The sequence below is a fragment of the Pocillopora damicornis genome, chromosome 11 (assembly GCF_964200805.1).
Source record: "Pocillopora damicornis chromosome 11, jaPocDami1.2, whole genome shotgun sequence".
Taxonomy (NCBI): domain Eukaryota; kingdom Metazoa; phylum Cnidaria; class Anthozoa; order Scleractinia; family Pocilloporidae; genus Pocillopora; species Pocillopora damicornis.
The window spans coordinates 20,768,858-20,913,036 of NC_142680.1; the positions used below are offsets into that span (position 1 = coordinate 20,768,858).

At 38.2% G+C, this 144,179-nt stretch overlaps 9 protein-coding genes and 4 pseudogenes across 11 annotated transcripts in view; 9 read left to right on the plus strand and 4 right to left on the minus strand.

Annotated features, from left to right (window-relative positions):
• The first annotated feature begins 1,815 nt into the window (after positions 1–1,815).
• On the plus strand, positions 1,816–3,330 carry LOC149038142 (melanocyte-stimulating hormone receptor-like). The gene has a single exon (XM_089186491.1). The coding sequence runs from the start codon at positions 2,073–2,075 to the stop codon at positions 3,018–3,020; it is 948 nt and encodes a 315-aa protein (XP_089042617.1). The 5' UTR covers positions 1,816–2,072; the 3' UTR covers positions 3,021–3,330.
• A 10,820-nt stretch (positions 3,331–14,150) lies between these two features.
• Positions 14,151–83,390, minus strand: LOC149038143 (uncharacterized). The gene is made up of 6 exons (XM_089187179.1): positions 83,171–83,390; positions 25,966–26,117; positions 25,030–25,191; positions 24,687–24,764; positions 18,359–18,426; positions 14,151–17,702 (listed from the first exon to the last, which is right to left on the minus strand). The coding sequence occupies exons 2-6, from the start codon at positions 26,060–26,062 to the stop codon at positions 14,151–14,153; spliced, it is 3,957 nt and encodes a 1,318-aa protein (XP_089043305.1). The 5' UTR covers positions 26,063–26,117; positions 83,171–83,390.
• On the minus strand, positions 42,116–62,231 carry LOC149038144 (uncharacterized). The gene is made up of 6 exons (XM_089187155.1): positions 61,966–62,231; positions 56,379–56,532; positions 55,240–55,401; positions 54,902–54,979; positions 46,597–46,664; positions 42,116–43,737 (listed from the first exon to the last, which is right to left on the minus strand). Exons 2-6 carry the CDS (start codon positions 56,473–56,475, stop codon positions 42,127–42,129), a joined length of 2,016 nt encoding a protein of 671 aa, XP_089043281.1. The 5' UTR covers positions 56,476–56,532; positions 61,966–62,231; the 3' UTR covers positions 42,116–42,126.
• On the plus strand, positions 68,246–69,187 carry LOC149038145 (melanocyte-stimulating hormone receptor-like). Its single transcript, XM_089187173.1, has one exon. It carries the CDS (start codon positions 68,261–68,263, stop codon positions 69,185–69,187), a length of 927 nt encoding a protein of 308 aa, XP_089043299.1. The 5' UTR covers positions 68,246–68,260.
• Positions 72,125–74,528, plus strand: LOC149038146 (melanocyte-stimulating hormone receptor-like; annotated as a pseudogene).
• LOC149038147 (melanocyte-stimulating hormone receptor-like) lies at positions 77,740–78,665 on the plus strand (annotated as a pseudogene).
• A 2,822-nt stretch (positions 83,391–86,212) lies between the features above and the next one.
• On the plus strand, positions 86,213–87,792 carry LOC149038148 (uncharacterized; annotated as a pseudogene). Its single transcript, XR_016181050.1, has 3 exons — positions 86,213–86,842; positions 87,190–87,369; positions 87,533–87,792. The product of XR_016181050.1 is annotated as an uncharacterized LOC149038148 (transcript).
• Positions 87,793–87,818: 26 nt separating this feature from the next.
• Positions 87,819–92,062, minus strand: LOC149038149 (uncharacterized; annotated as a pseudogene). The gene is made up of 6 exons (XR_016181048.1): positions 91,782–92,062; positions 90,896–91,243; positions 90,455–90,625; positions 89,709–89,901; positions 88,996–89,556; positions 87,819–88,766 (listed from the first exon to the last, which is right to left on the minus strand). The product of XR_016181048.1 is annotated as an uncharacterized LOC149038149 (transcript).
• Positions 92,063–95,252: 3,190 nt separating this feature from the next.
• Positions 95,253–96,305, plus strand: LOC149038150 (uncharacterized). Its single transcript, XM_089187171.1, has 4 exons — positions 95,253–95,332; positions 95,506–95,680; positions 95,907–95,967; positions 96,209–96,305. The coding sequence occupies exons 1-4, from the start codon at positions 95,268–95,270 to the stop codon at positions 96,277–96,279; spliced, it is 372 nt and encodes a 123-aa protein (XP_089043297.1). The 5' UTR covers positions 95,253–95,267; the 3' UTR covers positions 96,280–96,305.
• A 3,842-nt stretch (positions 96,306–100,147) lies between these two features.
• Positions 100,148–102,800, plus strand: LOC149038151 (uncharacterized). The gene is made up of 2 exons (XM_089187174.1): positions 100,148–100,420; positions 101,009–102,800. Exons 1-2 carry the CDS (start codon positions 100,161–100,163, stop codon positions 101,076–101,078), a joined length of 330 nt encoding a protein of 109 aa, XP_089043300.1. The 5' UTR covers positions 100,148–100,160; the 3' UTR covers positions 101,079–102,800.
• On the plus strand, positions 101,248–107,259 carry LOC149038152 (transient receptor potential cation channel subfamily A member 1-like). The gene is made up of 13 exons (XM_089186438.1): positions 101,248–101,255; positions 101,488–101,721; positions 102,156–102,255; positions 102,510–102,800; positions 103,101–103,174; positions 103,522–103,704; positions 104,072–104,245; positions 104,733–104,879; positions 105,088–105,168; positions 105,311–105,485; positions 105,715–105,775; positions 106,014–106,080; positions 106,247–107,259. The coding sequence occupies exons 1-13, from the start codon at positions 101,248–101,250 to the stop codon at positions 106,293–106,295; spliced, it is 1,644 nt and encodes a 547-aa protein (XP_089042564.1). The 3' UTR covers positions 106,296–107,259.
• A 2,264-nt stretch (positions 107,260–109,523) lies between these two features.
• On the plus strand, positions 109,524–111,148 carry LOC149038153 (melanocyte-stimulating hormone receptor-like). Its single transcript, XM_089187158.1, has one exon. The coding sequence runs from the start codon at positions 110,041–110,043 to the stop codon at positions 110,986–110,988; it is 948 nt and encodes a 315-aa protein (XP_089043284.1). The 5' UTR covers positions 109,524–110,040; the 3' UTR covers positions 110,989–111,148.
• Positions 111,149–121,635: 10,487 nt separating this feature from the next.
• LOC149038154 (uncharacterized) overlaps positions 121,636–144,179 on the minus strand; it is a 78,801-nt gene continuing 56,257 nt past the window's right edge. Inside the window, exons 2-5 of the mRNA XM_089186439.1 lie at positions 129,687–129,764; positions 127,537–127,604; positions 125,809–126,338; positions 121,636–121,729 (exon numbers count right to left, since the gene is read on the minus strand). Of these exons, the coding sequence (XP_089042565.1) occupies positions 121,636–121,729; positions 125,809–126,338; positions 127,537–127,604; positions 129,687–129,764 (770 nt within the window). The remainder of the gene's footprint in view (positions 121,730–125,808; positions 126,339–127,536; positions 127,605–129,686; positions 129,765–144,179) is intronic.

The following is a 144,179-nucleotide window of genomic DNA, read 5'->3' on the forward strand; positions in this document are numbered from 1 at the left end:
CCTGTATTTTTAACTTTAAATGTAATTTGATTGAAGTTATTGATAGCAATAGCCTTGACTTATACAGTGGCTAATCATGTAAGTTATATACACATACAGTTGAATCTTGATAAGCCAAACCCTCACTTATAACTTGAACCTCACTCTAAATCAAATCAAATTTGATTCCCTTGGACTCCATCATACATTTATTACAATTTTAGGCTCGGTAACTCAAACCCTGGCTAACTGACACCTTACATTAAAACAAAGCAATTTTTATTTCTCTTCAGATCATCCTTTATATATTTTTGGATTCAATAACTCAAACCAGTGCGTATTGCAGTCCAAAACATACATAGTGGATGTATTAGAATGAGATGAAAATAATCTGTTCTGTTTGAAACCTGACCCAACTTTTCTGGCATATCTCAGAACATAATGCAGATGATGGTCACAATGCACTAGACAATCTATTTACATTTAATCCTAGAGTCCAAAGCCTATTTTCCTGGAGACCAGATGACATGACAAAGCCTCCTTTCATGGCAATTTTCTTATCCTTGCCGCCCTTCACAGGGAATCTTCCTTTCATCCGCCGTCCAAACACTTATATCGTTGTCTGGCAACAACTGATCTGTTGGTTGGTCTTGTTAGCCAGCCCTTCAGTGCTATTTATTAAATCCTCGTGGTTCACAAACGATACCCAAGGGACGCAGCCTACATAACAGGTTATGCACTATGTGTAGCTCTGCAATGACGATGGCGGCCATAAGCTTGGACAGACTTCTCGCCCTGTTGTTGGGGCTGAAATACAGAAAAATTGTGGCTTTGAAGCCCACATATATTTAGGTTTTATCTGATGCCGCTGTTTTAAGCTTCATTTTAAATTACATTTGGTATACTCACGTAACCAGGCCATCTTACTTATTGATATCAATCACTTCGTACTCAAAGATTTTTCGCGCCCTTAGTCATCACATATATTGTTTGAACTGCCTTTTGGATTGCAGCTGCTGTTGCTGCTTTATCTACCATTTTTGACCATCGTAAAACCTTTTTGTACGACATTCTAAGTATACCATCTTGTCTGGTTTAACTCGCCTCGTACGCAAAGATCTTTCACACTCTCGGTCGTCATGACGCTTGAGTACAAAATCATTTTCAACATCAGCGAAGCCAACTAATCGCACCAAACGTGGGTACAGTTATCTTTTATTGTTTGTTCTGTGCCGTATGGTGTTATGGAAATTGTTACCAGCTATATCAAAACATATTCTTCACACGTAGCTATCTTTTGGGAAATAGCAGTTTCAATAGTTTACTTTAACTCAACGTCAAACCCGTTGAAGTAAGACAAACACTGAAGCAGATAATCAGACAAGCTCTCTGCCGTCCATGGACTTAAATCCCGTTTGAGTTTCAATGGCCGTATTGCTTTACAAAGTTACGGTTATCATTAGATATTCGATTTCATTAGCGTGCAAACTGTTGTTGGTATGATCTATTTCCATATGAAAGACAACGAACGATAACCTTAAACATCCCAAGCACATCATTGTTGAAGTGAAGACACTTATCTTCGATACAACAAAAGATGAATAAGAAGAAAAGCCTCTTGCACGTATGGTCTAGAAAAAATTGCTTGAGTGATATCAATCCTCACCAAACGTTAACCAAGTAAAGAGGGTTTTTCTTTGCCATACTATTAAAAAATGATGATAACAGAATTGATCAAGTGAAGGCACTTATCTTCGATACAACAAAAGATGAATAATAAGAAAAGCCTCTTGCATGCATGGTCTAGAAACAATTGCTTAAGTGATACCAATCCTCAATGAACGTTAACCGAGTAAAGAGGGTTTTCTTTATCATACTATTCAAAGATGATGGTAACGGATGTCTTCAAACTTGCCTCTCAATTCTTATTGATACCTGAGGCATATGGAAAATTCGTGGAACAAATTTACCTTTTTTGACACCCCACACGGTGTTTTTGTGTATTTCAGCTAGACAGGTGCTTTTAAGAACAAAAATCTCTCGTTCATTACAATTACAAGTAACCATAAGGGAAAACGTACATCGTTTGCAGAATGATGGCGGCAGCAAATTCAACGGGAGATGGAACGCAGATGAAAACATTTGAAGAACTTGTATGTTCCTCTTCTTCGGAGGGCGAATTGCGACAATACTCCTTGCGTCTGTCAGCAGTCATCATTTTCTTTTCCCTGACAGCATTTCTTGGGAATGCCCTGATCGTCGTTGCACTTCACAAGGTGGCTTCCCTCCACCCGCCGTCCAAATTCCTGTACCGTTGTCTGGCAACGAGTGATCTGTTGGTTGGTCTTATAGGCCAGCCTCTCACTGCTACTCTTTGGATGTCGGTTGTTTTCGAACAATGGAGACTTTGTCGACTCGCATGGGTAGCAGCCTCCATTTCAGGGTATGGATTATCTTTTGTATCTTTGTTGACACTGGCAGCCACGAGCGTGGACAGACTTCTCGCCCTGTTGTTGGGGCTGAGATATAGACAAATTGTAACTTTGAAGCGCACATATATCATTGTCGTTGCTCTTTGGATTGTAACCGTTGTCGCTACTCTATGCGAGGCGTTAGGCTCTCATATAGCGCCCTGGTTCGGTCGAATTGTCATCCCATGTTGCCTATTAATCTCGATTGCTTCATATGCAAAGATTTTCCGCGTTCTTAGTCATCGTCAAGCTCAAGTACAACATCATGTTCAACAACAGCCGAGCCAACCAAATGTACTGAACATGGCGCGATACAAAAAGGCAGTGTACAGTGCACTGTGGGTGCAGTTAGTGTTACTTGCTTGTTATGTACCAGTGAGTTTAGTGGGAATTGTGATGGCTCATAGAAAGGGAAATTCATCGCATTTAGTGGTCGCTCTTGGAATAGCAAATACTCTGGTTTATTTTAATTCGACTTTAAATCCTTTTCTTTACTGCTGGAAGATTAGTGAAGTAAGAAGAGCAGTTAAGCAGACCATCAGACAAGCGCTTTGCTGTGCAGGGGGTTAGATCTTCCATTACACCCTTTCTTAGTTATTTCAAGCGAGTACGTAGCGTGACGATGCTATTAGATAACGCATCCTGTCGGATATGTCATTTCATCATAACCATTATAATTTCCTCAAATGTGATAGGTGCATTAGCTGCTTTATTTTTTGCTAATCATTCTGTAGAGCTGTAATCGGACAATGTAATCGGACAGTTGGCTGTAGTTGGACACCTGTAATCGGGCAGTTGAAGTAGTCAATCACACTAAGTCCACTCATCCAAATCCACCAATCACAGAATTAAACACAATAACCATAGCAACAGCCACTTATCCTAAAAAAAGAAATTGGTAATTTTTACAATGAAGAAATTTTTTATTTTAGACATTGTCTCTAACGGAGATATTACTCCTAAATGTATTTGTTAATTTTCGGAAATTGAAACGGTTAGGATTAATTGGTAACAGGACTTCTTGTCGTCCAATTCTGTCAGTAATCATATGAACGATAAACAAATTTGTTAGTCACTCGTATGATTACAGAGCGAATTGGACTCCACTCAGTCCTATTACCATTACGAATAGGAAGAAGTAGGAAGCTTAATGTAGTCGCTGCTCAAAGCTGTTTAGATATTCTCATAATAGATCATCATGGCTCATTTTGCGCACGAAAAAGCAAAAATCATGGAATCTACGCGTTAACGATATCGTAGGAATTTAAGAATAGTATGTTTCACGCGATACCAATATCCGCCAGTGAGTACAGCAACTCATAGCCAAAAATAAATAATAATAATAATAAAAAAAGATATGCCCGTATGAAATAAAACAAACATTGGGTTTAAGCTTACATTTTAATGTTCTTTTTAACCACTGCACTGATATGTAAGACAAAACTATTACCACCAGTCAAAGAGGGTTGTTGGATTATTTGACATTATTTGTTTATGAAGGTGAAATGATTTCGAAAATGTTTATTTTAATTGAGGGCAGCGTTTGACCTGACGCCATACTGCCACAAGGCCAGCGGTATAGAGATTAGCACTTGATTTGTCTTTATAAAGATGTCCACAATGCTTATGAATGTAAAGGTGCGTTATTATAAATAGTTGAGAACGACGAAAACGCAAAATTATTTGAAAAGTTTTCCTTTACATCTATCATGGGTTGTTGTTTTTCGTTTAACTGAACTGAAAGGAACACTTAATCATCTACCAGTTTAGCTCTCATCGAGTTTAACCCCATAATAAATTGAAGTTTCATTTTGCTTTCGATGTAAAACAATGATATAATAAAACAAAGGTCGGTAAATCTGACTCTTAATGCTAATTTATGCTTTCATTAAATTTTATAATTTAAACAAACTTGCAGTTCTGTCTCACACTATTGTTTAGCAATAGACCTTAGCCTTTTACCTGTGATATTCAAGAGCAAACACTTAGAATAAAATATCATACAAAACTGCTAATCAACGAAGACATTTTTTTACGTTTGTTTGATGTAAAAACTGCAAGGCACAAGCGTGAACTCCAGGCAAATAAAACGCAATAATTATTTATCAAAGGACTTTCGAGCGCGCATTTTTAACCAGTTAAAGATGACTAGTTGGTGTTTAGCAAACACAGTACTCTAATTTGAAGTCAAACAAGTTATCGAATGCGTTATCCAACTGTTAACTTCCGGCTATGATCAATAAATTGTTCTGCTTCAGTATTGTAATATAACAATCCGTCTTATCGAACGAGGATCGTTAATGGGGTGAGCAAATCAGTTGCATCCAGAAGAACTAATTTAACCGGCGTAGGCAATACAGCTGGCTTGATACGAAAAAAATTCCGTATCTTACTAACAACCAATCGCTTAAATCGCGGCTACTGTGGATAAACTTTATTTCCAAGTGTACGCACAGCTAAAGGACAGAGAGTTGCATCACTAACGGCAACACATGGGACTAGTAAGTTTCGTGCTACGGCAGTTATTTTGAATTTAACAGCTCATGATTTGATCGACAAAATGGTTTCCACGTAAGGTAGTGCAAGAAACGGGCTAGTTTGATTTTATTCCTATATCTTAGTGATATGAAAGTACATTTATAGGATAAAATTGACCCTGAAAGAGTAGTGAAGGAGATACTTTCAAGTTCTTCTCTTACGGTTGGTGAAACGATTTCAAATTCTTAACCTCACTGCATGAAATAAAGCGCTTGACTTTGACTCAATATTATCGTGCGAACCGTTCAAAGTAAGGCTTGTTAAAGACACGAAATTGCAATTTTGTTGGAAAAATTCAGAATGTTTATCAGTGTGTGAAGATGCTTCTATAAATTGTAGGGGTATGAAATAGTTAGTAAGTAGGGGTATGAAATAGTTAGTAAGTAGGGGTATGAAATAGTTAGTAAGTAGGGGTATGAAATAGTTAGTAGGTAGGGGTATGAAATAGTTAGTAAGTAGGGGTATGAGAAGGAGTTTAACATTACAGGCTCTTACTGAGCGAGTTCTCTTAAAGATTGTCCTTATTTGTTGCTTACAATTACAAACTTATCCTGACGTGTTTAATGCCCTTTAAAAGGCGCCACCTGTTGTTTGTCTATTTCCTATTGTATAAAGATTTAAGAAACATCTTAACTAGTGCAGTACTTGAAGAAGTCGCTAAGAACCGAGTTCCGGTTTTAAAGAAAAACCCGAGAAATGAAAACGATCAATAATTTAATAGACGGTAAAAACGTTTTCTCCGGCCTTTTAGAGAGCAAACGCCAAAACGCAAACGCAAGAGCACTAGCGCTGTTGCGTGTTTCGCCTGTTTTCCTGCCAATCTGCTCATTATTTTGTGCAAAAGCGACTTTAAAATGCAAACGCACGCGCACTACCTTCGTGATAGCACAGTTCTATTAAAGATGGGGATGGAGATTCACAACACTGTAGCTGTGTCTTGTTGTGGGTATTGCTCAGTGTCTTGATTTCTTTGTATAACTGACAAAATAGGAGTAAAATTTATTATCTAAAGTAAACGTGAATCGAATTTCAATCATTCAGAATTGATGACGATGATCATGACTGATTTTGTTTCAGACTTTTTGAGTTCAACCCAAGAATTCAAGACATAGTTCCCGCCTTTACGAGTTTGAAACTTGAAGCCGTAATCAACTCTCGATCGATCTCTGTATCTTCACGTCAGACGAGTCATGACTGCGCTGGAAATGCTATGTTTTCTTTAAACGACGCGGAGGTTTTCATCGAGTATTCAATTCAGTAAGCTGTTCATTAACATTTTTCACGTGCGTTGCAAAATATTTTAAGGATAAAAAACGCAATATCGTCTATTTTTGAGTGAAAATATGTACGTATATTTGTTCTTGGATATTATCTGTTCCTCGAAGCTCACAGCTTTAGCATCTTGGAACAGAAAATTCGAGAAAATGACCGCGGAAAAATATCCGCATTTATTTTAGCGCCAAATTGGAGCAATTGTTTATACAGCGCTGTATGGTGATTTAAAATTCAGTAGAGAGAAGCATAGTGCTATCTAGGAGTACATATTGTTGTGAAGCGTTGTCTAGTTACTGCATTTTACGGATTTACAGTGCTACTCAGGGGTATAATGTTGTATTGTGCTGTATGATGATAAAACTTGCAGTACAGGGATGTATAGGGACGGGGAAGAGGGGCATATAGGAGTACGTATTGGAGGAGACATGGAGTTTAATAATCGACGGAACGTGTTTGCTTATAATGAATCTCAAGTTGTCATCGACTATCTCTCTAAGCACTATTGTAACTTATCCTTTCTTAATTATTGTTTTGTCAAAACTCTTCCCCAGGGTCTTCTCTGCGTCCACATCCGAGATGGCGGCTGCCGACTCAGTAGAGTCCGGCTGTGGATTGGCCTGCCGCCATCTTGGATTCGCAATGTAGGTGGACCCTGGGCGAGAGTTTGACCCATTCCCAATCAGATGATAGAAGAGGCCTTAATTTGGACATTGAGGGATTCGTTTCCAACTAAATGCACCGATTATGTCGCCGAGACTTAGAGGGAGCTCTTCCGCTTTATAACTACTGTTATGATGAGAGGACTGAGGAGAGCAAGCACTGGCACCCTGTGAATTAGGGATCAATCGAAAGGAAAACTGAGATTTTACTAGCGATGACTTTAAGAGGACACCATCCCAAAGTGGACATAATAAGCATAATAACAACTACTATGGGGGAGTAACGAGGTATATGAGTTGTAAGAAGCCTGACGTTGCGCGAAGATTGAGACGAATGAAAACTGAAACAGACAAGGAGATAGTCGCGTCTAATGAAGCGCGTAGAAGAATAAAGTTGAGGGCGATAAAAGAGGTGCGCGTAAAGATGGGAATAGAGGAAAATTGCGATAAAAAAAAAAAAAAGGAGGGAACAAGAGGAAGGAGAAAAAAAAAAGAGATGCACAAATGTGAAAAGGTGTAAAAACTGGTGTGAGGAAAAAGATAAAAAAAAGGCGCACACGTATAACAGTATGAACACGTCCGTCGGCGTTCAAAACCGTGTGGCAATACGGAGAACGATAGACAGTGAAAGAGACACAATCGAAGAGATGACGCGCTTTTCTTAAGGGGGCGGGGGCTTGAAACATGTAATGTTAGTACACTATTAGCTGCACACATTATTAACTTGGCGCGGGGGTCAAAACAAGCATTGAAGTCCCCATAGGATCTGATTTCTCTTACGTACACCCTAAGAATATGGAGACAGACAACGTAAATCAACACAGTTTTTGTATTTTATACACTGTATATTTCTCTTACACAAAGAAGTAAAAATATAAGCACAATAGAAACTGCATTAAATCGTTCAAGGCATTTAGTAAAATACGCGCTAAACGGAGACGCTAAAATGAACCCATTTACTCCCAAGACTGATCATAATTTAAATTCTCCTCACGGTATTAATACACCGACAAACATGGAGTCAATAACAATTAGAGAAAATCCAAACTGGAGGATAATCTTTTACTAGAAACATAATGTTACATCGAATTCTCGGAAAAAGCGGCAGCAAAGAGAAACACATTCTTATCAGTTGGGAGAATTTTTCTTCAGAACTTGGGAGTTCATGAGTTAATTAATATAAACTAACGTAAATGAACAATTATCTTCAACTTAAAAAAAAAATAGTATCAAAACACTTCACACGAAATACATTGATATTATACAAACCATGTTTAGTCGAAACTTTCCCAGCATGTCTTTAAAATCCTAGTTACATTATATTCAACCACGCATATTATCAGACATCCTCAAATTATGCTGAGGTAAATTTAAAGAGATGAAAAAATTTCAACAATTAGAAGTTTTATCCTGAAGCCCTGAACATTTTCAACTACGCACTTGGTGTACATTAATTAATGAGCCTTTTCACCAAAATAATTCCCATTGATAATTCATAGCTTACGTTAACTGCTTCTCTCATTTATGAGCGTAAATATTGTCGTACTAGAAACAAAAAATTCCATGTCACATACAATAAAAGTCACACCTCTGGAAACTTTAATTATAGTGAACTCTGCGTCCCTCTTTCCTAGTTTAGATTACATGGATAATTTTTAGCCTCTCTGTCGTCGTTCTTTAAAACGAACGGAGAAGTGTTTGGTAAAACGGACACAAATTGGCCAGAATCGTTTGATTGAAAACAGGGTTGTAGCCAGCTTTTTGATTAAATGTAAGCCTCTTCCCTCACAAATTTCAGTTTTTGTTTTCAACATTTGCAATAGTCATATTATATTTTAGTAAAAGTCAAGCGGGCAGAAAACAATTGTATGCCGAGCCTACGGGACTAAAGGCTGGCTACAGCCCTAAAAGTAGGTGTAATGTCTCTAACATATGGTTAGTAAATTTAATAACATCATCTTTGATGTTTACTTCTTCAAATTATGCTCAGAATGGCAATCTTGGCACTGACAGAACTAGATTGCATTAAAATGGATTGAGTTCAAAACGGTAATGGTAATGGTAATGGTAAAGATGAAGGTAAATTGTAACAAAGTAATTTATGATGTAGAAAACGGTCTAAGATCAATTCACATATTCAATTCACATACATATTCAATCGAAGTTTTGGAAATAAAAATTCGCCAACTTTTGCAAATGACGAATTGTTTCTCTGCTTATCAAAAGCTTAGAGCATAAAAATAATTAAAATCCGGTGGAAAAGCCCCTGGTTGGGTAAAAGAAATAACCTTTAAATTATTTTCCATTTTTCAGCTGGTGTCTACAAATCTTCATTTAAGGTTTAACAGTCAAACTGTCGAACTGAACTGTCAAATCGAAATAGAAGTCAAGCTATCACACGAACGAAAACGGATTTGAAGAGAATTTTGGGAGCTCGTTGAGCCCGTTAAGAGCGTCATGTGGAAGAAAATGTTTAAACGGTTAGTGTTTTAAGTACGTGGTATCTCTGGTTTGTTGTGTTTCATTTCATCAAAAGAAATTGATGCAGAGTCTCGAGTTGACATTGGCTTTCTTATGCAAATATGATACCACTATTAGGATTGGAATCGTTTAAAATGAAGAGAAAAAGAAACAGCTTGCTGATCTTAGCTGACCGTCACGTTAAATGTGAAAGTAGGTTACTGGCACATGTCGAATCCAGTGGCACGAATTCTTTGGTATATAGGAAGGTCTTAAGCGCGGTTATTCTTCCGCGATTATTCCACCTTTGTGATAGCATAGTTCTACTGAGGATGAGGATGGAGATTTACAACTGTGTAACTGTGTCTTGTTGAAGGCATTGCTTAGTGTATTGATTTCTTTGTATGATTGGCAAAATGGGAGTGAAATTTATTATCTACAGTAAACGTGAATCGAATTTACATTATTCAGAATTAATAGTGATGTTCGTGAATGATTTTGTTTCAGAAATATTTCCCGCCTTTAAGAGTTTGAAATTTAAAGCCTTAATCAACTCGCCATCTCTGTGTCTTCACGTCAAACGAGTCACGACTGCGCTGGAAAAATGCTGCGTTTTCTTTGAACGACGCAAAGGTTTTCATCGAGTATTTAATGAACCTTGGAGAAAGACACAAAGCATGGAAAATTTCGATGTATGTATTCTGTTGTTGTATAGCGCTGTATAGGGATGTAAACTGCAGTAGCGAGAAGTATAATGCTATCTAGGGGTAGATATTGTTGTATAGCGCTGTATCGTGATGTAGAGTGCAGAAGAGTGAAGTATAGTGGTATCTAGGGGTACATATTGTTGTATAGCGCTGCATAGTGATGTAAACTGCAGTAGCGAGAAGTATAATGCTATCTGGGGGTGCATATTGTTGTATAGCGCTGTATAGTGACGTAAACTGCAGAAGAGAGAAGTATAGTACTATTTAAGGGTACATGTTGTTTTATAGCGCTGTATTGTGATGTAAATTGTGGAAGAGGGAAGTATAGTGCTATATAAGGGTATTTGTTGCTTTTTATGATCCATCAAATATCTTTGCTTGCGCGTAATTGGTGTAAACGCAGCAGGTGACTAAATATCCCCCAGCTAAAACTGGGTGGTATCCGAGAATATCACGCAAGCGATATTCCCCAATTCGCAAACCTTACGTCTACCTCGATAAGTCTTCGTTTCAAATTTAATTCAATTCAGTGAGCTCTTCATCAAGATTCTTTCACGAGCGTTGCAAAATAATTGAAGGATAAAAATCACAATAGCCTCTATTTTGCACGAAAATATGTTCGGATATTTGTCCTTGGACATTGTCCCTCGAAGCTCACAGTTTTGGCATCTTCATAGATAATGTCCGCGGACAAATATCTACAATTATTTTCGTGCCAAATTGGAGCAATAAATTATAGCGCACTGTATGCTGAAAAAAATTCAGTAGAGGGAAGCATAGTACTATTTAGGTGTTCATATTGTTGTGATGCGCTGCACAGTTACTTCATTTTACGGATTTACAGTGCTACTCAGGGGTATAATGTTGTATTGTGCTGTATAATTTTAAAAGTTGCAATAAAGGGATGTATCGTGCTATTTAGGGGAGGAGGAGAGGGGCATATAGGCGTACGTATTCGAGGAGTTTGTTCTACAACGTAAGGAGACATGGAGTCCGATAATCGACGGAACGTGTTTGCTCCTAATGAATCTCTCGGGCTGTTATCACTACCTCTTAGGAAGCATTACAATAACTTAACCTTTCTTGATTATTGTCTTGTCAAAACACTTTTTCAAGGTCCTCTCTGCGTCTACATCCAAGATGACGGCTACTGACTCGGAGAAGTCTGTGGATTGGCCTGCTGCCATCTTGGACTCGCGATGTAGGTGGACCCTGGGCGAGAGTTTGATCCATTCCCAGTCAGATGATAGAAGAAGCCGTAATTTGGACAATGAAGGACTCGTTTCCAACAAAATGCATCGATTATGTCGCAAAGACTTGGAGGGAGCTCTTTCGTTTTAGAGCTGCTACTGTGATGAGAGGACCGAGGAGAGCAAACACTGGCAAGTGAGACTTAAAATTGAGACCCCTGTGGACTGAGAATGAATCGAAAGGAAAACTAAGATTTTACTAGACATGATGCTAAGAGGATACCATCCTAAAGTGAACAAAATAAGCATAATAACAACTACTCTGGGGAAGTAAGGAGGTATATGAGTTGTAAGAGACCTGACGTTGCGCGAGGATTGAGACGAATGAAAACTGAAACAGACAAGGAGATAGTCGCGTCTAATGAAGCGCGTAGAAGAATAAAGTTGAGGGCGATGAAAGAAGTGCGCGTAAAAATGGGAATAAAGGAAAAGTACGATGAAAAAAGGGGAAGGAACAAAAAGAAGGAGAAAAAACAGATGCACAAATGTGAAAAGGTGTAAAAAGGTAAAAAGGGCGCACACAGGTAACAGTATGAACACGTCCGTCGGCATTCAAAATCGTGTGACAATATGGAGAACGGTAGACAGTGAAAAAGACACAATCGAAGAGTCGACGAGCGTTTGTTAAGTGGGTGGGGGCTTGAAACATGGAATGTCAGTACACTGTCAGCTGCAAAGATTATCAACTTGGCGCGCGCGGGTCAAAACAAGCATTGAAGTCCCCGTAGGATCTGTTCTCCCTGCATCTCACGCGAATCCTTAGAATATGGAGACAGAATATGAAAACAAACGCACTTTTTGTATTTTATACACTCTATTTCTCTTACACAAAAAAGTAAAAAAAGTACAATACAAACTGCATTAAATTATTCAAGGCATTAAGTAAAGTACGCGCTAAACTGAGACACTAAAATGAACCCATTTATTCCCAAGATTGATCATAACTTAAATTCTCCTCACAAAATTAATGCACCGACAAACATGGTGTCAATAAGAATTAGAGAAAATCTAAACTAGCGGATTATTTTTCACTAGAAACGTTATGTTTCATCGAATTCTCAGAATGAAGCAACAAAGAAACACATTCTTATTAGTTGGGAAAATTTTTCTTCAGAACTTGGGAGTTAATGAGTTAATGAATAAAAACTAAGGTAAATGAACAAATAGCTTCAACTTTTAATACAAATAGCATCAAAAGAATTCACACCAAATACACTGACATTATAAAAAGAATGTTTAGTCGAAATTGTCCCAGCCTGTTTTTAAAATCCTACGTTACATCATATTCAACCATGTGCAAGGTTAACTATTACATTTTATACCAGCATATACCGATGATAGTTATGAAAATCTGTCAAAAATTAACATTGATTTTACAAAAATTTCTTTTAAAACAGCTGTGATACAGTATACCTTAAACTTTTGACCACATAACGAGTTCTAATTACAAAGCGCGCTCTGAATACCAAAGTATAAATTCTTAAATCTAACAAAGATATCATCAGACATCTCCAAATTATACTAAGGTAAATTTAAAGCCATGAAAAAAAAAATTTGAACAGGAAATTTTCAAAAAAATGCAAGTTTTATCCTAAAGCCCTGAACCTTTTTAGCTACGGTCTAGATTTACATTTATTCTTCACCAAAATAATTCCCATTGAGGACTACATGGCTTACTTCAAGTGTTTCCCTAATTTATTGGCGTAAATATTTTCCTAATGAAAACAACAAATTCCATGTCACCTACATTAAAAGTCACAGCAATGGAAACTTCAGTTAAAGTAAACTCTGCTTCGCTATTTCCTTGTTTAGATTGCAAGGACAATTTGTCTCTGTCGTCGTTCTCTAAAACAAACTGATGAGTGTTTGATAAAACGGACTAAAATTGATCAAACTCGTTTGATTGAAAGCAGGCCGTTGTAGCCAGCTCTTTGACTTGTTGTAGGCCTTTTTCCTGAGAAATTTCAATTTTTGTTTCAACATCTGTAAGAGTCATATTAGAAAAGTCAAGCGGGCGGAAAACAATTGTAGGCCGGGCCCACGGGACTAGAGGCTGGCCACACCCCTGATAGCAGGTCTAATATCTCTAACATATGGTCAGTAAATTCAACAACATCATCTCTGATGATTACTTCTTCAAATTAAGCTTAAAATGGCAATCTTGGCACTGATGGAATTAGATTGCATTAAAATGGATTGAAAAAAAGTTGAAAATGATAATCAATGTTTTTGTAATGATAATTGCAAATTGCAACAAAGTAATTTATGACGTAGAAAACCATTAAGATCAATTCACATATGGCTGCGAAGTTTGGAAATCACATTTTTTGAAATTAACATTTCGCCACCTTTTGCAAATGACAAACTGTTTCTTTACTTATCAAAAGCTTGGAGTATCAACGTAATTAAAACCCGGTGGACAAGCTCCTGGTTGTGTACAAGAAAAAAACCTTTAAATTATTTGACACATGACTGATTCTAATAAAGGAATAGATCTGAGTGTCATTTTGGCGAAACGAAAACCTCGTAGTCGCCTTCAAAAACTTCAGGCATTAACAGCAGAAGCCTTGTTGCATCTTGTTCTCTTCGAAAGCATCTAAATTTGTAAAGGTAAAAAATAGCAATTCCACTGAACAAAATATACTGAAATAGTCTGTTTTATTTCTTCACCAAAGTAAAGTCACACATCTCAAGTTCCATTAACAAAAAAAGTGAAAAGTAATGAAAAATAGCCAAAAAGCGCCAAAATAGAGAAGCATTTAAACCTTCCAAATTCCTGCGTCATTCATTTTGAGATGAAATAAAAAGTTTTCATTTATGTGATTTCATATTCAAATTTTCTCTTTCCTTTACCATGAAGTCAAGAGTGACGTCATCTCCAATTAGCAAAAAGGGCGCCCAGTGTTTGATGTCGCAGAACTTGTCTGATTCTCTGAGGCTTTTCATGGCCAGGTTCAGTGACTTGCTTGCTGGTTTACCTCCTGCAAGTTGTTGATAAAAGTGTTTCATGAACTCAAGAGTAGCCTCGTCTTCAATCGCCCAAAGGGACACCACAATAGACCGCGCACCAGCCCCCATAAAAGCGCGCGCAATGCCAACCACACCTTCAGCCTTGATCTCGCCCCGGCCGCTGTGACAGCAACTAAGCACAACAAGTTTGGCCCGAAGTTGAGCATTCAACACATCTCCAATTGTTAAAATGTAATCCTCCTCCGTTGGCACAGTAGATATTCGGTGTGGGTCAGGTGTAAGAGCAATTTCGCCAGTTTCCATACATCCGTGTGCCGCAAAGTGAACTAGGGAAACGGAACTGAGTCTTTTCAACACCTCACGTTTCGTGGCCTGACTGCCAGTGATTGGCGTGATATTCAGAATTTTTCCGATCATTTCTACTTCTTTTTTAGCATACTCAAGCTGCTCGAAGACTTTCTTTCCCTCGCTGTTAGTAACCTCGGATACCCACGGATCTCCTACAAGTAACGCACCACTGCTTTTGTGATAATCATCTGGGCAATCGGCAATGAGTCTAAGACTTGCTAACGATGGAGCGACTCGGATTGTGAACGACTCACACAGGTATTTAGAATTACCATCCTTCAATGCAGAGTAAGGAGCGATCCACAGGGGTCCATCAGGAATAATGAGTAGCTCATCCCCTTCAATCAAGTCAGCCACCGGCTTCATAACGATATCATACAAAGTGCTCAAACATCCGTCTTGTTGGATGTGAGGTTGAGGCTTGGCTTCTTTGGTTTTCTCATCCACTTTTGAATGGCCCTCCCTCAAAGCATCTAAAGATCGATTCTCGCATCTCACATTAGAACGAACACCAAGTTGTGTATAGACACCGGGCATGAACGACTCAAAGGACAGGCTAGATCCACTATTCTCTGAAACAAAACCTTCGAGTTTACTTTGTCTTAACTGTACTTGTTTTCCTTCGGACACAACCCAAAGATTGACGTTAGCTTCGTCCACTGCCTGAAAGACAGTGTTTGATGGAACGGTTTTTAAAACTGCGCAATCTTCATCTTCTCCCTTGTGGTGACTTGTTCCACCACAAAAACTGGATTCCATGAGGTCGGTCAGAGCTTGAGCTCGTCCTTTCTCAGCAACAAATAAGGCTTCATCTACATTACCTTGTTCTACGAGAACTCTCCACAAACCCGTATACGCCAGTTGATGCTGATTTCGAAAATTAACTTTCCACTCATCTTTAGATATTAGAAGTACTCTCAAGAAATTGAATAAGTTTATGCTAACTTGGTAATGATCAACGGCTTTTGGCAGTCTACCTTGTAACTCAAAAACCAATCCTAATGAACAGTAGGTCATTGCCTCCGAGGATTTGTCTCCTACTTCTTTAGCTAATATAAGATCTAAGTTGTGGTACTCTATGGCTTTTTTGAAATCACCCAGACGGTGATAATCATTGCCAAGATTGCCATAAGCGTTACCCTCCCCATGCTTGTCTCCTACTTCTTTAGCGATTTTAAGATGTAGGTTGTGGTACTCTATGGCTTTTTTGAAATCACCCAGACGGCGATAAGCATTGCCAAGACTGCCATAAGCGTCACCCTCCCCATGCTTGTCTCCTACTTCTTTAGCTATTTTAAGATGTAGGTTGATGTACTCTATGGCTTTTTTGAAATCGCCCAGACTAAGATAAGCATTACCAAGATTGCCATTAGCGTTACCTTCCCCATGCTTGTCTCCTACTTCTTTAGCTATTTTAAGATGTAGGTTGTAGTACTCTATGGCTTTTTTGAAATCACCCAGACGGCGATAAGCATTGCCAAGATTGCCATAAGCACCACCCTCCCCATGCTTGTCTCCTACTTCTTTAGCTATTTTAAGATGTAGGTTGATGTACTCTATGGCTTTTTTTAAATCACCCAGAAAGTGATAAGCATTGCCAAGACTGCCATAAGCGTTACCCTCTTCATGCTTGTCTCCTACTTCTTTAGCAATTTTAAGATATAGGTTGTAGTACTCTATGGCTTTTTTGAAATCACCCAGACTAAGATAAGCATTGCCAAGATTGCCATAAGCACAACCCTCCCCATGCTTGTCTCCTACTTCTTTAGCAATTTTAAGATGTAGGTTGTAGTACTCTATGGCTTTTTTGAAATCACCCAGAAAGTGATAAGCACTGCCAAGATTGCCATAAGCGTTACCCTCCCCATGCTTGTCTCCTACTTCTTTAACTATTTTAAGATCTAGGTTGTGGTACTCTATGGCTTTTTTGAAATCACCCAGACCGCGATAAGCATTGCCAAGATTGTTATAAGCTTTACCCTCCCCATGCTTGTCTCCTACTTCTTTAGCTATTTTAAGATGTAGGTTGTGGTACTCTATGGCTTTTTTGAAATCACCCTGACGGTGATAAGCATTGCCAAGACTGCCATAAGCGTTACCCTTGCCATGCTTGTCTCCTACTTCTTTAGCTATTTTAAGATGTAGGTTGTGGTACTCTATGGCGTTTTTGAAATCACCCAGACAGCGATAAGCATTGCCAAGATTGCCATAAGCACCACCCTCCCCATGCTTGTCTCCTACTTCTTTAGCTATTTTAAGATGTAGGTTGCGGTACTCTATGGCTTTTTTGAAATCACCCAGATGGTGATAAGCATTGCCAAGATTGCCATAAGCGTTACCCTCCCCATGCTTGTCTCCTACTTCTTTAGCAATTTTAAGATGTAGGCTGTGGTACTCTATGGCTTTTTTGAAATCACCCAGACTAAGATAAGCATTGCCAAGATTGCCATAAGCACAACCCTCCCCATGCTTGTCTCCTACTTCTTTAGCTATTTTAAGATGTAGGTTGTAGTACTCTCTGGCTTTTTTGAAATCACCCAGACTAAGATAAGCATTGCCAAGATTGCCATAAGCGTTACCCTCCCCATGCTTGTCTCCTACTTCTTTAGCTATTTTAAGATGTAGGTTGTAGTACTCTATGGCTTTTTTGAAATCACCCAGACAGCGATAAGCATTGCCAAGATTGCCATAAGCGTTACCCTCCCCATGCTTGTCTCCTACTTCTTTAGCTATTTTAAGATCTAGGTTGTGGTACTCTATGGCTTTTTTGAAATCACCCAGACGGTCATAAGCATTGCCAAGATTGCTATAAGCAACACCCTCCCCATGCTTGTCTCCTACTTCTTTAGCTTTTTTAAGATATAGCTTGTAGTACTCTATGGCTTCTTCTCCCCGATTATAGAGATCTATGACTTTCTTGACATCACCTGAACTTGCACTACCGTGGTCATGACTAATAGGATCTTTTTCCTCCATGGACTTATCTCCCACTTCACTGACAGACTGAAGTCTTAATGACGACAAGATCCTATTGTTTTTGTCAATCTTTTTTTATGTTAAGAGTTAAAAATGAGGAAAAAACAAAAATACATAAAATAAAGACATATCTTTAAAATTTTTATTTGTCCATAGGAAAGCACAACGAAAGTTTCTGAGTCTCTAAGTAGAGGCAAAAAGTCGAAGGCAGAAAATCTGCATAAGATATGTAAACATTAAAGAGCTTTTTGTTCTGGCTTGTTTTAGAGAGATCATCTACCCAAGTACGATGTATAAACTGGATGAATGTTAGTCTTCTAACCCTTTAACTCCCGTGAGTGACCAAAAGAGAATTTCTCCTTACAATAGCAATACAATATCAATCAGATAAGTGTTGAGAGTAAAAAAAAATATATCAATTTAAAAATAGTTAGTTGATGCAATACTGAATTCTCTGTACTAACATTACAAGAATTGTATGGTTGACAGTAAGGATAATTACAAATTTGGTCTGGGAAATTAAAGGGTTATTTAAACTAATGTACCAGTTATTGGCATGGATAGTAGAACTAAGTCAAATCGGCTAAAAGGAGTAATTTCATTAATCACAAGTTCCCATAATAATTAATACCCTTCTTTGTACTTGCCCCCTTGAAAGTATATGAGCTGGATGCTTTTTTCGATTATACCCACGGTTAAAAATAAAAGATTCCTTCAAAGGATACAGCTAGTCCCTTATCACACCAAGTGATTGCTTCTTCAAATCTCTTCAATTCAATACAAGCAGTGGCTCCTGTAGGCAACAACACAAAGAAGCATACTGTTACTGTAGCTCAATTCTGAGAAAAGAACCTGAAACCATTGAAATCATTACAGACCAGAAGAAAAAAAAAAGACAAAACAAAGCAATACCAAAAAACTAAACGGAAAAGAATAAACAGGCCCTATTAGGTTTCAGTTAGATTTATTTAGCTTTACAGACAACTGAAACTTCTAAGAACACTTAAATTGGGATCAACAACTCCCACAAAAAACACTAAAAGTTAGGTAAGTCTTGAACCTTCTTTTTAAAACAGCTAGATAGTGACTTAAGAGCGTGTCCACGAGAGCACCGGGTAGTCGCGCTACATGCCATCTCACCGATTTCAATGAAACTTTGTCAGTTTAAAGGGTCTACCCCAAAACTAAAAAAAACAGACTGGTTTCTGTTTTGGTTTTTTCCGGGTGAATATAGACCACCCCCCGGTTTTTCTTGGTTTTCACCAAGGAAATCGCTTCAAATAGGTAAAATGTATGAAGCTTTAACTGTGATGGTATTTCACCGATTACTTTGAGAATTTGCACACATATTTTTACATCCTTAGTTAATGGCCGCCGCGAGTATCAGTCAGTTTGATTGACGGCTTGTCAATGAACACAGGCAAATATACGACTTTGGTTTTAGACTTTTCGATTCATCTAAATATTTTACAACTTTAAGGTCAAATATCTCCCGTTGCCAGAAAGCTACAACACTAATCTTAATTGCCCTTTATAACCCATCATTTCATCTCTGAAAATCATCAAAAAAATCTTTGGGCACTACCGTATTTTTGTCTTGGATACCTGCGACTGTGACAAGTTTCTCTCAACTACACCTGTCACGCAATTCTTGCTTTAGGCGGTCACTTGACAAAATAAACCTACATTTTTTAGCTCTTTATACAAGTTGATTGGTCAAGAAAGGTGAAAACTGTGAAAAAACGTTCGAGATTTTTTGTAGAAATGGAAAATTTCACGTTTAGAGAGATGCATGTTGACGGAAGATAAATGGGAAGATCGTAGCGTTTCTTTCTTCAGTCGTTTATTACTTTGAAGATTTGCTAAAATCAGGACATAGGGCTCTTGTAGAGAACAAAAAATTCATTAGCCTATACTTTGATCGTCTATTATCATTATCGCACAGTTTTCAATAAGGAAACTGTAACAGGAGAGGAGATTTTACAGTCACATGTCGCCTGCTTGTTGACGTACAAGTTCCCGAGTGTAACAACTTCGGCTTTTCCATACCGCGAATGACAGGAAACTCTGCCCCCCTTATTTGTTAGGAAATATCAATAGCCCCATGAATTCATTAACTACGCCATGTTTCCAGAAAATAAGAATGGAAAATGTTTTTTTCCACTTTCCACCATCAAGAAATTCCACGTATAGGAATAGTATTTGTAGGGTCACTGCGTGACCTTTTATGAGAAGTAAAAATTGTTCATCTTTCTTTTCAAGAAGGCACTTCTAGAAAGTTCCTAATCCTTCTGTTATCTTATTTTCCTGTTTTTTGACTGCAAATGTCATCTGCATTTGCTATTATTTTCGCTGATTGTCGTGGCCTTTCCTGCGTGCATGTGCGAGCTAGTTCATATACAGGACTCTTTCGAGTTTCTCTGGCTGGTGTGGGGCTTATGTGTGTAGGTCTGGTTCAAAAGATATCTGCACGCTGCAACACGGGTTCCTATGTTTTCTCCTTTTTCTTTATTTGTATTTTCATTCTCTTGCTTGCATTATCACACATTTATGTTTTTTTATTCCTTCAGCACGTTCCCTCTGATTTGGAATTAGGCCATGAAAAGTCAATATTGACCAGAACTGAAATCCTCTTCTATCGCTATTTGTTTCAGAGAACCCCCCTCATTTGTGACTTTATTTCTCAAGAAAATGTGTTTTTATTTGCTATTTATTTCCATTAGAACATGAAACTAGGTTCTGATAAGTTTTTTTGTCTCGTGACTCGCAAAAACTGTGTTTGCGACAACATCAATTGAGAAATCAAAGGCAATTACGCCTGAGAAATTCGCTTCTAGCCTTCTACTCGCAGAAGGCAACTCCATATAATGAAACGTTCTAAGACCTCTGTAAACAAGAGACATTGGGTGATGTTGAGGAGGGAAATATTTACACTAAATCTGTGACCCTTAAACGGATCATGTACTCGTACATGTAACGTCCGGAAAATGTCACGCATGTATAACACCGTAGGCGCACCTGGCTTATTCTATCCACTGACTTCAATAGTAAAGAGACAACTTATTTACTACTTGTATATGAGCAAGCTTATTTACCCTACTTGAAAAAATCCTTGATGAAGTCTACTATTGTCAGACGAAACGCGTGGGAGATAAATACAAGTTTTTACTTTCTCAGTTCGTGCAGTGATGCTCACTAGTTTGTTCCGTCAAAAATGCTTTTAATGTGAGGTCACGTCGACCTCGACAGAAAAACTAAGCTCACCCTGTCATAATCAATGGTTTGACACCGTAAGTACCGATTTAGCTACATCATTGGACTTTGATCACAATGATGAAAAAATGTGCGTTTCCTCACGCTCGCCACGTTTATTCTTTGGAAAAATTTTTTACTGGAGGACGATCTCGCTTAGCTTGGCGCGTCTTGACTCTGGCCGACGAAAATTATCGAGGTGAACTTCATGAAATTTTAGTCAAATGTTTTAAAAACTTTGTCTACCCTTGATTTGCACGCAGAAAAAAAAGGCAAATCCCGAACGGTATTTCAAAACACTTTATTCATGAGTCACTTATGAACTGTTTCCTAGCAGCCCGAGGAAAAAGAAAAATTGAAAAAACCGGCGTATCGGTCAAATGAATTCCAATTTTTTCAAGGAGTTGGTAAGTTCATTTTTCCTAGTAAATTTAAGTGGGGGTCATTTTTTTGTGACAGCCGATCAAAGATAGACATCTCTGAAACGTCTCTGAAACGTCTCTGAAACTCTTTTTAAAAAGAGCGTACACTTCCGGTAAAATTTTCCTCCTTCTCGCAACAGCGCAACAGACATTGTTAATCCTATGTAGTGTAGGTGTATCAGTTGTATTTCGTCTTCATAGTGATGTCATATAAGAAATCGAGTGTCTAAAAAGCCCTCAATTCAATCTAACACTCGAATTAATAAAGTCAAGATGGTGCAGTTGTCTTCTTCATTTGCAACAAAATGTACAACCAAATGTTACTTTTTTCGCGCTGGCCAGGGACGGCAACAGCTCACACCTCTAAATTCGTGGGTATACAGCTTAAAAAAAAACATTTGAGAGACGTCGATGTATCCCAAACATGCGTTTCATCCGAGATGAAGCTTATTCTAGCGCGTATTGGCTTATTTGGAGATTACGAAGACCGCAATTTCACGATGTACCTCAAATATCGTGCACAACTTGGCGTGAGATTCAGACCTTCGGGTTCGTAAATGCCAGTATCCTCCTCATAAAAATCGGAGACATAAAATGAGAGAGAGATGAATCTGCAGATGGCAGAAGAAATCAAAGCTGGTGGCGAGTCTTTCTGGTGGCAGCAAGGTGACTGTAAACCTAAATAGAACGCGTACTGTAGCTGCTATCTTAGAGTCGACAATGAATAAGGAGAAGGGCAAGAAGAGCGCTTATCTGAATATCAGTTTTCCTAAATGGTGATTTGTGACTGAGATGAACTTTATATCATATGATTGCTAGGGATACGCAGGTATTGTAGAAGCGCTCACATAGATAGAGGTGGGCGATCCTCCCTCTGACTTAAGAACTACGACAAGTTTATAGCGCAGACCAACTGGCACAGTTTGAAGCACCTCAGGATCTCACTAGACTCATCACATTAGAAACTTTCAGCAAACTAGTCGTAGAAGCGGGTGCTTATCAGCAACGTGCACAGATTTCTGAACGCGGGTCATCGCGAGAACTATACCCAATCCGTCATGGACGGAACAAGAAAGCCAGATATTCTTGCTAAAAGAAGGATGTATCCTGACAAAGACAAACACAGTGAAGCCGACAAAAAAATTCCGCCTAGGATAAGATCAAGAGGAAATGGACTAAGACCGGCTTGCCATTCTATAGGGGACGGCTACGTTCGAGGTCGGACCTCAGGTAAAAATTCTGACGAACAATCCCTAACTAGCCAAGAGGACTTGGGATGGGCTCTTTGGAAAACACAAAAAACAGCCACCTTTTCTCAGAAAGCAGAGAATTATCTCCTAGACGTGTGCTGGACAAGGGAGGAAACTAGTAAGGCAACCGCCTCCAATGTGATTTCCCAAATATCGAGATTAAGAGACGACACCAGCCAGAAATGTTGTCTAAGACTGACCGGTTGATACAGCAGCAAATCGCTCGATACTTCAGCCGGTTTCTGCCGTAACAAAAATTGGTTTATTGATGAGGTCCCCCTCTGTAAATATGAATAAGGACGGAGAGGCCGATGCCAATGATCTAGCTTCAGAATTCGAAACTGACCGAACAAGGCAGAAGATAACGAGAGACCTTAATTTAGACGAAGACTGCGGGAGAGGGTAAATATGTTATTAAGCTAAAAAAAAAAGAAGACATTTGCATCTCACTTTTCTCTCATGTTTATTGTCTTTGCTCACGAAAACAACTGGCTATGTCTTGGGATTTCATCAAGGGTAATTTGCAGGAAGGCTACTCGTCAAATTACCGCTGGCCAGATTCTTATTTAAAAGTTTTACAAGTCACGCAATTAAACGCCGGCAACACTCGATCTAGTGAGATGAAGATTTATGTGTAGTACTAGAGTGCTTGAAAAAAATATGCAGATATTTTACGATCGAAGCAGGCAAATAATCATAGAGATCTGCAGATTATTCTCAAATTGTTATCTAGCAGACAGCATGAACAACGCGCTTGAATAATTCCTACTAAGAGTCTTCGGGTCACACAACAGATGTTAGCTTAGCGGAGTTCTGCATGGAAATGTTTGATGGCGGTAAGTGACAACGACAACACTATTTTAATTTTATTTTCGGGATAGAGGCACAGTTTTTAGTCCGATAGAACTATTGATATTTGCTCTCGAGCGAGAGCGCAGAATTTCTCGTCTGTAAAAGCTGAAGTTGTAGCACACTGGAACAATTAGTAATATCAACCAACACGCAGCATGAAATAAAATGAGCAATGATGATGATTAACAATCATATTATAGACTAATGAATGTTTTGTGCCGTACAAAAGCCATATCTGCTGATTTTAGCAAATCTTCAAAGTAATAAACGACTGAAGAAAGAAACGCTTCGATTTTCACATTGATTTTTCGTTTACATGCATCTCTCTAAACGTGAAATTTTCCAATCCTACAAAAAATTTCGAAAGTTTTTCACATTTTTCACCTTTCTTGATCAATCATCTTATATAGAGAGCTAAAAAATGTAGGTTTATTTTGTCAAGTGACCGCCTAGAAAAAGAATTGCGTGACAGGTGTAGTTGAGAGAAACTTGTCACAGTCGCAGATTTTAAAAGGCATCCAAGACAAAAATACGGTAGTGCCCAAAGATTTTCTTGATGATTTTCAGAGATGAAATGATGGGTTATAAAGGGGAATTAGGATTAGTGTTGTAGCTTTCTGGCAACGGGAGATATTTGACCTCAAAGTTGTCAAATATTTGGATGAATCGAAAAGTCTAAAACCAAAGTCGTATATTTGCCTCTGTTGATTGACAAGCCGTCAATCAAACTGACTGATACTCTCAGCAGACATTAACTAAGAATGTAAAAATATGTGTGCAAATCTTCAAAGTAATTGATTAAATACCATCGCCGTGAGAGCTTCATACATTTTACCCATTTGAAGCGATTTCCTTGGTGAAAACTAAGAAAAACCGGGGGTGGTCTATCTCCCCCCGGAAGAACCAAAACAGAAACCAGTTCTGCCAAAGTTTCATTGAAATCGGTGAGATGGCTTGTAGCACGACTGCCCGGCGATCTCGTGGACACGCTCTTAACATATCTGACACCTGTGACTCATTGGACTTAAGGAACTAAAATATTCATGCTGAAATTTTGCTTTGCATTCCGCATTGAGTTCTTCATCCCGTTCAAAATAACATTCTTATCATGATTAATGGCGTAGCAGTCAAGAGCTGGATTCAAATGTACATCAGGGTGGTCTCGACCTCTTAATTAAAGTCAATTGAGACAAGATTGAACTCCATTTAACCTCATTTAACCTTAGAGTGTTGAGTTCTTTTGTTATTATTATTATAGCACAGCTAACAAATCTAACCTCTCACAATTGCCTTAAGGAAAGTTGGATTTAACTTAATGGCTGCTTCTGCATCCCTCAGTGAATCCTGGTGATTTCCTGTTATTGAAATAGATATCTCTGATTAGCCATACATGTTGCAAACCAAATACCATTACTATAATTTTGGGAAAAACTTGTGATGCTCATTGATATCTGGGGTAAGAGGTTACTTCTTCGTATATTTGAGAGGCCAAGATAAGATTTAAATTTTCCGGGCATGCATTCAAAATTATAACTTTTTTTCTGAAAACTACTACTGACAACTCAATAGCTTCAAAATAGCAAAAAAAAAAAATGCATATTAAAGCTCTCATCATCTTACCAAGTTTAGAATGAGCAATAGCCCTGTTGTTGTGCAGTTTGGCCTTCAGTTCTTTCTCATTGCAGTTCATTTTAATTCCTTTGGTGTAAAAATGAATAGCATTGATGAAATCTCCTTTCTTGAAGGCCTCATTACCCTCATTTCTATAAACATCAGCTGTGGCTGCAAAGAAAAAATAAAAAATAATTTGTGTCAAAGTCTGTGGTTGTAGTTAATAATTACCTGTGGTTGTAGTTAATTAGTGCATAAGCAGAGCTGCCAAGATCTGGAGATTTAAAATCTGCAGATTTTTCCTTTAGTGCCAGCTGCCACTTTTGCACCTGCCTGACTTGACCCATCCCCTGAAAAGCTTGGAGTAATACTGCTGAATCATTCACTAAGCTCATGAGAATAAAGAAAATGATCACCAACCTAAGAAGCATTGATCTTCAAATGAATTCTCTTTTTCAGTACCACAAGAAACATACAAAGAATAGTATGGAGAATATGGATACTGATGTTAGGGTGTCAAGGGTTAAACACCTCCATATTCAATGATATAACACTTGCACTCTACTGGAAATTGGTTGCTTAGGGGAAGTTGAAACTTTCAATTTGATGTTGCATAATATAATGGAAAGATGATGATGATGATGGTACTTATGATGCAAACTTACAAAATGAATGTCATATGATGATCAAATAAAGTCTTTACTTATTATAACTTTGTGTACTTGCTTTGAAATTTGAGAAAAGAAAATAACAAATATGTCATGGATCCTCTCAGTCAATGAACAGCATATTTTAATCATAGAAGAGCTTCATGACTGGCCAAATATCCTTTAAGGTGGTCATGCAGTGTATTAATATCATTCTCCACATCTGCTTACATTCTTGAAACTGGTGGAATAGAAAATGTTTTAACAGTGACTGAAGCCAAAGTTGAACCTAGCTCACCTCGTAAAGTGTCCTCATCAAAATCTGGAGCATTTTCTTTGTCAGGTAAGTCTTCATTTTCAGATGGAACCTTAATTGGACTTCTTTCTTTAGCCATAGCAACTGTAAGAGGATGCTTCTTTCAAAAAGTTGCTGTTTTAAGTCATCCTGGCCTGAAAAAAAAGATGGTTGCAAATGGTAAAAAAATTAGCTCAACATATTACCCAATTGTAAACTAAATATTTTTCCCCTCCTGAGAATGGGAGGGATACATAGACTCAAAATCATAAGCAATTAATATTAATAGCATATTTAAAGCAGTAAAAGAACAAAAGATATATATATTGAAGAAAACAAGCATTAATATTTAAATAAACAGTAATTCACTTCTCATTACAATAAATTTCAAGATTTACCAAAGACATTCCTATGCAATTGACTGAAATAAATTGGGCAAAAATCAACATCTGTGTGTTTCAAGTTTATATAATTTGTAACAGTAGCAATTTAAATCATTTAAACTAAGAGGTGGTAGGTAGTTAGGTCACATCTGGATTTGAAAAGTGGCCTGCCAGGGCCTGAGCTTTACTTAATCCTGGTTTCCTTACATGAAGCAACTGGGAGTATTACTACCCAACCCTGGACAGGATGCAAGTCCATTCCACCGTTATCCCTCCCCCCCCCCTTTCACCCCCCTTGCATTTTATCAGGTTTCCCTAACTAATGTTTGCTACCCATTTATACTCCTGGGTGGAGACAGACACTGTAAGAGTAAAGTGTTTTGCACAAGAACACAACACATTGACTGGAACCCAGACTTCTTGACCCTGAGTCCAGCACAGGCCAGGCTACAAATGCAGACCTCTTGACCGTGCGTCCACCTCACTAATCATAAGACCACCATGTCTCTGCAAGAGGAGAGAGTTTATGCTGAATCATTTCTCATAAGAAAGAAATTTTACAACACCAAAGTAAAATTTTCATATTTGATTTTTAAATAGGGATTACTGCTCAAAACTTATAAAAGATGTATTTCATTTATTCAATTTCCTACAGTTGAGCTGATGCCCATATTTGTATAGGTGATTGTTAGTTCAACTGTTTCACTTTATCACAGGAAAAACAGTGAAATATCTACATTTATGCATGCTGATGTATGTTGAAATGGATTTCAATTTGGTACAGGTGCTGACATTTTTGCTTTATTAGTATATGTACATTTTTTGTATTTTTTGTCTGTGCACAAAATTGATTTGTCTTTGATGCTAACTTTTATTCTCCTAATAATCATGACCGGTTGTTTTTTAAATATCAAATAATCCTTGCTGGCTGTCTTCATGTACAAAAAAATTCAATAAATGTGGAGTAGCAAGGAAGTCAATTGAACTGGAATTCAAAATAGCATGTAACTGTATATCGCTTTTACAAAAACCACTACAAACTTCTATATAACCAGCTGATTGCCAGGGCTTTACAGAGGTATATTGGCCCAAGGTTGTAACAGTATAGGAATGACATGGTGCCAATATTCCCCAGTACCCCTCAAGAGAGCAAGGTAATTGTCATGCACCAATGTCACTTGGACTAAACTAGTTTACAATGTATTTACATGTTTTATGATTTTCTGTATGGTGCAATGATGGTCTATGTGGCAAAATCCTGACCAAGTAAGAAGCAATCAGAACTTTACATTTATCCCAAGACTACCTTGCCATATAACAACATAAATTATCAACAAACACATACTTGGATGCATGCAGCCTCATGTAGAACTAAACCAGTTTTGATTAAAAAAAAATTGATCGGAAACATTCAGTTGATATGATTATTGATTGATCGTATGGTGATTAGCAGATGACAAAAGGTAAAACTTCACTCAGACACTAATCAATCATTACCAGTTGATGAATTGGATTCCTAAAACTCGAATGCAGTTAATTGAAAGGACTCTTGCAGTAAATAACTAGCTGAATTTGAAGAAAAATCAACTTGTCTCGATATTTAACAAAGAAATCAGCACAGTTTGGAAGGACAATCTAAGCTGTCTATCGAAAAGAAAAAATCGCTTTCAAACTACAGTATAAAATGATAAACATAAACACATGAAATACGCTGAAAATGTTTATCGCGTTTTGATCAAATGCATCGTAAATACGGGAGCAAATTAAGTTAATACGTACATCAGCCCGACATGAAAGCTAGTGCCGAACACGATTGTGTACATGCTCCGCATGACACGCAAACGAAACTGAAAGTGTTGCGATCAAAAGGGCTTGCACTGAATCAAATCGATAATTTGGATATCCTTTGTAACTCTCCCGAATTACTTAGTTTGTCCAAGGTAAATGCCAGGCATTGCTTGCGAATTTTTGTGAATTCGACAGCTGTAACTTGTTCAAACAAGCTCAGCTTAATAAGCTTGTAACTAACACGAAGCGGCAATACAATAAATACAGGCCAGAATAAAGTAAAAGTTGGCAATCGTCGTAACTTAACTGTAGGAACGTCTTTCATTGTCGGAAATCAGAGAAAGTTCGGAAAGATGAGGAACATTTGAAGGAGGAAATCTCAACTAAAAAAATTTCAAATAAAAGTATTTACCTTACACTCAAAAATCTGACACAACCATGCGTTCTTACCTCTGTCGCGGAAATGGAAGGCACCTTTGACTATTTTACGACCTTGCTTCCTCAGTCTGTCATGAAAATGTTTCAAAGTCACTAAGACAGAGAAAGTACTAAGAAAGACTCGAAAGCTATGTCATGAAACGGAGAAACGCAACGGTGCGTTGTGAAAATGAAACAGAAAGTTTCTTGGCCGATAAATCTGTGCAAGCTTGAAGCCGGAAATGCTCCAACTGAAATTGAAAGAAGAGCCCACATATGGGCAGCTGTCACCGCCAAAAATACAAAAACAGAATTGGTTTGTAATTAACAAATAGAGTCTAATTGTCTTTTGGATAACGATTTATCTTATCCTATGAGATTTATTTAAAATACAATTGGACAAGTCGCATTTGGTGAAATGAAATATTCAAACAAAAAATGGTTTATACAATTGAGGAGCTGTGTAGCCATCCTTGTTGAACTGATTCAATAAAAACATGAGTGGCCAAGTGTTAACTGAAATGGTTCAGTGTCGAAATGACAAACGGTTCAGCTAACTGTACTTTGGTTCAGTAACTTGACAAAAACGGTTCAGAGTGGTGTGAAATGGCCTAGGTTATGGGCAAATGGTTAATCGTAGCCGCACTGGTTTAGTATCGCATCAATCTCCTCACCGTAAGGTGAAATGGTTTAGCGTGACCCTAAATGGTTTAGCGTGACCCCAAATGGTTTAGCGTGACCCCAAATGGTTTAGCGTGACGACAAATGGTTTCGTACAAACCGAAATGGTTTCGTGTTACAGCGGTTGGTGCAGTTGGTTTACGCCGTAACCGCCAAAAATACAAAAGTGAAATGGAAAAGTCAAGCTTGAAATTGAATAGGATAAGAATCTCAAGGGCGTCTCAAAACTATAAAAACTATGTAGTTTTTAGGCGCCCTTTAGTTGTAGTTTCGTCGTCTTAAAACAATGAATCGCTTTATCATGTTTCCCAGCTACGGTTCTTACTGTCTAGATAGTAAATGTGCTGTCGCGTAAAATGATGCACTTTATCTGTATTTTTGTTATTCCTTTTGTTCCGAAATATCATTGCTTACTGATATTGCGGAAAGATGATGAGGGTATAAATTTATTCGCTAACAAGCTAAAATAGACAAATGTGAAAAAGGTTATTACCGGAGTGAGGCTCTTTGAGTCCAGTGGACAAGGACGACGACTTGCCTATTTCCCTTTTGTATTTTTGTCGGTTACGGCGTAAACCAACTGTTGTAACACTAAACCATTTCGGTTTGTACTAAACCATTTGTCGTCACGCTAAAGCATTTGAGGTCACGCTAAACCATTTCACTTTATGGTGAGGAGATTGATTCGATACTAAACCATTGCGGCCTACGATTAACCATTTGCCGATAACTTAAGCCATTTCACACTACTCTGAACCGTTTGTGTCAAGTCACTAAAGTACAGTTAGCTGAACCGTTTGTCATTTCGACACTGCACCATTTCAGTTAACACTTGGCCACTCATGTTTTTATTGAATCAGTTCAACAAGGTTGGCTACACAGCTCCTGAATTGTATTAACATTTTTGCTTGAATATTTCATTTCACCAAAGGCGACTTGTCCATTTGTATTTGAAATAAATCTCTTAAGATAAGATCAAGCGTTCTCCAAAAGACAATTAGACTAATTACCAACTAATTTTATTTTTGTATTTTTGGCGGTGACGGTCGCCCATAGGTGTAAATTAGAAATCCTACAGCTAAACTTTTGAGAATATAACTTACTAAAGAGGAAAAAAAATTATGACCCAAGATGAAGAAGACTCGATAGAAATGAATAGGTTGATGACAAGGCGAGGGTGAGAAGAAGAACCAAAGTCACGAATGAAGGAACAAACATGAGCTGATATAGAATTGCCTTGTGACCGGGGAACTGTAGAACATTCCGAAAAGCAACAACTGAGCCAGCGGTGAAAATACACAGCGAAGCCAGCCACACTATCGTTAGCTGTTCTGAAAAAGGGAAAGCGGCATTTTATTGCACTGATATGCGGTGGATTGGACCCTGATGCAAGCAACATCACAAATCATGCTCGGAAGTGCCCTAAGTAGTTGCCATAGCAACAACAAACTGAAGACCACTGGATAACAGGAATTTCGTTGTCTTGGCCAGATTAGTATTATTTTGGCTGATTTCCGTATCTGTGGCTGATCTATTTCGGGGCAAGCTGTCATGATGGTAACGCCAAAACCACCTGTAGAAGAAAAAATATAAGATAAATTGAGAGGTTGCTTGAGTCAATTTTTGTGGGGCATCTGCCGTTGGCCTTTCAGAACCCCTACCCCATCATAGTCTATTCTGTGGTTAATTATCGACCCCATCTTAGTCTCTTTAGGTAATACGTGCTGGTAACGACCTTCTAACTGCGAACTTTCCGTCATTTAATCCCTACTTTCTTAGACTTGTCTTACCCCCAAAATTTCGAAAATGTGCGACCCCATTATTGTAATTTACTCTGTTAAAAATACTATAGTCGATAGTCAGTTCGGTCGTGACCGTGACCTATAACTAGGAAGCACACCCTACGGGGTGGTCATACATGCAGCTGTGCCTCTGCTACGATCTACATACAGCCGGAATACACAGTGAATGTTCTTGTAGTAAAGTAACTGAGGCTTAAAGCGAACCTCGTAAGTAGTCTTCATTAACACCCTGAGTAATTTCTTTGTCAGCTGTTTCAACGTCCACAAATTGGAACTTCAGTTGAAATCCTCCCCATAGCCACTAAAAATGTGAAGAAATGTATGCTACTAAATTTCTGTCTTAACGTTATCATATAAAAAGATGACTACAACAGGTAGCAGTAGCCATCAACTCAACTTAGCCTGAATTACATTTAATATATATGCTCTCGACAAATGGGGTTAAAAACAGAAAAAAGCAGCATTAGGGTCTCAATGCGTGACTTTTGTCACGAAGCATCTCCATTCCTACGAGTTCTCACTTGGTCTCGATATCGAGTCACGCACTCCTTAAAAACAAACATTCTAAAGCAGGTATTTATTTTACGAAACTCTTTTCAACTTGCATTTACTTTTGTTTTTCACAAGTTTCTTTGCGGAACTTTATTGTTTCTTGCTTAATGGAGTGACAGACTGTCACGCACTAACGTAGACACCACTATTATAAAATATTCACCAACATACAACTAGCGGCGTGTTGATTTGGTGTTGCACTCAGGCGGAAATTATTTAGCTGCGTTTAAAGACTAATCTTTCGCTGTTTAGAACAGACTGATAGAAATGTAGACTCCCCATTAGCAAAGAAATTTTAGATTAGATTAAAACCATTCCAATTTTCGTGCGGGGGAATCGATGAATACGCCCGAGATTCTCCTGATTGACACGAACACTCATGGTGCCACTTCGAGTTAGGCGCTTTTCAAGTTGAAAGCCGTTCACTGCAACGATTTTGCGCTATAAATATGTGCATTGAGGATGCGCAAAACCTTTGAATCAAACTCACCTTTTATTGGTTAAAACACTAAATTATTTGCGTTTGAACGTGTACGTAACAAAAAGAGCAACCAAATAAAAATATAATGAGTCTCAGTAATAAAAATGAAATGAGATTGGTATATTAGGATTTAAACCCGTTTACATGTTAAGGGAAACATCTAAGAAGAAACTAACAATTTCTCTTGAGACACGAAAACACGAATATTATGTCATGTGCTTTTTTAACCAGAGAGATGGGGAACGGGCTATTTACAATTGGTTAGAGCCGTTTTCTCGGTCGTTCGTATAGATAGAAAGTAATAGAATTCCTAATAGTGCATTTCGATTGTGTGTCTTAAAACCAAAGCCAAAGTTAATACATCGGCCAATAAGAGGAGAGGAAATTATCTCAAAGAACAGATACGAATTCAAAGTAAAACCAAGAAAAACTACAAAGGTCGTGGAAACACGCGAGGGTACGAGTCACAATTGGGTTTAGCGTTGCAGCTGATTAGTTCCGAAGGGAGCGAGAGTTTAAATTTTCTGGACCAATCACAGAGCGTGGTGAAGCAAATTTCCGATTACTTTCGATACTCAATCGAAAATTGCGCCAAATGGGATGAGAGGCCGTCACTCCCACCAATCTATACACTCTCTGTTTTACTGCTCTATCATCCATGTTATCACTGCAAAGGTGCTCGGTTAGAGAGAATATTCTTATCATCAATGAAAAGTTTCTGCTAAAAGAAACTCGTTATTTTGAATCTAAAAGTGGTTGTACCAAAGTCACGCAGGAGATCATTTAACATTTCAAAATATTGTGAGTGTTGTGCTCCCATAGACCGATGCACTTTATGAACTTGAACAGTAAGTTCTAAAATGGTGGCGAGCAAGTTCATTAGAGAGATGGCAAATAACACCAGCACGGAAAGCTTTGACAACACAAAGATATAACTGGGATATTGACGCTTCAAAAAATTCAACTGCGTATAATTCAAAAAGCCAACAAATAAAGTTCTAAGAATATAGTTAAAAGCCAAACCCATCAATATCATCCAGGAATTGATGGATTTGGCAGATATAGCGGGCTTGATGTATCTGGTCAAGGATACAAACAAAAGAATCATCAGAGTCCAAACCCATCAATATCATCCAGGAATTGATGGATTTGGCAGATATAGCGAGCTTGATGTATCTGGTCAAGGATACAAACAAAAGAATCATCAGAGTCCAACAGGAGGGAAGAAATTTCAGCTGATGTAGGATGGCTTTGTATCCAAGAAAATCTGGAACTTTCTGCAGTGCCAAGATGATGATGATGGTGAAAACAGAGAGTATAGCAAGCCATGTTATCACCAGTTCTTCGGAATATGGAAACACTGCGCCTTTCTCACAAAAATAGACAGTGGAATTGTCTTTGAAACAATTTACACTTCGAATCATGTACACACATGGGCCGCAACATTCCATAGTAACAGCAAGGCAAAGCCTACAGCCCACAGTTTGATGGATCTTTTGTTTCGCCTGTCTTCGTTTGGAAGAGGCAGCTAATAGCTTGAGCGGTGCAGGAGTGATGCATGCTCGTCTATGTCCACACGGGTTGTCATCGTAAAATCTTCCATAAATATTCGTTCAATCACTTCATTGTTGAAACACAATACACTGATCTCTCCTTAAAAACTGTTGATCTTTTGCTCAATACTAAGGGATAAAAAAGAATCAAAGCAGAACTTTTTAGATGTACGTCGTTAGTTTCGCTTCATAGTAAATGGACATGTTGTTTTGATAGGCGAGTATTATATTCAGCGCACAATTATTAAGAAGCACTTAACAACGATTCAATGCTGTGTAGTTTAGGAATTTTCATAACAGTAAGCCGTGAAAACTACAACACCATCGTACTGAATGAAAAAGTTATGAAGCAAGAGGGCTCTGAACTTTGAGAGAGCAAAGGTGCTGAAAGTTTATTGTGTAAGAGTTCTCTGTGTTAAAATGAGGAAAAAATTAAAAAGGTCAGCTTATGCGAATTCCTACCTGGTCCGGTAAATAGGGCCGTCATAGCTGGGCCAGTTATTTTGCTAAAAAAAACTAATCCTAACGTCCCAAACAAACTTATCATTTTAAAGGACGAAGACAGACGAGCAGCGAAACAACACAAGAAGCACAACATGAGTTCTGTGCGGAAGCTAGAAATGGTTTTCAATTTTTTAAATGCCGTTTCAGGGTAAACATTACGGAACTGGTCACTCAAATCATATGATTGCTTTCTAAATATTAAGTCATTATTTTAGAGAGCAAAGCCAAGGTTATTTCGCCTTTATTAAGAACATTCAGCTGTCATTGCACTTGCAAGTGTGTTTCAGAAAATTCAAAAGGCTTCATTAAAATCAAAAATAATTTTTTTTCTTACCTTGATATTACTCCAATGTTGTGTGTTTAAGCGAAAATCTCCAGGTCTCTGCAGTTTCGGTGAAACGTTTGCAAGGGTCTGCTTAGGATCATGCTTATGACCAACTACTACGTTAGCAATGACCGAAAAATCAGAATGACCAGTAATCGTCCGTTGTACCTTTGCGGCTTACACCAGTCATTGTCAAGATTTGTGTCACAAAATGCGTACCTGTTTCATGAATATAATTTCAATTGCTGACGCATTGAGAAATGAGAAATTTAAGGGACTAAAATAGCATCCACTTTAATCATCTGACAGCAGACTTGTAGTTCAGTGAGCTGAGCTTAAAGAAAATCAATTTTGATTTCAATGCGTTCATTCGCCGTTAAGCAAATTCATAAATCTATTCAGCTGGTGTCTACAAATCTTCATTTAAGGTTTAACAGTCAAACTGTCGAAGTGAACTGTCAAATCGAAATAGAAGTCAAGCTATCACACGAACGAAAACGGATTTGAAGAGAATTTTGGCAGCTCGTTGAGCCCGTTAAAGCGTCATGTGGAAGAAAATGTTTAAACGGTTAGTGTTTTAAGTACGCAGTATCTCTGGTTTGTTGTGTTTCATTTCATCAAAAAAAATTAATGCAGAGTCTCGAGTTGACATTAGCTTTCTTATGCAAATATGATACCACTATTAGGATTGGAATCGTTTAAAATGAAGAAAAAAAGAAACAGTTTGCTGATCTTAGCTGAACGTCACGTTAAATGTGAAAGTAGGTTACTGGCACATGTCGAATCCAGTGGCACGATTTCCTTGGTATATAGGAAGGTCTTGAGCGCGGTTTTTCTTCCGCGATTATTCCACCTCTGTGATAGCATAGTTCTACTGAGGATGAGGATGGAGATTTACAACTGTGTAACTGTGTCTTGTTGTAGGCATTTCTTAGTGTATTGATTTCTTTGTATGATTGGCAAAATGAGAGTAAAATTTATCATCTAAAATAAACGTGAATCGAATTTACATTATTCAGAATTAATAGTGATGTTCGTGAATGATTTTGTTTCAGAAATATTTCCCACCTTTAAGAGTTTGAAATTTAAAGACTTAATCAACTCGCCATCTCCGTGTCTTCACGTCAAACGAGTCACGACTGCGCTGGAAAATGCTGCGTTTTCTTTGAACGACGCAAAGGTTTTCATCGAGTATTTAATGAACCTTGGAGAAAGAGACAGAGCATGGAAAATTTCGATGTATTCTGTTATGCCGATCAAGGTTACTTTGGGGTAAATATTGTTGTATAGAGCTGTATAGTAATGTAAACTGAAGTAGCGAGAAGTATAATGCTATCTAGGGGTAGATATTGTTGTATAGCGCTGTATCGTGATGTAGAGTGTAGAAGAGTGAAGTATAGTTGTATCTAGGGGTACATATTGTTGTATAGCGCTGTATAGTAATGTAAACTGCAGTAGCGAGAAGTATAATGCTATCTAGGGCTAGATATTGTTGTATAGCGCTGTATCGTGATGTAGAGTGCAGAAGAGTGAAGTATAGTGGTATCTAGGGGTACATATTGTTGTATAGCGCTGTATAGAGATATAAACTGCAGAAGAGAGAAGTATAGTACTATTTAAGGGTACATGTTGTTTTATAGCGCTATATTGTGATGTAAATTGTGGAAGAGGGAAGTATAGTGCTATCTAGGGGTACTTGTTGCTTTTTATGATCCATCAAATATCTTTGCTCGCGCGCAATTGGTGTAAACGCAGCAAGTGACTAAATATCCCCCAGCTAATACTAGGTGATATCCAAGAATATCACGCAAGCGATATTCCCCAATTTGCAAACCTTACGTCTACCTCGATAAGTCTTCGTGTCAAATTTAATTCAATTCAGTGAGCTGTTCATAAAGATTCTTTCACGAGCGTTGCAAAATAATTGAAGGATAAAAATCACAATAGCCTCTATTTTGCACGAATTTATGTTCGGATATTTGTCCTTGGACATTGTCCCTCGAAGCTCACTGTTTTGGCATCTTGGAATAGATAATGTCCGCGGACAAATATCCACAATTATTTTCGTGCCAAATTGGAGCAATAGTTTATAGAGCGCTGTATGCTGAAAAAAAAATTCAGTAGAGGGAAGCGTAGTACTATTTAGGGGTTCATATTGGTGTGATGCGCTGCACAGTTACTTCATTTTACGGATTTACAGTGCTACTCAGGGGTATAATGTTGTATTGTGCTGTATAATTTTAAAAGTTGCAATTAAAGGGATATATAGTGCTATTTAGGGGAGGAGGAGAGGGGCATATAGGCGTACTTATTCGAGGAGTTTGTTCTACAACGTAAGGAGACATGGAGTTCAATAATCGACGGAACGTGTTTGCTCCCAATGAATCTCTCGGGCTGTTATCGACTACCTCTTAGGAAGCATTACAATAACTTAACCTTTCTTGATTATTGTCTTGTCAAAATACTTTCTCAAGGTCCTCTCTGCGTCTTCATCCAAGATGACGGCTACCGACTCGGATTAGTCTGTGGATTGGCCTGCTGCCATCTTGGACTCGCGATGTAGGTGGACCCTGGACGAGAATTTGATCCATTCCCAATCAGATGATAGAAGAAGCCTTAATTTGGACATTGAAAGACTCGTTTCCAACAAAGTGCATCGATTATGTCGCAGAGACTTGGAGGGAGCTCTTTCGTTTTATAGCTGCTACTGTGATGAGAGGACCGAGGAGAGCAAACACTGGCAAGTGAGACTTAAAATTGAGACCCCTGTGGACTGGGAATGATTCGAAAGGAAAACTAAGAATTTACTAGACATAATGCTAAGAGGACACCATCCTGAAGTGAACAAAATAAGCACAACTACTCTGGGGAAGTAAGGAGGTATATGAGTTGTAAGAGACCTGACGTTGTGCGAGGATTGAGACGAATGAAAACTGAAAGAGACAAGAAGATAGTCGCGTCTAATGAAGCGCGTAGAAGAATAACGTTGAGGGCGATGAAAGAAGTGCGCGTAAAAATGGGAATAAAGGAAAAGTACGATGAAAAAAAAGGGAAGGAACAAAAGGAAGGAGAAAAAAGAGATGCACGAATGTGAAAAGGTGTGAAAAGGTAAAAAGGGCGCACACAGGTAACAGTATGAACACGTCCGTCGGCATTCAAAATCGTGTGACAATATGGAGAACGGTAGACAGTGAAACAGACACAATCGAAGAGTCGACGAGCGTTTGTTAGGTGGGTGGGGGCTTGAAACATGGAATGTCAGTACACTGTCAGCAGCAAAGATTATCAACTTGGCGCGCGCGGGTCAAAACAAGCATTGAAGTCCCCGTAGGATCTGTTCTCCCTGCATCTCACGCGAATCCTTGGAATATGGAGACAGACAATGAAAACAAAGGCAGTTTTTGTATTTTATACACTCTCTATTTCTCTTACACAAAAAACTAAAAAAAAAGTACAATGCAAACTGCATTAAATTGTTCAAGGCATTAAGTAAAGTACGCGCTAAACGGAGACACTAAAATGAACCCATTTATTCCCAAGATTGATCATAACTTAAATTCTCCTCGCAAAATTAATGCACTGACAAACATGGTGTCAATAAGAATTAGAGAAAATCTAAACTTGCGGATTATTTTTCACTAGAAACGTTATGTTTCATCGAATTCTCAGAATGAAGCAACAAAGAAACACATTCTTATCAGTTGGGAGAATTTTTCTTCACAACTTGGGAGTTAATGAGTTAATGAATAAAAACTAAGGTAAATAAACAAATAGCTTCAACTTTAAATACAAATAGCATCAAAACAATTCACACCAAATACACTGACATTATAAAAAGAATGTTTAGCCGAAATTGTCCCAGCTTGTTTTTAAAATCCTACGTTACATCATATTCAACCATGTGCAAGGTTAACTATCACATTTTATACTGGCATATACCAATGGTAGTTATGAAAATCTGTCAAAAATTAACATTGATTTGACAAAAATTTCTTTTAAAACAGCTGTGATACAGTATACCTTACACTTTTGACCACATGACGGGTTCTAATTAAAAAGCGTGCTCTGAATACCTAAAGGTAAATTTAAAGCCATGAAAAAAATTTGAACTGGAAATTTTCAAAAAATGCAAGTTTTATCCTGAAGCCCTGAACCTTTTTAACTACGGCCTAGACTTACATTTATTCATGAACATTTTCACCAAAATAATTCCCATTGAGGACTTCATGGCTTACTTCAAGTGTTTCCCTAATTTATTGGCGTAAATATTTTCCTTATAAAAAGAGCAAATTCCATGTCTCCTACATTAAAGGTCACAGCAATGGAAACTTCAGTTAAAGTAAACTCTGCTTCGCTATTTCCTTGTTTAGATTACATGGACAATTTGTCTCTGTCGTTGTTCTCTAAAACAAACTGATGAGTGTTTTATAAAACGGACTAAAATTGATCAAACTCGTTTGATTGAAAGCAGGCCGTTGTAGCCAGCTCTTTGACTTGTTGTAGGCCTTTTTCCTGAGAAATTTCAATTTTTGTTTCAACATTTGTAAGAGTCATATTAGAAAAGTCAAGCGGGCGGAAAACAATTGTAGGCCGGGCCCACGGGACTAGAGGCTGGCCACACCCCTGAGAGTAGGTCTAATGTCTCTAACATATGGTCAGCAAATTCAACAACATCATCTCTGATGATTACTTCTTCAAATTAAGCTTAGAATGGCAATCTTGGCACTGATGGAATTAGATTGCATTAAAATGGATTGAAAAAAAATTGAAAATGATGATCAATTTTTTTGTAAAGATAATTGCAAATTGCAGCAAAGTAATTTATGACGTAGAAAAACCATTAAGATCAACTCCCATATGGCTGCGAAGTTTGCAAATCACATTTTTGAAATTAAAATTTTGCCACCTTTTGCAAATGACAAACTGTTTCTTTGCTTATCAAAAGCTTAGAGTATCAACGTAATTAAAACCCGGTGGACAAGCTCCTGGTTGTGTCCAAGAAAAAAATCTTTAAATTATTTTACGCATAAATGATTGCAATAAAGGAATAGATCTGAGTGTCCTTTTGGCGAAACGAAAACCTCGTAGTCGCCTTCAACAACTTCAGGTATTAACAGCAGATGCCTTGTTGCATCTTGTTCTCTTCACAAGCATCTAAATTTGTAAAGGTAAAAAAATAGCAATTCCACTGAACAATTTATACTGAAATAGTCTGTTTTATTTCTTCACCAAGGTAAAGTCACACATCTCAAGTTCCATTTAATAAAAAAGTGAAAAGTAATGAAAAATAGCCAAAAAGCGCCAAAATAGAGAAGCATTTAAACCTTCCAAGTTCCTGCGTCATTCATTTTGAGATGAAATAAAAAGTTTTCATTTATGTGATTTCATATTCAAATTAAATTTTCTCTTTCCTTTGCCATGAAGTCCAGAGTGACGTCATCTCCAATCAGCAAAAAGGGCGCCCAGTATTTGATGTCGCGGAACGTGTCTGATTCTCTGAGGCTTTTCATGGCCAGGTTCAGTGACTCGCTCGCTGGTTTACCTCCTGCAAGTTGTTGATAAAAGTGTTTCATGAACTCAAGAGTAGCCTGGTCATCAATCGCCCACAGGGACACCACAACAGATCGAGCACCAGCCCCCATAAAAGCGCGTGCAATGCCAACCACACCTTCAGCCTTGATCTCGCCCCGGCCGCTGTGGCAGCAACTAAGCACAACAAGTTTGGCCCGAAGTTGAGCATTCAACACATCTCCAATTGTTAAAATGTAATCCTCCTCCGTTGGCACAGTAGATATTCGGTCTGGGTCAGGTGTAAGAGCAATTTCGCCAGTTTCCATACATCCGTGTGCCGCAAAGTGAACTAGGGAAACGGAACTGAGTCTTTTCAACACCTCACGTTTCGTGGCCTGACTGCCAGTGATTGGTGTGATATTCAGAATTTTTCCGATCATTTCTACTTCTTCTTTAGCATACTGAAGCTGCTCGAGGACTTTCTTTCCCTCGCTGTTAGTAACCTCGGATACCCACGGATCTCCTACAAGTAACGCACCGCTGCTTTTGTGATAATCATCTGGGCAATCAGCAATGAGTCTAAGACTTTCTAACGATGGAGCAACTCGGATTGTGAACGATTCACACAGGTATTTAGAATTACCATCCTTCAATGCAGCGTAAGGAGCGATCCACAGGGGTCCATCAGGAATAATGAGTAGCTCATCCCCTTCAATCAAGTCAGTCACCGGCTTCATAACGATATCATACAAAGTGCTCAAGCATCCGTCTTGTTGGATGTGAGGTTGAGGCTTGGCTTCTTTGGTTTTCTCATCCACTTTTGAATGGCCCTCCCTCAAAGCATCTAAAGATCGATTCTCGCATCTCACATTAGAACGAAAATCAAGTTGTGTATAGACACCGAGCATGAACGACTCAAAGGACAGGCTAGATCCACTATTCTCTGAAACAAAACCTTTAAGTTTACTTTGTCTTAAGTGAACTTGTTTTCCTTCGGACACAACCCAAAGATTGACGTTAGCTTTGTCCACTGCCTGAAAGACAGTGTTGGATGGAACGTTTTTTAAAACTGCGCAATCTTCATCTTCTCCCTTGTGGTGACTTGTTCCACCACAAAAACTGGATTCCATGAGGTCGGTCAGAGCTTGAGCTCGTCCTTTCTCAGCAACAAATAAGGCTTCATCTACATTACCTTGTTCTACGAGAACTCTCCACAAACCCGTATACGTCTCTTGATGCTGATTTCGAAAATTAACTTTCCACTCATCTTTAGATATTAGAAGTACTCTCAAGGAATTGAATAAGTTTATGCTAGCTTGGTAATGTTCAACGGCTTTTGGCAGTCTACCTTGCAACTCAAAAACCCATCCTAATGAACAGTAGGCCATTGCCTCCAAGGATTTGTCTCCTACTTCTTTAGCTATTATAAGATCTAGGTTGTGGTACTCTATGCCTTTTTTGAAATCACCCAGACTAAAATAAGCATTGCCAAGATTGCCATAACCAACAGCCTCCCCATGCTTGTCTCCTACTTCTTTAGCTATTTTAAGACCTAGGTTGTGGTACTCTATAGCTTTTTTGAAATCACCCAGACAGTGATAAGCATTGCCAAGATTGCCATAAGCGTTACCCTCCCCATGCTTGTCTCCTACTTCTTTAGCGGTTTTAAGATGTAGGTTGTGGTACTCTATGGCTTTTTTGAAATCATCCAGACGGTCATAAGCATTGCCAAGACTGCCATAAGCGTTACCCTCCCCATACTTGTCTCCTACTTCTTTAGCTATTTTAAGATGTAGGTTGTGGTACTCTATGGCTTTTTTGAAATCACCCAGACGGTTATAATCATTGCCAAGATTGCCGTAAGCGGTACCCTCCCCATGCTTGTCTCCTACTTCTTTATCTATTTTAAGATGTAGGTTGTGGTACTCTATGGCTTTTTTGAAATCACCCAGACGGTGATAAGCATTGCCAAGCCTGCCATAAGCGTAACCCTCGCTATGCTTGTCTCCTATTTCTTTAGCTATTTTAAGATTTAGGTTGTGGTACTCTATGGGTTTTTTTAAATCACCCAGACTTAAATAAGCATTGCTAAGATTGCCATAAGCGTTACACTCCCCATGCTTGTCTCCTACTTCTTTAGCGATTTTAACATGTAGGTTGTAGTACTCTATGGCTTTTTTGAAATCACCCAGACGGTGATAAGCATTGCCAAGATTGCCATAAGCGTTACCCCCCCCCCACACTTGTCTCCTACTTCTTTAGCTATTTTAAGATGTAGGTTGTGGTACTCTATGGCTTTTTTGAAATCACTCAGACGCTCATAAGCATTGCCAAGATTGCCATAAGCGTTACCCTCCCCATGCTTGTCTCCTACTTCTTTAGCTATTTTAAGATCTAAGTTGTGGTACTCTATGGCTTTTTTCAAATCACCCAGACTGCCATAAGAAATGCCAAGATTGCCATAAGCGTTACCCTCCCCATGCTTGTCTCCTACTTCTTTAGCTATTTTAAGATGTATGTTTTGGTACTCTATGACTTTTTTTAAATCACCCAGACTGCCATAATCAATGCCAAGACTGCCATAAGCGTTACCCTCCCCATGCTTGTCTCCTACTTCTTTAGCTATTTTAAGATGTAGGTTGTGGTACTCTATGGCTTTTTTTAAATCACCCAGACTGAAATAAGCATTGCCAAGATTGCCATAAGCGCCACCCTCCCCATGCTTGTCTCCTACTTCTTTAGCTATTTTAAGATGTAGGTTGTGGTACTCTATGGCTTTTTTGAAATCACCCAAACTGTCATAAGCATTACCAAGACTGCCATAAGCGTTACCCTCCCCATACTTGTCTCCTACTTCTTTAGCTATTTTAAGATGTAGGTTGTGGTACTCTATGGCTTTTTTGAAATCACCCAGACATTGATAAGCATTACCAAGACTGCCATAAGCGTTACCCTCCCCACGCTTGTCTCCTACTTCTTTAGCTATTTTGAGATGTAGGTTGTGGTACTCTATGGCTTTTTTGAAATCACTTAGACACAAATAAGCATTGCCAAGATTGCCATATACAACACCCTCCCCATGCTTGTCTCCTACTTCTTTATCTATTTTAAGATGTAGGTTGTGGTACTCTATGGCTTTTTTGAAATCACCCAGATGGTGATAAGCATTGCCAAGATTGCCATGAGCACAACCCTCCCCATGATTGTCTCCTACTTCTTTAGCTATTTTAAGATGTAGGTTGTGGTACTCTAAGGCTTTTTTGAAATCTCCCAGACGGTGATAAGCATTGCCAAGATTGCCATGAGCACAACCCTCCCTATGCTTGTCTCCTACTTCTTTTGCTATTTTGAGATGTAGGTTGTGATACTCTTTGGCTTTTTTGAAATCACCCAGACGGTGATAAGCATTGCCAAGATTGCCATGAGCACAACCCTCCCCATGCTTGTCTCCTACTTCTTTAGCTATTTTAAAATGTAGGTTGTGGTACTCTATGGCTTTTTTGAAATCACCCAGACTTAAATAAGTATTGCCAAGATTACAATAAGTGTTACTCTCCCCATGCTTGTCTCCTACTTCTTTAGCTCTTTTAAGATATAGGTTGAGGTACTCTATGGCTTCTTCTCTCTGATTATAGAGATCTATGACTTTATTGACATCACCTGAACTTGCACTACCGTGGTCATGACTCATAGGATCTTTTTCCTCCATGGACGTTTCTTCCTCTTCACTGACAGACTGAAGTCTTAATGACAACAAGATCCTATTGTTTTTGTCAATCTTTTTTATGTTAAGGGTTAAAAATGTGGAAAAAACAAAAAAGATTATGTTTCTGATCCTATTGATATGTAATAGTCCATTTTAACATTTGCGTGCTTGGTTCCCAAGCCTCTGAACAAGAGCGATGATTAGATGATTATCAACATTCAGTCTTAAAGTCAGTTATGAAATAAATCTACACTTCAAAAAATGTTTTTTCTGTGTGGAGCCTCAAAATTTAACGCGAAATATCTAGATTTAATCCCTAGTTTCCAAATACTGAGCAGCACTTGCTCAATTTTTAAATTAATATAGCTTTAACATCGGACAAATGTTTTACAGCAGTGGAAGAAATGAGTCTATAACACAAATACATGTCTTCAAAATTTTTATTTGTCCATAGGAAAGCACAACGAAAGTTTCTGAGTCTCTAAGTAGTGAAAAAAGGTCGAAGGCAAGAAAACCTGCATAAGATATGTAAACATTAACGAGCTTTTTGTTCTGGCTTGTTACTGGAATACCTGTGGTAGCCCAGTCATAAAATGCCTTTGTTTTTTTTTTGTTTTGTTTTTTGTTTTGTTTTGTTTTTTTTTTGTTTTTTTCCTCCGCCACAAAATGGAAAAATTGCGCAATAGTACCCAGAGGTCATTGGGCCCTCAACACCATGACAACTAACTGTGATCCAATGAGGTGTTCACATGCTGATCACGCGTGCTATCTTGATGATGATTGACGTTGTCATGCACGGACAGGGCCGGGTCACATGACGAACACGAGATTTTTGCCCATAAAACTATTTTGTCAGTCGTTTTGTATTTCAACGTAATTGGATTACGATCATCTGGAGAATTATGGGGCAAACGCTCAAAATACTTATAGACGCATACACAAGTCGTATTGTTCGCGGCCAATCCACACAAAAAGATGTTATTGAGCGGTAATTTTGGATCGGACAGAATTGCGAACGCTTGAAAGCCATGAAAGCATTGAATGCCTTGTATGTCTTGTATGCCAAGTATGCCAATGTCTTAGTTGAAAACGTAAACTCGTTGTAAAAAGCAAAATCTGAAATCTGAAACCAAACTGCTTATCCTCTATGCAATCTATTGAACAACACTACTACCGTGAGACTGAAGAACAAAATTCAAATGAATGCAAACTGTTAGTGAAGAAAGACGCCATGTTGGATTCACTTGATGCCAGGGAACGTAGCTACGATAACAGTGCGAATGGTATTAATTTCACGATCAGAAAGGTGAATTTTATGTTTGTTTTCATTGTAGTTGTATGGATATTCTTTTTTAATAAATACATGATCCAAAATCCCGTGTTTTTTGTGTATAATGTTATTATGTCAAGTATTGTTTATGCAATTGTCTTGTCACAGGCGACCCAAGGTCACGTTTCGAGAAAGAGCCAACGATTAATTCACGAACGCGTCACGCGTTGTGTGACTTAGAGTAAGTTATTCCAGGAACCGTTGAAAATTTGAACACGTTATAAGGAATAGTATTGGGAACGAAATATGGTCGATTTACAACGATAAATATTTCGAAATATGAATATTTTTCTCGAAAAATCAATAAAACTTACTCATACCCTGTGTATCCGTTGTATTTTCTGGCAATTGTTGCCGTTTTAAGCTTGCTTTACCATCACTATTATTCACGTCATCTACTTTTATGACATGTACAGACATCACACCAACCAACTCGCGCGCAAAGTAAGAAGACTATGTTGAAGGCTCGAAATTATATTTCGATCGATTTTCATCAAGAAATGGGCCAGGAATTTTTTCACAATAGTGCAAATAATCTTGAAGGCTGATCGCGGAAAAGCGATTGCGTGACGCTCGGTAAGCTGTAAGATGACATGTTATTATATAACAGACGTAAAAACTCTTCAGATTCTCAGTCTGCATTTTTTACCCACTCTGCAGTCTATATTTTGTATCCGGTCTGCAGTCTGCTGTCTACATTTTGTACTAACAGGTATCCGTGGCACAAATACAGTTTATTTCTGGTTACATTTATTCGCACAACACACATAATCTACCACAAAATACCTGTGTGTGAGGTAATTCGACATTTTCATTCTTTCCCGCGTTAATAATCTTCTTTCCTTTTGTAAGAATGTAGAACACTTACAATGTTTCAAGTAATCCATCCACCCTAGAAAAAATAACTCTTGCATGCATAGCATGCCTATGTTTTGAGACAGGTGTATGCCCTTGGCCAGACTTGAGCTCACTGTTTCAGTATACTAGTCCGACACGCATAGTATCACTACACTTGATTCCACGGATCCAGTACCATCCAGGTATCCCAGTTACCCTGCTCACAGGGTCTAGTTTTAGAGAGATCATCTACCCAAGTACCATGTATAAACTGGATGAATATTAGTCTTCTAACCCTTTAACTCCCGTGAGTGACCAAAAGAGAATTTCTCCTTACAATAGCAATACAATATCAATCAGATTAGTGTTGAGAGTAAAAAAAAAAAATGTATCAATTTGAAAATAGTTAGTTGATGCAATACTGAATTCTCTGTACTAACATTACAAGAATTGTATGGTTGACAGTAAGGATAATTACAAATTTGGTCTGTGAATTAAAGGGTTATCAAAACTAATGTACCAGTTATTGACATGGATAGTAGAACTAAGTCAAATTGGCTAAAAGGAGTAATTTCATTAATAAGTCATGAGGTAATAACTTCTCCTATGTTTTTTTATCACACACACACTTAAAATATATGAGCTGACAAGTTCCCATCATAATTAATACCCTTCTTTGTATTTTCTCCCTTGAAACATCAAATTATGGAAACTTTTTTCCATTATACCCACGGTTAAAAATGAAAGATTCCTTCAAAGGATACAGCTAGTCCCTTATCACACCAAGTGATTGCTTCTTCAAATCTCTTCAATTCAACACAAGCAGTGGTTCCTGTAGGCAACAACACAAAGAAACATACTATTACTGTAGCTCAATTCTGAGAAAAGAACCTGAAACAATTGAAATCATTACAGACCAGAAGAAAAAAAAAAAGACAAAACAATACAAAAAAACTAAACGGAAAAGAATAAACAGGCCCTATTAGGTTTCAGTTAGATTTATTTAGCTTTACAGACAACTGAAACTTCTAAGAACACTTAAATTGGGATCAACAACTGCCACAAAAACACTAAAAGTTAGGTAAGTCCTGATCCTTCTTATTAAAACAGCTAGATAGTGACTTAAGAGCGTGTCCACGAGAGCACCGGGTAGTAGTGCTACATGCCATCTCACTGATTTCAATGAAACTTTGTCAGTTTAAAGGGTCTACCCCAAAACTCAAAAAACAGACTGATTCCTGTTTTGGTCTTTTTTTCCGGGGGGAGATAGACCACCCCCCGGTTTTTCTTGGTTTTCATCAAGGAAATCGCTTCAAATAGGTAAAATGTATGAAGCTCTCACTGCGATGGTATTTAACCGATTACTTTGAAGATTTGCACACATATTTTTACGTCCTTAGTTAATGGCCGCCGCAAGTATCAGTCAGTTTGATCGACGGCTTGTCAATCAACAGAGGCAAATATACGACTGTGTTTTTTAGACTTATCGACTCATCTAAATATTTTAAAACTTTGAGGTCAAATATCTCCCGTTGCCAGAAAGCTACAATACTAATTCTAATTCCCCTTTATAACCCATCATTTCATCTCTGAAAATCATCAAACAAATCTTTGGGCACTACCGTATTTTTGTCTTGGATACCTTTGAAAATCTGCGACTGTGACAAGTTTCTCTCAACTACACCTGTCACGCAATTCTTGTTCTAGGCGGTCACTTGACAAAATAAACCTACATTTTTTAGCTCTTTATACAAGATAGTTGGTCAAGAAAGGTGAAAACTGTGAAAACTTTCGAGATTTTTTGTAGGAATGGAAAATTTCACGTTTAGAGAGATGCATGTAAACGAAAAATCAATGGGAAAATCGTAGCGTTTCTTTCTTCAGTCGTTTATTACTTTGAAGATTTGCTAAAATCAGCAGATATGGCTTTCGTACGGCACAAAACATTAATTAGTCTATAATATGATTGTTAATCATCGTCATTGCTCATTTAAGGAGATTTTAAAGTCATGCTGCATGTTGGTTGATATTACTACATGTGCCAGTGTGCTACAACTTCGGCTTTTACAGACGAGAAATTCTGCGCCCTCGCTCGAGAGCAAATATCAATAGTTCTATCGGTCTAAAAACTGTGCCTCTATCTATTTAGAGGGATACATGTTGACGGAAAAACAATGGGAAAATTGTAGCGTTTCTTTCTTCAGTCGTTTATTACTTTGAAGATTTGCTGAAATCAGGACATAGGGCTCTTGTACAGAACAAAACATTCATTAGCCTATACTTTGATCGTCTATTATCATTATCGCAAAGTTTACGATAAGGAAACTGTAACAGGAGAGGAGATTTTAAAGTCACATGTCGCCTGCTTGTTGACGTACAAGTTCCCGAGTGTAACAACTTCGGCTTTTCCATACCGCGAATGACGGGAAACTCTGCCCCCCTTATTTGTTAAATTCATTAACTACGCCATGTTTCCAAAATATAAGACTGGAAAATGTTTTTTCCACTTTCCACCATCAAGAAATTCCACGTATAGGAATGGTATTTGTAGGGTTTTTCTTTTTTTATGAGAAGTTAAAATTGTTCATCTTTTTTTTTTCAAGAAGACACTTCTAGAAAGTTTCTAGTCCTTTTTTTATCTTATTTTCCTGTTTTTTGACTGCAAATATCGTCTGCATTTGCTATTATTTTCGCTGATTGTCATGGCCTTTCCTGCGTGCACGTGCGAGCTAGTTCATATACAGGACTCTTTCGAGTTTCTCTGGCTGGTGTCGGGCTTATGTGTGTAGGTCTGATTCAAAAGATATCTGCACGCTGCAACACGGGTTCCTATGTTTTCTTTATTTGTATTTTCATTCCATTACTTGCATTATCACACATCAATGTTTTTTTATTCCCTCAGCAGGTTCCCTCAGATTTGGAAGTAGGCCATGAAAAGTCAATATTGACCAGAACTGAAATCTTTTTCTATCACTATTTGTTTCAGAGAACCCCCGTCATTTGTGACTTTATTTCTCAAGAAAATGTGTTTTTATTTGCTATTTATTTCCATTAGAAGATGAAACTAGGTCCTGATAAGTTTTTTTTGTCTCGTGACTCCCAAAAACCGTGTTTGCGACAACATCAATTGAGAAATCAAAGGCAATTACGCCTGAGAAATTCGCTTGTAGTCTTCTACCCGCAGAAGGCAATTCCATATAAGGAAACGTTCTAAGACCTCTGTAAACTAGAGACATAAGGTGATGTTGAGGAGTGAAATATTTACACTAAATCTGTGACCCTTAAACGGATCACGTACTCGTACGTGTAACGTCCGGAAAATGTCACGCATGTTAACATCGTAGGCGCACCTGGCGTATTCTATCCACTGACTTCAATAGTAAAGAGACAACGTATTTACTATTTAACAAATAGAGAAGTCTTGACTGTGCTCTGTTCTGTTATAAAGCACTTAGGAAGCGGCTAGAGCACGAAAGAAGTGTAGGGAGAAACACAAGACGTAGTCGGGTGTTTTTTCCCACTTCTTGAGTGCTCTAACCGCTTCCTAAGTGCTTTACAACAGAACAGAGCACAGTAAAGGCTTCTCTATTTGTTTTATAATAAAGAATCCGTTAAATTACCCAAGCATTTCTTTCAATTTTCAAAACAAACTTTATTTCCCAAAGCGAACAAGCTTGTGATGACAGCGCCGCAAAACTCGGCTACAGAGACTAATGTGAATTGCCACTCAACGTATCGGAAAGGATATCAGAGCAAGCTGTTATTTTTTCACTCGAAGGGCGGCCGATTTAGTTTCTGAGGCTTGCTGTGATGACCGGAGATCGCCATGATGAGCGAGCCGCGATGAACTTAAGCATGATCATGTTCGCTCATACTTTGTATACTATACGAGTGTTAGATGTGTTTGATTTTTATTTCCGTACGTGAACTTGCAATCTAACTGAGCGTGAAAATCTTTAAAACTCGGAATGTTTAGTTTGTTTTTCCTTTGAGGATTTTCGCATCTGCTCACGTTTTATTAGCGTAAATTACGTCGCCTGGTATGTTTACAAACCTTTGTTTTATTCTTTTGTTGCTACTTGCCGGCTCGCTTCAGTTCCGAAATTTCACTTTCAATTATCGGAAAAAAGGTAAAAAGAAGTCCCGGAAAAATTCGAATATAGTACAATTGGCAGATGGCGTGACAGCTTTAGCTCAGCTCTATGCTCTATACTCTCATAGAACACGCTCTTTCAACCAATGACAGCGCGCGTTATATCCGAACTTTATTATAATTGTATATGAGCAAGCTTAAATACCCTACTTGGGAAAATCCTTGATGAAGTCTACTATTGTCAGACGAAACGTGTTGGAGATAAATACAAGTTTTTACTTTCTCAGTTCGTGCAGTGATGCTCACTAGTTTGTTCCGTCAAAAATGCTTTTAATGTGAAGTCACGTCGACCTCGACAGAAAAACTAAGCTCACCCTGTCACAATCAATGGTTTGATACCGTAAGTACCAATTTAGGTACATCATTGGGCTTTGATGACAATGATGAAAAAAATGTGCGTTTCCTCACGCTCGCCACGTTTATTCTTTGGACTTTTTTTTTTACTGGAGGGCGATGTCGCTTAGCTTGGCGCGTCTTGACTCTGGCCGACGAAAATCATCGAGGTGAACTCCATGAAATTCTAGTCAAATGTTTTAAAAACTTTGTCTACCCTTGATTTGCACGCAGAAAAAAAAGGCAAATCCCGAACGGTATTTCAAACTATTTATTCATTAGTCAATTTATGAACTGTTTCATAGCAGCCCGAGGAAAAAAAAAATTGAAACAACCGGCGTATCGGTCAAATGAATTCCAATTTTTTCAACAAGCAGTTGGTAAGTTCATTTTTCCTAGTAAATTTAAGTGGGGGTCATTTTTTTGTGTCCGACGATCAAAGATAGAAATCTCTAAAACGTCTCTGAAACTCTTTTTAAAAATAGCGTACACTTCCGGTAATATTTTCCTCCTTCTAGCAACAGCGCAATAGACATTGTTAATCCTATGTAGTGTAGGTGTATTAGTTGTATTACGTCTTCATAGTGATGCCATATAAGAAATCGAGTGTCTAAAAAGCCCTCAATTCAATCTAACACTCGAATTGATAAAGTCAAGATGGTGCAGTTGTCTTGTTCATCTGCAACTAACTGTAGAACCAAATGTTACTTTTCTCGCGCTGGCCAGGAACGGCAACAGCTCATACCTCTAAATTCGTGGGTATACAGCTTAAAAAAAAACAAACAACATTTGAGAGACGTCGACGTATCCCAAACATGCATTTCGTCCGAGATGGAGCTTATTCTAGCGCGTATTGGCTTATTTGGAGATTACTAGGGCCGCGATTTCACGATGTACCTCAAATATCGTGCACAACTTGGTGTGAGATTCAGACCTTCGGGTTCGTAAATGCCATTATCCTCCTCATAAAAATCGGAGACATAAAGTGAGAGAGAGATGAATCTGCAGATGGCAGAAGAGATCAAAGCTGGTGGCGAGTCTTTCTAGTGGCGGCAAGGTGACTGTAAACCTAAATAGAACGCGTACTGTAGCTGCTATCTTAGAGTCGACAATGAATAAGGAAGAAGGGCAAGAAGAGCTCTTATCTGAACATCAGTTTTCCTAACTGGTGATTGCTAGGGATACGCAGGTATTATAGAGGCGCTCATTTAGATAGAGGTGGGCGATCCTCCCTCTGACTTAAAAACTGCGACAAGTTTATAGCGCAGACCAACTGGCACAGTTTGAAGCACCTCAGGGTCTCACTAGGCTCATCACATTAGAAACCTTCAGCAAACTAGTCGTAGAAGCGGATGGTTATCAGCAACGTGCACAGATTTCTGAACGCGGGTCATCGCGAGAACTATACCCAATCCGTCATAGACGGAACAAGAAAGCGAGATATTCTTGCTGAAAGAAGGATGTATCAAGACGTTTCAGTCATTGACTGCCATCCAAATGTACCCTGACAAAGACAAATACAAATACAGTAAAGCCGACAAAAGAACTCCGCCTAGGATAAGATCAAGAGGAAATGGACTAAGACCGGCTTGCCACTCTATAGGGGACGGCTACGTTCGAGGTCGGACCTCAGGTAAAAATTCTGACGAACAATCCCTAACTAGCCAAGTGGACTTTGGATGGGCTCTTTGGAAAACCCAAAAATTAGCCACCTTTTCTCAGAAAGCAGAGAATTATCTCTTAGACGTGTGCTGGGCAAGGGAGGAAACTAGTAAGGCAACCGCCTCTAATGTGATTTCCCAAATATCGAGAGAGTTTAAGAGACGACACCAGCCAGAAATGTTGTCTAAGACTGACCGGTTGATACAAAAGCAAATCGCTCGATACTTCAGCCGGTTATCTGCCGTAACAAAAATTGGTTTATTGATGAAGTCCCCTCTGTAAATATGAATGAGGACGGAGAGATCGATGCCAACGATCTAGCTTCAGAATTCGAAACTGACCAAACAAGGCAGAAGATAAGGAGGGACCTTGCAAAATTTAGACGAAGACTGCAAGAAAGGGTAAAGCTGCTATTAAGCTAAAAAAAAAAAAAAGATATTCGCATCTCACCTTTCTTTCATATTTATTGTCTTTGCTCACGAAAACAACTGACTATGTCTTGGGATTTCATCAAGGGAAATTTGCAGGAAGGCTACTCGTCAAATTACTGCTGGCTTATTCTTATTTTAAAATTTTACAAGTCACGCAATTAAACGCCGGCAACACTCGATCTAGAGAGATGTAGATTTATATGTAGTAATAGAATGCTTGAAAAAAAATATGCAGATATTTTACGATCGAAGCATGCAAATAATCATAGGGATCTGCAGATTATTCTGAAACTGTTATCTAGCAGATAGCATGAACAACGCGCTTGAATAATTCCTACTAAGAGTCTTCGGGTCACACAATAGATGTTAGCTTAGCGGAGTTCTGCATGGAAATGTTCGATGGCGGTAAGTGACAACGACAACACTATTTTAATTTTATTTTCGGGATAGAGGCACAGTTTTTAGTCCGATAGAACTACGTATTGATATTTGCTCTCGAGCGAGAGCGCAGAATTTCTCGTCTGTAAAAGCCGAAGTTGTAGCACACTGGAACAATTAGTAATATCAACCAACACGCAGCATGAAATAAAATGAGCAATGATGATGATTAACAATCATATTATAGACTAATGAATATTTTGTGCCGTACAAAAGCCATATCTGCTGATTTTAGCAAATCTTCAAAGTAAAAAACGACTGAAAAAAGAAACGCTACGATTTTCCCATTGATTTTTCATTTACATGCATCTCTCTAAACGTGAAATTTTCCATTCCTACAAAAAATCTCTAAAGTTTTTCACATTTTTCACCTTTTTTGATCAATCATCTTGTATAGAGAGCTAAAAAATGTAGGTTTATTTTGTCAAGTGACCGCCTAGAGCAAGAATTGCGTGACAGGTGTAGTTGAGAGAAACTTGTCACAGTCGCAGATTTTAAAAGGCATCCAAGACAAAAATACGGTAGTGCCCAAAGATTTGTTTGATGATTTTCTGAGATGAAATGATGGGTTATAAAGGGGAATTAGGATTAGTGTTGTAGCTTTCTGGCAACGGGAGATATTTGACCTCAAAGTTTTAAAATATTTAGATGAATCGAAAAGTCTAATAACACAGTCGTATATTTGCCTCTGTTGATTGACAAGCCGTTGATCAAACGGACTGATACTCGCAAAAGACATTAACTAAGGATGTAAAAATATGTGTGCAAATCCTCAATGTAATCGGTTAGATACCATCGCTGCGAGAGCTTCATACATTTTACCTATTTGAAGCGATTTCCTTGGTGAAAACCAAGAAAAACCGAGGGGGTGGTCTATCTCCCCCCGGAAAAAAAAACCAAAACAGAAACCAGTTTGTCGTTTTGAGTTTTGGGGTAGACCCTTTAAACTGGCAAAGTTTCATTGAAATCGGTGAGATGGCATGTAGCACGACTGCCCGGTGCTCTCGTGGACACGCTCTTAACATATCTGACACCTGTGACTCATTGGACTTAAGGATCTAAAATATTCATGCTGAAATTTTGCTTTGCATTCCGCATTGAGTTCTTCATCCCGTTCAAAATAATATTCTCATCATGATTAATGGAAAGTAATGGCGTAGCAGTCAAGAGCTGGATTCAAATGCACATCAGGGTTGTCTCGACCTCTTAATTAAAGTCCATTGAGACAAGATTGAACTCTATTTAACCTCATTTAACCTTAGGCCTGTTCCAAACGTCGTGCTACTGCCGTGCCGAACTCAAATGAAACAGTAATTTCGATTTAAGCACGGCAGTAGCACGCCGTTTGAAACCATTAAGCGCGGCACGGCTGAATTAGCTTCGGCACGACTACTTAGCGCGGCAGGCCTTGCCGTGCCGCACGGCAGTAGCACGACTTGGTTTCAAACGTTGTGCTACTGTCGCGCCGAACTCAATTCATAAATTAATTTAACGGATTTTGCATTATTTGCATACTATTACGCATGCGCACTAATAAAAAAAGACAAATCTACCCGTTTTGCCCGAAAGCTTGAGAGAAGAGGAATCCGACGGTGACAATAAATTGCTTAGGGTTAGGGTTAGGGTTAGGGTTTGGAAACGCCTGCACGATCGTAATACAGTAACTTGCTGGCTGTCGTCAAGGGAAACCAGAAGAAGAATAAATGAAAAAACTTTCAAAAGTAATCCTCTCCTTGCAATAACAGTATTCAATATGGACTGTTGCATTCGCCTGCGTTGCCTTCTGGCATTTAAAATTGTCTTAAACAAAACAAACTTCTCGCGCTCTTCGTTAAGGTTTCCCTCCGCCATTTTGGATGGGGCGATACCGCTGGATGGATGGTTTGTTTTGTCTTTTGAATTTGGCGCGACTGCATTAGGTTCGACGTTTGAAACCGCTGCCGTGCTATCGTCGTGCCACTGCCGAGCCAAATTCATTTGAGTTCGGCACGGCAGTGGCACGACGTTTGGAACAGGCCTTAGAGTGTTGAGTTCTTTTTTTACATATCTAACCTCTCACAATTGCCTTAAGGTAAGTTGGATTTAACTCAATGGCTGCTTCTGCATCCCTTAGTGAATCCTGGTGATTTCCTGTTATTGGAATAAATATCTCTGATTAGCCATACATGTTGCAAACCACCTACCATTACTATAATTTTGAGAAAAACTTGTGATGCTCGTTGATATCTGGGGTAAGAGGTTACTTCTTTGTATATTTAAGAGGCCAAGATAAGATCTAAATTTTTCCGGGCATGCATTCAAAATTATCCCCTTTTTCAGAAAACTACTACTGACAACTCAATAGCTTCCAAATAGAAAACAAATGCCTATTAAAGCTCTCATTATCTTACCAAGTTTAGAATGTGCAATAGCCCTGTTGTTGTGCAGTTTAGCCTTCAGTTCTTTCTCGTTGCAGTTCATTTTAATTCCTTTGGTGTAAAAATGAATAGCATTGATGAAATCTCCTTTCTTGAAGGCCTCATTACCCTCATTTCTATAAACATCAGCTGTGGCTGCAAAGAAAAAAATAAAATAATTCGAAAAAAAAAATTAAAAATAGGTGTCAAAGTCTGTGGTCGTAGCTAATAATTATTAGTGTATTATCAGAGCTGTCAAGATTTTCAATAGTTATGATGATGCCAATGATGTAGGTGACATCATGGGTAAGAATAACAATGAGAATTAAGCATCACTCAACTTGAGGCAAACCCCTGGGCATTTAAATTTTTGGAGATAGGTTTCCTAAAATTCCCATTCCCTAGGCAAAATTAATAAAATGTTCAAATGCCCCACACAATTTTATGTAAAAGGCGAAATAATTAGCAATTTGACTTTCAACTAGTTGATCAAGCTTTAAAAACTAATTGACCAAGCTTTAAAACCTAGACCTTGAAGCCTTATTTCTTCTGAGCCATTTGTTAGTGAAAGTACAGTATCTACCTTAAACACCTCCATATTCAATGATAATTAACACTTGTACTCTACTGGAAATTAGATGTGACAGTTTTTATTCAAATTCCCTAACGCCAGTCAGGCAGGGTTAAACCCCCCCCCCCCCACCCTCTTTGGCTTGGATGAAGATCAAATACCTATGGGTTGCTCGAGGAGAAGGGAGGGAATGTTGAAGGTTTCAAAGTGATTGTGTTTCATTAAATAAGAAAGATGATGGTGATGATGATGATGGTACCTATGATGCAAACTTACACAAGGGATGTTACATGATGATCAAATAAAGTCTTAACTTATTATAACTTTGTGTTATTGATTTGAACTGCTAGAAAAGAAAAAAGCAAAAGTTTCTGTGTCATAGATCTTCTCAATGAACAGCATATTGTAATCATAGAAGAGAGTTATGACTGACCAAATATCCTTTAAAGTGTTCATACAGTGTATGTATCTTTTTCCACATCTGCTTGCATTCTTGAAACTGATCCTGATCGAATAGAAATTGTTCTAACAATTACTGAAGCCGAAGTTCAACCTAGCTCACCTCGTAAAGTGTCCTCGTCAAAATCTGGTGCATTTTCTTTGTCAGGTAAGTCTTCATTTTCACATGGAACTTTAATTGAACTTCTTCCTGTAGCCATAGCAACTGTTAGAAGACTGATGCTTCTTACAAAGTTGTTCTTTTAAGTCATCCTAGCCTGAAAAAAAGGTGATTGAAAATGGTTCTAAACATCAGCTCAACATATTACCCAGTTGCAAAATAAATATTTTTTCCCTTCTGAGAATGGGAGGGATACATAGACACAAAATCAGAAGCCAATTAAGAGCTAATGTCAACATGCATCAGACAAACGGCGGCAAGTCACCCAAATTCGTTTTCTCTCCTACTTTCATATTTTGTAGCCCAATATGTCCTAATAATTGTGGTGTAGTTTTTTTGTGAAAATACATTTTAGTTTTTGAGAAATAATTTTTTTCGTTGGACCACTCAAATATGCAAATTTTCACTCTGAATATTGCCCGAGTTGTGTGACCTCATGTGACGAATTTACTCAACCTCCGGTATTTCTTTCGGCATAATCCTTTGTTTTATCAACTAAACTTAATCCCCTGACATTATTGAGGATGACAAAGAAATATTTATTTTTTGGTAAATATTTTTGTCCGACATACTTTTTCCATGTCGAAAAGTAGCATCAAAACAAAGACAGTTTTAACAATGACCGATATGACAAAATCTACTGAGCTTCTAGTTTTCAAAAGACAAAAGGATGGTTCTAAAGTTACTGTAAAAATTTTCTTGTGCAATTGTGTTGTTCTATCGTGAGACGAACTCAAAGTCCGGAAAAGTTTACTTGCTAGCGACTATGAAATATACATGGTGTGCCTACTTGTCGCCACATTGGCATATCGAGGCATAAATCACTACAATTTGTAAAAAAATCTAACGCAACACTCTTACCTAGTTTATTTATGATTTTATAAGAGCAATAACTGTTTCGGTCATTACATTACGCTTGGGTATTACTTTTTTGTCGGGAGCTCAGGTTTTACGTTGTGTTTTCCCCTATCCCAGTTATATTAGAAGCTAGTCACGCAGTGATTGATACCAACACAAATGAATATTTACCCTGTATGAATATTTTTGTTTATGTTGAATTGACAATATTACAGTTTGTTACTTTTGTGGTCACTAATCGTTGTTTCAGTGGCAGCGTAACAGTTCAAAGCGGGTTGTTGCTTCAACGCTATTGAAATTTACAGTGTTCTGGCAGGAAAGCAAAGCATGATGTTCTGGTAATAAAAACTCTTTGGGGCCTTTTACATGATATCGAATGAGTTTTGTTCAAGAACGAGTTCATCCCGGTTGTCGCATGATACCAGAGTAAAATTATTCGAAACGAGTCATTTGTGAATGAGTTTATTGAGGTTTTAATTCCAGAACGAAACACTTGTTCTGGACGACCTTTTGCACCTGTATAAAGTAAACGCGGTACGACACTCATATCTGTATGAATCCTCTTTAGGAGCGAGGGAAGCATAGAAAAAGGACGTAAATACTTGTTTTTACCACTTGTTTTTATAATCCAAATTATCTTGCATGTAAACGCGGCATGAAATTCATTTCATTTCGGAATGAAACCCATTTTGGAATAATGTAAAAGGTACCTTATTGACGGACCATTAGATTTTTTATGCGGGGGGGGGGGGGGGTCTTTTGCCAATTGCACGACTTGTCTTCTTCCATCGAGCCCGTGCTCGATTTTTTCGGCGGGTATTGCCCAACACCCCAACACCCGCATCAAAAATCTAATGGTCCGTCCCTAAGATGCTATCAGGTCCTACAACTTTTCCTGTGATCAAAGAATTTGGATATATAAGTATTACTCGCGTTATTGTTGTTGTTTTTTTTACATTACCGAGCGAATTTCAAGTGATAATTTCAGGAAGTAAGAAGCAACAACAAAAGGATTCCTATCAAAGCGAGGTGCCATTTTCAGTCATACCTGGTCGGACACTATGAAAACAAAGGATGACACGCAAGCAGTTTACTGCAAATTTGACATGAAAATAATTCTGATGCCTCTTTGAAAAGAGAAAAAGGCTTGAAAAGTAGACATCGCGCGATCTTTGGCTATGTTACAAAAGAATACTTTATGCACTAGAAGTGCACAGATCGAGTTCCGGATGCACTTGAAAAGTCTGTTTACCTACCAAATTATGTCAAGACGAACAAAACAAAAAAGGTACAGCCGTCCTGCCTCGAAGCAGGACAGATTTTGTCAACATGAAAATCTGACAGATCAGTGCCAAAAGTTGTTATAAGTAAATAACCACTTTACGTGAATTTTACGAGGTGAGACTGACAGCTCGTAGTTGGCAAATCACATCTTTTGTTTTTAGGTGCTGACAGGGTTGGTGGGGGAGGTGGGGGAGGAGGCGATCAGAAATGGGTGAGGATGCTTGTCGTACCTTTCAGGGGTCAAAATCAGTGAACTGGTACCTTTTATGGTGTCTCCAACTTTAATGGACTGCCAGAGACCTAGCTGGTACCTTTTAAGATGTTTTTCGTTCAATAAAATACCTGAAATAAGCATTTAATAAGCACTAGGACGATTTTAATGATCTGACTTGAGCCTCTAGAGCACATCGATAAAGAAGTTCTTATTTTTGGGATTTTTCAATTTTTTTCAGTTTTAATTGGTACTTTATAGGGGTAGATATCTGTTGTTGCCACTCCCACACAGATAAGACTCAGGTACCGAAATTCCGGCGCGCATCCTCGCCCTCTTATATATAGGGGTTCCCCGGGGGGTGCTGATACGTGCAGCACACTTAAAATTTAGCAAAGGCAAATTTTGATGTGATAAAAAAGTTTTGTCAGCGTCTTGTAGCTACTGCTGAAGGGCCCTTTACCACTGTGTGCTTAATTACGTGTCCCGCCAGATTGCGGGAAGCCTACAAAGTGCTCAGACATTAGTATAGAAAACTCCGCCTCTGTCTGGATTTTTGAAAATTTGAAGATTTACAAAAGACAGTCTTAATTGACTGAGATAAATTGGGCAAAAAATCATCATGTGTATGTTGCAAGTTCGTATAATTCGTAACAGAAGCAATTGAAATTATTTAAACCAGAGACTGTAGCAGGTAGTTAGGTAAAGTCTGTATTTAAGCAGTGGCCCATCCAGGCCCTGAGCTTATAATCCTGGATTCCTCACATGAAGCGACTAGGTATTACTACTCCTCCCCGGACATGATGACAGTCCACCCCATGGTTACCCCCCCCCCCCTCCCTATTCCCTCCTGTCATTTCATCAGGTTCCCCTGACTAATGTCTGGTACCCATTTATACTCCTGGGTGGAGAGGGGTACTATGAGAGTAAATTATTTTGCACAAAAACACATGACCTGGCCAGGTTACATATGCAGATCTCTTGACCCTGACTCCACCTCACTAATCATAAGGCCACCATGTCTCCACAAGAGGGGAGAGTTTATGGTGAATCCTTTCTCATAAGAAACAACTTTTGCAAAACCAAAGTAAAATCCTCTTAGCTGATTTTTAAACAGGGATTACTGGTCAAAACTTACAAAATGTGTAAGTTTTTTATTCAATTTCCTCCAGTTGAACCGACATCCATATGTGTGCAGCTGGCTGTTAGTTCAACTGGACACTTATGACAGGAAAAACAATGAAATATATAAACTAATGCATGCTGATGTATGTTGATATGGATTTCAATTTGGTACAGGTGCTGATGTTTGTGGTTTACCAGTAGATGTATATTAAACTAATTGTTTTTGAAATCATTTCATGTTTACTCTGTTTTGTGCACAGAATTGATTTGTCTTTGATGCTAACTTTAACTATCCTGATAATCCAGACTAGTTATTTTTCAAACATCATAAAATCCTTGCTGGCTGTCTTCACGTGCAAAAAATTTCAAGAAATGTAGAGGAAATCAATTTCACAAAAGAAAAGGATAATATTTGAGAGAGGGCTCCTTGATTGGTTGTTGCCTATCTGCCCTTGCCCACTGTGTGTGAAATACTTTATAAAATGCAGGTTGTTTACAAGGAATAAACACGCGATTGGATTAAGTTCAAGGTGGTTAAAAGCCGAGTTTATTCGTAGAAAAAGTCAAAACGCAGGAGAATTGCGTTAAAAGTTCACTATCGGTAGCAGTTAGTGTGAATTTTTTCCAGTGGGGTTGGACATTGCGATTAGAATACGTGATTAAATGCAGATTGTTTACAAGGAAATTACACGTGATGGAGCGAAGTTTGATTTGGCAAAATGGAATTTAATCGGCGAAATAAAATTTGTAATCAGCAGACTAGGTCAGTGAAGCAAAATAAAAAGAAATATACATATCCAAAAAATCTGCACACCCCCTCCCTTACTGCCTCCTTCTACTTGCTTTTCTGATGGTAATTTCGTTTCTAAGTATTAATTCACTCTATTTGAGACAACAAGGTAGTTTTCCATTACCAGAAATCCGAGATATCGATCATACTTGACCTCTCCAGGCCTTGGCCAAGAAACAATTATAAAGAAATGTGTGGGATAAAAAAAAAATGTTCAAAATCTCCAAGGATCTTTCATTTTCTTGTCAAGATCTTCAGGGGTCTTTTATTTTCTTTCCAAGATCTTTAATTTTCTTGCCAAGATCTTTACGGATCTTCAAAATTTTCCTGCCAAGATCGTTCAGGATCTATTTCTTTCTGTCATTTCAAACTAAACTTATAGATAAATATTCGCCACCCAGAATGCCTTCAATGAAAATCACCAACGGGTAGCACTCATGATTTTATGTGGAACGAGCAAATGCAATTAGGCAATCTCATTCAAATTTTTGTTTAATTTCCGACTCGAGTTATGACGAACAAGAACGAGGAGCATGTGGTTCACTCGTTAATTTATGTAGGACAAAAAAAAAAGAGCAAAGAAGACGATCATTTATTCCAAAATCTATGTGTGAGCTGGATTTCAGCTTATTTTCATTTTCTACAGGTGTGCTGATAAATATTCAGTTACGCTGTGTTCTTAATATAACCTACATTTTTTCAAAAGAAGTCAAATGATGTGTTAAAGAATTCGTATTTTGATTTGTAGCCTTAAATTTTGCTCTGACTGAAAATACCTGCTAAGTTTTGTATCATTTAATAAGCAAGGAGCGTTTTACATCTTCCCCTCGAAACGTGTGTTTGTGACAACTGCTTCCTCTTTCAATTTCTATAATGCGAACAGGATGTAACACGTAGACGGTAGTTTATAATCAAAATAAAAAGGAAAAACGCTTCAGATAACCTCGTAAAACTCAGTTTTCTCGGTTCTCACTAAATATTCTTCTAAAAAAATAGAGTAAGCAGGGACACAGCACTTTAGATCGATAACATTTTCATAACTTGCTCTTGTCTGCGATCATATGGTCTAGTGTGTTGTTGCCGGCTCACTTTGCTGAAAGAGCTATATGAAACCAAGATCCCACGCCTCATACCGGATTGTCTATATTTTACAATGTAATAAGTTTTTCTTTGTTAATACAAACTGGCAATGTTATTGATGGAACACTGCGAGTGGGTGAGACAAAAATCCACTTGGTCTAATTAATTATTTCAGAGCTTACCTTAAAACGACGTTTCGTCAGCGATGGAGCGTTGAATTCGTCCTTAAGAACCTGTTAAATTTGTAAAATTTTGCAAGACCGAAGATATTTTTTATAAGTTCTTCAGAAGGTGACTTATAACACGAACGGTGTCGAGAGGGTACTCTTTTCCTAGTGGTCTCACGACGTAGGAATGTTTGATTTTATTCCTCTGAAATTTAGCTCGCGATAACCTAGAAGCAACGCTTCGAGCTGGGGATGGCGAGCGTTAAAAACTTCTCGCTGCCACCAAAAGGATGCAAATGACTCACTTTTTGTTTCACGACCATAATGATGTTTTTACCATTGCGTGACATTCTCAAGAAAACCAAAAGTTGATGACACATTGTGAAGTTTTCTGAGGAAATGAGCCATAAATAGTGAATAATACACGGGCGCGCGTAGATGCGATTTTGGTTGATGGAATACAATTCAAGCACGTGAAAAATCGCCTAATGTTAACGTAGTGCAATGATTGGGTATATTCTAATGGACTTTGGACGTTGTTTTTATGGTACGTGATGGAACGTGAGTTGTTAGGCGTGTTCGTTGCGCGTAAAGGAGCCGTAAAAACACGTTTGACTTAAAAATAATACAAAAAATGAAATGCGAAACTTTCATGTCCCGATAAATCTCGACCTTAAACAACGAGGCTCTCGCGAAGACCACAAACAATCACACTTATCAAATGAGCCCAAGATTTCTGGTTAATGTTATTCTTTGTGCACAGCACCCTGATCCATGACATCATCTATAAGAACATAGGTAAACGTAGCATGGGCGGGTTGAGATGGGACACTTTGTGTACCTAATGTTTTCATTTTTGTAACAGAAAAAGAGCATGACCTTCAAACGGAGGAAAATATCGCGTTACTTCACCTTGTCTGAACTCACACCACAGGCAGCCCAAACTCCAGCTGCGAGATGATCATCTTGCGAAATAAGATTCATGGTGATTTTTTCGGTTTTTTTCGGATTTTCTTTATCTGGCGGTGGTATACCTGAATATTTTTATGAGTTGTGCCGTATTTTGACTTTCCCCACAGGCTCGTCAAATTCAAACAAGGAGTGAAAGTACAAGGCAATACTACAAACCAATGAATAGTCTAGTAGGTTATTTATGATCCAACTGCTTTTTATTCACCATGTCTTTCTGCTCATTTCTCATAAGGCGGGAAAAAGTGGATAGAGAAGCGCAGAGTGCGTAGCCGACCGGTTAAACAGGTTTTTTTACAGTACAAAATAACCAACTGTATACATTTGGTATATACATATATTCGCATTATGTGAACTCTACCTTGTGCAGTTGGATTATAAAACCAAATTATCTCGTTGTACCCCTCATCGACGCGGCACCACAATTTCCTTAGAAACTAAACCCAGTTATTCATACGTTGTTGATTATAATGCCTGCAGCTGGTGCAGAAAAGCAAGAAGAAGGAGGCAGTAGGGGAGGGGGTGTGCAGATTTTTGGGATATGTATATTTCTTTTTCTCTTGCTTCCCTGACCTAGTCTACTGATTACAAATTTTATTTCGCCAATTAAATTCAATTTTGCCAAATTAAACTTCGCTTCATCGCGTGTCATTTCCTTGTAAACAATCTGCATTTAATCACGTATTCTAATCGCAATGTCCAACCCCACTGGAAAAAATTCACACTAACTGCTACCGATAGTGAATTTTTTCCAGTGGGGTTGGACATTGCGATTAGAATACGTGATTAAATGCAGATTGTTTACAAGGAAATGACACGCGATGAAGTGAAGTTTAATTTGGCAAAATGGAATTTAATTGGCGAAATAAAATTTGTAATCAGTAGACTAGGTCAGGGAAGCAAAATAAAAAGAAATATACATATCCCAGAAATCTGCACACCCCCTCCCCTACTGCCTCCTTCTTCTTGCTTTTCTGATGGTAATTTCGTTTCTAAGTATTAATTCACTCTATTTGAGACAACAAGGTAGTTTTCCATTACCAGAAATCCGAGATATCGATCATACTTGACCTCTCCAGGCCTTGGCCAAGAAACAATTATCAAGAAATGTGTGGGACAAAAAAAAAATGTTCAAAATCTTCAAGGATCTTTCATTTTCTTGTCAAGATCTTCAGGGGTCTTTTATTTTCTTTCCAAGATCTTTAATTTTCTTGCCAAGATCTTTACGGATCTTCAAAATTTTCCTGCCAAGATCGCTCAGGATCTATTTCTTTCTGTCATTTCAAACTAAACTTATAGATAAATATTCGCCACCCAGAATGCCTTCAATGAAAATCACCAACGGGTAGCACTCATGATTTTATGTGGAACGAGCAAATGCAATTTGGCAATCTCATTCAAATTTTCGTTTAATTTCCGACTCGAGTTATGACGAACAAGAACGAGGAGCACGTGGTTCACTCATTAATTTATGTAGGACAAAAAAAAAGAGCAAAGAAGACGATCATTTATTCCAAAATCTATGTGTGAGCTTGATTTCAGCTTATTTTCATTTTCTACAGGTGTGCTGATAAATATTCAGTAACGCAGTGTTCTTAATATAACCTACATTTTTTCAAAAGAAGTCAAATGATGTGTTAAAGAATTCGTATTTTGATTTGTCGCCTTAAATTTTTCTCTGACTGAAAATACCTGCCAAGTTTTGTATCATTTAATAAGCAAGAAGCGTTTTACATCTTCCCCTCGAAACGTGTGTTTGTGACAACTGCTTCCTCTTTCAATTTCTATAATGCGAACAGGATGTAACACGTAGACGGTAGTTTATAATCAAAATAAAAAGGAAAAACGCTTCAGATTATCTCGTAACACTCAGTTTTCTCGGTTCTCACTAAATATTCTTCTAAAAAAATAGACTAAGCAGGGACACAGCACTTTAGATCGATAACATTTTCATAACTTGCCCTTGTCTGCGATCATATGGTCTAGTGTATTGTTGCCGTCTCACTTTGCTGAAAGACCTATATGAAACCAAGACCCCACGCCTCATGCCGGATTGTCTATATTTTATAATGTAATAAGTTTTTCTTTGTTAATACAAACTGGCAATGTTATTGATGGAACACTGCGTGGGTGAGACAAAAATCCACCTGGTCTAATTAATTATTTCAGAGCTTACCTTAAAACGACGTTTCGTCAGCGATGGAGCGTTGAATTCGTCCTTAAGAACCTGTTAAATTTGTAAAATTTTGCAAGACCGAAGAGTCTGAGTTCTTCAGAAGGTGACTTATAACACGAACGGTGTCGAGAGGGTACTCTTTTCCTAGTGGTCTCACGACGTAGGAATATTTGATTTTATTCCTCTGAAATTTAGCTCGCGATAACCTAGAAGCAACGCTTCGAGCTGGGGATGGCGAGCGTTAAAAACTTCTCGCTGCCACCAAAAGGATGCAAATGACTCACTTTTTGTTTCACGACCATAATGATGTTTTTACCATTGCATGACATTCTCAAGAAAACCAAAAGTGGATGACACATTGTGAACTTTCCCGAGGAAGTGAGTCATAAATAGTGAATAATACACGGGCGCGCGTAGATGCGAATTTGGTTGATGGAATACAATTCAAGCACATGAAAAATCGCCTAATGTTTACGCAGTGCAATGATTGGGTATGTTCTAATGGACTTTGGACGTTGTTTTTATGGTACTTGATAGAACGTGAGTTGTTAGGCGTGTTTGTTGCGCGTAAAGGAGCCGTAAAAACACGTTTGACTTAAAAATAATACAAAAAATGAAATGCGAAACTTTCATGTCCCGATAAATCTCGACCTTAATCAACGAGGCTCTCGCGAAGACCACAAACCACCACACTTATCAAATGAGCCCAAGATTTCTGGTTAATGTTATTCTTTGTGCACAGCCCCCTGATCCATGACATCATCTATAAGAACATAGGTACGTGTAGCATGGGCGGGTTGAGATGGGACACTTTGTGTACCTAATGTTTTCATTTCTGTAACAGAAAAAGAACATGACCTTCAAACGGAGGAAAATATCGCGTTACTTCACCATGTCTGAACTCACACCACAGGCAGCCCAAACTCCAGCTGCGAGATGATCATCTTGCGAAATAAGATTCGTGGTGATTTTTTCGGATTTTTTCGGATTTTCTTTATCTGGCGGTGGCAAATCTGAGTATTTTTATGAGTTATGCCGTATTTTGACTTTCCCCACAGGCTCGTCAAATTCAAACAAGGAGTGAAAGTACTAGGCAATACTACAAACCAATGAATAGTCTAGTAGGTTATTTATGATCCAACTGCTTTTTATTCCGCCATGTCTTTCTGCTCATTTCTCATAAGGCGGGAAAAGCAAAGTGGATAGAGAAGCGCAGAGTGCGTAGCCGACCGGTTAAACAGGTTTTTTTACAGAACAAAATAACCAACTGTACACATGTGGTATATACATATATACGCATTATTTGAACTCTACCTTGTGCAGTTGGATTATAAAACCAAATAATCTCGTTGTACCCCTCATCGACGCGGCACCACAATTTCCTTAGAAACTAAACCCAGTTATTCATACGTTGTTGATTACAATGCTGCAGCTGGTGCGAGGCCAAAAGCAACCAAAATATACTTAATAGACTGCGTTTGGAGTAGAAATCTCCCAAAAACTCAGCATACTTCGTATACACATACCTTAACATTACTAAAATACTTCTCGAGCGCTTCACATGACTCTCACTTTCATACGATCTGATTAGTTATACTTTATTTTTATTATTTTTACATTTTTTTATTATTTTACGTTTTTCCAGTCTATCGAGTTCATGTTCCATTCAAAGCCGTTTTCTTCTTGATTAGTGTCCTTTGTTTGAAAGAAATTTGATCAAATGAATTAACGTTTAAGCGTTTGACGAAAATGAAATACCGTATGCATAAATCAAATGATTGAACAGCTCGTTAAAAGGAAATGTATAGCAGCGAGAGAGGAGAATTAACAATCGGATCTTGGGAGTTAAGGGGTTTAAGTCTTTTGAAGTGATAGAATTATCACTAGTTCTTCGGATTAGACAGAGATACTCTACTAGATTAAGTCGTTTTGTATATTGCTATTTTATCCGTGAGCCACCCCACAGGTTCCAACGGTCGATCAGCTGAAAAAGGATTCTTTTTGGCCTTGTGAAAAAATGGTATCACAGATGTCTCTCTATTTGCCTCTTACTGCTATTTCATACAAGATGTTCGTCACAGGTTCCGGAAAAAAGAACCAACTCTTTAGCACAACAGACAATTTGCTTACGCACTTTGAATGAGCAAACGCTGATGAGGAAGTCTTTATGTGTTTATGGAAGGAAGTTTCAGTCATCGTCGCTCGGCGTGTGTTGTTTAAACGAAATATTATGCCCCTCATCTTTTGGAGGTGGATTACATCAAAGATTTACTTTTTTCTCAGCAGTGCATATGTGAAATGAAATTGACTGCAAACGGTTCTTACAGAGTCCTCTTGATGTCATTAGCTTTTGAACTCAGTGAACGACAGTGGTGTCGAGAAACTAAATCATTTTTATCCCTGATTTTATGTTAGAAGTCCACAGTCAGCATTCAAGTTGTCTCCAACTGATTGACGTTTCGCCTTCCCATTCAAATTTGGTTTCCAGAAGCTGATCATAATTTAAACAACACTTACTCATTTATGCGGCTATCAACGTCACTTTTCCTTAGTAAGGCTGGTTTTTGCCTTAAACTGTGGGATGAAAAAAAAAGCACAATATTTTATTTTAATTTTACCTCTTAGCGCAAAGTCATTCAAAGATTGAACCTAACAAGTTGAATATACATGTGGTGTAGTTGTGACGCTTAACACTATTAGGGGACAAACATCCTGCCTCTCCTATTTAACAAAGATAAATTGAAGGAAAAGTCGCTGTAAAAAAAACTATTTCATCTTTGGAGGGAACTTCTAGAGTTTATCGATGGAATAACGTGACAGAATTACCCGTTACAAAGAAGTTTACAAAGAGTTATATTTAATGTGACTCTTGTGAAGAAATCGACAGCTCTTGCTCTTCTGAGTAACGAAGGATTGTCCATCGCGCCATAAAATATTAACATTCGTGGATGTTTTGTTCTTATCGCGTTTTGATAAATCATAGCTGAGACAAAAGTGAGGCTTTAAGAAAAATGGTTCATCATTTTTTGGACACAAATGACTGTATTTCCAAACATTTCAAACGACTAAACGCGACTGAAAAAGTTTTCATATGATTATTTTGAAAAAAAGTAAAGTTTAAGTGATCAACGCTGCGCAGGTGCTCTCAGTGCGGCAACAAATTCAATGGGAGATGGAACGCAAGTGTACACATTTGAAGAACTTGTATGTTCCTCATCTTTGGCTGGCGAATTTGAACAATACTCATTGCGTCTGTCAGCAATCATCATTTTCTTTTCCCTGACAGCATTTCTTGGGAATTCTCTGATCTTCGTTGCACTTCACAAGGTGTCTTCCCTCCATCCGCCGTCCAAACTCTTGTACCGTTGTCTGGCAACAAGTGATCTGTTAGTTGGTCTTGTAAGCCAGCCTCTCACTGCTACTCTTTGGATGTCGGTTGTTTTCGAAGAGTGGAGACTTTGTCGATTTGCATGGGTAGCAGCCTCCATTTCAGGGTATGGATTATCTATTATGTCTTTGTTGACAGTGGCAGCCATGAGCGTGGACAGACTTCTCGCCCTATTGTTGGGGCTGAGATACAAACAAATTGTAACTTTGAAGCGCACATATATCATTGTTGTTACTCTTTGGATTGTAACCTTTGTCGCTACTCTATGCAACGTGTTAGATTCTCGTATAGCGCCTTGGTTTGGTCGAATTGTCATCTTATGTTGCCTATTAATCTCGATTGCTTCATATGCTAAGATTTTCTGTGCTCTTCGCCGTCATCACGCTCAGGTACAAAGTCATGTTCAACAGCAGCCGAGCCAACCAAATGCATTGAACATGGCGCGATACAGAAAGGCAGTGTACAGTGCACTGTGGGTGCAGTTAGTGTTGCTTGCTTGTTATGTGCCTGTGATTTTAGTGGGAATTGTGATGGCTCATATAAAAGGAAATTCATCACATTTAGTCGTCGCTCTAGGAATAGCGAGTACCCTGGTTTATTTTAACTCGACTTTAAATCCGTTTCTTTACTGCTGGAAGATTAGTGAAGTAAGAAGAGCAGTTAAGCAGACAATCAGACAAGCGCTTTGCTGTCCAGGGGGTTAGATCTTCCATCATACTCTTACTTAGTTGTTTCAAGTTAGTATGTAACGTGACGATGCTATTAGATAACGCCACCTGCTGGATACATCATTGAATAGGAGTTAGAAACTTAATGAAGTCGCTGTACAAAGCTTTGTTAAATATTCTCACCATAGATCAACATGGCTCATTTTGCGCATGATAAAGCAAAAGTCATGGAATCTACACGTTAACGATATCGTAAGAATTTAAGAATGGTATTCATCTTAATTGAGGGAGGTATTTGACTACAGCTGGCTTGATACGAAAAAATTCCTTATCTTATTAACAACCAATGACTTCATTCGCGGCTTCTGTAGATAAACTTTATTTCCAAGTGTACGCACAGCTAAAGGACAGAGAGTTGTATCACTACCGGCAATACTTGGGGCAAGTAAGTTTCATGCGGCAGCAGTTATTTTGAATACAGCAACCTATGATTTGATCGACATAAAAAATGCCGTCCACGCAAAGTAGGGCAAAAAACGGGAAGCTAGTTTGATTTTACTTACTCGTTTTACTATCTTAGTGATACTTGTTACTTAAAATTTATCATCAAATTACTAATGACGACCAATTAATCAAAAAATTACAATGTCTTAAGATAATTCTCTAAAAGATTGTCGTTTGTTTCTCAAAATTTATTATTAATCACCAATTAATCATAAAATCATAATTTCCTGGAAAGAAGAATAACCAAGTTATGAAAGAGATGGAAAATTTGCATTAAAAGACTCACAATTGGTTGATTTAAGCCACAACTTTGAATGTGATTGGATGATTTAAACTACAAATTTCAATACGATCGGTTAATTTAAACTACAGCTTTGAATGTGATTGGCTTATTGAACTGTCCGATAACAATTTGGCAAGTGAATTAGTGGAAAACAGGAGTTTTTTAAACCAATCACAATCCAGGAATTAATATAATTTTTATGATTACAAATGCTAGGAAAATTCTTGAGTGACAACGGACATCTGATTTAGGTGGTGGTCACAAAACCAACTATGGCCTCGATTCTTTAATATAATGGCCAGTAATTTCCAGGGAAAAAATCGTAAATGTCCTTTTTTTTTCAACTGTCAGTAATACTTTGTTGAAATCCACGCTTTAAATGAATTTGATTATTGTTGTCACTCATAGATTTTTGTTTTGATTAATAGTTTACTTAATGGGTTATATTGATATGAAACTAACTGATAAGTGAGAAGGAAACTTACTGTCAATAATGAAAGTGTTGCAACAAAATAAATGGTATGTTTCATCAAAAATTTAAGGCCGGCTATTTATACAAGGTCTAACTCAAACCGTGGTTTTTGCAAGCAGTGAAAAGCAGGTGTTCTCTATAAGAGAGTGGATCATATATAATAAATGTCCTTCCTTTATTAAATCTCGACCCTCTGGATACTATTCACAAAAATTTATACCAAGATAAAAGGTTCAACTAAATTGAAGATGGCTTAGAACGCAGTTTTCTCAAACAACGACTAAACTTTGTTTAAAGAACTGGGCCCAAGTGTTAATAGATAAAATCCCAGTGAAATATATTAACTTTCGAGATTCTGTAGTCTCTTGTAGTCTTTCCTGAAGCTAGTAAAAATTTCCATTTTTCTATTTGCTGGCAAAATTATTCGTAGAAGTGGAGAAGACTTATATTTATAGCATTTATTCGAAGATATAGTCGAAATGGTGCCGATGGACTCACTAACTTCTAAGAACCTCATTGATAACATTGTTTGAACGATGAAAACCCGGAAAGGATTAAAGGCTAAGCTTTTTTGTGCAAATAAAGAGATCATCTAGATCACAGGCGACGAGAAAGGATTGTTATTATTTTGAGGGTGTTTATCATTACCCAACACCAGATTATCGTAACCATTTCACAAAGAAAGCTGCAGAAATAGCAAAGGAGAATTATACAGGCATCTCCTGATGGCGATCAAACTGAGAAACATGTCACCAAGGTAGAACTAAATATTGACTCGAGATTTCGTTTTTATCAAACATCCTGACGTGGGAAATATGAATCGAGAATTTCTAACCAAACAACAATTTGTGGTGCATGACATTGATTAAACGTTTTACTTTACGAAAAAAACAAAGCTGATTATCGCTGTTTATCGTAAAGTTCTCTTTTAAGGATCAATCGTTTGTGAAAGACAAACTTTGCAAAATGATCAGAAGAAAATCAGACCTACTCATCAAAAGTAAGGCTTTAAAAAATGGTTCACCATTTTTTTTGGACACAAATGACAATATTACCGAGCGTCTCAAACGTGTAAACGTGATTGAAAAAGTTTTCATATGATGATTCATATAATTATTCATATAATTATTCATATAATTATTCATATAATTATTCATATAATTATTCATATAATTATTCATATAATTATTCATATAATTATTCATATGATTATTCAGTTTCAGTGATCAACGCAGTTTAAGTGATTTCTAGGCTGGGCAGTTGCTCTCTAGACGGAACATTTTATGCTGCAATCACACGTAACCTGAAGGAAAGACCAAAACGACTAGAGAATGATGGCGGAAACAAATCTAGCCAAAGATGAAGCACAGACAAACGCGTTAAAGATCTTCGGTGCTTCCCTTCTTTGGCAGATGGATTACAACCACAGTCAATCTATTTCTCAGCTGCAGTTTACATTCTCCTCTCCATCACAGCAACTCTTGGGAATTCTCTTATCCTTGTTGCCCTTCAAAAGGAATCTTCCCCTCACCCGCCGTCCAAACCCTTGTGTCGTTGCCTGGCAACAACTGACCTATTGGTTGGTATTTTTAGCCAGCCTATGATGGCTACTTATTTTATGTCCTTGGCTAACGATAACTGGAGTCTTTGTCGATACGCAAGCAACGCCATCTTCCCAACAAGCTATACATTTTGCGGAGTTTCTTTATTGACGATGACGGCCATAAGCGTGGACAGGCTTCTAGCCCTATTGTTGGGACTGAGATACAGACAAACTGTAACTTTGGAACGCATATATATCATGCTAGCTGCCTTTTGGGTTTTATCAAGTTTAACTGGTTTGTGCTGTATTTTAAATTACCTTATAGCCCCTATGGCTTGGCCGTATAAGCATTTCACTATTTCTGCTAATCTCAATCATATCGTACACAAAGATTTTTCGTACTCTCAGTCATTATCAGGCTGAAGTACAACATCATGTCCAACAACAGCCGAGCCAACCAAATGCATTAAATATGGTGAAATACAGAAGAGCGGTGTACAGTGCACTGTGGGTGCAGTTTGCATTAGTTGTTTGTTATTTAACATATTTTATAATAGAAACTTTGATCAGCCAAAGTAACACATATTCATTGCACTTAGTCGTCTTCTGGCGGTTAACGATAGGCTTAGTTTAAGTTAACTCTACATTAAATCCGTTACTTTACTGCTGAAAGATTAGAGAAGTGAGACAAGCAGTGAAGCAGACAATAAGAGAAGCTCTTTGCTGTCCGTGGAGCTAGATCCTTCTCGGATTTCACTCCTATTTATACTTGATTGCTTCATGATGCTTCTGGATACTGAACGTTTGTCGGATCTTTAATGCAAAAATGAGAAACTGGAAAAACATTCTGCCTCACTTATTACGGAAGATAATTTGCAGGAAAATTTTCCCGCGAGAGGCAATGTTTTTATCCTTCATGGTCCTGTAACATAAAACTTTTGTATCTATAAAAGGAACTATTAGAGTTCATCGACGGAATAACATATTAGTGAGAGAATTACTCGTTACAAAGAAATCGACAAAGAGTTATATTTAATGCAACTGTGGGAGGATATTGGCTTCTCTTGTGACAGAATTGAGTATTGGAATTGTAAATGATTTAATTTTCGAGGAATGTGGGCCTCAATCTTAAAGCGAAATGTTTCCTATATCATAAATCATTTCTTGAACAAGCTTGTTCGGTCAAGATGTCTGGTTAATAATAATAATGTTGCGAGATGCTGCGTAGAAATATTGTGTGCGCGTGGCCGGGCCTTAAGAAATAAGGGTCTGAGTGATCGTGACCGGCCAGGTGCCGTTGATAGGAAACATCTGTCGTTGCAAATACAGGTAACTAGCGGGGAAAAGGAAACGACCGTATGTTGAACTGCATGGCGACAACTAATTATATAGGAGGTGTAACACAAATGAACACCAGGTTTGGAAAGTGGCTTTTCAGTCTTTCTGGCTGATGAGTTGCCGGCATCAACCATTACTTTTTTCTCAGCAGTGCACATTCTCCTCTCCATCACAGCATTCGTTACGAATTCTCTCATCGCTGTTGCCCTTCACAAGGAATCTTCCCTCTACCGACCGTCCAAACTCTTGTATTGTTCTCTGGCAACAACTAACCTGTTGGTTGGTCTTGTTGCCCAGCCTCTCTATGCTACTTATTGAGTGTCCTTAGTTCAGGAACACTGGAGCCTTTGTCGATACGCATTTGACGCAGCCTACATCATGGGGTCTGCATTGTTTTTAGTGTCTTTGCTGACGATGACGGCTATAAGCGTGGACAGACTTCTCGCCCTATTGTTGGGGCTGAGGTACAAACAAATTGTAACTTTGAAGCGCACATATATCATTGTAGCTACCATCTGGATTGTATCTCTTGTCTCTTCTTTATGCGCTTTACTTGATGACCGTATAATTCTTTTGCACCGTCTCATAACTATACTACTTTGCCTGGTTATTTCACTTGCATCATACACAAAGATTTTTCGCACTCTCAGATATCATCAGGTTCAGGCAGAAGATCCCGTTCAACAACAGCCGAGCCAACTAAATGTACTGAACATAGCTCAATACAGAAAAGCAGTGTATAGTGCACTGTGGGTGCAGTTAGCATTAGTTTTTTGTTTTGCACCATTCTTTATCGTGGTGACCGCGATTGCACATAGTAACAAAACACATTCATCTTACTTGGTCATCCTATGGCGAATAGCCGATGTCTTGGTTTACTTTAACTCGACGTTAAACCCGTTTCTTACTGCTGGAGGATAAGTGAAGTAAGACAAGCAATGAAGCAGACAATCAGACAAGCACTTTGCTGTCCATGGAGTTAGACCATCTCGAGTTTTACCCGATCGTACTGGTACTTTCAGTTCGTATTTTTTTCACATCTTAACAACTAAAGGTAAGGCAATGGAAAAGCTAACGATAAATTTGTAAAATTATTTTTAATACTACCTCACATTATCATGATTAGATCAATTCATAATCTAAGAAAAGATATGCGCGCGCATGATCATACTCTCACGTTTGTTATTATAAGAAAGTGTAAGGAACAAAATTGAAGCAAGAACGGTTAGTACAAAATTCTCTTTCAGGTTCACCGTTTGAAATTATATGCTAACGGGGAAAAAGGAATATTGAATGAAAAAAAAACCATCGAATTTTAAAAATATTAGTTAGAATGGGTCGTTTTATAATCAACTTGTTCCTGGTTATTTTTCAGTTGTCTCCAAGTGATTTGATTCTATGTTTACTATTTTCCGAGCGATTAACTGTCCTAAACTTTCCCCTATATTTCTTTCAAGTCGTTTCATAAAGTTTTATTGAATTCAGAATTGACTAAAATACAGCGAGAATATTTCCAATTGATTATCGGGCCTAAAAAATAACAGTATATCTAAATATACTGCTTATTTCTTTACTTAAAAAGTCGAAGTCGAGTTCCTTTAATGTATTGAAAACAGTAATATAGCCGATGTCTTCACGTTTGCCATGGGATATGACTTTAGTGCTGATTTGTACTTGAAGTAAATTTTATTGATTGAGGTAAACAGCTAATAGCAGCCAATTTAAACACAGCGGTCAAACACTGCGCATGCACGTGTTTTGAAAAGAATACAAGGGATTTTCAAACGCGTGTATTACGTGAAGTGAAGAAGGAAAGTTTAGATTCCTAACTATTTCAAATTGAATGCGTAATATAGTTGAAAGAGGGATTTCCGAGAGAGCTTAAAGCTTGGTCTTATTTTATATTGAGATATCTCAACTTATTTTTAACGCAGACGCCTTGTTCCGGCGATGAAGGCAAATTACAGAAGCTTACTTTTACCCTCGCCAGCATGGCCAAGCTTGCGACTTCATTTACACCGCTAAGCAAAGTGTGAAAAAAAGTACGAGAGTATAAACTAGCACAACATGGGTCAAGTCTAAAACAACAATGTGTATAAGTCTAGGCCTTAGAAACTTTGAACTTTCCCAAGAAACAGCAAAAAACTACGCATCACTTAGATTCTCAATGTTTATAATAGCAGATCATCCATCTAAAAGCGCATGCGTAATCATTTGACCACTGTGTTACCCATTTATCACTGTTTACGTTAGTTGCTTGTTGCGCACCAATCTATAGTAAGACATACCAGTCATACTTAGTCGTTATATGGAGAGTATCAGTTGTCTTACTTTACTCTAACTTGAAGTTATATCCGTTCTTTACTGCTGGAAAATTAGTGAAGTAAGAAAAGCAGTAAAACAGACAATCAGAGAAGCACTTTGCTGTCCGTAGCGTTACCTCCTCCTCGGTTTGGTCTTGTAAGACTTTCATTAAGTCACTATTATTATTAGGGAGCGCTCGTCAAAAATATTATTGATTAAGCGGAAGAAATAAGAAGTTCAGTAGAATCGTTGTACGTCGAGCTTTTGTCAATAGTCTTTTCAAAGAGTAAACGCTAGTTAGAGAGTTCTGAAGCAAATGTTGCTGATGAAGGTAGAGTTGAAGATCTGTGCGGCGAATTTTGATAATTCCTTGGCATACGTCCATTGATTTTGGACCACCACTTATAAATTGTTTTCTTCACTTCAATATTATGATGTAACTGTTGCAATTAAAGCAGAATTTTGAAAATTGCCTTAAAGCATCACAAAGTTACCTGCCGTTTACACGAGAGCTTTCTTTATACAAAAACACCTTTATTATCTCACTAACCAAACGTAGGAAGAAAGGATATTATATCATAGGGTCATATAGGCTAACTTTTCCCCGTAATTGCTTAGTATTGTCCTCAGTAAAGGGAGAATATTTCAATTTAATAATCGGCCCTTAAATGACATCTTATCTTAATATACTGTTAAATTTTATTATTTAAAAAAGGTATTATTAATCTATTTGTTTGTCAAAGAAATTAACTTTTAGTGCTAATTTGTACTTAAATTTAAATTAACTGATTCAGATTAGAAACTTGTCGCAGTCCACCCAAACGCGCTAGTGGTTCGATCGGCTGCAGTCGTTATTCGGAGGAATTAAAATTTCCAGGATAAAACTCCTGCTCTGTATTAAAGAATTGAATGAGTTGTTTGTTTGTCTATCAGCAATTTTCCCGTCCGAAAATAAAACAATGGATCTAAAGTTAATATCTAAATATATATAAATCCATTTTCGAAAACGTTGCTATTTGAAAAAATATATTAAATAGTCTGTGTATATATTTTCTTTTCTCATCACAAAGTGTCTCTTTGTGATGAGCAAAGAAAATATATATTTGTTTCATATGTATTTTCAGATTTGAAAGGTTTTCAAAAACAGGTATTTACATATATTTATAGAGCCGAAAGAAACGCAGTCATGTAAACGAGGTCTAATACAAGTCCGAATCTGTCTTGACAAGCAGGTGTCTTCTTAACAACTTATTCGTTCCTCAGTGTGCGATAAAAAGCACGTGGCAGTTTTAGTGAGTTTGAAATTTAGGTCAGGGTTGGTAAAGACGAAGCCTCTCCTAGAGCAATTGTAATTTTTTTATCGACTGCTGATAAACCTTGAGCGCCCATCCCTTCATTTTCCATTTCGATTAATAAATTATCTTGTAACTAATTGTCATCACTAAAGGAGAGTCATCAACTGTTTAAGAGAATCGCTGGAACAAAAATTGAATAACTTTCCTTTTACAGTTGCAGAAAATGGTTTGCTGGTGTGACAACTTGATTTTGTTACTATTTTGTTTTTAGTTCTAGTAGGATACGAAACGGAGAGAAAAAAGGCTTCAAAGCGCAATTAGATACACAGTTAATTTCAAATATTTTGAAACAAGTTTGTATGTGTGGCCGCATACATTAATTTTGAATAGTTGTGTAGTCTACGTAGTACATTCGGTTATTGTCACGAATTCAATTTTTCTCATAGAATAATTGACATCGCCAGCTTGAGCTTTTGCATTTTTAGCTCTCCGTAGCTGATAATTCAAGCCTTAACTTCGCACGAGAGATATGGACCCTTGATTAGCATCCTATTATAATGGGATTCGATTCTGGTAAAGAGCGGCTCTTTGCCGCACTGTATATAAAGACACCGAAATAACAGATGTTTCTATGTGTGCCTTTAATTGCTATTTCATAATTGAGGCACCCAAAGATTCCTGGGAAAAAATAAAATTTTTTTGACCCAATAGAAAATTTCCTTATGCATTTTGATGAGTAAGTCTTTATGCGATTGTTACTTAGGAAGTTAGGCTTCAGTAGTCATTGCTGCCATTTTTCGTTGCAAGAACAGAAACCCACAAGAATAGGAAAACGCCAAAGACAGAATTATGTCGACAACAAATTTCAGTAGCGGTAGAAGTCACACGAAATCATTTCAAGAACTGCTATGCTCTCCCTCTTTGATGGGTGGGTATCAACAACTACCAATTTGCTTCTTAGCGGTTGACATTCTCCTCTCCATGGCAGCATTTGCAGGAAATTCTCTCATCCTTGTGGCCCTTCACAAGGCATCTTTCCTGCATCCGCCGTCCAAAGTCCTGTATCGTTGTCTGGCAACCACTGATTTGTTGGTTGGTCTTGTTACTCAGCCTCTCATTGCTCTATGTTGGATGTCCGTGGTTCAAGAACACTGGAACCTTTGTCGCTACGCATATGACGCAGCCCACATCACAGGCCGTGTATTGTTTTTAGTGTCTTTGATGACGATGACGGCCATAAGCGTGGACAGACTTCTCGCCCTGATGTTGGGACTGAGATACAAGCAAATTGTAACTTTGAAGCGCACGTATATTATTGTAATTACCTTTTGGGTTTTTAACCTTGTCGCTTCTGTATGTGGAATTTTTTTCCCCGTGTAATCTTTTGGTACATAAGGCTAGCTACATCATTTTGCCTGGTAATATCATTCGCATCGTACACAAAGATTTTTTGCACTCTCAGATATCATCAAGCACAAGTACGAGATCAACAACAGCCGAGCCGAACAAATGCACTGAACATGGCGCGATTCAGAAAGGCAGTATACAGTGCACTATGGGTGCAGTTAGCATTAGTGGTTTGTTATGTACCAATATTTACAGTGGGAATTGTGATCGCTCTTACTAAAAAATATTCATTACTCTTAGTCGTCGCACGGAAAGTAGCAATTATTTTACTTTGCTATAACTCGACGTTAAACCCTTTTCTTTATTGCTGGAAGATTAGTGAAGTGAGACAAGCAGTGAAGCGGACACTGAAAGAAGCTCTTTGCTGAAATAGGTCGTTCTTGAATTGTTCTTCAGACTTTTAGAGCAGACTTATTAAGGCACGATTATATTTGGAGAGCAGTCGTTAGATAAGTTATTGGATAAAGACAAATAAGTGGCTCAATAGAATAGCTGCGCAGGCTGTTGTTTATAGTCTTTATATCTCTGAGAACCCTATGCTTATATACAAGATGTCATAATCGGGAAAATATATGTAAACATTTCAATTTCATGTTTTCTCCTCTTAGTAATATGAAGACATCAGATAAGACTTCAAAGAGTAGTTTAAGAGATGTGTTTGAGGCCGATGTTGTGTGTTACGATAAAACTATTTTAACTAGTTTTCCTATAATTAAAAGAAAGCGCTTGACGTTGATGTTGGCGCCATATTGCCAAAAGAGACGGTCCAGTTCTAGTCTTGAATTTGTTTTGTCATCAAAAAAATATCCCTAAAGCTTATGTGAAGAAGATTTCCGTTCTTTTGTATTTAACTGAAGGTTATGAAAGTATGCGAAATAAAATTGAGCATCCCTGTTTGTTACAGAATTTTTTTACAGAACGATCGATGATCTGAAATTATATTGGCAACGGCGAAAAACAAGTTTCGCATCATTTGTATAGAGGTCACCATATGCCCAGTTTGTTGCTGGTGTATCTTTAGGTTGTCTCTGAGTTGTACGGATTTTATTTCCTCCATTTCAGAGTGATTAACTGCTGCCCTTAAGTTCCTCAAATGTCTTTTATTGAGTCGTTTTCAAAGCTTTTGTATGAGCTTAGAATTTGCTTCAATATCATACCATCTTATCATCGCGCTAAAAAACATGTTTATTTCAACCATTAAAGAAGTGATAAAATAGATTTTTTAAGACTTAGGAGTCCCATATCGTATTGTGAAACAAAAAATATAGCCCGTTTCTTTGTGTTTGCTAATGAAATTCACACTCGGTGCTAATTTTAAATTAAACTGAAATGTTATTTACGGAAATCAACAGCTGCTTGCGACACACATGTTCTTGTTTAGTTAATTTTCATGCCTTCTTCGCTGTGCTGGATTATCAAAGAGGAACAGAAAGAAAATCCATGGGGAAGAAGTCTTGTTAAAGGAGGGATTGACGCATCTTGACCCGGGAGCTGGTCTTTATTCGCAGTTCGCATAAATGTTTTTTAAATATTCACAGTCATTTATTCATCAGTTCAGGGGCTTATATAGAACTCACATAATGACCAGTTCCCAGTTGGCTTGTTAGCTCAGTTGGTAGAGCACTGCATCGATATCGCAAAGGTCACTGGTTCAAATCCCGTATAGGCTTAAATTTTTTTGGGGCCTTATTTTCGCTACTGCTCAAGAAGCGTTCATGACTGAAGATTGTTTTCATATTCACGTTTCTTGTTTTGTCGGAGACGAAACGGAGATAAAAGAGCCACAAAATGTTATTAATTACCCAATTAAATTCAAATATCCTAAATTAAGTTTGCAGCTGTGGCCTTACATTAATTTTGAACCGCTATATGCATTCAAATTGCTGGACTGTTTGTCATGGATTTGACACCCTTAGCTTAAACCTTCTTTATTTTCAGCTTGCTGAGGCTGATAATGATTTAGGGCTCAACCTTACACAAACGATATGGACATTTGATTGACACCCTATCACTGAAACTAGGTCGCATAAACATCGGCCTTCGATGGTTCCAGGTTCCCATTATTAGCACTGCCTGATGGCGTTCCTTCGCCCACGAGTCGTGTTGGTTAAGGCCTCAAACTTATTTACGGGCGAAGTAACTCGTATTGAAACCTTAATAATGAGTGCCTTATGGCAGGCTAAGTAAAGCGGGATCGTTTGTTGCAACATGAAAAAGTAATCTTAGAGATGTCTTTGAATATGTGCCTCTTATTCCTATTTCACACGTGACCTACAAGAAAAGTTAGACACAAAAAAGGCTTTTTTGACACAACAGACGATCTTCTAACGTATTTCAAACGAGTAAAGATTAATGAGGAAGTTTTTAGAAAATTCATATAGGAAATAGGGTTTCAGTAATAATCGTTGTACAATTGCTGTTGTAACGAAATATGTTTCTCGTTGCAATCATGAAAGAAAGAAGAATGAATTCGACCAAGCTTTTTGAAATTTATAATCTACCACCATACAGGGATTATTTCTCCAATTAATCATCATCCAAAATAATGATATTACATCTAAATAAGCTGCTTATTCTGTCTCTCAAAAACTGACAAAAGAGATTTTCCTCGTTATATCGTCAAACAAAAATATACCCGATGTCTTTGTGTTTGCTAAGGGAATTAACTTTTAGTACTAATTTGAATTTAAATTAAACTTATTCTACTAAAAAAAATAGCTACAAGGAGACGGGTATTTACATATATGTAGAACGTCGAAAGAAACATAATCCGGCACGTAAACGAGGCCCAATACAAGTCCGAATCTGTCGTAGCAAGCAGGTGTCTTCTTAACAACTTATTCATTCCTCAGTGTGCGATATTAAGCACGAGGCAATGTTAGAGAGTTTGAAATATGTGTCAGAGTTGGTAAAGACGAAGCCTCTCCTAAAATAATTGTAAACTTTTCATCAACTGTTGATAAGCTTTGACGACCCATCCCTTCATTTTCCATCTCGATTAATAAATTATCTTGTTTACTTCATTATTGGAAACCAATTGTCATCATCAAAGGAGAATTGTTAATTGTTCAAGAGAATCGTAAGAGCAAAAATTGAATAATTTTTTTTTTACATCAAAGCTCACTTGATACGGAAGTATTTTTTCGTCGTATTGTGAACAAGACATTAGATGCAAATAAATTGTATCAAGGGTCTGCTGGCGAAAGGAGAAGGACAATATTTGAAAGTAAAAGGGGAAATTTTTCGCTGGCGTGATAACTTGATTTTGTTTTTAGTTCTAGTCGGATACGAAAGGGAGAGAAAAAAAGCTACGAAGCGCAATTAGATACGCAGTTAATTTCAAATATTTTAAAACAAGTTTGTATGTGTGGCCGCACACTAATTTTGAATAGTAGTGTTGTCTACGTAGTACATTCGGTGATTGTCACGAATTCAATTTTTCTCCCAGTACAATTGACATCGTCAGCTTGAGCTTTTGCATTTTTAGCTTTCCGTAGTTGATAATGATTCAAGCCTCTTTATGTGGAATTTTTTTATCGCCGTATAATCTTTTTGTATGCCCGCCTTGTTATATCATTTTGCCTGGTAATATCACTCGCATCGTAAACAAAGATTTTTCGCACTCTCAGATATTATCAAGCACAAGTGGGAGATGCAAATGCACTGAACATGGCGCGATTCAGAAAGGTAGTATACAGTGCACTGTGGGTGCAGTTAGCATTAGTTTTTTGTTAAGCACCAATATACACAATGACAATTGTGACCGCTCATACTAAAAATATTCATTACTCTTATTCGTCACACGGAAAGTATTTACTTTACTTTAACTCGACGTTAAACCCGTTTCTTTACAACTGGAAGATTAGTGAAGTGAGACAAGCAGTGAAGCAGACAATTAAAGAAGCACTTTGCTGAGTTAGGTTTTCCTCGAGTTCTTCAGACTTTTAAAGCAGAATCATTAAGTCACGATTATCTTTGGAGAGAAGTCGTCAGATAAGTTATTGGATCTAAACAAATAAGTGGCTCAATACACTAGTTGCGCAGGCTGTTGTCGATAGTCTTTGTATCTCTGAGAACAATTTAACGACAGATAAGCTAATACTAACTATGTGTTTTCAAAAAATATGGTTCCTTTGGGTTATAATACAAGATGTCATAATCGAAGAAAAGATATGCAAACATTTTACTTTCATGTTTTCTCCTCTTAGTAATATGAAGGTATCAGATAAAACTTAGAAGAGTAGTTTAAGAGATGTACTTAAGGCCGATGTTGTGTGTTACGATAAAAATATCTCAAATAGTTTTCCTATAATTAAAAGAAAGCGCCTGACGTTGATGTTGACGCCATATTGCCAAAAGAAGCGGTCCAGTTTTAGCCTTGAATTCGTTTTATCATTAGAAAAACATCCGTAAAGCTTATGTGAAGACGTTTTCGGTACTGGTATATTTAACTAAAGGTTACGAAAGTATATGAAATAAAATTGACCATCTCTGTTTATTAGAGAATTTTTTTACAGATCGATGTTCTGAAATTATATTGGCCACGGCGAAAAACGAGTTTCGATAATTTGGATATCCTTTGTAACTCTCCCGAATTACTTATTTTATCCAAGGTAAATGCCAGGCATTGCTTGCGAATTTTTGTGAATTCGACAGCTGTAACTTGTTCAAACAATCTCAGCTTAATAAGCTTTAACTAACACGAAGCGGCAATACAATTAATACACGCCAGAATAAAGTAAAAGTTGGCAATCGTCGTCACTTAACTGCAGGAACGTCTTTCATTGTCGAAAATCAGAGAAAGTTCGGAAAGATGAAGAACATTCGAAGGAGGAAATCTCAACTAAAAAAAACTTAAAATAAAAGTATTTACCTTACACTCAAAAATCTGATACAACCATGTGTTCTTGCCTCTGTCGCGGAAATGGAAGGCACGTTTGACTATTTTACGACCTTGCTTCCTCAGTCTGTCATGAAAATGTTTTAAAGTCACTAAGACAGAGAGAGTACTAAGAAAGACTCGAAAGCTATGTCATGGAACGGAGAATTGCAACGGCGCGTTGTGAAAATGAAACAGGGAGTTCCTTGGCCCATAAATCTGTGCAAGCTTGAAGCCGGAAATTCTCCAACTGAATTTGAAAGAAGAGCCCACATATGGGCGGCTGTCATCGCCAAAAATACAAAAATAGAATTGGTTTGTAATAACAGATAGAGTCTAATTGTCTTTTAGAGAACAATTTATCTTATCCTAAAAGAATTATTTAAAATACAAATGGACAAGTCGCATTTGGTGAAATGAAATATTCAAACAAAAAATGGTTTATACAATTGAGGAGCTGTGTAGCCACCCTTCTTGAACTAATTCAATAAAAACACGAGTGGCCAAGTGTTAACTGAAATGGTTCAGTGTCGAAATGACAAACGGTTCAGCTAACTGTCCTTTGGTTCAGTAACTTGACAAAAACGGTTCAGAGTGGTGTAAAATGGCCTAGGTTATCGGCAAATGGTTAATCGTAGCCGCAATGGTTTAGTATCGCATCAATCTACTCACCTTTAAAGTGAAATGGTTTAGCGTGACCCCAAATGGTTTAGCGTGACGACAAATGGTTTAGCGTGACCCCAAATGGTTTAGCGTGACCCCAAATGGTTTAGCCTGACGACAAATGGTTTCCTACAAACCGAAATGGTTTCGTGTTACAGCGGTTGACTCAGTTGGTTTACGCCGTAACCGCCAAAAATACATAAGTGAAATGGAAAAGTCAAGCTTGAAATTGAATAGGATAAGAATCTCAAGGGCGCCTCAAAACTATAAAAACTACATAGTTTTTAGGCGCCCTTTAGTTGTAGTTTCGTCATCTTAAAACGATGAATCGCTTTATCACGTTTCCCAGCTATGGTTCTTACTGTCTAGACGGTAAATGTGCCGTCGCGTAAAATGATGCATTTTATCTGTATTTTTGTTATTCCTTTTGTTCCGAAATATCATTTACTTACTGATATTGCGGCAAGATGATGAGGGTATAAATTTATTCGCTAACAAGCTAAAATAGACAAATGTGAAAAAGGTTATTACCGGAGTGAGGCTCTTTGAGTCCAGTGGACAAGGACGACGAGGCTACAGAATTAATTTTTTCCTGTGGTGAGCGTCGAGTGAACTCTTACCCCATCATACTCTATTCTGTTTGCTAATTATCGACCCCATCTTAGTCACTTTTGGTAATACGCGCTGGTAACGACCTTCTAACTGCGAACTTTCCGTCATTTAATCGGCCTACTTTCTTTCTTCCCCAAATTTCGAAAATGTGCGACCCCATTATTGTAATCAACTCTGTTGAAAATGCTATAGTCGATAGTCAGTTCGGTCGTGATCGTGACCTATAACTAGGAAGCACACCCCACGGGGTGATCATACATGCGGCTGTGCCTCTGCTACGATCTACATACAGCCGGAATACACAGTGCATGTTCTTGTAGTAAAGTAACTGAACTTCGGCTTAAAGCGAACCTCGTAAGTAGTCTTCATTAACATCCTGATTAATTTCTTTGTCAGCTGTTTCAACGTCCACGAATTGGAACTTCAGTTGAAATCCTCTCCATAGCCACTAAAGATGTGAAGAAATGTTTGCTACTAAATTTCTGTCTTAACGCTATCATATAAAAAGATGACTACAACAGGTAGCAGTAGCCATCAACTCAACTTAGCCTGAATTACATTTAATATATATGCTCTCGACAAATGGGGTTAAAAACAGAAAAAAGCAGCATTAGGGTCTCAATGCGTGACTTTTGTCACGAAGCATCTCCATTCCTACGAGTTCTCACTTGGTCTCGATATCGAGTCATGCACTCCTTAAAAACAGACATTCTAAAGCAGGTATTTATTTTACGAAACTCTTTTCAACTCGCATATACTTTTGTTTTTCACAAGTTTCTTTGCGGAACTTTATTGTTTCTTGCTTAATGGAGTGACAGACTGTCACGCACTATCGTAGACACCACTATTATAAAATATTCACTAACATACAACTAGCGGCGTGTTGATTTGGTGTTGCACTTAAGCGGAAATTATTTAGCTGCGTTTAAAGACTAATCTTTCGCTGTTTAGAACAGACTGATAGAAATGTAGACTCCCCATTAGCAAAGAAATTTTAGATTAGATTAAAACCATTCCAATTTTCGTGCGGGGGAATCGATGAATACGCCCGAGATTCTCCTGATTGACACGAACACTCATGGTGCCAATTAGAGTTAGGCGCTTTTCAAGTTGAAAGTCGTTCACTGCGACGATTTTGCACTATAAATATGTGCATTGAGGATGCGCAAAACCTTTGAATCAAACTCACCTTTTATTGGTTTAAACACTAAATTATTTGCGTTTGAACGTGTACGTAACAAAAAGAGCAAGCAAATAAAAATATAATGAGTCTCAGTACTAAAAATGAAATGAAATTGGTATATAAGGATTTAAGCCCGTTTACATGTTAAGGGAAACATCTAAGAAGTAACTAATAATTTCGCTTGAGACACGAAAACACGAATATTATGTCCTGTGCTTTTTTAACCAGAGAGATGGGGAATGGGCTATTTACAATTGGTTAGAGCCATTTTCTCGGTCGTTCGCATAGATAGAAAGTAATAGAATTCCTAATAGTGCATTTCGATTGCGTGTCTTGAAACCAAAGCCAAAATTAATACATCGACCAATCAGAGGAGAGGAAATTATCTCTAAGCACAACCTTTTATGGGCAGAGATCCGTTGGTTGATTTTACAACTTTGACTTTGGCACTCAACTATTAGTGTAGGAAACTAAATACAATCGGGCCGACTGCTCGTTAGTAGACCGGTTTAATACAGGTGTTACCGGCATACTTTTGGGAATTATTCAAAGTTCACGGGCGTTACGCCTCTTTGATCATTTCAAATTTATTTCAGGGCTACTTGTGACGAGCCTGTTACAGTCTTAGGGGAGTTCAGGCGAAGGTTACAGCGAGGGCGAATGCTTGACCTTCAAAATTACTCTGAACTGTGTGAGGGAAAGACCACGGAGATATTTGTCTCTCGTTACCGCCTCTTCGATGATGCTATGGAAGAGATATTGAGGGATGATCCGCTAGCGATTGATTTCAGTGTACCTTTAGAGGTGATCTTCACCGGCGAGGGCGCTCAAGATTATGGTGGTCCAAGGCGGGAATTTTTGGGCATGGTGATGCGCGAAATACGTGACAAGCTCTTCAAGGATTAAAGAGAAGGCTACATCATTTTTGAGAAAAAAGAAGCACTAGACAGGAAATATTACTATGGAGCTGGCCTCTTTTTTGGTAAATATGCAAAGCCTACTGAGACACCTATGTCAATTTCACTTGAGCACACAAGAATTTCAATTTACCTTTTTATTGCAGGTTTTAGTTTGTTGCAAGGTGGTCCTTTGCCTACTTTCTTTGCTGAAGACCAGCTTCAGCGAATCTTCAAAAAAGATGATTGACTAATCTGGGGGAAGCAGAAACCCAATTTCGGGTAGGACTCGAGAGATTCGGACTCGTTGAGGTAAGATTTCACTGTGACCGGTTGTAACTGATGGTCTAGTCTTCACCCTTTACCGACTCTCGCTAAATACGGACAGTTTCTCTTCAAGCGCTTCCGACGAAAAAACCCTACACATTTATTTTACATGTGATAGGCAGTTGTTTAATCCCCTTTGGATCTCTGCAGTCTGGGCGCAGGTCTAAAAATTGCTGGAGAAGAATAGGGACTGTATGTAGGATGCCCTCTCTTCCCTTTGATCCTCTCTTACTCACACAAGAGATCTGTATTCCCTTGATCTCTAACAATTTTACATAGATTCAATACTTTCTGAGAAAATGAATCTTGCTTTTCTCTTAATCTGCTGTTAGCTCCTTCATGGGAAACCGAGGCTTTCATTCCTCTTCCGAGAGACAGCAGTGCTGCCTATGACATACCCCAAACTGGTGAAACTGCTGGACCCTATTTTTTTCCGACGAAGCGACCAACCAAAGGCAGCGGGAAGAGCGGACATACACACTGTTCCTGAATTTACTTGAAAGAGGTGTCAGGTAACTGTCGTTCTCTTTTCTCTAGTCTAAGAAACATCACCGCTGGCTAGACAGTTGTAACTTTGCTTTATGCCAATCGAAATTTTCCACAGAGCGCGCAAAAAGAACTGGGATTCAGAGCTTTATGAGTGCATTACTAATTTTTGTTTTTTTCTCTTTTTAGCTGGAAGAGGGGTAGATGGCAATATATCTCTCCATAGCATTTTAAAGTTCGTCACTGGATGCGAGAACGAGCCTGTTCTGGGTTTCCAAATGAAGCCCACTATTTGTTTTGATACGAATATGCCATCTTGCCTTCCTATGGGCAACACTTGTATTAGCAGGCTGACTTTGCCGATAGGTGAGAATGTATCAATGACCGAGGAAGAAGTGTTCTCTTTCTTTGACTACGCTTTCGAAAATGATTACTTTGGCCTTCTCTAAGTGAAACTATTGATTTCTGATTGATTCTCTTTGACAAGGTGTTTTTTAATTTATAAGTTGAATTTAGTTTACAGCAGCATTGTTGAGGCGAAAATTCGTGTTCATTACACAAACTTTCAAAGTCTAGTTAAAAAAAAAGAGCGTTAGTTTAGGCTGTACACCAAAGGGTCAGTTGGTGCAACTCATACAAGCAATATTGTGTATATGTTTGTCTTTGCCCTTTATTGAATTCTGATTATGATGAAGATTTTAATAGCGTTGAAATGGGCCTGAGATGAACGAAATGAAAATACATTGAAAAGAACAAAGTTTATGTGTTAATGTTGCCAAATACTCATCCAAACAAAAGTAAAGCGAAGGACGTTTATTGCGCAATTTTTTAAAGCCGTTACGTTTTCACTTACTATACTGTTTAAACGTCCCAATCGATACATTTTGGTAATAAAATGTTATCATTTGTTATCTGTGTGCTGTTTATTCATAGTCAGACGTTACACCCTCTCACTATTTCAGCACCAGTTCCACTCAGCTTAGGTTGGGGTTATCGCAAGCTGACATGAAATCGCAGATTACGATAGGATACATTATGAGTGATGCCAAGTGTACTCATTTTCCCGGTGTAACCGAAATAAACAAAAAAGCAACACATTGTCCAACGAAATTGAAAAGTAAGATGATAGGATGGGGGAGGGGGGGGGGAAGATACTTTAACGTAAGTGGCGTACACTGGTGCATTATACAAAATGTTAAACCTAGGTTTTCAGACGATTCATCGTTTCCAGTGCATGCAGATATGGTGTAATGTCCCATGGATCTTTGCCTTGGACTTCTGACATGCTTGCCTCAAAAATCGTAAACGACTCAACATCTAACGGACACCGTGTCGGTGGGACGACAACCTCATTCTGTAGTGCATCATCTGTGCCGTCATGAAAGTAAGCCATAGGATCCACACCGTATCCCTCCAAGTCCCTCTGAAATATAGTTGAAAGGAGATTCAAATACTGCAAAGCATTGGTTATGACTGCCTTAAATTAACTTTGCAAGCAAGGAAACTTGGCATCGTTTCGATCGTGATCTATATTTAAATTGAAGGGGTGGTTAATTAAAACTCAATATTTAGTAGAGGCCACTTGAGATTGTTCACCCGTGTGGCTTTAATGCTTGGGGAACTGTGTCTGTCATATGCATTATTGCGTTTACCTGACTAAGGTTTTGAAAGTATTCTGATGCCACAATACCACTCTCTTCCGCAATTTCTTGCATCCCTAGTATGAACAGTTGTAAAGGACTTTTGTTTCCTGCAGTACGTATTTTGTGATTATTCCAGGATAGCACAAATTTTGAAAGGGCCTCGTTGATTATTGGGAGATAAGTGAAGTGAAGGCAAAATAGATGCCCTTCGATTCGTTGTCCGGATCGAGCTGGCCGCATGCTTCGAGGGAAAGGAAAAGGTCGTAAAATGAGGATAGGACTAACTGGTACACATCGCGCCAGAGTCTTTCTATACGCGAGTTGTGCGCGCTTCGTCCGGTGATGTAACTCCCTCTTCCGGGCCCTCTTGCTGTATGGTTCAACATATAGTGTGCCACGTCTCTGTTTTCAACTCCCATGTCGCCCCTGACTCGTGATGGCAATCCCCATTCAGACACCGCACCCTCAAAGAGACGCAAGACTGTGACAGACGTGTTATTCGTATCGCACTTAAGATAAACGACGGAGCGACTGTAACCGTCAATGCAGCCGTGAACCACGAATCGCCATCTAAGAAGAGAAGGAATAGAGTGGTAAACCGAAAGTATATAAAGGGGGGAGGGGGGGGGAAGGTTACTCCTAAAACAAATGGTGCAAAGTTATTGAGACCTGGATTATAACAACAATTATGTCCTCAAAATAGTGAGATAAGTGACAGCTACCGTATCAGTTTGCGATTCCCGTTCATATGCCAGAGGGCCAGTGGGGAACGTACGTTATACACTCGTCTACGGATGGCATTCATAGACCTTAGCCTCCTACCAATGGGATCGACTCTCTTTATGGCACTCCTTAGTCTCCACCTCTGCACATGTACACCTTGCGAAACAAGGTAACCCTCGATTGTTTTGCAACCTGTCAACAAAAATAAGGGTTTTAATTTCAGGTACCCTGTGACGCAGTAGTGAAGTTAATGCCACTTGTCGTGCTTTCTTGAATTCTCTGTTTAGAGGATATAAAGTGTGTTTCTGAAATGCAAAATTTTGTGTAAACACTACGGCGGGCTTAAAAGCTCTTGCCTGTAAGTTGATTACGTTTTGAATCAATATACTGGAAGAGAACAGCGTACGGGATTTTCAGAAACGGTCTCGAGTGTACGTCTATACTAAAAGAAGCATGTTTGCGTTTGCTAAGTGTGATAATGTCTACGTTTCTTGAGGTGTTCAAGCAATAACGCGTATCGGCCGAAAAGGTTTAATTAATTTCTGCAATCTGAAAGAAATAAAGGCAAACGAGAAAATTTCTCAATTCAGATGTTTATCATGTCTAGTTCCAGAGGAATAAATTGTTGCGTCATTATGTACTGGTTCTCAAACTGTTCTTTACCAAGCTAAGGGCAAAAAAATCTTTATTTTTTGACTGAACATGACCGGCCACAACCTCAAAATTTCTATGAAGACTTACTTACCCGATCTAGGGAAATTTGTCATGATACGCTGGGTTAAAGAATCCAGGAAATCGTCCTCTATGTCACTGTAGCGGGACTTGTTCGTCAACTCGTACTCGGCCATACGGTTTTCAATAGTTCGCTTGCTAACCCCAAGTATTAGAGCCATGTCTTTATACGTGAGGTTGTTCTCTAATAAAAAGATAAATAGTGGTCATAAAAGAAAACACAGTCCTTTGAGAGTAGATAGTTTACACTGAAAATTGAATGAAACCTTCAAAAGGTGAGCTCACTAAAGATGTTATGAATAACCAAAAAACATGGTTTGGCGAAACCTATCAACTCGGAAAAAAAAAGCACTCACTTCATATGGGGCATATATGGATAGTTTCAAATGTGTCTACCTTATTTTCATTTCAAATTTTCAACCTGAAAATGGTAAAAGCACTTTTTCCTCCTTACCTCTGAAAAATAGCAGCTGCTGCTCGGAAATCGCAAACTTAGGTCTTCCTCGACGACCTGCCTCACTCACTGCTGGTGCTTCATACCCACGAAAAGGCTCTTGTTGATGCAAGTTTACGTTCAGGTGTGTACGAGCTTGATTGATTAAGTCAACCGCATCTAAAGGAATGTCCCCATTGATCAACGCTGCCTCGTAAAGAACCTCCAGTCTTAAAACAGTATTCTCTGAATCACCTCCACGATTTCCGCCTTCTTGTATATATTCAGTTATTTCATTTAGGGAATCTGATAAATGCTGACGAAAGTCCATGACTCTTAACAGTACTGAAGGACAACAAACAACGATACCTGTGAAGAAAAAAATTCATAAGATGGAGACGAGCCACTTATGAAGCAAGCACTAATTTTTTTTTCTTCTTTGCTTTTTCATCATCTGGAAGTTTTCTTTGCTTAGCCCTAAAGGCAAGAAGAGAAACGTTACAAGTCACGCAACTCTAGTCAATATATCTAGTGTGTATTGAACTCAGTCTGTAACAATAATAATAATAAAAATAATGATAATAATAATAATCACAAAAATTAATAGTTGAGGTACAGAAATGTAAAGATTAAATAAAAATATAAATAAATATGTCTACCGAAACAAACGACGAAACAGCAAGATGTCCTGTCAATTGTCTGAATTATGCAATAGTTTTTATTCAGCAAGTTGCGACTGTAACAGATCGAACGGTAAAACTCGACCTAGAGTTGTACAATTACGTACAACTACGTGCATTACGATGTCCGCACTAGCCTTCCTTAATACGTGATGACTACGGAATGGGAAAGAGCACAGGGAAGATAAGTATGTATGCGCGCAAAACCAACTCAGAAAAAATATTACCTTGACAAACACTATTTTTGGAACGCGAAAAAAACCCTTTAACTGTTTCCGGTCCAGACATGTAATCTACGTTTGATCGACAAAATAGAAATGAAACTTACTTTTACTATCACAGCACCCAGGAAAAAAATTAATAAACAAAGCAATATAATGTACACCTCTTTAAAATAATAAATATAAACAGTCTTCTATGAGCTTACTCTTATCGTCCGGCACACCAATTAAAGCATTCCGATATCACTTTGATCGAAAAATGCCAAAACAGATCAAGGATATCAGTTTACTTACCATGGCGTCCAGGGCACACACAATATTCAACTTCTCACGTACTCCTCCAGTGTTCAAAGAGCCGTTGAAGTTGGACTCTCATTGAAAAGTAAGCGTGAGTCACAGAAAGAAAAGAGAGTTCGACAATTGACATTTAATGAACGTCATAACACTACTTAATACTATAAACATATTCAGGCCCACCAACGCGTGCAAACTGTGGTAAACCGGAAGGCCGGTAAACCGTGGTAGAATCCAGTCTCGCTATTTTAATTAACACTATCATGAACGAAAACGAATAAATGCAATATCGGCGGGGAAAAAAAGAGGAGAAACTTACCGAATTGGCTCTGCTTTACGGCAAAGCGAAGTGAAGACTATTCCATACAGCGGCTACGCCATGTAATGGTTTCGTGTCAGTCTTCACATTCGATGACGTCATGCCCCCAGCAGATCGCTGTTCCATTTGCGGTTTGTATTTTTGGTGGTTTCGGCGAGATGCCTTGGCGGCCGTCACCACCAAAAATACAAGGATGTCTTATAGATCAGCAAATACAAAGATGGCTTAAGGATCAGTTGCAGGATAGCATAGCTAATAAAGGAATGGCATGGCCTTCACGTCACGCCACGACGATTCGCCACAACATCGAAATATTTCAAGTAATACTAAGCAATTTAATGTTCAGATAGAGCGTCTGATGTTTTGCAAAGCTATTCGACCTAACGCTACACTATTTGTGTCTACGCTGTACCATTCTACATTACGCTGAGCCATTTCACGCAACGCTACACCATTTGTGTGTACGCTGTACCATTCGACATTATGCTAAGCCACTTCACGCAACGCTACACTGTTTGTATGTACGCTGCACCATTCGACATTACGCTAAGCCATTTCACGCAGCGCTACACTGTTTGTATGTACGCTGTACCATTCGACATTACCCTGAGCCATTTCACACAACGTTACGCTGTTTTTATGTACGCTGTACCATTCGACATTACGCTGAGCCATTTCCCGCAGCGCTACACCATATGCGTGTACGCTGTGCCATTCTACATTACGCTGAGCCATTTGACGCAACGCTACACCGTTTGTGCGTAGGCTGTGCTACTCGACGTTACCCTGAGCCGTTTAACGCAACGCTACACCGTTTGAGTACTGTATTACAAATGAGTGCTAAGCTATTCGTAGTTGAGCTAGTCCATTTCACAATCTCATGTTCCAACTCAACATGGGCTACTAGACCGTTTCTCATTTGGCTAAACTATTCATGTTTAGGGTGTTCTGTTTCACTAAGGAAAACTAGACTGTCTATAATTTGGCCATGCCATTCCTTTATTAGCTATGCTATCCTGCAACTGATCCTTAAGCCATCTATGTATTTGCTGATCTATTTGACATCCTTGTATTTTTGGTGGTGACGGCCGCCCATACTGTACCATTCGACATTATGCTAAGCCACTTCACGCAACGCTACACTGTTTGTATGTACGCTGCACCATTCGACATTACGCTAAGCCATTTCACGCAACGCTACACTGTTTGTATGTACGCTGCACCATTCGACATTACGCTAAGCCATTTCACGCAACGCTACACTGTTTGTATGTACGCTGCACCATTCGACATTACGCTAAGCCATTTCACGCAACGCTACACTGTTTGTATGTACGCTGTACCATTCGACATTACCCTGAGCCATTTCACACAACGTTACACTGTTTTTATGTACGCTGTACCATTCGACATTATGCTAAGCCACTTCACGCAACGCTACACTGTTTGTATGTACGCTGCACCATTCGACATTACGCTAAGCCATTTCACGCAGCGCTACACTGTTTGTATGTACGCTGTACCATTCGACATTACCCTGAGCCATTTCACACAACGTTACGCTGTTTTTATGTACGCTGTACCATTCCACATTACGCTGAGCCATTTCCCGCAGCGCTGCACCATATGTGTGTACGCTGTACCATTCTACATTACGCTGAGCCATTTGACGCAACGCTACACCGTTTGTGCTACTCGACGTTATCCTGAGCCGTTTAACGCAACGCTACACCGTTTGAGTACTGTATTACAAATGAGTGCTAAGCTATTCGTAGTTGAGCTAGTCCATTTCACAATCTCATGTTCCAACTCAACATGGGCTACTAGACCGTTTCTCGTTTGGCTAAATTATTCAAATTTTGTTTAAATTCTTCCAGAGAGAGGCTGTCATATTTCATAGAGTGGATGAATCTGTTTGACTGGTTTGGCCTGGTGTTGATCTTGTGCATAATACCTTTACGGTACACTGATAACAAAGTGCAGTGGTTGGTGGTATCCTTATCTTTCTTATTTAACTTTTTGAGGATTTTTAAGTTTTCCTGTATTACAAGGTAATTAGAGAACAAAGCTACATAGTTCTATTTTAATGAGAAATTTAGATTTACCTTAAGCACTTCGTCTTCGTTACTACGTTACTTTTTTACCCTTTACAGCTTTCCTTTGAAATCTTTGAATAAACCGAATTATTGAACTACTTCAGGACCACAGGATTGTACACGTAAACGTTGGCTAAGATCATTTTGCACGATGTGACAAGATCGATGGCAGTTTTCATTGTAATCTTCCTGTCCTTCTGTGGTGCCTTGTCGCTGTCATTTTGTTACTCTGATCAAGACCAACAGTCTAGGTGTGTCTTCTTTTTCTCTCTTTTCGATACAGCTACATGTATAAGATTATGTTTGCAACAAGCCAGAACGGGCAATGTAGAGGAGAACACATACAAAACCAAGATGTCGGACCAACAAGATATATTTAATATAAGAAGACAGATGTCGTCAGCGGACCACGAGGTCGTGACAGTGTCACGCAATATTGTTACAATGTTACCTTCTTGTAACCCTAACAATTGAGAATTAAAGAATAAATTTTGAATGATAATAATATAGAACTGAGAGTATGATATGTCTGACCATAATTCAACCATTAACGATTTGCCGCTAGTTAATTCATAGAAGAACTTATTCAAATATCCATGTGTGAAGTTACTAACTTGTATTGATAATCGTTCAAGCGAAACCTTACTTAAGAAAGCAGTTAAAGCTTTTAACGTAGGAAAACGTTTTCTGTATTAATGTAGCTTTTCATCAAGGAGGACTCAGGGACTGTGCGAGTTTAGCTAATAATATTTCACTTTTATCTTTAGAGGCTTTGGAGATGTCATGCTGAGCGGTTTTCGTGCACTCTCTGAGCAGCTACCAATTGAAGGAGATTACACAAATCTCAAGTGAGTAGGGAAGGAGCTTCTTTATTCTCTTCAACACATCTCCTCTACGATACTTCTATAAGAAAGTGTTTTCCCTAACAAAAGGCAAGTGTTTTGCTCCTCCACATTAATGTGGCTTTATAACTTGGTGGGTCACTTTCGTCTCCAAACTTCGTTAATTTTTCTCCTTGTAGCTGGCTGTCGATTCTGTTGATGATGTCTTACATGGGAACAGTGACTGTGATTCTCCTCAACATTCTCATTGCACAAATGAGTACGACCTACACACAGGCTAAGAAAGTCGCTCGTCTGGAATATGATGTGGATCGTATTTTACAGCTCACTCGCATGGAGAGATTTCCTTTGTTGGTTAGTAGGCATTCTTCCATGATGAAATTGCAACATTACATTGTTCAGCGTATACCAGCGTGATTAACGCTAAGTGGCAGCGTGCACACGTGCTTCTAGTGAGTGTGAAGATAAGAAAGAACAGGCAAGGGAGTGAGGGGCCAATAAATACTTGCTTTCCTCTGAAGTTGAGGAATGTTCTCCATGAATGTTTTTTAATGAATCTTTACAACTTTCGTTTATGCAGAATTTGCGCGTGGGATATTACAAAGATGGAGACTGGATTAGCGAGATGAAACTCGCACAAGGTCTGTAGTGAAATATTTGACTGACACTTCTTCCACCTGAATTGTTATCTGCAGAAATCTAAGAAAACAGGTTTTTTTTCTAAATCTAGTTTCTTATTTCTACAACTTTGAAGAAGAGGAGTTGAAGAAGGTGTAAGCTTTTACTCAGTTAAAAAGGGAAAACTGGCATAATTTGCAATCTTATGCCTTAACAGCTTTAGGTTCTTAATGTTTATAGATGTGATATTGGATTTGTTTATAGAGCTTCTTGAAGTTAGTGAAGATCGCAGTCCCTGGGACTCTGTTGAAGAGAAACTCAATGCGATCAGGTAACAATCATTCCTAATCATTTTCCCTCTCTTTCCTGGTATCAACTCTATTAATCAACTCGTTCTCTCATTGTCAACAGATGGACTTTGGAAAAGACATACTAACCTGCGCTTATCCTCTTCTGTTTCAGCAGTCAGGTTTCACATCTTTTATTGTAATTTTTGGACAGGGATATGATGAGGAAGATGGTGAAACAGATGAGGCCTAGAAGCGGATGAATGGAGCTCTGAGTGCTCACCTGACTATGGTGGGAACATTCCCCAGTCTCTTTCTTTTATGCGCCAATTTCCTTTGTCATGTAACTCGACAACGTTGACGTCATACGATTGGTCAAAGGTTATGGACTGATCAGATGTAAAAGTCAAGCGCAGTATAAAGTACGTTTGAGCCAATCTATTGCATTGGTTGTCAATAAAGGCTGAGGAAACAACAGAAGGAAAAACACCATCGAGCTTTCGTAAAAACTCTTTAAAAAAGCTTCATTTTGTAAACGACACTCTTGAAAGTAAATTTGAGTGTGATTAACATTACATGCCTACGAAAAATGAAGAGTAAGTCAGGTTGTAGGAAGTATTAGTTTTTGCTTTGTTTTATGTAACCAAAATCCTTCTTTCACATAAATATCTTCGAGATGCGAGAGTTAACTACGATTCATTTTGTACAAAGAGTTCTTTAATTTTTTTTTATTCAAGAGTGTGGCATCCATTTAACAGAACCTGAATAAAATCAACCGGGATGATAGCGAGTTCAACCAGTACGGGAAGAGCTCTTTAGGTGGTTGTGGGATGAGAATTCCTTGAATGCTTCCCTTTCTCGCTACGAGCTTATTCTTTGGCCAGTCAAACTCGCATAGAGCACAATTCGATCGAGAGTCCTGAGATCAAAAGAAAAATTATCTCAGTAACAATTAGAACAAAGGAAAATTGCATAAAGGGCAAAAAAGAACTTAGGTAGAACAAGCAACCTGCTATATCTACTTCGCGGCCGTCCTTTGAGATGTCACGCAACGTACTTTACTGAAGTCTCTTTTGGGTGGAGTATTGCGTGACATACCAAAGAATAGTATGGAAGGACTCGTGGCAACAGGACAATATGGGTGCCTGAGTCACGATTGGTTTCAGTTCAGAATCTAATTAAGTTGGTTGAGAGGAAAGTGCGACGTTTGTTTTACTGTCACTAGCAAACTTGAGCAAAAGCAACGAATTCTGAGACATTAGACTTTGTAACATTCAAGAAAGAAATTTTTCTGTTCAGTTTTCCAGCCATGTTTCTTTCTCTAGGGATAGGATGAGAAAGATGGTTAAACAGATGAGGCCTTCACAAGGTTAAAATAGTGTCTGTGTACATAACATTGATAGCTAAGAACATATTCCGTGCCACTTTATTTGGCCATTGTCATCAGTTGTGGTTTTTATGCGACGATGATGGACGTTAACTCTGATAGCTTCTGATGGGGAAAGATAGAGTGGTGAGAATTACGTCAGATTGCTAACAAGTTGCATTCAGGGTTTTCATGTTAAAAACAGTCATTGAGAACAAACTATGCTGCCGAAAATCAAAGAAAAAAAAAAGGGAAAACGGGTTTGATCAAGGGAGAGGCAGCAGATCAAAATTAAAAAAAAAGGAGCGCAAACATGTGAGAAAACAACGGATCCAACGAAAACAGCTCGATTCAAGGGGAAAATGCAAAAGTTGACGGATAAAAGTTAAGCCGGGGGATAAAGGTATTAAAAATACCGAAGTCCGCCTTCCAAGTTGTGTCGCAATTGTTCCCACGTGGATTTCTCAATCAGTAGCTTCTCTTTTACAGTTCTGTGTATCTGCAACCAGACGTGCGCTCCGAACTCAGAAAACCCCAACATTTCTCGAGCTTGGTAAAGGTCTCACTAAGCCCTGGTGGAAATATTGCATGACTATGTCACTAACTATTGTCTTCGCCATAACATATTTAAGCAATTAACACTTTTTTCTTGGTTTTATTTCATGGGCAAGTTTATGACAGTAACGCTTTATTTTTCTCACAACTTTGTGAATCAAGCGGTACTTTTGTAATCATAAATTGATTTCAAACATGTAAAGTTGATCAGTAAATTTCTCAATTTTATGCCTTATCCATTCACACTAATATCATTATCGAAAATCTAAAGTGTAATCCGTAGTTTGATTGTAGATCCGTTAGTTTTCCGTTCCATCCTATGAAATAGATTACACACATCATAGAATTTATTGTAACAATTACCTACTGTTGAACTCGAAAAGATATCATTCTCTTTATCATTCTAGAATGCGTTTCGACTGAACCTCTTTCTGATTGTACCTTTTATGGTAATTATTTTAAACACTGAGGCAAAACTTCTCATCAGCACAAAAATTGCGATGTACCGTTCAATAAGCTGGAAATTGAAGTTCTAGTGAAACGATTTTCAGCCTTTTCGTAAATTGCAGAACGGCAAATTTTCTACATCATAAAGGAATCTCCAAGCAATATTTTCCTTATAGAATACTCAAGCTGATACAGCAAAGGACTTTCCACAATTTTTTCGCTTTGCAGATTGAAGATTCTGTTTTCATCAAGACCATCTGGGATCCAATCATCATTGGCTCTTTCCGTCGTCAAGTAAACAATTATCAGTTTTTTAATAAATTCTTTGTTTCCTGTGAACTCTTCATGTGTAACCTTCCCGTCAAATGTAAGGAAATCGTCGTCCGCCTCTTGTTGCCTGCCTTTGATAAGGTACGAAGCATGGCAAGATCCAACCAAAACGATGCAGTCCCCGCGGCTGCGAAGTTCACACCTGAAATCCCCTTCCTCCGCTGAAATCTCACCGATGCTTCGTAAATCTGCTATGTTTCGCAACCTACCCTGCAAATAATCCTTTAGTTTCTCAGCTTTGTTGCTTTCTCGATCAGTATACAAAAGCATAACGTATTTCATTTTTGAAATGTCTTGAATTCGTGAATAATTGTTTCATGAAATCCAAAGAGTACCGTCAACTGACGTTCGCTCGTCTGGTGAAGTCGGGTAACAGGCTCGTTTGCTTCACTCTTCTTGTAAGAAACCCAAGGTGAGGCCATCAGCTATCAAAGCAAGCAACTATTGTCTAAACCAGTGGCATATGTGTTAAATTTGTGAAACGCTTGTAAAAACGGAGCAACTGGCATAAAAAATTTCGTCACTTGATGTGCATATCATTGGAATCGCAAGCACGCTTTACAATACAATTTATACGCTGTGTAGTCTTGCATTTAATTACGACCATTTGTTGTTGTGGACCTAAGAGAAAGAGAGTACATTTTCTTGATTTTTTGACAACTCTTTGGTATAAAAACATGCAACAGACGCCTGTGGTGCTTTTTCAAAACATTGCATTATCATGGATGCAATTGGCAAGAGAGACCACAATGCAGCAGAGTTAATACAAAATTGCATAGGGAAATTATAGTTGATATCTGCATGTGTGTGATTTCCACTAAGAAACAGCAAGAGCTGCACTGAATCAAATGATTAATCCTCACTGGCCACACCTTCCAAAGCGCAAAAATAGCTAGAAATATGAAAAAAAACCAAAAAATAGCTGAGAAGGTCGTCGAGTGTTCTTGGCTGTCAAAACCAAGGTGTGAAAGTCTGTGACTTTTAAGACAAACTACATATACTTTAATCCACCCTCTTGAATTATTTCCTTTAACAGTTAAAAATTTACTTTTTCCCGTAAACTTTGACCGCGAGAAACCATTTTTCTTACGTGTTTCCATATTAAACTTTGCGCGGGAAATGCTAAAAGAAGAGCCTGTGCAAATAGACCTGTTTGCATGTGCCATGCGCCTCACCGCTGCGTTAACTGATTACCTGCTCAAACATACCGCTTCACACGCGGAGACTAAATATGAAGGCTGTCAAATCTGCAAGGGATTGCAAGGACGGCATTTTAAAAAAGTCTGAAAAAGACGACCGTGCATACATTCATGTAGGATACAGTTTGTGGTATTTGATTCATAGATGGCAAAAGAAGAGCAAGATCTGTCGAAGCACAACGGAAAAGACAATAACAACAAACAACAAAATTAGCGTGAAATTGGCCATCATCAACCTGACGATCAAGAAGTTGACTTGGAAAATGAATATGATGGAGACTTCTGGATTAAAGTAGGTTTAATCAAGGAGTTATTAAATATAGCAAAACCCCTCATCAGTTGAAATCTACGGGAAAACAGGTCCTATTGTCAGGTACAATATTTGTACATTCGTCTGATGTTTAAATTGGGCAGGAGGTTCTTTGCGATATAAGGTTACATTAAGCTACAACGAACAAGTAATCGCTTTTTGATTTTAAAGGCAGGATTTAAGTTGACTGCTCCTCTGTCTTAATCTCTTGGGTTTTGGCTTCAAGTTTCGCTGTTTAACAGTTTTTATTGCGCAACTAGAGTTCTAAAGCTGTTTGAATGGTAATTAGGTAAATTTCATGTGTTTGGACAAGTTTTCTCTTTTTCAAGTGTTGGATCACTTCGAACTCCAGGTTTAAGTGTTTATATCTCAATGCAAATACGGATGGGATTGAGTTTATATACCAAGTGCGTTATTCCGAAAATAATTTTATCAATGATGACAACAAACGTCATTTAATTAAGAGCCTTGGTATTGTCTCAGTGTGAACACAATGGGCTATCTGCAATTGGTCATCAGAAGAAAAATTTCTTACTTTTCATATTGTAAGAGCAGTATTTGTGTTGATAGGTTCGCCAAAAGCAGAATAATGGACTATCATGGAGTAGTGCCATGGATGCAGTCAGTGTTGAGAGACTGATTCAAAGATTCAGAGATAATGGGGAACTGGAAAACGAGGATCCAGCACTTTTGTTGTTAAAACAGTGGCCAGAGTGTAAAAAGTACAAAGATAACCCTGAAAAACTTGCAGGCTTGGAACAGAAGGTATGTGTATATAGGTTATAATTAAGTTTATAGTAAAGGATTAAATGTACAGGTAAGGGTGCAATATCTGGTGAAAAAGTTGGTGAAAAAGATATGATTGTTTAGCATTAATAAGCAAGGGTAATTCTAGGAAACTTCTTGATGCACAAGGGGAAAAAGGGTTACAAACATTCTGCAAAATGCTTTTAGACAAGTGATGCACATGCATATTGTTTTTATGTCTTCTAACAGATTAATCGCCTTTTGGAGATCATTTTAGGTAGTGAACTGAACTGTAAAAACAGATACCAGACTTTCAGAGGTGAAACAGTCAAAACAAAGAAGACTTTGCTGCATTATGCTGCAGAACTTGGGTTTTTACATGTCACTAAGACACTTGTGAAGAAATGCCCAGTACTTCTTACTTTGAAGACAAAACAAGCCAAGAAGAAAAGAGCCTTGTTATCTGTTGAGTTGGCTCTGTTAGCAGAAAATGATGAAGTGGCAACATACTTGGTCAGAAGTATGTGGCACAAAAGGTATAATACTAACTGAAACTTAAATGAAATAGTTACAACAGTAGTGTCAATATTAAGAAATATTTTTTAGGGGTTGAAAAGTAACCACCATCTGGTCATTATCCATGACGAGTCAGATTTCCTGCCTACTAAGCAACAGTTTTTGCTCACATACCCTATGGGTCCAACACATGCCCTTATGTGAACCAAACCTCAAAAGGGAATTTTGATGTTGATTTTTTACCCCTGATAGTTTTAGAAACCTTTTTTTTTTTTAAGAAGACAATATTTAAGAAGGATTCAGATTAAGACAATAAATTTTAGAAAGCCAGTCAGTTATTTGAGGAATTGGTTGAGTGCAAACCATAACTGTAACTTACACTACTTGTTGTATTAAAATTGTAGTGAATGGCAATGAACTTTTCATTTGTTATTCTTTTTTTTGTTGTGATTAGAGTTCAGGGATTATTTTATTGGAGAACTGAAGTGAATGTAACAAATCCTCAGCCATCTTTCTTCAGTTTCAAGTCCATTATTGAGAATCCTAACATGAGGGTGAATATTTTAAATTTTTATTTATAAATTTCAAGGTGTTGCATGCAGACTTGTTGCCATCAAAAATATACTCATCAATTTATTTCAGATCTTAAACCTGATTTACCATATATTTATTTAAATATAAGCCATGCAGATTATTTAGGAAGACAACATTGTAACAGCTGTATGTATTGTTGTACATTTTGAAAATGTACTTAGTTTGTAACTTCATTAGGGAATTCCTAGTTGCCATTTGAATGTGATTTCCACAGAAGACAGTAATAGCTGTGCTAGACCAGATGATGAATCCCCACTGGCCACACCTTCCAAAACGCAAAGAAAGCTATGAAAATGAAAAAGACAAGGAGGTTGTTGAGGGAGCCTGGCGAACAATCACAGATGATCCTTTGGACTATCATTTTTATTATCATATTTTGGATGGTGATGAGGGAGGACGGCCCCCAAAAGTGATGATGCTAGGAGGACATGCACAGACAGAAAACAAATATTTCAACTGGAGGGACAAGTCTTGTTTACATGTCATTGCAAAGAGCAGGAATATGGTAAGGTTGAGGTTTTTTAAAAATAGTAATTACTCTATGTGTGGTTATCCTGTGTTTGGAGAGATGTGTGCAGGAGTTATCCAAAATTTTGACTCTCTAGTTTGATATATCAAGGGATTGTAGCAACACTGAGATTTTTGGGCTCATTAGCTGAGATGCTTTCTAAATTACTTATGTTTACCAGCTCATCTAGTTAAAATCTTTTGATTTGGGACAGGAAACTCAATTTCTTGCTGTTCCAGTAGTATAACAATCGTATTCTTGCTTAAACATTTCTTTTTTGGTTTCATGATTTTCCAGGAGGCACTCCAACATCCTGTGGTTAGAATGCTGGTTAAAGCAAAATGGAAAAGTTATGGACACTTCTTTCTCAGGTGCATGTAAACCCAGAGGAAAAATTGTGTTACCTAAGATTATTCCATCATTTAATTGAAAAAAAAAAAGATAAAGAAATGACTGTGTTGACCCAAGCTGTCAGAATTGTATTAAAGCAAAGGGAGGGTTTAAAGTGGAATTGAACAGAAGAAATAGAGACTTGGAGAATGTCTTTTGACTATTCCAATCCATCTGTCAAAGAAAAAATTGTCTAGATGCCCATATATGGCCTTAAGATCTGTTACTAGAAAGAGCTGAAATATAGCACAAATGAAAGCACTATAATGTATATTTATAGAATAAAATTTTTTTATACTAACTAATAATGTTGCTTTATATTACACAGCCTTCAAGCAGCATTGTATGTGATCTTCTTGCTGTGTTTGTCATATTCTCTGCTGAGTGCTTCCACAACAGTGGACCCCACTCAATATGGGGGTGAAGCAGATTCACTGCGTGGTTTTTGTGAGATTTTCACCCTTATTATGGTGGTGTTTTACATATGTGAGGAAATTAATCAAATGAGATTGTAAGTGTGCAATTCTACTGAGTGTGAAATCAGGTTAGGACACCATTTTTTGCCAAAGCTCAGGACATTTTACCATTTGCAAGTGTTCATGTAGGTTGATATAGATTAGGGAAGACTTGGTAGTAGTTTAGAGGTGGAATTAGTTACTACACAACCAACTTTGAGCGTTTGCCCTTTGTCAGATTGAGTAGAGGTGATGGAATTGTTAGGTCATGGTAAGGTTACACAACCAACTTTGAGCGTTTGCCCTTTGTCAGATTGAGTAGAGGTGATGGAATTGTTAGGTCATGGTAAGGTTAAAAAATAAGAATGAATTATTGAATGAAAGTGTTCTTTGCAAACCTTGAATCTGTCTGATTTCCCTTAGAGAGGGGAAGTCGTACTTCACAGAATGGATGACCCTGTTGGACTGGTCAGGCCTGTTGCTGATCCTGTGTATTATAACCTCACGGTACACACAAAGTAAAGCTCAGTGGCTTGTGGCATCTTTAGCTTTCTTGTTCAACTTCCTAAGGATCTTTAAGTTTTCTTGCTTGACAAGGTAAACTGCATCATAAGCTACGTTTGATAGGTTTGAGAGAATTTCAGCAAATTAGAACAAGAAAATCATATCTGTGAAAGTTACTCACACAGTTGGCTTAGCTTTGGATTTTGGTTAACAAGCCTAATTTGTAATTAGTGCAACCCCACCGTCTTGGCACCTTCATGATGGAAATTTGGAAATTTGGAAATTTTTAAAACGTCTCAACGAAAAAAAGGTACAGAATAGAAAAATTAAAAAAAGCGTCCAAGGAGCGGAGACAGACGGGAGTAATGGAATTAAAAGAATAAAGAAGATGGGAAATTTTGTTAAAAAAGCCAAATGCTTTACATGGAGCCGACGCATGGCAACGTGTCGACCCCCCCTGAAATTTTATTAGAAGACTGTTGAAAACTGTTATATTCTTATTTAGTATAATTCGAACATCATTATGTATCACATAACTTGTGTCCTTAATGTAATAGAACCGTATATATTTTTTTTTCAGGACAACCGGATTATACACAAAAACCTTGGCTAAGATCATTTTGCACGATGTGACAAGATCCATGGCGGTTTTTGTTGTTATCTTTTTCTCCTTCTGTGGTGGTTTGTCTTTATCGCTCTGTTACTCCGATGAAAACCAACAGTTTAGGTATGTCTTAATCTTGCTTGCTTAAATGCTACTGAATAAATGTGTTGAATTATTTGGTTGGCTGATGTTTACTCTGCACTATCTGCGAATTTTAGTTGGATGAAATGTATATGATAACACCTAAAGTGATTTGAAATTTCTTTTAATGTGTTGCAGATCAGTCCATGTGTTACAGTCCATGCTAAATCCATTTTTTTTTTTACATTAGTGACTTCGGAGATGTGTTATTAAGTGGCTTTCGCGCGCTCTCTGAACAAAGACCAATTGCTTACGATTATTCAAATTTCAAGTGAGTTGATTTTTCTCTAAAAGGTCGAATATGTTTTTACTCCGTTTACTTGTTCAGATCCCTTTACCTTAAGATGAGTTTATTACCACTAAGATAATAGGTGAAACTAACCACGTAAGAGCATTTGATTTATTCCTTGCAGCTGGCTCTCCATTCTGTTAATGATGGCCTACATGGGAATCGTGATAGTGATTCTACTCAACGTTCTCATTGCACAAATGAGTACGACCTACACACAGGCCAAGAAAGTCGCCCGTCTGGAATATGATGTGGATCGTATTCTACAACTCACACGCATGGAGAGATTTCCTTTTCTGGTAAATGAACATTCTTCGCTAATGGAATTGTAGCATTTTATCATTAAGCGTGCACCGGTGTTCGTGATTGACGCTAAGTGGCAGCGTGCATTAGCGCCATACGTGACTGTGAGCGTGAGGAGAAGAACGTACCGTTAGGGTAGGAGGGGGCTTAGGTATAGTTGTATTCTTCTGCAATTGAGGGGTGGCCTCATAGACTTAATTACTTTTACATCTTTTCTTTATGCAGAATCTGCGCGTGAAGTATTACAAAGAGGGAGACTGGATCAGTGAAATGAAACTCGCCCAAGGTCTGCGTGAAGTATTTAACCAGGACTACTTTCACGATAATTTTTATGCGTAGCAATCGGGAAAAACAGTTTTGTTTTTAGTCTTGTATCCTATTTGTACTTCTCTGAACGAAGGGAGATGAAGAAGACCTTCGGCTCAGTTGATACTCAGTTATAATAGAAAAGGAGTAATCTTTCTCATGCCTTAACAGCTGTAAGGTTCTTTATGTTCTTAAATTTGATCTTGGTTTGTTTGTAGATCTTCTTGAATTCAGTGAAGATCGCAGCCCTTGGGAGTCGGTGGAAGAGAAACTTACTGCAATTCGGTAACAATTAATTGCTTTATCTTATTTCCTATCTTTCCTGCTATCGGCCTAATTTTTGAACTCGTTCTCTCATTACTGGACTTTCGAAAAGACCGACTTCCTTGTACTCGTCCTTCTTTGTTTCAGCAGTCATGTTTCACACCTTCTGTTTTATTTTCTTGTACAGGGATATGATGAGGAAGATGGTGAAACAGATGAGGCCTGGAATCGGATGAATGGAGCTTTGTGTGCTCCAGTCCCCTTTTTATGCGCCGATTTCTTTAGTCATTTAACTCGTAATTTTCATACGACAACGTTGACGCCTTGAGATTGGTTGAAGGCTCTAAGCCTTATCTGCTTCTTTTCTTGTTTGTTTTCTGTGGTATATTCGTAAGAAAACAAAAGAAAGGCTAATGAAAACAAAATAAGTGGACGTAAAGGGGCCAGTCAGTTCTAAAAGCCAAGCGTAATATAATATGCGTTTAAGCAAATCGATTGGTCGTAAATAAACGTTTAGTACACACAAAAAAGAAAACACCACCGAGCTTTCTTAAAACTGTTTGAAAAGCTTCATTTTGTATCCGAAACTCTTGACAGTAAACTTGAGTGTGATTAACATTGTATGCTTACGAAAAATGAAGGTCAGCTTTGAGAGAGTTAGCTTATAGAAATTACTAGTTTTTGCTTTGTTTTATATAATCACAAGACTTCTCCCACATAATTATTTATGAAATGTGAGGTTAATTAGGAGATATTTAGTTTATACAGAGTTCTTTTATTTATCATTTTACCACGGATACTTTTATTGAAGAGTTTAGCGTACAATGAATGAAAATAAACTAAAATCAACAAGGGATATTGTGGGAAAGACTTCTTTGGGTTTCATTTCGAATAGAAGATTTATCAGGAGCATTTTGCAAATTTGCTACGTCGTACTGTCAGTCCTACTGACTTAAAAAACTGAAATGAAGAGCTTCATCGTAATCTTAGTGGTGTTTATGTATGCAGTAGGAAGTCAAGTGAAAGGTCCTGAGTTGTAAAACTGGAATACGTGACTTGCACAGACACCCTCTCAATACATTACCATTAAAAAAAAGCTTCTGGTGTAATCAACGTTAAAGGTCTCGGTTCATGTTAGGACTTGTTTTGAAAAAACAAAACAAAACCAAAAAATAGACAATTAAAACAAGTTAACAAACACTACGTCGATAGTAGGTCAAAAGGTTGTCAGTCTACGGCACTCGAGAAAAAGAATTGAAATCACTCGGGGAGAATGAATCATCTGTCGCACACATGAAAGCTTGGTCCAATATACCAGAAAACATATAATCCGCAAGGTGTAGCAAAGCCTCAGCGGGCTCTACTTTCGAATTTTGGCAAAAAAATTATATTTATCTCCCGTTCTACCCCATCTTAATATTGCCTGGTGTTAATAAAATAAGTTACTTAATTTTTTGCAACACTTTTTTTTCGGGGAAAACAGGGACTTTTAAGTCACTTATTAGACATGGATTACAAGATTTCTGTTTATTATGTTTAATGCATAGAGGGTTGTTGACTACCCACTTAAGGAAGGCGTTCCAACTGCTTTTGCCACTCAGTATAGCTTAGTCAATCGCCTCAGTAATGAGGCCGTAGATTCTTTTGATTGAACTTACTAGTGCAATAGGATTATTTCAAAGGGGCTCAATAGTTATCCATGAGCAAATAGGCTTAACAGTCTTTTTGAAAAACTTTGCACCTGTCGAATGATCATTTCATTTCCAATTTTAGTGCGATGCGAAACGTAAAAGAATCAGCCTTGTTAGGTTTATCATTCTCTTCTGGGGCTTTAAGTAAGGCTCAGGTCCTACTATCCATCTATTTTTGTGAAATTTTGATTTTATATGGCATATTTTTACCTATATCAACATTAGCCTAATTATAGGTAGCCACCTGATTCAGACACGCATAGCTCTATTCGCTATTTAACTTCTGTATTTAACTAGAGATCATATTCAGAAAAAAAGTCTGTACCCGGGAAGGAGTATTTGAATTATTTTTAGCGTTTTGAAATTCCAGAGAGTTGTTTATCAAGGAGAAATACATTCCCTTTAATGGTTTCAATAAATGCAAGGCACTTTCACGGGCAAAAGATATGAGTTTGTCATACGCACTGAGATGGATCGCTCGCGCATTTTAAATAAGTAATTGGTACTGGACTTAGGCCTAACTGGAAAAAATTATTAGTGAAGTGAGTCTTAACGAGTATTGGGTTAACAGTTACCGTGAGGAAGCCACCCTAGATACCTCAAATATGATGGCAATAACAAATCTAACAGATGAGGAAAAACAAACGGAAACATTTCAAAAAAAGAAGACATGCTCCCCTTCTTTGGCTGGAGGACTACAATATAAGACAATTTCTTTATCAACAGTCAACATTCTCCTTCTCATCACAGCATTTCATGGCAATTTTCTTATCCTCGTTGCCCTTCATAGGGAATCTTCCCTTCATCCACCGTCCAAACACTTGTATCGTTGTCTGGCAACAACTGATCTGTTGTTGGTCTTGTTAGCCAGCCCTTCAGTGCTATTGATTGGATGCTCGTGGTTCACAAACGATACCCAAGGGACGCAGCCTACATAACAGGTTATGCATCATGTGTAGCTCTGTGATGACGATGGCGGTCATAAGCTTGGACAGACTTCTCGCCCTGTTGTTGGGACTGAAATACAGAAAAATTGTGGCTTTGAAGCGCACATATATTTAGGTTTTATCTGATGCCACTGTTTTAAGCTTCATTTTAAATTACATTTGGTATACTCACGTAACCAGGCCATCTTACTTATTGATATCAATCACTTCGTACACAAAGATTTTTGGCGCCCTTAGTCATCATATATATATTGTTTGAACTGCCTTTTGGATTGCAGCTGCTGTTGCTGCTCTATGTATCATTTTTGATCGCCGTATAACCTTTTTTATCACATTCTAATTATACCATCTTGTCTGGTTTTAACTCGTCTCGTGCGCAAAGATCTTTCACACTCTCGGTCATAATGACGCTTGAGTACAAAATCACGTTCAACATCAGCAAAGCCAACTAAACGCATCGAACGCAAGTACAGTTATTTTTTATTGTTTGTTCTGTGCCATATGGTGTTATGGAAATCGTTACCAGCTATAACAAAACTTTGGGAAATAGCAGTTTCCATAGTTTACTTTAACTCAACGTCAAACCCGTTGAAGTAAGACAAACACTGAAGCAGCAGACGATCAGACAAGCTCTCTGCCGTCCATGGACTTAAATCCCGTTTGAGCTTCAATGGCCGTATTGCTTTACAAAGTTACAGTTACATTAGATATTTGATTTCATTAGCGTGCAAACTGTTGTTGGTATGATCTATTTCCATATGAAAGACAACGAACGATAACCTTAAACATCCCAAGCACATCATTGTTGAAGTGAAGACACAAGACACTTATCTTCGATACAACAAAAGATGAATAAGGAGAAAAGCCTCTTGCACGTATGGTCTAGAAACAATTGCTTGAGTGATATCAATCCTCACCGAACGTTAACCAAGTAAAGAGGGTTTTCTTTGCCATACTATTAAAAAATGATGATAACAGAATTGTTCAAGTGAAGGCGCTTATCTTCGATACAACAAAAGATGAATAAGAAGAAAAGCCTCTTGCATACATGGTCTAGAAACAATTGCTTAAGTGATACCAATCCTCAATGAACGTTAACCGAGTAAAGAGGGTTTTCTTTATCATACTATTCAAAGATGATGGTAACGGATGTCTTCAAGCTTGCCTCTCAATTCTTATTGATACCTGAGGCATATGGAAAATTCGTGGAACAAATTTGCCTTTTTTGACACCCCACACGGTGTATTTGTGTATTTCAGCTAGACAGGTGCTTTTAAGAACAAAAATCTCTCGATCGTTACAATTACAAGTAATCGTAAGGGAAAACGTACATCGTTTGCAGAATGATGGCGGCAACAAACTCAACGGAAGATAGAACGCAGATGAAAACATTTGAAGAACTTGTATGTTCCTCTTCTTCAGAGGGCGAATTGCGACAATACTCCTTGCGTCTGTCAGCAGTCATCATTTTCTTTTCCCTTACAGCATTTCTTGGGAATGCCCTGATTGTCGTTGCACTTCACAAGGTGGCTTCCCTCCACCCGCCGTCCAAACTCCTGTACCGTTGTCTGGCAACGAGTGATCTGTTGGTTGGTCTTATAGGCCAGCCTCTCACTGCTACTCTTTGGATGTCGGTTGTTTTCGAACAGTGGAGACTTTGTCGATTCGGAAGGGGAGCAGCCTCCATTTCAGGGTATGGATTATCTTTTATATCTTTGTTGACACTGGCAGCCATGAGCGTGGACAGACTTCTCGCCCTGTTGTTGGGGCTAAGATATAGACAAATTGTAACTTTGAAGCGTACATATATCATTGTCGTTGCTCTTTGGATTGTAACCGTTGTCGCTACTCTATGCGAGGCGTTAGGCTCTCATATAGCGCCCTGGTTCGGTCGAATTGTCATCCCATGTTGCCTATTAGTCTCGATTGCTTCATATGCAAAGATTTTCCGCGTTCTTAGTCATCGTCAAGCTCAAGTACAACATCATGTTCAACGACAGCCGAGCCAACCAAATGCACTGAACATGGCGCGATACAAAAAGGCAGTGTACAGTGCACTGTGGGTGCAGTTAGTGTTACTTGCTTGTTATGTGCCTGTGAGTTTAGCGGGAATTGTGATGGCTCATAGAAAAGGAAATTCATCGCATTTAGTCATCGCTCTTGGAATAGCGAATACTCTGGTTTATTTTAACTCGACTTTAAATCCGTTTCTTTACTGCTGGAAGATTAGTGAAGTAAGAAGAGCAGTTAAGCAGACAATCAGACAAGCGCTTTGCTGTCCAGGGGGTTAGATCTTCCATTATACTCTTTTTTAATTGTTTCAAGCGAGTATGTAGCGTGACGATGCTATTAGATAACGCATCCCGTCGGATATGTCATTTCATCATAACCATTATAATTTCCTCAAATGTGATTGGTGCATTAACTGCTTTATTTTTTGCTAATCATTCTCTAGAGCTGTAATCGGACAGTTAGCTGTAGTCGGACACCTGTAATCGGACAGTTGAAGTAGTCAATCACACCAAGTCCATTCATCCAAATCCACCAATCACAGAATTAAAAACAATAACCATAGCAACAGCCACTTATCTTAAAAAAAAATTGGGAATTTTCACAATGGAGAAATTTTTTTACTTTAGACATTGTCTCTACCGGAGATATTACTCCTAAATGTATTTGTTATTTTCAGAAATTGAAACGGTTATGATTAATTGGTAACAGGACTTCTTGTCGTCCAATTCTGTCAGTAATCATATGAGCGATAAACAAATTTGTTAGTCACTCGTATGATTACAGAGCGAATTGGACTCCACTCAGTCCTATTACCATTACGAATAGGAAGAAGTGGGAAGCTTAATGTAGTCGCTGCTCAAAGCTGTTTAGATATTCTCATAATAGATCATCATGGCTCATTTTTCGCACGAAAAAGCAAAAATCATGGAATCTACATGTTAACGATATCATAGGAATTTAAGAATAGTATGTTTCACGCGATAGCAATATCCGCCAGTGAGTACAGCAACTCATAGCCAAAAATAAATAATAATATTAATAATAAAAAAGATATGCCCGTATGAAATAAAAACAAACATTGGGTTTAAGTTTACATTTTAATGGTTCTTTTTAACCACTGCACTGATATGTAAGACAAAACTATTACCACCAGTCAAAGAGGGCTGTTGGATTATTTGACATTATTTTTTTATGAAGGTGAAATGATTTCGAAAATGTTTATTTTAATTGAGGGCAGCGTTTGACCTGACGCCACACTGCCATAAGGCCAGCGGCATAGAGATTAGCACTTGATTTGTCTTTATAAAGATGTCCACAATGCTTATGAATGTAAAGGTGTCTTATTATAAATAGTTGAGAACGACGAAAACGCAAAACTATTTGAAAAGTTTTCCTTTACATCTATCATGGGTTGTTGTTTTTCGTTTAACTGAACTGAAAGGAACACTTAATCATCTACCAGTTTAGCTCTCATCAAGTTTAACCCAATAATAAATTGAAGTTTCATTTTGCTTTCGATGTAAAACAATGATATAATAAAACAAAGGTCGGTAAATCTGACTCTTAATGCTAATTTATGCTTTCATTAAATTTTATAATTTAAACAAACTTGCAGTTCTGTCTCACACTATTGTTTAGCGATAGACCTTAGCCTTTTACCTGTGACATTCAAGAGCAAACGCTTAGAATAAAATATCATACAAAACTGCTAATCAACGAAGACATTTTTTTACGTTAGTTTGATATAAAAACTCCAAGGCACAACCGTGAACTCCAGGCAAATAAAACGCAATAATTATTAATCAAAGGACTTTCGAGCGCGCATTTTTAACCAGTTGAAGCTGACTAGTTGGTGTTTAGCAAACACAGTGCTCTAATTTGAAGTCAAACAAGTTATCGAATGCGTTATCCAACTGTTAACTTCCGGCTATGATCAATAAATTGTTTTGCTTCAGTATTGTAATATAACAATCCGTCTTATCGAAAGGGGATCGTTAATGGGGTAAGCAAATCGGTTGCATCCAGAAGAACTAATTTACCCGGCGTAGGCAATACAGCTGGCTTGATAAAAAAAAAAATTCCGTATCTTACTAACAACCAATCGCTTAAATCGCGGCTACTGTGGATGAACTTTATTTCCAAGTGTACGCACAGCTAAAGGACAGAGAGTTGCATCACTAACGGCAATACATGGGACGAGTAAGTTTCGTGCTACGGCAGTTATTTTGAATTTAACAGCTCATGATTTGATCGACAAAATGGTTTCCACGTAAGGTAGTGCAAGAAACGGGCTAGTTTGATTTTACTCCTATATCTTAGTGATATGAAAGTACATTTATAGGATAAAATTGACCCTGAAATAGTAGTGAAGGAGAGACTTTCAAGTTCTTCTCTTACGGTTGGTGAAACAATTTCAAATTCTTAACCTCACTGCATGAAATAAAGCGCTTGACTTTGACTCAATATTATCGTGCGAACCGTTCAAAGTAAGGCTTGTTAAAGACACGAAATTGTAATTTTGTTGGAAAAAGTTCAGAATGTTTATCAGTGTGTGAAGATGCTTCTACAAATTGTAGGAGTATGAAATAGTTAGTAAGTAGGGGTATGAAATAGTTAGTAAGTAGGGGTATGAGATAGTTAGTAAGTAGGGGTATGAAATAGTTAGTAAGTAGGGGTATGAAATAGTTAGTAAGTAGGGGTATGACATAGTTAGTAAGTAGGGGTATGAGATAGTTAGTAAGTAGGGGTATGAGATAGTTAGTAAGTAGGGGTATGAGATAGTTAGTAAGTAGGGGTATGAGATAGTTAGTAAGTAGGGGTATGAGATAGTTAGTAAGTAGGGGTATGAGATAGTTAGTAAGTAGGGGTATGAGATAGTTAGTAAGTAGGGGTATGAGATAGTTAGTAAGTAGGGGTATGAGATAGTTAGTAAGTAGGGGTATGAGATAGTTAGTAAGTAGGGGTATGAGATAGTTAGTAAGTAGGGTTATGAAATAGTTAGTAAGTAGGGGTATGAAATAGTTAGTAAGTAGGGGTATGAAATAGTTAGTAAGTAGGGGTATGAGAAGGAGTTTAACATTACAGGTTCTTACTGAGCGAGTTCTCTTAAAGTTTGTCCTTATTTGTTGCTTACAATTTATTATTAATTACCAATGATGACCAATTAATCATAAAATTACAGGTTCCTAAGAGAATTCTCTTAAATATTGTCGTTTTTTTCTTAAAATTTATTACTAATTACCAATTAATCCAAAAATTTACAATTTCCGGGAAAGAAGAATAACCAAGTTATGAATAAAAATGGAAAATTTGCATTAAAAGACTTACAATTGGTTGAGTTAAACTGCAACTTTGAATGTGATTGGTTGATTTAAACTGGAACTTTGAATGTGATTGGTTGATTTAAACTGCAACTTTTAATGTGATTGGTTGATTTAAACTATAACTTTTAATGTGATTGGCTTACTGAACTGTCCGATAACAACTTGGCAAGTGAATTAGTGGAAAATAGGAGTTTTTTAAACCAATCACAATCCAGGAAGTTGTAATTTTTATGATTACATTTGGTAAGAGGACCTTTGAGTGATAACGGACATCTGATATAGGTGATGGTCACAAAACCAACTATGGCCTCAATTTTGTAATATGATGGTCAATAATGTCGAGAAAAAAAGAAACGTAAATGTCTTTGTTTTTTAACTGTCAGTTATAATTTGAGATCCAAGCTTAAAATAAATTTGATAACTGTTGATTCTATTAGAAATTTTTCCGATAAACAGTCTTCTCAATGAGTTATATTAATCTACAATAAAGTTCGGATATAACGCGCGCTGTCATTGGTTGAAAGAGCTCTATGAGAGTATAGAGCATAGAGCTGAGCTAAAGCTGTCACGCTATCTGCCAAATTGTACCATGTTCGACCTTTTCTGGGACTTCTTTTTAGCCTTTTTCCGATAATTGAAAATGAAATTTCGGAACAAGCGAGCCGGGAAGTAGCAACAGAAGAACCAAACAAAGGTTTGTAAACATTCCAGGCGCCGTAATTTACGTTATTAAAACTTGAGCAGATACAAAAATCCTCGAAGGAAAAACACAATAGACATTCTGATTTTTAAAGATTTTCGCGCTCAGTTAGATTGCAAGCTTACGTATGGTAATAAAAATCAAACACAGCTAACACTCGTATAGTATATAAAGTTCAGTATTCAAAAACAAAACAGAACAAAACAGAAATGATGAACAATATTACCAAACTGGCACAACTGTTAAAATTCATAGTAATCATGACAGTGTCTGAATGAATATGATCATGCTGAAGTCCACCACGGCTCGCTCATCATGGCGATCTCCGGTTTTCACAGTAAAGCAAGCCTCAGAAACTACATTTAAAGAATTTGCAGACTTATGGTAGCGTGTTTAATGTCCTTTAAAAAGTGCCACCTGTCGTTTGTCTATTTCCTATCGTTTCTTGATGACTTCCATGGTTTTTATTCTTCGTTCCTCGTTCGTTACCAAAGGATTTTACCTTTATTCTTAGTTGCATGACGATCGAACCTCAATTTCGATGGATGATATCCTAAATAATTCATTTGAACTGTCAGTAAACACTACAAATTTGTTGTTCAGTCGGTGATGACCATGGTATCGATAAAACACAGCGTTAGAGATAGACATTCCATTGAGTAAGCATTGAAAAACCTACTGTTGTATAAATTGTAGGCAATTTAGTGTTAATTAGCCACTGTAAAGGATAAAAACGTTTCGAGCGTTAGCCCTTCGTCAGGGCGATTGGAGGAATTGTGAGTTGTGTATGGGTTTATATGCAGCAAATGGAGCCACGCCATTGGTGGGAATATTGTGACGAGAAAACAGGAATAAATTAGTTGAATGAAAAGCGCTTGTTGATTCCGTGGGGATCAAGGGTGCCGATTTGGAAGATAAATTTTTGTTCTAATGTTTTATGGCTTTCCGAACTGCCTAGATGTAAGGAAAGGCCTCAAACTGCCATGTGCTGTATAGAATGATTAGGAAGATTAAAGTGTCTACCGACTGGTTTGGATGCGTCCTTGTCATTTCTTTCCACGTCGCGAAGGTGTTCTCGGAATCGGTCACCTAGTGTCGTCTTCCTGTTTCGCCGATGTATAACTTATTGCAATAAGTGCAAGTTATGCAGTAAATAACATTGGCGGAGGTACACGTATAGAGATCAGTGATCTTAACGGTTCTCTTGGGTCCCGATATTTTCTCTACGTTATGAACGAAAGAACAAGTTTTGCATCGTGAGCGAGCGCATTTGAAAGTTCCAGATTGATCATTGGTTTAAAATGAACTCTTGACTAGAAAGTTGCCTATGTTTTTGTCACGTTTGAATGAAATAAGTGGGGGTTGCGAAAAGATAGTGCCAGTCTCTGAATCGTTTTGGAGTAATTTAAAATTTTTAAGAATGATAGATTTAACTGCGTGGTTGCGAGGCTGAAATGTAAGAGTAAATAGAATGCGGTCAGTGTTATCGTTCTCAGCCGTTTGTAGTGCTGACTGTCGATCAATTTGTTGGGCACGGTGGTGGCCCGCTTGAACGACAGAGACAGGATAGTCACGCTTATCGAAAAACTAGCACATTGCCTCTGACCCTTTGGAAAAATCAGAGTCGTTACTACACAAACGACGAAGTCTGAGAAACTGTGATAAAGGTATGGAGTTCTTGACGTGTGATGGATGTGAAGATGAATACAACAAATAACTGTGTGAATCTTTAGGTTTGTAGTAAACATTAGTGCATAAACCGTTATCTTCAATTGAAATTTTGATGTCTAGAAAAGCCAAAGAAGTGTCGCAAATTTCCCAAGTATATTTAAGAGCTGGATGAAAGGAATTGATGGCGGTTATAAATTGGGTGAGCTCCTCTTTGGTAGAGGAGGTAGCGCCGATGCAATCGTCAATGTAACGGCTGTAGAGTTCAGGTTTTCGGCCGTGGTATTGACTAAAAAATTGATGTTCGATAAAACCTACAAAAAGATTGGCGTAGTTGGGTCCCATTTTAGTACCCATGGCTACCCCATTATTTTGTTTGTAGTAGCTACCACCGAATGAAAAGCAATTGAGTGTGAGCACTAGTTCGGCCAGACGGAGTGGTGTTTCAGAGCTAGGTTCCTTAACAGTGCGATGATCGAAAAAATGTTTGAGGGCCTGGAGACCATTGGGAATGACAGTATAAAGAGATGTTATATCCATAGTCAAAATAACTTTGTTTTGGCCGAGGAAACTAAAGTTACGAAAAATTTCAAGTGCGTGTTGGCTGTCCTTAATGTAAGACGGAAAAGTTTTGACGATAGGTGCCATACGTTTTCAACTCAGTTGTTAACACTAAATTACCTGCTATATTCTCCCACCGACGCAGCACCGCAGTTTCTTTAGAAACTTACTCCTTTATTGTTGTATAAATTGTTCCACTGAATTAGAGCAGTGAATGCAACTATGTTCACCAGCCGAAATGCGTGCACCTTTCAAACTCAATTTGTTTGTTTTCTATAACGTTCAGCGACGTTCACTTAAAATGGATCTATATTTCAAGTGTGTTCTTTTCTTTTTATTTTTCGTGTCAGTAGGTGACCATTGTGTCTTTGGAGCCCAAATTTTTTGCAGGAAAAGTTCGTCCCCAGATATAACATTCAAACACTCATATATACCATTTGAAAAATGAGAAGGAAAAAATAGCACATCCGATCCTGAGGAACTGAGAATAATTATTTACAAGTTTTCACAAAGGATCAGTCGCTGTTTATATTTGCTGACATTATTTTTACTGTCTAAATCACCTCTGAGCTAACCAGGTTCAGAATTATTTTCACATTTGTGAGAAAGAGAGTTAGTCATCGTATAAATAGAAATGAATTTTCCAAATGTAAAACACTGAAATATAACGCGTAAACTGTCGCAACTGCTATCGATGTTTATAAATTGTTGATGACTATTGTTGCCAAAAGAATTTTCAGACTTATCCTAACGTGTTTAATGCCCTTTAAAAGGCGCCACCTGTTGTTTGTCTATTTCCTATTGTATAAAGATTTAAGATACATCTTAAATAGTGCAGTACTTGAAGAAGTCGCTAAGAACCGAGTTCCGGTTTTAAAGAAGAACCCGAGAAATGAAAACGATCAATAATTTAATAGACAGTGAACACGTTTTCTCCGGCTTTTTAGAGAGCAAACGCCAAAACGCAAACGCAAAAGCACCAGCGCTGTTGCGTGTTTCGCCTGTTTTCCTGCCAATCGGCTCATTATTTTGTGCAAAAGTGACTTTAAAATGCAAACGCACGCGCACTACCTTCGTGATAACACAGTTCTATTAAAGATGGGAATGGAGATTCACAACACTGTAGCTGTGTCTTGTTGTGGGTATTGCTCAGTGTCTTGATTTCTTTGTATAACTGGAAAAATGGCAGTAAAATTTATTATCAAAGTTAACGTGAATCGAATTTCAATCATTCAGAATTGATAACAATGATCATGACTGATTTTGTTTCAGACTTTTTGAGTCCAACCCAAGAATTCAAGACATAGTTCCCGCCTTTACGAGTTTGAAACTTGAAGCCGCAATCAACTCTCGATCTCTGTATCTTCACGTCAGACGGGTCATGACTGCGCTGGAAAATGCTATGTTTTCTTTAAACGACGCAGAGGTTTTCATCGAGTATTCAATTCAGTAAGCTGTTCATTAACATTTTTCACGTGCGTTGCAAAATATTTTAAGGATAAAAAACGCAATAGCGTCTGTTTGTGCGCGAAAATATGTACGGATATTTGTCCTTGAATGTTATCTGTTCCTCGAAGCTCACAGCTTTCGCAACTTGGGACAGAAAATTCGCGAAAATGACCGCGGACAAATATCCGCACTTATTTTAGCGCCAAATTGGAACAATTGTTAATACAGCGCTGTATGGTGATTTAAAATTCAGTAAAGGGAAGCATAGTGCTATCTAGGAGTACATATTGTTGTGAAGCGTTGTCTAGTTACCGCATTTTACGGATTTACAGTGCTACTCAGGGGTATAATGTTGTATTGTGCTGTATAATTTTAAAAGTTGCAATAAAGGGATGTATAATGCTATTTAGGGTAGGAGGAGAGGGGCATATAGACGTACGAGACATGGAGTCCAATAATCGACGGAACGTGTTTGCTTCTAATGAATCTTTCGGGCTCTTATCGACTACCTCTTAGGAAGCATTACAATAACTTAACCTTTCTTGATTATTGTCTTGTCAAATTCTTTCTCAAGGTCCTCTCTGCGTCTACATCCATGATGACGGCTACCGACTCGGAGAAGTCTGTGGATTGGCCTGCTGCCATCTTGGACTCGCGATGTTGGTGGACCCTGGACGAGAGTTTGATCCATTCGCAATCAGATGATAGAAGAAGCCTTAATTTGGACATTGAAGGACTCGTTTCCAACAAGATGCATCGATTATGTCGCAGAGACTTGGAGGGAGCTCTTTCGTTTTATAGCTGCTACTGTGATGAGAGGACCGAGGAGAGCAAACCCTGGCAAGTGAGACTTAAAATTGAGACCCCCTGTGGACTGGGAATGAGTCGAAAGGAAAACTAAGATTTTACTAGACATGATGCCAAGAGGACACCATCCTAAATTGAACAAAATAAGCATAATAACAACTACTCTGGAGAAGTAAGGAGGTATATGAGTTGTAAGAGACCTGACGTTGCGCGAGGATTGAGACGAATGAAAACTGAAACAGACAAGGAGATAGTCGCGTCTAATGAAGCGCGTAGAAGAATAAAGTTGAGGGTGACGAAAGAAGTGCGCGTAAAAATGAGAATAAAGGAAAAGTACGATGAAAAAAAGGGAAGGAACAAAAGGAAGGAGAAAAAACAGATGCACAAATGTGAAAAGGTGTAAAATGGTAAAAAGGGCGCACACAGGTAACAGTATGAACACGTCCGTCGGCATTCAAAATCGTGTGACAATATGGAGAACGGTAGACAGTGAAAGAGACACAATCGAAGAGTCGACGAGCGTTTGTTAAGTGGGTGGGGGCTTGAAACATGGAATGTCAGTACACTGTCAGCTGCAAAGATTATCAACTTGGCGCGCGCGGGTCAAAACAAGCATTAAAGTCCCCGTAGGATCTGTTCTCCCTGCATCTCACGCGAATCCTTAGAATATGGAGACAGACAATGAAAACAAACGCAGTTTTTGTATTTTATACACTCTCTATTTCTCTTACACAAAAAAGTTAAAAAAGTACAATACAAACTGCATTAAATTGTTCAAGGCATTAAGTAAAGTACACGCTAAACGGAGACACTAAAATGAACCCATTTATTCCCAAGATTGATCATAACTTAAATTCTCCTCGCAAAATTAATGCACCGACAAATATGGTGTCAATAAGAATTAGAGAAAATCTAAACTAGCGGATTATTTTTCACTAGAAACGTTATGTTTCATCGAATTCTCAGAAAGAAGCAACAAAGAAACATTCTTATCAGTTGGGAGAATTTTTCTTCACAACTTGGGAGTTAATGAGTCAATGAATAAAAACTTATGTAAATGAACAAATAGCTTCAACTTTAAATACAAATAGCATCAAAACAATTCACACCAAATACACTGACATTATAAAAAGAATGTTTAGTCGAAATTGTCCCAGCTTGTTTTTAAAATCCTACGTTACATCATATTCAACCATGTGCAAGGTTAACTATTACATTTTACACTGGCAGCATATACCAATGGTAGTTATGAAAATCTGTCAAAAATTAACATTGATTTTACAAAAATGTCTTTTAAAACAGCTGTGATACAGTATACCTTAAACTTTTGACCACATAACGGGTTCTAATTACAAAGCGTGCTCTGAATACCTAAGTATAAATTCTTAAATCTAAGAAAGATATCATCAGACATCTCCAAATTATACTAAGGTAAATTTAAAGCCATGAAAAAAATTTCAACAGGAAATTTTCAAAAAAATGCAAGTTTTATCCTGAAGCCCTGAACCTTTTTAACTACGGCCTAGATTTACATTTATTCATGAACATTTTCACCAAAATAATTCCCATTGACGACTACATGGCTTACTACTTCAAGTGTTTCCCAAATTTATTGGCGTAAATATTTTCCTAATGAAAACAACAAATTCCATGTCACATACATTAAAAGTCACAGCAATGGAAACTTCAGTTAAAATAAACTCTGTTTCGCTATTTCCTTGTTTAGATTACATGGACAATTTGTCTATGTTGTCGTTCTCTAAAACAAACTGACGAGTGATTGATAAAATGGACTAAAATTGATCAAACTCGTTTGATTGAAAGCAGGCCGTTGTAGCCAGCTCTTTGACTTGTTGTAGGCCTTTTTGCTGAGCAATTTCAATTTTGGTTTCAACATTTGTAAGAGTCATATTAGAAAAGTCAAGCGGGCGGAAAACAATTGTAGGCCGGGCCCACGGGACTAGAGGCTGGCCACACCCCTGATAGTAGATCTAATGTCTCTAACATATGGTCAGTAAATTCAACAACATCATATCTGATGATTACTTCTTCAAATTAAGCTTAGAATGGCAATCTTGGCACTGATGGAATTAGATTGCATTAAAATAGATTGAAAAAAAGTTGAAAATGATAATCAATTTTTTTGTAAAGATAATTGCAAATTGCAACAAAATAATTTATGACGAAGGAAAACCATTAAGATCAATTCACATATGGCTGCGAATTTTGCAAATCACATTTTTGAAATTAAAATTTCACCACCTTTTGCAAATGACAAACTGTTTCTTTGCTTATCAAAAGCTTAGAGTATCAACGTAATTAAAACCCGGTGGACAAGCTCCTGGTTGTGTACAAGAAAAGAAACCTTTAAATTATTTTACACATAACTGATTGCAATAAAGGAATAGATCTGAGTGTCATTTTGGCGAAACGAAAACCTCGTAGTCGCCTTCAACAACTTCAGGCATTAACAGCAGAAGCCTTGTTGCATCTTGTTCTCTTCGCAAGCACCTAAATTTGTAAAGGTAAAAAAATAGCAATTCCACTGAACAAAATATACTGAAATAGTCTGTTTTATTTCTTCACCAAAATAAAGTCACACATCTCAAGTTCCATTTAACAAAAAAGTGAAAAGTAATGAAAAATAGCCAAAAAGCGCCAAAATGGAGAAGCATTTAAACCTTCCAAGTTCCTGCGTCATTCATTTTGAGATGAAATAAAAAAGTTTTCATTTATGTGATTTCATATTCAAATTTTCTCTTTCCTTTGCCTTGAAGTCAAGAGTGACGTCATCTCCAATCAGCAAAAAGGGCGCCCAGTGTTTGATGTCGCAGAACTTGTCTGATTCTCTGAGGCTTTTCATGGCCAGGTTCAGTGACTCGCTCGCTGGTTTCCCTCCAGCAAGTTGTTGATAAAAGTATTTCATGAACTCAAGAGTAGCCTCGTCATCAATCGCCTACAGGGACACCACAATAGACCGAGCACCAGCCCCCATAAAAGCGCGCGCAATGCCAACCACACCTTCAGCCTTGATCTCGCCCCGGCCGCTGTGGCAGCAACTAAGCACAACAAGTTTGGCCCGAAGTTGAGCATTCAACACATCTCCAATTGTTAAAATGTAATCCTCCTCCGTTGGCACAGTAGATATTCGGTCTGGGTCAGGTGTAAGAGCAATTTCGCCAGTTTCCATACATCCGTGTGCTGCAAAGTGAACTAGGGAAACGGAACCGAGTCTTTTCAACACCTCATGTTTCGTGGCCTGACTGCCAGTGATTGGCGTGATATTCAGAATTTTTCCGATCATTTCTACTTCTTTTTTAGCACACTCAAGCTGCTCGAAGACTTTCTTTCCCTCGCTGTTAGTAGCCTCGGATACCCACGGATCTCCTACAAGTAACGCACCGCTGCTTTTGTGATAATCATCTGGGCAATCGGCAATGAGTCTAAGACTTGCTAACGATGAAGCGATTCGGATTGTGAACGATTCACACAGGTAGTTAGAATTACCATCCTTCAATGCAGCGTAAGGAGCGATCCACAGGGGTCCATCAGGAATAATGAGTAGCTCATCCCCTTCAATCAAGTCAGCCACCGGCTTCATAACGATATCATACAAAGTGCTCAAGCATCCGTCTTGTTGGATGTGAGGTTGAGGCTTGGCTTCTTTGGTTTTCTCATCCACTTTCGAACGGCCCTCCCTCAAAGCATCTAAAGATCGATTCTCGCATCTCACATTAGAACGAACACCAAGTTGTGTATAGACATCGAGCATGAACGCCTCAAAGGACAGGCTAGATCCACTATTCTCTGAAACAAAACCTTTTAGTTTACTTTGTCTTAAGTGAACTTGTTTTCCTTCGGACACAACCCAAAGATAGACGTCAGCTTCGTCCACTGCCTGAAAGACAGTGTTTGATGGAACGTTTTTTAAAACTGCGCAATCTTCATCTTCTCCCTTGTGCTGACTTGTTCCACCACAAAAACTGGATTCCATGAGGTCGGTCAGAGCTTGAGCTCGTCCTTTCTCAGCAACAAATAAGGCTTCATCTACATTACCTTGTTCTACGAGAACTCTCCACAAACCCGTATACGCCGCTTGATGCCGATTTCGAAAATTAACTTTCCACTCATCTTTAGATATTAGAAGTACTCTCAAGGAATCGAATAAGTTTATGCTAGCTTGGTAATGTTCAACGGCTTTTGGCAGTCCACCTTGCAACTCAAAAACCAATCCTAATGAATAGTAGGCCGTTGCCTCCATGGATTTCTCTCCTACTTCTTTAGCTACTATGAGATGTAGTTTGTGGTACTCTATGGCTTTTTTGAAATCACACAGACGGCCATAAGCATTGCCAAGATTGCCATAAGCAACACCCTCCACATGCTTGTCTCCTACTTCTTTAGCTATTTTAAGACTTAGGTTGTGGTACTCTATGGCTTTTTTGAAATCACCCAGACGGCCATAAGCATTGCCGAGATTGCCATAAGCACCACCCTCCCCATGCTTGCCTCCTACTTCTTTAGCTATTTTAAGATGTAGGTTGTGGTACTCTATGGCTTTTTTGAAATCACCCAGACGGCCATAAGCATTGCCAAGATTGCCATAAGCGTTACCCTCCCCATGCTTGTCTCCTATTTTTTCAGCTATTTTAAGATGTAGGTTGTGGTACTCTATGACTTTTTTGAAATCACCCAGACTGTCATAAGCATTGCCAAGATTGCCATAAGCACCACCCTCCCCATGCTTGTTTCCTACTTCTTTAGCTATTTTAAGATCTAGGTTGTGGTACTCTACGGCTTTTTTAAAATCACCCAGACGGCCATAAGCATTGCCAAGATTGCCATAAGCGTTACCCTCCCCATGCTTGTCTCCTACTTCTTTGGCTATTTTAAGATGTAGGTTGTGGTACTCTATGGCTTTTTTGAAATCACCCAGACTTTGAGAAGCATTGCCAAGATTGCCATAAGCACCACCCTCCCCATGCTTGTCTCCTACTTCTTTAGCTATTTTAAGATGTAGGTTGTGGTACTCTATGGCTTTTTTGAAATCACCCAGACGGCTATAAGGATTGCCAAGATTTCCATAAGCGTTACCCTCCCCATGCTTGTCTCCTACTTCTCTAGCTATTTTAAGATGTAGGTTGTGGTACTCTATGGCTTTTTTGAAATCACCCAGACTAAAATAAGCATCGCCAAGATTGCCATAAGCACCACCCTCCCCATACTTGTCTCCTACTTCTTTAGCTATTTTAAGATGTAGGTTGTAGTACTCTATGGCTTTTTTGAAATCGCTCAGACGGTGATAAGCATTGCCAAATTTGCCATAAGCGATACCCTCCCCATGCTTGTCTCCTACTTCTTTAGGTATTTTAAGATGTAGGTTGTGGTACTCTATGGCTTTTTTTAAATCACCCAGACGGCGATAAGCATTTCCAAGATTGCCATAAGCACCACCCTCCCCACGCTTGTCTCCTACTTCTTTAGTTATTTTAAGATGTAGGTTCTGGTACTCTATGGCTTTTTTGAAATCACCCAGACTGCCATAAGCATTGCCAAGATTGCCATAAGTTTTACCCTCCCCATGCTTGTCTCCTACTTCTTTAGCTATTTTAAGATGTAGGTTGTGATACTCTATGGCTTTTTTGAAATCACCCAGACGGCCATAAGCATTGCCAAGATTGCCATTAGCGTTACCCTCCCCATGCTTGTCTCCTACTTCTCTAGCTATTTTAAGATGTAGGTTGTGGTACTCTATGGCTTTTTTGAAATCACCCAGACTGTGATAAGCATTGCCAAGATTGCCATAAGCACCACCCTCCCCATGCTTGTCTCCTACTTCTTTACCTATTTTAAGATGTAGGTTGTGGTACTCTATGGCTTTTTTGAAATGACTCAGACGGTGATAAGCATTGCCAAGATTGCCATAAGCGTTACCCTCCCCATGCTTGTCTCCTACTTCTTTAGCTATTTTAAGATGTAGGTTGTTGTACTCTATGGCTTTTTTGGAATCACCCAGACTGTCATAAGCATTGCCAAGATTGCCATAAGTTTTACCCTCCCTATGCTTGTCTCCTACTTCTTTAGCTATTTTAAGATGTAGGTTGTGGTACTCTATGGCTTTTTTGAAATCACCCAGACGGCCATAAGCATTGCCAAGATTGCCATAAGCGTTACCCTCCCCATGCTTGTCTCCTACATCTTTAGCTATTTTAAGATGTAGGTTGTGGTACTCTATGGCTTTTTTGAAATCCCCCAGACGGTGATAAGCATTGCCAAGATTGCCATAAGCCTTACCCTCTCCATGCTTGTCTCCTACTTCTCTAGCTATTTTAAGATGTAGGTTGTGGTACTCTATGGCTTTTTTGAAATCACCCAGACTGTGATAAGCATTGCCAAGATTGCCATAAGCACCACCCTCTCCATGCTTGTCTCCTACTTCTTTACCTATTTTAAGATGTAGGTTGTGGTACTCTATGGCTTTTTTGAAATGACTCAGACGGTGATAAGCATTGCCAAGATTGCCATAAGCGTTACCCTCCCCATGCTTGTCTCCTACTTCTTTAGCTATTTTAAGATGTAGGTTGTTGTACTCTATGGCTTTTTTGGAATCACCCAGACTGTCATAAGCATTGCCAAGATTGCCATAAGTTTTACCCTCCCTATGCTTGTCTCCTACTTCTTTAGCTATTTTAAGATGTAGGTTGTGGTACTCTATGGCTTTTTTGAAATCACCCAGACTGTGATAAGCATTGCCAAGATTGCCATAAGCGTTACCTTCCCCATGCTTGTCTCCTACATCTTTAGCTATTTTAAGATGTAGGTTGTGGTACTCTATGGCTTTTTTGAAATCCCCCAGACGGTGATAAGCATTGCCAAGATTGCCATAAGCCTTACCCTCTCCATGCTTGTCTCCTACTTCTTTAGCTTTTTTAAGATGTAGGTTCTGGTACTCTATGGCTTTTTTTCCCCGATTATAGAGATCTATGACTTTCTTGACATCACCTGAACTTGCACTACCGTGGTCATGACTAATAGGATCTTTTTCCTCCATGGATTTATCTCTCACTTCACTGACAGACTGAAGTCTCAATGACAAGAAGATCCTATTGTTTTTGTCAATCTTTTTTATGTTAAGGGTTACAAATGTGGAAAAACAAAAAAGATTATGTTTCTAAATATTGATATGTAATAGTCCATTTTAACATTTGCGTGCTTGGTTTCCAAACCTCAGAACAAGAGCGATGATTAAGGGTGACCTTGTTATAATAAAAACATTGCTGCCTTTTAAATGCAAACTACTTTGTTATTATCTTTTCTAGATACTGGTCTCTATTACAACAAGGTAACCTTCAGCCTCACTCCAAATCAAAGGCTTCGCAACTAAGTACACAACTATAAAATGGCCCATTAGGAGGGCTTTGCATGAAAGATAGAGGATTTATCAACATTCAGTCTTAAAGTCAGTTATGAAGTAAATCTACACTTCAAAAAATGGTTTTTTTCTGTGTGCAGCCTCAAAATTTAACGCGCAATATCTAGATTTAATCCCTAGTTTCCAAAAACTGAGCAGCACTTGCTCAATTTTTAAATTAATATAGCTTTAATATCTGACAAATGTTTTACAGCAGTGGAAGAAATGAGTCTATAACACAAATGCATGTCTTCAAAATTTTTATTTGTCCATAGGAAAGCACAACGAAAGTTTCCGAGTCTCTAAGTAGTGGCAAAAGGTCGAAGGAAAGAAAATCTGCATAAGATATGTAAACATTACCGAGCTTTTTGTTTTGGCTTATTTTAGAGAGATCATCTACCCAAGTACTATGTACAAACTGGATAAAATTTAGTCTTCTAACCCTTTAACTCCCGTGAGTGACCAAAAGAGAATTTCTCCTTACAATAGCAATACAATATCAATCAGATAAGCGTTGAAAGTAAAAAAGATATATGAATTTAAAAATAGTTAGTTGATGCAATACTGAATTCTCTGTACTAACATTACAAGAATTGTATTGTTGACAGTAAGGATAATTACAAATTTGGTCTGGGAAATTAAAGGGTTATTTAAACTAATCTACCAGTTATTGGCATGGATAGTAGAACTAAGTCAAATTGGCTAAAAGGAGTAATTTCATTAATAAGCCATGAGGTAATAACTTCTCCTATGTTTTTAATCACACACACACTTAAAGTATATGAGCTGACAAGTTCCCATCATAATTAATACCCTTCTTTGTATTTTCTCCCTTGAAACATCAAATTATGGAAACTTTTTTCCATTATACCCACGGTTAAAAATGAAAGATTCCTTCAAAGGATACAGCTAGTCCCTTATCACACCAAGTGATTGCTTCTTCAAATCTCTTCAGTTCAACACAAGCAGCGGCTCCTGTAGGCAACATCACAAAGAAGCATACTATTACTGTAGCTCAGTTCTGAGAAAAGAACCTGAAACCATTGAAATCATTACAGACCAGAAGAAAAAAAGAGGACAAAACAAAACAATACAAAAAAACTAAACGGAAAAGAATAAACAGGCCCTATTAGGTTTCAGTTAGATTTATTTAGCTTTAGAGACAACGGAAACTTTTAAGAACACTTAAATTGGGATCAACAACTGCCACAAAAACACTAAGAGTTAGGTAAGTCCTGATCCTTCTTTCTAAAACAGCTAGATAGTGACTTAAGAGCGTGTCCACGAGAGCACTGGGCAGTCGTGCTACATGCCATCTCACCGATTTCAGTGAAACTTTTTCAGTTTAAAGGGTCTACCCCAAAATTAAAAAAAAAACAGACTGGTCTCTGTTTTGGTTTTTTCTGGGGGCAAGATAGATCACCCCCCGGTTTTCTTGGTTTTCACCAAGGAAATCGCTTCAAATAGGTAAAATGTATGAAGCTCTGCTGCGTTGGTATTTAACCGATTACTTTGACGATTTGCACACATATTTTAACATCCTTAGTTAATGTCTGCTGCGAGTATCAGTTAGTTTGATCAACGGCTTGTCAATCAACAGAGACAAATGTATGACTGTGTTTTTAGACTTTTCGATTCATCCAAATTTTTGCAACCTTGAGGTCAAATATCTCCCGTTGCCAGAGAGCTACAACACTAATCTTAATTAACCTTTATAACCCATCATTTCATCTCTGAAAATCATCAAAAAAATCTTTGGGCACCACCGTATTTTTGTCTTGGATAACTTTGAAAATCTGCGACTGTGACAAGTTTCTATCGACTACACCTGTCACGCAATTCTTGTTCTAGGCGTCACTTGACAAAATAAACCTACATTTTTTAGCTTTTTATACAAGATGATTGGTGAAGAAAGGTAAAAAATGTGAAAAACTTTCAAGATTTTTTGTAGGAATGGAAAATTTCACGTTTAGAGAGATGCATGTTGACGGAAAATCAATGGGAAAATCGTAGCGTTTCTTTCTTCAGTCGTTTATTACTTTGAAGATTTGCTAAAATCAGGATATAGGGCTCTTGTACAGAACAAAACATTCATTAGCCTATACTCTGATCGTCTATTATCATTATCGCACAGTCGCATAGAAATCTGCAGATTATTCTGAAATTGTTATCTAGCAGATAGCATGAAAAACGCGCTTGAATAATTCCTACTAAGAGTCTTCGGGTCACACAACAGATGTTAACTTAGCGGAGTTCTGCATGGAGATTTTAAAAGGCATCCAAGACAAAAATACGGTAGTGCCCAAAGATTTTTTTGATGATTTTCAGAGATGAAATGATGGGTTATAAAGGGGAATTAGGAATAGTGTTGTAGCTTTCTGGCAACGGGAGATATTTGTTATTTATAAAAGTCTAAAACCAAAGTCGTATATTTGCCTCTGTTGATTGACAAGCCGTCGATCAAACTGACTGATACTCGCAGCAGACATTAACTAAGGATGTAAAAATATGTGTGCAAATCCTAAAAGTAATCGGTTAGATACCATCGCCGTGAGAGCTCCATACATTGTACCTATTTGAAGCGATTTCCTTGGTGAAAACCAAGAAAAACCGGGGGTGGTCTATCTCCCCCCGGAAGAACCAAAACAGAAACCAGTTTGTCTCTTTGAGTTTTGGGGTATATCCTCTAAACTGCCAAAGTTTCATTGAAATCGGTGAGATGACTTGTAGCACGACTGCCCGGTGCTATCGTGGACACGCTCTTAACATATCTGACACCTGTGACTCATTGGACTTAAGGAACTAAAATATTCATGCTGAAATTTTGCTTTGCATTCCGCATTGAGTTCTTCATCCCGTTAAAAATAATATTCTTATCGTGATTAATGGAAAGTAATGGCTTAACAGTCAAGAGCTGGATTCAAATGTACATCAGGGTGGTCTCGACCTCTTAATTAAAGTCCATTGAGACAAGATTGAACTCCATTTAACCTCATTTAACCTTAGAGTGTTGAGTTCTTTTGTTATTATTATTATAGCACAGCGAACATATCTAACCTCTCACAATTGCCTTAAGGAAAGTTGGATTTAACTCAATGGCTGCTTCTGCATCCCTTAGTGAATCCTGGTGATTTCCTATTTTATTGAAATAAATATCTCTGATTAGCCATACATGTTGCAAACCAACTACCATTACTATAATTTTGGGAAAAACTTGTGATGCTCATTGATATCTGGGGTAAGAGGTTACTTCTTTGTATATTTGAGAGGCCAAGATAAGACGTAAATTTTTCCGGGCATGCATTCAAAATTATCACCTTTTTCAGAAAACTACTGCTGACAACTCAATAGCTTCAAAGTAGAAAAAAAATGCCTATTAAAGCTCTCATCATCTTACCAAGTTTAGAATATGCAATAGCCCTGTTGTTGTGCAGTTTGGCCTTCAGTTCTTTCTCGTTGCAGTTCATTTTAATTCCTTTGGTGTAAAAATGAATAGCATTGATAAAATCTCCTTTCCTGAAGGCCTCATTACCCTCATTTCTATAAACATCAGCTGTGGCTGCAAAGAAAAAATAAAATAGTTGAAAAAAAAATTTAAAATAGGTGTCAAAGTCTGTGGTCGTAGTTAATAATTATTAGTGTATAATCAGAGCTGCCAAGATCTGGAGATTTAAAATCTGCAGATTTTCAATAGTTATGATGATGCCAATGATGTAGGTGACAACATGGGTAAGAATAATGATGAGAGTTAAGCATCACTCAACTTGAGGCAAACCCCTGAGCATTTAAATTTTTGGAGATAGGTTTCCTAAAATTCCCATTCCCTGGGCAAAAGTAATAAAATGTTCAAATGCCCCACACAATTTTATGTAAAAGGCGAAATAATTAGCAATTTGACTTTCAACTAGTTGATCAAGCTTTAAAAACTAATTGACCAAGCTTTAAAACCGAGACCTTGAAGCTTTATTTCTTCTGACCCATTTGTTAGTGAAAGTACACTATCTACCTTAAACACCTCCATATTCAACGATAATTAACACATATACTCTACTGGAAATTAGATGTGACAGTTTTTATTTCAAATCCCCTAACGCCAGTCAGGCAGGGCTAAACCCCCCCCCCCCCCCCCCACCACCCTCTTTGGCTTGTATGAAGATCAAATGCCTGTGGGTTGCTCGAGGAGAAGGGAGGGAATGTTGAAGGTTTCAAAGTGATTGTGTTTCATTAAAATAGAAAGATGATGGTGATGATGATGATGATGGTACCTATGATGCAAACTTACACAATAGATGTTATATGATGATCAAATAAAGTCTTAAATTATTATAACTTTGTGTTATTGCTTTGAGCTGTTAAAAAAGAAAATAGCAAAAGTTTTTGTGTCATAGATCTTCTCAATGAACAGCATATTGTAATCATAGAATAGAGTCATGACTGGCCAAATATCTTTTAAAGTGGTCATACTCTGTATTTATCCTTTTCCACATCCGCTTGCATTCTTGAAACTGATCCTGATCGAATAGAAATTGTTCTAACAATTACTGAAGGCGAAGTTGAACCTAGCTCACCTCGTAAAGTGTCCTCGTCAAAATCTGGTGCATTTTCTTTGTCAGGTAAGTCTTCATTTTCACATGGAACTTTAATTGAACTTCTTCCTGTAGCCATAGCAACTGTGAGAAGACTGATGCTTCTTACAAAGTTGTTCTTTTAAGTCATCCTAGCCTGAAAAAAGGTGATTGCAAATGGTTATAAACATCAGCTCAACATATTATCCAGTTGCAAAATAAATATTTTTTCCCTTCTGAGAATGGGAGGGATACATAGACACAAAATCAGAAGCCAATTAAGAGCTAATGTCAACATGCATCAGACAAACGGCGGCAAGTCACCCAAATTCGTTTTCTCTCCTACTTTCATATTTTGTAGCCCAATATGTCCTAATAATTGTGGTGTAGTATTTTTGTGAAAATACATTTTAGTTTTTGAGAAATGATTTTTTTCGTTGGACCACTCAAATATCCAAATTTTCACTCTGAATATTGCCCGAGTTGTGTGACCTCATGTGACGAATTTACTTAACCTCCGGTATTTCTTTCGGCATAATTCTTTGTTTTATCAACTAAACTTAATCCCCTGACATTATTGAGGATGGCAAAGAAATATTTATTTTTTGGTAAATATTTTTGTCCGACATACTTTTTCCATGTCGAAAAGTAGCATCAAAACAAAGACAGTTTTAACAATGACCGATATGACAAAATCTACTGAGCTTCTAGTTTTCAAAAGACAAAAGGATGGTTCTAAAGTTACTGTAAAAATTTTCTTGTGCAATTGTGTTGTTCTATCGTGAGACGAACTCAAAGTCCGGCAAAGTTTACTTGCTAGCGACTATGAAATATACATGGTGTGCCCACTTGTCACCACATTGGCATATCGAGGCATAAATCACTACAATTTGTAAAAAAATCTAACGCAACACTCTTACCTAGTTTATTTATGATTTTATAAGAGCAATAACTGTTCCGGTCATTACATTACGCTTGGGTATTACTTTTTTGCCGGGAGCTCAGGTTTTACGTTGTGTTTTCCCCTATCCCAGTTATATTAGAAGCTAGTCACGCAGTAATTGATACCAACACAAATGAATATTTACCCTGTGTGAATATTTTTGTTTATGTTGAATTGACAATATTACAGTTTGTTACTTTTGTGGTCACTAATCGTTGTTTCAGTGGCAGCGTAACAGTTCAAAGCGGGTTGTTGCTTCAACGCTATTGAAATTTACAGTGTTCTGGCAGGAAAGCAAAGCATGATGTTCTGGTAATAAAAACTCTTTGGGGCCTTTTACATGATATCGAATGAGTTTTGTTCAAGAACGAGTTCATCCCGGTTGTCGCATGATACCAGAGTAAAATTATTCGAAACGAGTCATTTGTGAATGAGTTTATTGAGGTTTTAATTCCAGAACGAAACACTTGTTCTGGACGACCTTTTGCACCTGTATAAAGTTAACGCGGTACGACACTCATATCTGTATGAATCCTCTTTAGGAGCGAGGGAAGCATAGAAAAAGGACGTAAATACTTGTTTTTACCACTTGTTTTTATAATCCAAATTATCTTGCATGTAAACGCGGCATGAAATTCATTTCATTTCGGAATGAAACCCATTTTGGAATAATGTAAAAGGTACCTTATTGACGGACCATTAGATTTTTTATGCGGGGGGGGGGGGGGGTCTTTTGCCAATTGCACGACTTGTCTTCTTCCATTGAACCCGTGCTCAATTTTTTCGGCGGTTATTGCCCAACACCCCAACACCCGCATCAAAAATCTAATGGTCCGTCCCTAAGATGCTATCAGGTCCTACAACTTTTCCTGTGATCAAAGAATTTGGATATATAAGTATTACTCGCGTTATTGTTGTTTTTTTTTTTTTACATTACCGAGCGAATTTCAAGTGATAATTTCAGGAAGTAAGAAGCAACAACAAAAGGATTCCTATCAAAGCGAGGTGCCATTTTCAGTCATACCTGGTCGGACACTATGAAAACAAAGGATGACACGCAAGCAGTTTACTGCAAATTTGACATGAAAATAATTCTGATGCCTCTTTGAAAAGAGAAAAAGGCTTGAAAAGTAGACATCGCGCGATCTTTGGCTATGTTACAAAAGAATACTTTATGCACTAGAAGTGCACAGATCGAGTTCCGGATGCACTTGAAAAGTCTGTTTACCTACCAAATTATGTCAAGACGAACAAAACAAAAAAGGTACAGCCGTCCTGCCTCGAAGCAGGACAGATTTTGTCAACATAAAAATCTGACAGATCAGTGCCAAAAGTTGTTATAAGTAAATAACCACTTTACGTGAATTTTACGAGGTGAGACTGACAGCTCGTAGTTGACAAATCATATCTTTTGTTTTTAGGTGCTGACAGGGTTGGTAGGGGAGGTGGGGGAGGAGGAGATCAGAAATGGGTGAAGATGCTTGTCGTACCTTTCAGGGGTCAAAATCAGTGATCTGGTACCTTTTATGGTGTCTCCAACTTTAGTGGACTGCCAGAGACCTAGCTGGTACCTTTTAAGATGTTTTTCGCTCAATAAAATACCTGAAGTAAGCATTTAGTAAGCACTAGGACGATTTTAATGATCTGGCTTGAGCCTCTAGAGCACATCGATAAAGAAGTTCTCATTTTTGGGATTTTTTAATTTTTTTTAGTTTCAATTGTTACTTTATAGGGGTAGATATCTTTTGTTGCCACTCCCACACGGATAAGACTCAGGTACCTTTTATAATTTTTAGAGGGGTCGTTTTCGAAATTCCGGCACGCATCCTCGCCCTTTTATATAAAGGGGTTCCCGGGGGGTGCTGATACGTGCAACACACTTGAAATTTAGCACAGACAAATTTTGATGTGATTTTCGGTGAAGAGAAAAAAGTTTTGTCAGTGTCTTGTAGCTACTGCGGAAGGGCCCTTTACCACTGTGTGCTTAATTACGCGTCCTGTCAGATTGCGGGAAGCCTACAAAGTGCTCAAACATTAGTATAGAAAACTCCGCCTCTGTCTGGATTTTTGAAAATTTCAAGATTAACAAAAGACAGTCCTAATTTACTGAGATAAATTGGGCAAAAAATCATCATCTGTATGTTGCAAGTTCGTATACTTTGTAACAGAAGCAATTGAAATTATTTAAACCAGAGGCTGTAGTAGGTAGTTACGTAAAGTCTGTATTTAAGAGTGGCCCATCCAGGCCCTGAGCTTATAATCCTGGATTCCTCACATGAAGCGACTTGGTATTACTACTCCTCCCTGGACATGATGACAGTCCACCCCATGGTTACCCCCCCCCCCCCCCCCCTCATTCTTCCCTCCTGTCATTTCATCAGGTTCCCCTGACTAATTTCTGGTACCCATTTATACTCCTGGTTGGAGAGGGGTACCATGAGAGCAAATTATTTTGCACAAAAACAAAACACATGACCTGGCCAGGTTACAAATGCAGATCTCTTGACCCTGACTCCACCTCACTAATCATAAGGCCACCATGTCTCCTCAAGAGGGGAGAGTTTATGGTGAATTATTTTTCATAAGAAACAACTTTTGCAAAACCAAAGTAAAATTCTCTTAGCTGATTTTTAAATAGGGATTACTGGTCAAAACTTACAAAATGTGTAAGTTTTTTATTCAATTTCCTCCAGTTGAACCGACATCCATATGTGTGCAGCTGGCTGTTAGTTCAACTGGACACTTTTGACAGGAAAAACAATGAAATATATACACTAATGCATGCTGATGTATGTTGATATGGATTTCAATTTGGTACAGGTGCTGATGTTTGTGGTTTACCAGTAGATGTATATTAAACTAATTGTTTTTGCAATCCTTTCACGTTTACACTGTTTTGTGCACAGAATTGATTTGTCTTTGATGCTAACTTTAACTATCCTGATAATCCAGACTAGTTGTTTTTCAAATATCATAAAATCCTTCCTGGCTGTCTTCACGTACAAAAAATTTCAATAAATGTAGAGGCACATGGAAATCAATCGTTCTGGAATTCAAAATAGCCTTAGATACATGTACAGTGTAGATCACACTTTCGAAAGCCAGTACTTACTTCTTACTAACCATTCGAGCACGAGTCTTTACTAGGGAATATTGGCCCAAGGTTTCGGCAGTATAGAAATGGCATAGTGCCAATATTTCTCAGTACAGCTCACGAAAGCAAGGTGATACTCATGCATTAATGTCACTTGCACTAAACTAGTTTATTAGGAATTTTCGGGCTTCCAAGCAAAAACATAGGCATGCGTAGCATGCAAGATTTATTTTTTTGACCGGGTGGGATGAGATGGGACACTTTGTGTACCTAATGTTTTTATTTTTGTAACAGAAAAAGAGCATAGCTTTATAAAAGATCGAAAATATTGCATTACTTCACCTTAAGAGAAAGAGAGAAAAAAGGTAATTTAGCTTAGCTCACACAGGTATCTTGTGGTCTATTTTCTCTATTGTCTAAATACTTCTAAGCAAAAATAAAATGGATCGGTGCCACGCTTACTGTTGTCTCCTTCGCAGCAGTTGTTTGGTCTCGTCACACAACGCCATCTATTCCCCGACGGAGAGAGAGCGCGTAGCGTGATGAGACCAAATAATAGTTGCGAAAGAGACCACGCTTACTGCCGTTCCTCTACCAGAGAAAAAAATCAAAATTATTCGTCTACAGTTAGATGCCTGAAAATATAATTCCATGTCATTCTACTACGAAAATCAAACTGAAACTCTGTTGTATCTCCAATAGACTCTAATCAAAGATATATTGCGATCTCGACCAATGAAGATACATTTCACAAGAGAAAAGGATAATATTTGAGAGAGGGCTCCTTGATTGGTTGTTGCCTATCCGGCCTTTGCCCAATCTGTGTGAAATACTTTATAAAATGCAGGTTGTTTACAAGGAATAAACATGCGATTGGATTAAGTTCAAGGTAGTTAAAAGCCGAGTTTATTCGTAGAAAAAGTCAAAACGCGGGAGAATTGCGTTAAATGTTCACTATCGGTAGCAGTTAGTGTGAATTTTTTCCAGTGGGGTTGGATATTGCGATTAGAATACGTGATTAAATGCAGATTGTTTACAAGGAAATTACACGTGATGGAGCGAAGTTTAATTTGGAAAAATGGAATTTAATCGGCGAAATAAAATTTGTAATCAGCAGACTAGGTCAGGGAAGCAAAATAAAAAGAAATATAAATATCCCAAAAATCTGCACACCCCCTCCCCTACTGCCTCCTTCTACTTGCTTTTCTGATGGTAATTTCGTTTCTAAGTATTAATTCACTCTATTTGAGACAACAAGGTAGTTTTCCATTACCAGAAATCCGAGATATCAATCATACTTGACCTCTCCAGGCTTTGGCCAAGAAACAATTATAAAGAAATGTGTGGGATAAAAAAAAAAATGTTCAAAATCTCCAAGGATCTTTCATTTTCTTGTCAAGATCTTCAAGGGTCTTTTATTTTCTTTCCAAGATCTTTAATTTTCTTGCCAAGATCTTTACGGATCTTCACAATTTTCCTACCAAGATCGTTCAGGATCTATTTCTTTCTGTCATTTCAAACTAAACTAATAGATAAATATTCGCCACCCAGAATGCCTTTAATGAAAATCACCAACGGGTAGCACTCATGATTTTATGTGGAACGAGCAAATGCAATTAGGCAATCTCATTCAAATTTTCGTTTAATTTCCGACTCGAGTTATGACGAGCAAGAACAAGGAGCATGTGGTTCACTCGTTAATTTATGTAGGACAAAAAAAAAGAGCAAAGAAGACGATCATTTATTCCAAAATCTATGTGTGAGCTGGATTTCAGCTTATTTTGATTTTCTACAGGTGTGCTGATAAATATTCAGTTACGCTGTGTTCTTAATATAACCTATATTTTTTCAAAAGAGGTCAAATGATGTGTTAAAGAATTCGTATTTTGATTTGTCGCCTTAAAATTTTCTCTGACTTAAAATACCTGCCAAGTTTTGTATCATTTAATAAGCAAGGAGCGTTTTACATCTTACCCTCGAAACGTGTGTTTGTGACAACTGCCTCCTCTTTCAATTTCTATAATGCGAACAGGATGTAACACGTAGACGGTAGTTTATAATCAATAATCCATAACATTTTCATAACTTGCTCTTGTCTGCGATCATATGGTCTAGTGTGTTGTTGCCGGCTCACTTTGCTGAAAGACCTATATGAAACCAAGACCCCACGCCTCATACCGGATTGTCTATATTTTACAATGTAAAAAGTTTTCATTTGTTATTACAAACTGGCAATGTTATTGATGGAACACTGCGAGTGGGTGAGACAAAAATCCTCTTGGTCTAATTAATCGTTTCAGAGCTTACCTTAAAATGACGTTTCGTCAGCGATGGAGCGTTGAATTCGTCCTTAAGAACCTGTTAAATTTGTAAAATTTTGCAAGACCGAAGGTATTTGGATGAGTTCTTCAGAAGGTGACTTATATCACGAACGGTGTCGAGAGGGTACTCTTTTCCTAGTGGTCTCACGACGTAGGAATATTTGATTTTGTTCCTCTGAAATTTAGCTCGCGATAACCTAGAAGCAACGCTTCGAGCTGGGGATGGCGAGCGTTAAAGTGGGGCGTCAGTGGGGCAGTGGTTAGTGCGCTGGACTCTGGGTCGAAGGGCCCGGGTTCAAGTCCTACCAGGGGCATGTCGCTGTATCCTTAAGCAAGATGCTTTACCCACTTTGCTTCGTCTCTCGGATAAGACGTAAAGCCGGAGGTCCCGTCTCACAACCGTTCTATGTTACAAATAAATTGTGGGACGTAAAAGAACGCACGCACTGTTCGCAAAGAGTAGGGCACGTAGTGCCCGGTGTTGTGGTCTATCTCGATTTGTGCCGTCGTAGGTCTGGGTGGGTGAGGTGTGATCACAATGGACTGAAGCGGCTGCCAGAGGCGCCTTTAATATGCTGACGTCCGATCTCACCTCTCTGGTTCCTCCGCAATTCAGCCCTTGGCTGCAAGGGAGGAAATTGGCACCATCTATCTATCTATCTATCTATCTAAAAACTTCTCGCTGCCACCAAAAGGATGCAAATGACTCACTTTTTGTTTCACGACCATAATGATGTTTTTACCATTGCGTGACATTCTCAGGAAAACCAAAAGTTGATGACGCATTGTGAACTTTCCCGAGGAAATGAGTCATAAATAGTGAATAATACACGGGCGCGCGTAGATGCGAATTTGGTTGATGGAATACAATTCAAGCACGTGAAAAATTGCCTAATGTTCACGTAGTGCAATGATTGGGTATATTCTAATGGACTTTGGACGTTGTTTTTATGGTACGTGATGGAACGTGAGTTGTTAGGCGTGTTCGTTGCGCGTAAAGGAGCCGTAAAAACACGTTTGACTTAAAAATAATACAAAAAATGAAATGCGAAACTTTCATGTCCCGATAAATCTCGACCTTAATCAACGAGGTTCTCGCGAAGACCACAAACCACCACACTTATCAAATGAGCCCAAGATTTCTGGTTAATGTTATTCTTTGTGCACAGCCCCCTGATCCATGACATCATCTATAAGAACATAGGTAAACGTAGCATGGGCGGGTTGAGATGGGACACTTTGTGTACCTAATGTTTTCATTTTTGTAACAGAAAAAGAGCATGACTTTCAAACGGAGGAAAATATCACGTTACTTCACCTTGTCTAAACTCACACCACAGGCAGCCCAAACTCCAGCTGCGAGATGATCATCTTGCGAAATAAGATTCATGGTGATTTTTGCGGATTTTTTCGGATTTTCTTTATCTGGCGGTGGCATACCTGAATATTCTTATGAGTTGTGCCGTATTTTGACTTTCCCCACAGGCTCGTCAAATTCAAACAAGGAGTGAAAGTACTAGGCAATACTACAAACCAATGAATAGTCTACTAGGTTATTTATGATCCAACTGCTTTTTATTCCGCATTGTCTTTCTGCTCATTTCTCATAAGGCGGGAAAAGCAAAGTGGATAGAGAAGCGCAGCGTGCGTAGCCGACCGGTTAAACAGGTTTTTTTTTACAGTACAAAATAACCAACTTTATACATGTGGTATATACATATATTCGCATTGTTTGAACTCTACCTTGTGCAGTTGGATTATAAAAACCAAATTATCTCGTTGTACCCCTCACCGACGCAGTACCACAATTTCCTTAGAAACTAAACCCAGTCATTCATACATTGTTGATTACAATGCCTGAAGCTGGTGCGAGGCCAAAAGCAACCAAAATATACTTAATAGACTGCGCTTGGAGTAGAAATCTCCCAAAAACTCAGCATACTTCGTATACACATACCTTAACATTACTAAAATACCTCTCGAGCGCTTCACATGACTCTCACTTTCATACGATCTGATTAGTTATATTTTATTTTGATTATTATTTTTACATTTTTTTATTATTTTACGTTTTTCCAGTCCATCGAGTTCATATTCCATTCAAAGCCGTTTTCTTCTTGATAAGTGTTCTTTGTTTGAAAGAAATTTGATCATATGAATTAACGTTTAAGCGTTTGACGAAAATGAAATACCGTATGCATAAATCAAATGGTTGAACAGCTCGTTAAAAGGAAATGTGTAGCAGCGAGAGAGGAGAATTAACAATTAGATCTTGGGAGTTAAGGGGTTTAAGTCTTTTGGAGTGATAGAATTATCACTAGTTCTTCGGATTAGACAGAGATACTCTACTAGATTAAATCGTTTTGTAAAGAATCCCTTGACGGTGGCATATATGCGTTGGTAACCAAAATCTGAAAAGGAGAGGCGAACATTAATTAATATGACACGAGCCCCAAAAAATGTTTAGCGAAGACGTACATCAATCAACAAAAAAGTCTTCCCTTGCGTTACTTTCTAGTTCTCAGGAAAGAGTATGCGTAGCCACCATGCTAAAGTTTTAAACTACTTTCCCCTATGAAGGAGACTGTCAGTGTTGCTCAGTTCAATGAACAATAGCTTTGTAAAATTAGTTTAAAACATTTGCGCTCGTTTTCTACTCACTTTGAATTAGAAATGTGAATTCAAACTTTCTGTGTCCTTAGAGATAGATTGTGAACGCAGTCTCGTTTGGCTACCACGATGGCAAAACACCTTAACGATCTCGTGTTTACTAATTTGTTCTCCTTCCCTGGAAATGGTTTCTTGTTCCTGTTCACCTTCCTCGAGTGTAACATCGACGACACCACTGTCTTTTACCGCACCTACAAGAGTGGGCATCTCCACTTGTCCTGTTTGCAGTTGATTATCAAGGACATTCGTCTCAACCATACCAGTTACTTCCGCCTGCAGGCCACTGAGGGGGAGAAGCAGGCCCAGGAAGCAGGAGAGGGACCACTGTGGATTTGTTTGCCATTCCTTGAAGTATCCTTACAAATGTAGGACATACTGAACTAAAAATTAAGATGTATGGGAATGATTTTGAATTCAGAAAACTATTGCTTTACTTTTCAAAAAAATATTTTCAACCTGGCAATAATAGAAGAATATCTTCCATAAAGTAATGACATAAGCACAAACAGATGACTTTTGCCACCTCAAGTCATAGTGACTCAGAAGAGCTACGATCTCATCTTACTTTATTATTTTACTATTATTTCTTAATCCCGACCTACAAACCAAGAACACTACACAATGACCTGGCCAGGTTTCGAACCCAGACCTCTTGACCCGGAGTCCAGCGCACTAACCATTACGCCATCGCATCTCCCTCATAGGGGTAAAATCACGTGATTCTGCCTCGTCATCATGCGCACTGACGAAGTCACGTGAGAAATCACTAACCGCCCGAGAGATCAGTGCATTTTCCAGTCTTGCCTGAGACAGTCGAGAAATACGAAATATAACTTGGAAATCAAGAAAACCTTTCAACGTCGACGTAAACTGTCATACAATCAAAGAAAAACAGGAGAAACTCTTCTCAGCTACCTTATCAAAGACCGTCAACATGACAAACAAGCAAAATCCAGAAGAAATATCAGCGCTTGACTCAAGCAAACATGGCGACTCGCCAAACTCACTCGGGAAACCCGACTCTATTATCGAAGCACTCTCGCTTATGACTAAACAACTAGTGTCCTCTATTACCACACTCAACTCCTCAATGAATCACTCATTTACTGAGATGAATGAGACTTTAGGAAACCTCGCATACGTCAGTTCAAAACTGACAGATAGGGAATGCTCGTCAATCAGCTACACCATGATATATATCTTTGCTCGAGGTCTCTCGATTGTATTTTTCGCACCTTAACAACTAAAGGGAAGGCAATGGAAAAACTAACCATAAATTTATGAAAGTATTCTTAAAACTACCTCACATTATCATGAATGAATCAATTCATAATCTAAGAAAAGATATGAGCGCGTACGATCATACTCTCACGTGTGTTATTGTAAGTAAGTGTACGGAACAAAATTGAAGTAAGAACGGTTTATACAAAGTTCTCTTTCAGGTTCACCGTTCCGCTGAAATTATATGCTAAAGGAAAAAAGGAATGTTGAATGAAAAAAAAAATCGACTTTTAAAAATATCAGATAGAAAGGGTCGCTTTATTTCCAGTTTGTTCATGATGTATTTTTCAGTTGTCTCCAAGTGATTTGATTCTATTTTTACCATTTTCCGAGCGATTAACTGTCCTAAACTTTCCCCTATATTTCTTTCAAGTCGTTTCATAAAGTTTTATTGAATTCAGAATTGACCCAAATACAGCGAGAGTATTTCCAATTGATTATCGGGCTTAGAAATAGCAGTATATTTAAATATACTGCTTATTTCTTTACTTAAAAAAAGTCGCAGTCGAGTTCCTTTATTGTTTTGAAAACAGTAAAATAGCTGATGTCTTCATGTTTGCCAAGGGATATGACTTTAGTGCTAATTTGTACTTGAGGTAAATTTTACTGATTGAGGTAAATAGCTAATAGCGGCCAATTTAAACACAGCGGTCAAACACTGCGCATGCACATGTTTTGAAAGAATACGAGGGATTTTCAAACGCGTGTATTACGTGAAGTGAAGAAGGAAAAGTTAAATTCCTAGATATTCCAAATTGAATGCGTAATGCAGTTGAAAGAGGGTTTTCGGAGAAAGCTTTAAGCTTGGCCTTATTTTATAGTGAGATATCTCATCTTATTTTGAACGGAGACGCTTTGTTCCGGCGATAAAGGTAAATAACAGAACTTTTCCTTTACCCTCGCCAGCACGGCCAAGCTAACAACTTCATCACACCGTCAAGCAAAGTTTAAAAGAAAGTACGAGAGTGTAAACTAGCACAACATGGGTTAAGTCTAGAACAATAATGCGTATAAGTCTAGGCCTTAGAAAACTTTGAACTTTTCCAAGAAACTGCGAAAAACTACATATCACTTAGACTTTCTCTATGTTACTTAAGGTAGCTCATGTGGCTTAGTATTTTAGATTCTGAAGTGCAGAATGTTTTGTTCTTTGTCAAATCCAAAGTGAAGATATGCACTTTCTTTGAAAGGAATTTTAACAAAACTTACCGTGGAAAGCGAGTATTAAATAGGTGGGCGTTTATGCTGCGTGATACATGTTCTTTTAGCCAGCTGAGCAAAAGGCTCTCAAGAGGAGAGGAGAGGAGACTACCCTCCCCTCCCTTTGGATGACTGGCTACGCAGACTAACGTACACTTACCAAATGAAGGTTTTCAAACGTGCGTGCAACATTTCCGACGTTAACCTCTTCCAGGTTAATAACCTCGGTTGTTATGGACGTACTGTACAACTAAAAACATTGAGCTTAATTGAAACAATAAGGGCCCTTCCGCAGTACGCAAGTCTCTGTAAAATTTGAAAAAAATTAGTACAAAACTCTTTTTAACAAATGCAGACCAACAGTTATTTTAATCCCTGCTAAATTATGTCAAGACGGACAAAACTTCAAAAGTACGGCCGTCCTGCCTCCTAACAGGACAGATTTTGTCAACAGGAACTCATTAGGGTTATGAGCTCCTGTGTCAACCATAAAAATCTGACAGATAAGTGTCTAAAGGTTTTTATAATTGATTAACCAGTTCACGGGAATTTTACAAGGTGAAATTGACAGCTCGTAGTTGGCAAATCACATTTTTTTGTTTTTTAGGTGCTGACCTGGGGGTGGGGGGAGAAGGGCTAGGCGATGAGAAATGGGTGAGGATGCTTGTCGTACCTTTTAGGGGTTAAAATCAGCGATCTGGTACATTTTACGGTGTCTGAAACTTAAGTGGACTATCAGAGACGTAGTTGGTACCTTTTAGGGCGTTTTTTCGCTAAAAAAAAAAAAATCCTGAAATATGCATTACTAGGAAGATTTTTGTCTTATGTACAGGGTCCCCCGGGGGATGCTGATACGTGCAGCATGCTTCAAATTTAGCAAGGACAAATTTGATGTGATTTTTGGTGAAGAGAAACAAGTTTTGTCAGCGTCTAATAGCAAGTACGGGAGGGCCCTTTACTACTGTGTGCATAATTACGCGTCCCGCCAGACGGCGGGAAGCCAACAAAGTTTTCAGACATTAGTTTAGAAAACTCCGCCTCTGTCTGGATTTTTGGTAGCCTACTGACCAATTCCCAGTCGAGACTTAAGTCTGACGGGAGGCGTAATTTTGCACACGGTAGTAAGTAGCGTACTTACCGGAGCCAGGTTGTATGAATTTTCCAGATACCTTGAGTATTATCCGTGAAACACGCTTGCCAATTCCCCTATCGCCTTTTGGAATCGACTTGACCCTGCCTTCACCATGGCCGAACATTTCTTTTGGCACTCTACATCTGCTATTGGAACCAAGACTCCACCCAACACCGAGATTTGGTCTATGAGTGGGGCAAATTGTCAAATCATCGATATCTTTCGGCGTCTTGAAGATGCCGGCTCGCGACAAAATCAGATCAACTTCATTTTCAGCATCTGAAAACTTGCAAAACTTTTTTCGTAAATTGTAGTGATTTATGCCAGTAAACGCTGGCGACAAG

What these genes read in the sequence shown, in the direction of transcription:
- LOC149038152 (XM_089186438.1), top strand. An exon ending in AGAAGTATGTGGCACAAAAG is followed by an intron (nt 101,722 to 102,155) that starts GTATAATACTAA and finishes TGTTGTGATTAG; the next exon opens with AGTTCAGGGATTATTTTATT. An exon ending in GATGAAAACCAACAGTTTAG is followed by an intron (nt 104,880 to 105,087) that starts GTATGTCTTAAT and finishes TTTTTACATTAG; the next exon opens with TGACTTCGGAGATGTGTTAT.
- LOC149038144 (XM_089187155.1), bottom strand. Translation starts at nt 56,475, where the DNA reads ATGGCTACAGGAAGAAGTTCAATTAAAGTTCCATGTGAAAATGAAGAC. An exon ending in TGACGAGGACACTTTACGAG is followed by an intron (nt 55,402 to 56,378) that starts GTGAGCTAGGTT and finishes TTTTCTTTGCAG; the next exon opens with CCACAGCTGATGTTTATAGA. An exon ending in GGTGTGATAAGGGACTAGCT is followed by an intron (nt 43,738 to 46,596) that starts GTATCCTTTGAA and finishes AACATAAAAAAG; the next exon opens with ATTGACAAAAACAATAGGAT.
- LOC149038142 (XM_089186491.1), top strand. Translation starts at nt 2,073, where the DNA reads ATGATGGCGGCAGCAAATTCAACGGGAGATGGAACGCAGATGAAAACA.
- LOC149038145 (XM_089187173.1), top strand. Translation starts at nt 68,261, where the DNA reads ATGGGAGATGGAACGCAAGTGTACACATTTGAAGAACTTGTATGTTCC.
- LOC149038150 (XM_089187171.1), top strand. Translation starts at nt 95,268, where the DNA reads ATGCTGAGCGGTTTTCGTGCACTCTCTGAGCAGCTACCAATTGAAGGA. An exon ending in TGGAGAGATTTCCTTTGTTG is followed by an intron (nt 95,681 to 95,906) that starts GTTAGTAGGCAT and finishes TCGTTTATGCAG; the next exon opens with AATTTGCGCGTGGGATATTA. An exon ending in CGAGATGAAACTCGCACAAG is followed by an intron (nt 95,968 to 96,208) that starts GTCTGTAGTGAA and finishes ATTTGTTTATAG; the next exon opens with AGCTTCTTGAAGTTAGTGAA.
- LOC149038153 (XM_089187158.1), top strand. Translation starts at nt 110,041, where the DNA reads ATGATGGCGGCAACAAACTCAACGGAAGATAGAACGCAGATGAAAACA.
- LOC149038143 (XM_089187179.1), bottom strand. Translation starts at nt 26,062, where the DNA reads ATGGCTAAAGAAAGAAGTCCAATTAAGGTTCCATCTGAAAATGAAGAC. An exon ending in TGATGAGGACACTTTACGAG is followed by an intron (nt 25,192 to 25,965) that starts GTGAGCTAGGTT and finishes TTTTCTTTGCAG; the next exon opens with CCACAGCTGATGTTTATAGA. An exon ending in TATTGCTCATTCTAAACTTG is followed by an intron (nt 24,765 to 25,029) that starts GTAAGATGATGA and finishes TTTCAATAACAG; the next exon opens with GAAATCACCAGGATTCACTG.
- LOC149038151 (XM_089187174.1), top strand. Translation starts at nt 100,161, where the DNA reads ATGAAGGCTGTCAAATCTGCAAGGGATTGCAAGGACGGCATTTTAAAA. An exon ending in ATGGAGACTTCTGGATTAAA is followed by an intron (nt 100,421 to 101,008) that starts GTAGGTTTAATC and finishes TTGTGTTGATAG; the next exon opens with GTTCGCCAAAAGCAGAATAA.